The 120,043-nt window shown below is 38.4% G+C and overlaps 9 protein-coding genes and 8 pseudogenes across 16 annotated transcripts; 8 read left to right on the forward strand and 9 right to left on the reverse strand.

Moving 5' to 3' along the window:
• Window positions 1-1,538: 1,538 nt before the first annotated feature.
• On the reverse strand, window positions 1,539-3,376 carry LOC149013491 (uncharacterized). The gene is made up of 4 exons (XM_089160017.1): window positions 2,941-3,376; window positions 2,681-2,858; window positions 2,190-2,251; window positions 1,539-1,864 (listed from the first exon to the last, which is right to left on the reverse strand). Exons 1-4 carry the CDS (start codon window positions 3,052-3,054, stop codon window positions 1,712-1,714), a joined length of 507 nt encoding a protein of 168 aa, XP_089016143.1. The 5' UTR covers window positions 3,055-3,376; the 3' UTR covers window positions 1,539-1,711.
• Window positions 3,377-9,427: 6,051 nt separating this feature from the next.
• Window positions 9,428-12,582, reverse strand: ATG8F (Ubiquitin-like superfamily protein). Of its 3 annotated transcripts, none has more exons than XM_089159641.1 (6): window positions 12,405-12,582; window positions 11,856-11,927; window positions 11,720-11,775; window positions 10,219-10,271; window positions 9,893-10,011; window positions 9,428-9,745 (listed from the first exon to the last, which is right to left on the reverse strand). In XM_089159641.1, the coding sequence occupies exons 2-6, from the start codon at window positions 11,890-11,892 to the stop codon at window positions 9,642-9,644; spliced, it is 369 nt and encodes a 122-aa protein (XP_089015767.1). In that variant the 5' UTR covers window positions 11,893-11,927; window positions 12,405-12,582; the 3' UTR covers window positions 9,428-9,641. The 3 variants fall into 3 exon arrangements, with proteins under 3 accessions (XP_089015767.1, XP_089015765.1, XP_089015766.1); XM_089159639.1 differs by having other exon boundaries at window positions 12,429-12,581; XM_089159640.1 differs by lacking the exon at window positions 12,405-12,582 and adding an exon at window positions 12,298-12,398.
• A 1,739-nt stretch (window positions 12,583-14,321) lies between these two features.
• Window positions 14,322-23,168, reverse strand: LOC149013493 (E3 ubiquitin protein ligase RIN2-like; annotated as a pseudogene). The gene is made up of 9 exons (XR_016173866.1): window positions 23,080-23,168; window positions 18,815-18,909; window positions 18,593-18,698; window positions 18,012-18,172; window positions 17,758-17,895; window positions 17,619-17,677; window positions 17,275-17,514; window positions 16,801-17,182; window positions 14,322-15,068 (listed from the first exon to the last, which is right to left on the reverse strand). The product of XR_016173866.1 is annotated as an E3 ubiquitin protein ligase RIN2-like (transcript).
• Window positions 23,169-27,911: 4,743 nt separating this feature from the next.
• Window positions 27,912-35,943, forward strand: LOC149013494 (spindle/kinetochore-associated-like protein). 3 transcript variants are annotated; one of them, XM_089160087.1, is made up of 10 exons: window positions 27,912-28,062; window positions 28,162-28,286; window positions 28,382-28,494; window positions 28,578-28,656; window positions 30,105-30,181; window positions 31,788-31,893; window positions 32,007-32,036; window positions 32,315-32,428; window positions 33,084-33,181; window positions 35,245-35,943. In XM_089160087.1, the coding sequence occupies exons 1-9, from the start codon at window positions 27,966-27,968 to the stop codon at window positions 33,159-33,161; spliced, it is 819 nt and encodes a 272-aa protein (XP_089016213.1). In that variant the 5' UTR covers window positions 27,912-27,965; the 3' UTR covers window positions 33,162-33,181; window positions 35,245-35,943. The 3 variants fall into 3 exon arrangements, with proteins under 3 accessions (XP_089016213.1, XP_089016214.1, XP_089016215.1); XM_089160088.1 differs by having other exon boundaries at window positions 35,265-35,943; XM_089160089.1 differs by lacking the exon at window positions 35,245-35,943 and adding an exon at window positions 34,876-35,205.
• A 1,266-nt stretch (window positions 35,944-37,209) lies between these two features.
• LOC149013495 (pentatricopeptide repeat-containing protein At1g74900, mitochondrial-like) lies at window positions 37,210-41,719 on the forward strand. Its single transcript, XM_089158920.1, has 2 exons — window positions 37,210-37,373; window positions 39,800-41,719. The coding sequence occupies exon 2, from the start codon at window positions 40,000-40,002 to the stop codon at window positions 41,524-41,526; it is 1,527 nt and encodes a 508-aa protein (XP_089015046.1). The 5' UTR covers window positions 37,210-37,373; window positions 39,800-39,999; the 3' UTR covers window positions 41,527-41,719.
• A 1,909-nt stretch (window positions 41,720-43,628) lies between these two features.
• On the forward strand, window positions 43,629-50,434 carry LOC149013496 (NADH dehydrogenase ubiquinone 1 beta subcomplex subunit). The gene is made up of 4 exons (XM_089157952.1): window positions 43,629-43,825; window positions 43,947-44,033; window positions 44,152-44,247; window positions 50,100-50,434. Exons 1-4 carry the CDS (start codon window positions 43,688-43,690, stop codon window positions 50,154-50,156), a joined length of 378 nt encoding a protein of 125 aa, XP_089014078.1. The 5' UTR covers window positions 43,629-43,687; the 3' UTR covers window positions 50,157-50,434.
• A 1,555-nt stretch (window positions 50,435-51,989) lies between these two features.
• Window positions 51,990-52,873, forward strand: LOC149013497 (putative lipid-binding protein AIR1 pseudogene; annotated as a pseudogene).
• Window positions 52,874-56,216: 3,343 nt separating this feature from the next.
• LOC149013498 (putative lipid-binding protein AIR1 pseudogene) lies at window positions 56,217-57,070 on the forward strand (annotated as a pseudogene).
• Window positions 57,071-57,777: 707 nt separating this feature from the next.
• Window positions 57,778-58,784, reverse strand: LOC149013499 (uncharacterized; annotated as a pseudogene).
• Window positions 58,785-60,758: 1,974 nt separating this feature from the next.
• On the forward strand, window positions 60,759-61,579 carry LOC149013500 (14 kDa proline-rich protein DC2.15 pseudogene; annotated as a pseudogene).
• Window positions 61,580-63,953: 2,374 nt separating this feature from the next.
• Window positions 63,954-66,961, reverse strand: LOC149013501 (uncharacterized; annotated as a pseudogene).
• A 1,013-nt stretch (window positions 66,962-67,974) lies between these two features.
• LOC149013502 (putative lipid-binding protein AIR1 pseudogene) lies at window positions 67,975-68,921 on the forward strand (annotated as a pseudogene).
• Window positions 68,922-74,819: 5,898 nt separating this feature from the next.
• Window positions 74,820-75,583, forward strand: LOC149013503 (14 kDa proline-rich protein DC2.15 pseudogene; annotated as a pseudogene).
• A 2,804-nt stretch (window positions 75,584-78,387) lies between these two features.
• Window positions 78,388-78,753, reverse strand: LOC149013504 (14 kDa proline-rich protein DC2.15-like). The gene has a single exon (XM_089157733.1). It carries the CDS (start codon window positions 78,751-78,753, stop codon window positions 78,388-78,390), a length of 366 nt encoding a protein of 121 aa, XP_089013859.1.
• A 3,731-nt stretch (window positions 78,754-82,484) lies between these two features.
• On the reverse strand, window positions 82,485-83,088 carry LOC149013505 (putative lipid-binding protein AIR1B). Its single transcript, XM_089159903.1, has one exon. The coding sequence runs from the start codon at window positions 82,989-82,991 to the stop codon at window positions 82,623-82,625; it is 369 nt and encodes a 122-aa protein (XP_089016029.1). The 5' UTR covers window positions 82,992-83,088; the 3' UTR covers window positions 82,485-82,622.
• A 3,182-nt stretch (window positions 83,089-86,270) lies between these two features.
• On the reverse strand, window positions 86,271-91,637 carry LOC149013506 (vesicle-associated protein 1-3-like). The gene is made up of 8 exons (XM_089159253.1): window positions 91,229-91,637; window positions 90,984-91,054; window positions 90,798-90,879; window positions 90,537-90,652; window positions 90,300-90,455; window positions 90,124-90,192; window positions 89,195-89,272; window positions 86,271-88,062 (listed from the first exon to the last, which is right to left on the reverse strand). The coding sequence occupies exons 1-8, from the start codon at window positions 91,278-91,280 to the stop codon at window positions 87,949-87,951; spliced, it is 738 nt and encodes a 245-aa protein (XP_089015379.1). The 5' UTR covers window positions 91,281-91,637; the 3' UTR covers window positions 86,271-87,948.
• Window positions 91,638-92,307: 670 nt separating this feature from the next.
• On the reverse strand, window positions 92,308-114,618 carry LOC149013507 (oxysterol-binding protein-related protein 2A-like). 3 transcript variants are annotated; one of them, XM_089157897.1, is made up of 12 exons: window positions 114,471-114,617; window positions 113,924-114,366; window positions 111,348-111,707; window positions 110,657-110,753; window positions 108,737-109,173; window positions 107,622-107,777; window positions 104,408-104,575; window positions 104,171-104,311; window positions 102,605-102,835; window positions 102,379-102,492; window positions 93,253-93,447; window positions 92,308-93,011 (listed from the first exon to the last, which is right to left on the reverse strand). In XM_089157897.1, exons 2-11 carry the CDS (start codon window positions 114,317-114,319, stop codon window positions 93,274-93,276), a joined length of 2,274 nt encoding a protein of 757 aa, XP_089014023.1. In that variant the 5' UTR covers window positions 114,320-114,366; window positions 114,471-114,617; the 3' UTR covers window positions 92,308-93,011; window positions 93,253-93,273. The 3 variants fall into 3 exon arrangements, with proteins under 3 accessions (XP_089014023.1, XP_089014021.1, XP_089014024.1); XM_089157895.1 differs by having other exon boundaries at window positions 113,924-114,617; XM_089157898.1 differs by lacking the exons at window positions 92,308-93,011; window positions 93,253-93,447 and having other exon boundaries at window positions 102,399-102,528; window positions 113,924-114,618.
• Between the last annotated feature and the right edge of the window lie 5,425 nt (window positions 114,619-120,043).

A 120,043-nucleotide genomic window follows, 5' to 3' on the forward strand; every position in this document is an offset into this window, starting at 1 on the left:
GTTAAAAGAGCGTAATTAATCTTCTTGGAGAAATGAAACAATTGTTATTCTTGAGATCTGTAAGGAATGGAAGCAACACTTTTCTGTTCACCTGTGAATGAATTACAGAAAACAAAGTTCAAAACTCCCACTTGCTTCGGGTGAGATATTTCCATGAACCCAACTTGCTTCACAACACTACCAGTCGCCACAGCCTTGGTGCGTACCAGTTTCAGGTTTTCAACGTTTTTCTTGGGAATATATGTTAAGAACATGCTCCCTAAAAAGGCTTAACTGGGAACCCGATTTGCCGGCCAGTAATTCAGAAAGATGTCTTTGTTTATAGGAAATTTCACTTCAAGTGAAGAGGTTGGGAATTTGGATTTTCTTAGGTCCATTTGGTTAAATGTGAAAGGAGGTAAAATAATTTATATCTGAATTCTGAAACCTAAAACGCAACAGGTGAAGAAAACCAAACTTACAGAGAAAATAGTCAACAGCGTAATAAATAAACATCTTTCAGACTGAAAATCAACTTGCTTATATATGTTCGGTCGTAAAGCAAACTTCTACATAAAACTTTGGGGAAGATCACATAGAGATTTATTGCGGTTCACTCATCAATATCACGATAAATAGTAAAAATGGGGATTTCTCAGGTACTCTGCACTTGTATTGCAATTTCTCACCCAGAAAACTTAAACTTAAAAACCCTAGGTCTTATTCTTTCTTACAATGAGTGGTAAGACATACAAACACTCTTCCAACTAATTAAATCCATTGTATCGGATTGTATCGTAGCATGCAGCATGCACCTATTATGCTCTCATAAAAACTCCTATTATCACCAAATCTGTGGTCAGGATAACCCCATCCCCATGTCATTTAGTAAAATAGCTTCAACAGTGTTTAGCTTCAACATTTTTGTTGTATCAGTATCCCTGAGCATGGGTGATGAGGGGTTGTTCTCCCTGATAATTTGAATGTTTCAAGGTTCATTTCTTTGACTTTCATTTAATATAAAAAATCATATCCGGTAGATGCTTCATTTCGTGACTCCAAAATAGGCCAGGTGATGAATTCTGATGTTCTAAAATATCGAGCTGATGACCCATTATTTGTATCTAGATGTTCCTGTATCTAAATCAGCTGGAGGAATAGGTTAGGGGACCCAATATCACTATATATACATATGTATTTACTATTGTCATAGAAACCGTTTTAGCTATCTTAGCTAGGGAAGCTTATGGAGGAAATGAAAATCCAGTTGTTTCCCTGATGATAACCTTTGCTTTTGTCTCATTTTATGGTGAATAGTGTCCAACGAGAAATAGCCTTTGGCCTTTGGGTAAGATTGGTCATCCACAGAACCTAAAGACTTAGACTCTCAGTGGATTGCGAAGATCTGAAAGAATTGTTTGTTAGTGTGGCACGAGATCTGGCCCTTCAATTCTTCAGCTGAGAAGCTAATATATGTCACTGCCATTTCCTTATTTAAGATCAAACCAACCAACAACTACAACTTACAACAATTAACGGTCATTCCCAGGTATTATGTTCCTCATTTATTCACCTTCACTGTATAACAAAAGTCTTGTTGTCAGCAAGGTCGATTACAAGATTGTAGCCTTACTATTCTTAACCGAATTGTGAAACTTAAATGTGTAAAATTAAACAAGGTACAATCATGTCACAGTCCATGTTATTTGAGGAAATACTACAGTATCTACATCTAGGGCGAGATGTTGTGGATGGGTGGCTTTCTGTGAGGTTTCGCGTAGTCCATGAATCCTGCATCTTCCTTGATATCATTTTCTTTGGAATCTACTTGGATAAGATGTAATGCAGACTCTACCAATAACCAACGCACTTGCCTATTGAATCCCTACACAAGTATCAAATGAAATAAAATGTTACAAACCACAAATTTACTAAGTACACATGTCAGGTTTGAAGATCCTGGTCACTTCTCTTCCTTTAAATATTTCCCTTGTAATAGATATAGCATTGATTTCTATGTTCTAGTAACACAATCGCATGCATGCACGCGCAAACCATCTGCCCTTGCCATCCTCGCCAAGGACATGGTGATCAAGGAGATGGGCCATACTGAGTTTTGGTAACTAATAATCCCGGCCTACACTATAACTACCCTAACCACCACCCCCTCCACAATCCATCTGAGACATATCTAAGGATGGTGTATTTACCTCTACCGTAGTAGCCCGTGGCAGACCGACATCAGAAGAATGCATTATAATCTGATCAGTTCCTGCATTTCCCATCATCGTCACAATAACAATATGAAACATGATAAACGGAAGACAAATATGTTGAGGCTATGTAATAAATGGACTCTGAACTGGTGATTAATGACATACATAAGTGTTCTCGATCAAACAGGGGGAAATCATACTAAGATCCTATGTTAATATGACTTCGTTTCATACTATACAAAGGGTGCTTGATCTGGGTATGTTACAGGAGCAGTAACTATGGATATGGAAATTCTAAGGCTCTCTCTCTCTCTCTCTCTCTCTGAGGGTTTGATGTAAGGAGAGACAAGGCTAATTTTAGTTGTGAACCGGTGGGCGTGTTTTGGGTGGAGTATAGTCCATGTTGACTAAAGAGTGGTGTTCCTCATGTTTCTCGTGAGGCAGACTCCATGAAACTGATACAAGAGAGTCAATTTGAAAAACACCTGTTGATATTGCTTCAGTTCTTTCTTCCAATCCCTTCGGAAGAGGACCCCTTGCATCCTTCAGTTTTTGGGTTTTTGCTCCGGAAATCCGTTCTCTATGCTTTTGGACTTCCCCAGACAATGGAAGCTTCTCCTTAGATGGAATTAGGGTTTTATAAACTACAGCCTTCTCTGATTCCTGCACCCAACCAAATGTTTCAATACAGTTCTTTATAAGATAAAGAAGGAAGCCAAAGAAACTACCATGAATTGGCACCAACCTGATCACCAGGAAGGTGGGCTTGTCTACTAGATTCGTTCTCCATGATGCCAAGGTGCCGGGCATTGCATGTATAAACAGTGAGGCACAGAAGGAAGAGGAGAAGAGAAGACATGACTGAGATTTTTGCAGCAGATGGATGACTCTTTGAGGTTTATGTGCTTTGCTGTGACTTGTGGTCTCTTCTTCAAGTGCTATTTATACTCAAACAAGGAAAGAACAGCATTAAATGCACTGGTTTTGTAGGTCATGGAAGAGGTACTCGAAGAGAACATGCAGGTCCGCACTCTGTATGTAATGAGACGTGATGACAAAGGAAAATGCAGATATGGGTGGCCTCCCTTGTCTCCCCTCCTCTCTTTTTCAGTTTTCAGTTTTCAGTGGACTGCGACCTCTCTCTCTCTCTCTCTCTCTCTCTCTCTCTCTCTCTCTCTCTCTCTCTCTCTCTCTCTCTCTCTCTCTCTCTCAGTTTTCAGTGGATTGGGACATACATAGATGATAGACCCCACATTGGGAGCTTGGTAAGTCTTGCATAGTTACTATCCTCCACCAATTCCTTTATACCCATGAGATGGGACTCTCAGCTACCATTTCAAATTTCTGGGATAAAAAAAGTCTTACAAGGTTTTCACTGTATTCAATATACCAGAGTTTGTGCTCTCACCTGCACAGGTGAGTGTTGAAAGCTAAATCCCACATCAACCCATAAACATCTCGAAATCCTTTCACTAGCAGAATAGAAAATGTCCACTTGTCCCTTTTTATTTCTCACTGACATTTCTCTTGTAATGGTGGATTTACCTCTTACATGTACACATACATGCAACAGGAAATGGACTTCCCACCTATCAGTTCTTCTAGCTTCCATGAAAACACTATACGTGGAAATGACACATTCACCATGGAAGTAGCCAAAGAATTCATTGACAATTGTGGCTCATAATTGCATGTGCTGGAATGGAAAGAATTCTTTCGCAATGGGTAGCAATTATCCTCTCATTGGATTTTAGTTTTTTTTTCTTCATGATATCCCTTTTATTGGAGTCCCTGGATTACCGACAGCAGGGTCTCTAGGAAAATTTTGTTCCTTTCAGACTTTCAGTACTGTCTCCAGTGAATACAGGTGCATTTGTACAATACAATGTAAAGTAGTTCAAAGTTACAATTTAACAGAGAAAAACTAGAAACTAGAGTTTTCGTTTGGTCTCCATCAAGGAGCTTTCATTCCTTGTCTTGTGTGAGGACTTTTCATTTAAACCCAATGAGAAACAGAGAAAAGCAGAAAAGTAGATTGGTTCGTGATTCAAGAGCGAGTGAAGAACTATATATTTATTTAGTTATTTTTTGTCGGCTATGAAAATTAACCATGAAGAGCAGTAGAGCACTGTAGATGAGAAGCATATGATCCCATGAAGAGGATTAAAATAAATTGTTAAAAAAATAATCATCGATTGTAACAAAAAGAACACCAAAGAACACAAAGATTTAATGTGGTTCATAGACATTAATGCACTATGATATGTTTATGGGCGAAGAATAAGAACTTTCGACTGTGTAGAAGAAGAAAAAAGATGAATATTTCCAACCAATTACTAGAATAGTGTTATAGAACGCGCACCTAAAACCTTAAGATGAATATCAAAATTTCCCAGTACATGGATTTTAATCTGGTAAATGGGTCGATCCATTGGGTTGAGTCATACCATACTGCGTTGTGACTTGTATGCTACGCATTTAATGCACAACATGTGCAGCGAAATCTCGACCATGGCTTTACCGTGCTGTGCATTAAATGCGCAGCACTGAAAGCACGACCCACCATACTGCAAAGGCTACAAACCCTGCATCCCTACCATAAACCGAGAATCAATGACGGACTCCTCGACCCTCTACTTTCATCATATATCTTTCAAATCAGATCATTTAAATTGTCTATTAAAATATATAAATAGGGGTCTATTTTTCAAATTGGGTATAAAAATTCAGGTTGCAACATAACAATATAACACAAACCTTTTTTTTTATTATTTATCAAAATATAACACAAACCAAGTGAGAATAGCAGATTGGAGTGTAGGGTGGGCCTGGACCTGGGCCTGGGCTTAGGCCTAGGCTTAAGAGGAGAGAAGGAAATTAAAGCGCAGAGAGGCAAGGTTGCATGGCCAACCGCCTTTGGACGTCATGTAAGGGACAAGTAGGCGGGAGCTCTCAACCGTCAATAACGGGCGTAACAGGCACGTGGCAGATAGATGCATGTGCAAAATAAGACAAGACAAGAAGAAGGTATTGCCACGTGATGGTCCCACCATAGGCCGGCCGGCCGCCAAAGGTTCCTTCCCTGCGGGCGGGTCTTTGCTCGTTTACGCGCCTCGAATCTGGTCACGTGTTTTTGTCTTTTCCATGGGCGCGTGTGTGGGTGTTGCCGCCTTGGAGCGGATGGCGCGACAGACAGGGTCGGTCCCGAGGTGACTCGGGATTCGAAACTCTGTATCGAAAACCGGTTTTTGTCTCGGAAAGTCGAGCGATTTCGATCGGTTTTAGGTGCCGTTGTCTCTACGTCGTAGCGCTAATGTCCGTGCATGCTGGAATGGTTTCAGCCTAAACTCACGAGTCAGCTGAGTTGAGATGAACGAGTCGACTCGATTAAGTACGGATGCTTCAGTGATAACATATACACAAACACTTGACTTGCAGGGGACAGGGCCGGTCAAAGGATAGAGAGATATGGCTTCGATTGCTTACTCTGAAAATAACATGTTAAAGGTGTCTCAATTAGGGTCTAGGGATAGAGAGATAAGGTCGGTTCTCTCTCTCTCCCTCTCCCTCTCTCTCTGCTGCACATGATTCACGCAATGTCTCCGGACTTGAACAGTAGCTTTATTCTTCTTCAACACTCTTAACTCTCTCTCTCTCTCTCTCTTGTGTGTGTGTGAATGATGGTTGGAGTAATTTCCATGGCGGTGATAGTGATGGAATTGAGTGAGAGGAAGTGGGGACTGAGTGACAGTGGAAGTGAGAGTTACCCATAACTCACATGCATTTGGATCCACTTGAAGCTCTGCATTATCTGCATTCACACAGCCAGAGAACTATAAGTTTGGTGTCTGAATAGATCAAGAGAAAAAAAAGCTAGGGTAAAGATGTCAATGGGCAAAAGCTATCATAACACCCGAACCAAATTGCATTGGTTTGTTTTCATCTCTGACAAAAATAATGAAATTTTCATGGGATAATTACTAATGCCTTCCCTTATACTTTGGTTTTATTTTGGTTTTATTACTAATCAAACTCCCTTCTTTTGTGAAATTATTATTACCCCCATCACTTCTAAAGGTGTTAAATGGATGCTAACATCAAATATAAAATGTTTATTTTACCATTAAAATTAAGAAGTAAAAAATATAGCATTACCCTCATTTAGAAATTATATTGCATGTCCATTATATCCTTAAAATCTTATATCGAATAATTTAATTGGCCACATAGTTAGAGACTTTCCATTTCACTTAAATTTTTCATAATAACTATGATGGAAGTTTTACAAACAAATTAGTATATAAAATCTAATTGATAGAAAATTTGGTAACATACATAATGGTCAGCATATATTAGGTGATTTTCAATTTTCAGCTTTGAATTAAATTTGATATTTCTTAATATTTTAGTTTCTATTAATTACATCTTTCTTTTATTTTGTGATTTATTTTTAGAGAAAAAAATCGCATCTTTCCTTTATTTGGTGGTTTCTTTTAAAAAAATAAAAGTGAAATTAAAGTTAATTTTTTCCTATTAAGGATAGTATTATAACTTGAAAAAAGAACAAATAAGTAGAAAGATAATTGCAGGGTTATTTTTTGGATTTTGAAAAAATATATAGATGCCACATCATCAATAAACTGATGGAACTTAACGGTAAGGGGCATTAGTAATTGTTGACAAAGTTAAATGTTGGAATAGTAATTTTAAAAAGTATAGGGAATAAAGTAGTAATAAAATCAAAGTACAAGGGACAACAATAATTATTATTTCATTGGTTTGGTTTGGTTTTAGTTTCAGGATTGAAACCACTTCTTGCTCTAAAATCTGTCAGCTCCGGTTCAACCGTGGAGCGTCTTGAAGCTAAGACCTATAGATCAAAAGAAACTCGTGAGAGTAAGCCACCTCTATGGATGGAAAGTTGCCTTTAATGGTAAATCAGATTCTGGATAACACAATTCCTTGTAGAAAAAGTAAATGCCAGAGGAGGGCAAGTACTCTTCAGTAGGTGCCGGAATTAATGCTGGGTTAACTTGGTTTTTTCTTGTCTTAGTATAACTCAATTTTTTTGCTTAGCTTCTCTTACCAGAAAAAAGTATATATGACCATTCTTATACCAAAAAAAGGTTCCATGGAGAAGATGGAAGACAACCGTTGGATGGCTTGATTTGATTTCCAAGGGAAAAACCAAAGCGAATGTTTGGCTTATTTATGTTTGAAACAACTGGATTTAGGCATTCCTAAGGATCTTGAAAATATCTCTGTTAGAGGCTGACTTTAGATGTGATACATTTTGCTATGATCCCTCAAGAAAATGGTTGGAAGTCATTCCTAGAAGAATTTTGGCCTGCTAGCTTATCCTTGGATAAGCATAGATCATTAAATGCATAGATATTGTACATTAAATGTTGAATTTAATGTCTAACATGCGTAAAACCATATAAGGATATATTCTTATTTGGATAGGATCATGTCAAAGAGTTGTGGCCACGAGATGTGTCGAGTGATGTGTACAATGATTCAGTGAATGATGGTTGCCAAGTGACTGGGCCAGAAACCCTTTTCCCGAGGAGTGTCGAGGGATTAGTTCGAGCCAAGAAGGTAGTCCGAAATCTGAATTCCAAGGAAAACTAAGGGGCCAGTCCGAAGATTGATTTCCAAGAGAAGTCAAGTGGCTAGACAGAAAACTAAGCCAAACCCGGTTGACCCTAGTTCACACGGTCTCAACCGGTTCGGAAGTCCAAAAAATGGTTTGATATAATTCCACTAAATCAAATCAAATTATTCATTTTTGAACTGCATACGTAAACAAATAGCCAAACCCCGTTTAATCGAAACAAGGCTTGGTGATGATAATAAAGAAACAAATAAATCATGTTTATTTATAATGTTTTGATACAAAACTGAATTGAAAACCGAATAAGAAAGGGAGCTAAAATGGAACCATGTTGGTCCGGTTCTGCTTTGGAAAGACGTGCTTTTGTTGACCATCTGCCTTCTACCTTTTTATACAAATCTGGATTGAAAACCGAATAAGAAAGGGGGCAAAAATCGAACCATGCTGGTCCGGTTCTGCATTGGAAAGACACGCTTTTTGTTCACCATCTACTTTCTACAATTCTACGTGCTATATCATGAACCGAACCAAGCAAACCAAAGCTTACTAACCCACAATCAGCTAAGGCTCAAGACTCTATAAGAAGCCCAAGAAAATAAGAAAATAAAGCTGAGGCCCGGATTTGGTTCTTTTGAGTGGAATCAGACAGATCTACATTGAGTTTACTGAACAGGGCAGCATTATGTTGTATATATCTTGGGATCCATTTCTGGTGGGGTTGCTGTGGGTGAATTTTGATTCTTCACTTAACCTAAACAAGAGGAAATGATGGGTGGATCTCATTTCTAGAGAACCAGAGTAAAGATGTTACGAGCGGCGTCAATAATTCCAACTTTCTTTGCAAGCCTGATTCAAGGTGAGAGAGGCATTAGCTATACGCTATGCAATCACTCATACACTGCTCAATGGATATAGTTTATGTGTACGACAGATTGGCCTAAATCCATTCCCCAATTCCAGGAACTCTCTGTTGAGGATGTTATGGGCTGTACACATGTTTCTAGCTCCTATTTACTTGCAACAGAAGACTAATCCAATGTTGGCTGGGCCTGTATCCAACAGTGGCGTCTCTTCGCGGTTCACGGCTCAAGGCAAAACTGAAGCATAAAGCAAGCAGCAAAGACTACTTCAACCGTAAGATTATTCCAAGCTTCAAAACCAAAAAATAATCACTCTAAGATGCTTTCTATTCCACTAATGATGCGGTTCACGGTAGCTAGAAGGATTGTGTCACAAGAAAGCACTAGTATATATTGACTTCCAAGAAATCAACAACATCATCATTGACTTTGGATGGCACATTTCCTTCCTAAAAAGTCACCAGATACTTAGAAGAAGGCATTACCATTCATCAATCTGTCTCTGACTTTGGCTCCATAACTGGACCATCAGAAATCACAATTTTCTTCCCTTGTCTCTGTCACACAATAAATTAGTTCTTCCACTTCCTTCTGGAGATCTGAGACACTGTCATTAGGGACTCTGTTTTCTCCTCGTTTTGGTTTTAAAATCAGAGTTGCAACCTTCCTTTTTCTTTACAAATTTTGAATTCACTCCCCTTTACTGGCAATCAAAAGAAGCTCTAAGAATGTCTCAGCAAACACCTATATCACCATGATTTTAAAGCTCTATATTAGAAGCCAGTGAATTATTTCAATTAAAGATCAGAAATTCTACAATTTGACTGTCTCCTGGAGAGATATATACATCATGACTGTACATCTTACAACTGGAGAGGTCTTTACAATTTAGGAATTGATAATCAGAATTATTATCAACAGAAAAGCAAGAAAATAAGAATAATAGAAGAGAAAACCCATCAGCATGATCTAAAGTTGTATCTGGTGCCCAAAAGTGTTCTCGCCACTGTAGGTAACATAGAGGAATCCATCTTCATCCTTCTTCTCGTCATATATGGCAGACATTATCGACCCTGTTCATAAACACAGGCAAATAAAAATTTCCTTATCTCAGGGCATAGCTGCTTCAGAAGATTCTCTTTTCCAGGCAAAAAAAAGGAAAGAGAAAGATAAGAGAGGGGGTGTTGCAAGGAAGCAACACAAAAGTGTAAGACAGTTACCAGTTGGAGGGAGGACATTGTCCACAAAAATGAAGATTGCCTTTTCAGCATTCAATTTGATTCTTTTGCGAATTACGTAGACAAACTGGCCCACAGTCAAGTCAGCTGGGACTAAGTACCTGCAAATTTCTTCCAGGTTATCTCAAAAATATCGTACCAATTGCAATGATATTAAAACCAACAGTGCAATTCAAAATGTCTGGTAATAGTTACATTCTTTTCATTTCAGGTTGTTAAACATCAAAATAAATGCTACCAATTAAACAAATAAAAAATAATAACTTAAGAAGAAGCAAAACCTTGTCAGGCAAGAGGATGAGGCTTACTTTTTCTTATCAATGTTTGGAATATCACTTTTCTCGGCCTTCTCCACGATCACCTTAAATTTATAAAAGACAAGCACAAGCTAGTCAGAACAGTATCCCAGTAAAGAAATTAGGGAGATCTTATGCGATTATTTCAAGAGAGATCTTCAAAGGAGGAACACCAACAAAGACCCTTCTTAAAACCCTCCCCAACACTTACAAGGAATATTTGAAATGATATAGATATCACTTGAGCAGGAAACACTGTTTACTAAAACAACAAACATACAACAGCAATAACCGGACCCAGATTCTGATTAAATGACAACCAGAACATAAGAAGAGCAGGTAAGTAAAAGGTTCTAAACAACAGTTCTAGTAACATGTGTCAACCCCTTGATTGTTATGTGTAACAGGGATCTCAAACCAGCCCACCATAAGCATAAAGAGCATAAACTTGTGAACCCTTCTTCCCCCTGCCTCATCCAATGTTCCAACTCCTCTCTGTGATACATTTTCTTGCCATTCACAGTTGCTACAAAAGTTTGCATAAGCCTTGACCAAAGGTGCTGGAAAGGTGCTGGAAGCTTATTATCCATAATCCACAAATTGTTGGTGACAGAACGTGAAAGTTGAGACTAACTACTCAAAAGACGGCTTAAATATCTAACATTACATCCACTCTACTAGAAAAGACAATACAAGATTAAATAGTTCCCACTCATTATAGAATCAAGTAACTCCAAACAAACCTTTTCTTAACGAGATCAAATGGGAAACACATCAAGCAACAGGATTCATGTTCAATAAGATCCTAAACAGATGTCAAAAGAATTTCTGACTAAAAATTAGGGAAATAATTAGTTGCTGATGTAGCAATCTAAAAACAAACACTAGATGAAAACTGTGTTTCAAGTAAAACGCAATGAAGTACAGGAATTGCCCTTGAAAGCACCCGATGCTCTCACACTTAAGGTTGATATGGTGACAGAAAAGCTTCCTACAAGAGTAAATAATAGAGAAATCCTAACCATATAAGGTATTCAAGACATCATAATGCTAGCAAACATAAAAAACTAATCCAATAAGATCCCAATATAACTTACAAAATCAGTTACATGGTTAGCTCACAAGCTAAGCCAGCTAATAAAAAGTTGAATTCATCAAATTAAGAAAAAATGTTACAATGTTTTCTCCTTCTTTTGGGGGGGATTGGGGTGGAGAAACAAAGGATCATCAACCCCAAAGCTCCAATATGCAGAACAACATATATTTAAAAATTAAAATTAATTCTATCACTATAAGGGCCAATGCACCGAAATTACCGACATGGTGTTGCAATTTTTTTGCTTCCACAATGATAGTCTAAAGAGAATAATACATGGGAGGAAACCAACAAGGTTTGAACAATAGTAGATTATCTACTCTGAAACCTCGCCAAAGATCATCCGAGAAATTTTAAAACTAGAGTAATTAATGCCAAGAATTTCATGTTATTAGAAGTTTAAGGCTAACTTCTCACCGGAATTCTGTCAGGATATTTCTCCCTGATTCTGGAAGCCTCGGCACGTCTCTTCTCTGAGAATAATAAGGGAAGACGTTATCACTCCACCGTATTAAAAACAAACTAGCCAATTAACACAAACACCCATACATACCCAGGTCATGCTCTTGCTTGAAGTAACTCTTTGCCATTCCTTCCTGAAAGTGTTGCTAAAGTAAAATTAAACCTGTAACCAAATTAGCATATTAACACAAAATAATCAAAAGTTCAAATATTTCGGGGAAATAAAATCACAAAATACTTCGCAACTGAACAACAAAATCAAAAAGTTGGAGAAGCCAAAAAAGACTGATCAAACAGCAATAAAGTTGTAAATTATTCAATAACAGATTCCGATCAAAACTCATCAAAAACAGGAAAAGATTACTACTACTATCGACTAACCAAGAACACACCAACTTCAGCAGAGAACCAACAGAAAAACCCAATTAACTCTAAAACCGATCATCGAAGAAATAAAAACAGAAACCTGCAGAAAGTCGGATAGAAATTCAGACACAGGAAAAGACTACTACCACGACTAATCAAGAGCATACCAAGTTCAGCAGAGGACCAAGAGAACAATCCAATTAACTCCAAAACCGATTGTCGAAGAAATAAAAACAGAAATTGAAGCAGATAGAAGGATAGAAAAATCACATACGTAAAGAGAAACCAAAAACCTAACCTTTTGTTTTGAAAAAAAGGAGAGAACACGATTATGATTGAGCAGAAAGGAGACGGAGCCTAAAATATTAATAACAATAAGAGGAAGTGATAAGAGTCCTTCGTGTGACCGTGTCCTCCAAGTTCGCTTCTCGATCTTCGTTTACGTCTTCCCCAATCCATTTTTCATTTGACCATCTTACCCTTTGGCTTATCCAATCCTTTACTTCTTCTCAAGGTATTTGACAAGAATAAATTGGCATCTAGGTCACAATATTCATTTATGAAAATTGAAGGTCAGTCTCCAAAAGAAAAAAAATCCTGGTGTTTTAGAATATTTTTTAGAGCATCCTCGTGAGATCCTCCCACCAAAGTATTTTTATTTCTTTTTTCGCACATTTAGATTACATCTCTGGAGTAGTTTTTGTAATTTAAATATTTCATGAAAAAAAAACCAAACCCTAATCTCTTCGGTGATTGCCATAGGTCAACTCTTTGATTGTATGATAAAATCTTTATACCTTGCATTGATGCACAACCATGATGGTGTATTTTTTAATTGTTACATTGGTATTCTGTTGAAAACATTACTTGCAATGTAAAGGGATTACTAAAAAAAATGATTTATTTAAAGGAAGGTTCCCCACGCTACAGGTGTCGGAGAATCTATGATGTGATAAATAATAATATTAATAAAGAATAGTGGGAAAAAACTTCAATGTTTTTTCCAGATAAACAAAAGATTTAGATTTCGTGGGAGAAAGAATAAGCATTAATTTTATGAAAGTTAAAAAGAAAGGAAAGAAGACTCGGCATGGCAACTAGCCCTTGAGGAGGAGACGGCAGCATGTATTCTTTACTTTTTAATGTGAAATATTAAGCCTTGATCCCACCATATTACCCATCTTGCATTACTTCCTTAAAAATTCTTTTTATTAATTAAAAAATATAAATTTATTGAATAGGATTTTAATCATTTTATTGAGGGAATAGATTCCTTCTGTTTTTAATTTTGGTCTGTATAGAACCTACAATGTCTGCAATAGAAGGAAGAGTGAACGTCATTGTTACTATATAAAAATGATAAAATAACATAGCCTGGCTATCCAGCTTCCATGTATTATATAAGATAATGCAAATTAACACCAAATTCCTTCTATAATCATAAACGCATTCTATATTTCCTTAAATGCGTTACACTAAACTGCCTACGGTCAGGATTTAAAGTGCTATCACTCGTTTTGTTTTGCTTTTTTCTGTTTCAGTTAGTATAGTTCAGAAAATAAAAACCAAAAATCTCGATCTCCAGAATTGATCCTCACCATTGGCAGCTCAGCACTGAAGCCAAATGCGGGTTTCAAATCATTAAAATCAGTTCAAAAGCAACACCTACCCTTCTCTAACTAGAAAAATTCAACGACTCTACTTCAGTTTGTATTGAAACATACATGGAAGGGGCACTAGGTCCAGGTCGGTAAGAATTGGTATCTACAGAGCTACAATCAAAATGCAGTCACGCTGAAAAGGTTCACTCATAATTTTTCTGCTACGTAGATCCACCACCATGGCCAGTTCCAACTTCCAGCCAAAATGCAATGCTAAACAAGGTCGTCTCTCTCTATTCACGCTTCATTTGAAAAAGAATCTGACCATGCTTTCCGTTGAAGAATCTGATCGGAAGTGGATGATTCGCCCAATTCAAAAGAATGGCACCACCTACTCTCAATTCCAAATGATAATTTTTTCTTCCTCTTTATAGAATCAGTGTCAATCATGTTTCATCTTCAGTCTTGCCATGGTCTTCCATACCAACTAATAAAATAGCAGAAAATCAATGAAACTAACCTCTCATAGCAAAATCTTTAAGTCTATTAAATCAAAAGAAGGGGGAAGAAGAAGAAGAAAGAAAAAATATTTGGCAAAACTTTTGCCCTTCTTTCCGCTTCCATTTCTAATAACGTGGAATGTACAACCAAAACTTGCAATACCGACCGTTACTAAGCAAAACAAGTCTCCTGGGTTTTTTTTAATGACATGTACCTACCCAATAAAATGACACATCAAATTGCTATAACGTTATTCCCCTTCCAAGACTCCACATAGGATCACAGCTCCACCTTGAGAAGACAAGATTTGTAAAATCAAGTTTAGATTCACTACTCATATCTGCAACTTAGAATGTCAATAATAATATGATACTTTTGTTAATCTGCAACTTACAAAGCACCAAATATTGTCACAATTTGGTTTAGTCTCCTATATTACTAAACATAATGTATTAAAACCCTGTTACCCCCATCAACGTGAGAACAGCAATTTATTTTCAAAATTACTCTGAATTGCACAATTTTCATGAGCTTTTATCAGAAGCTCCTGATGTAGTATATTGACTCCTTATATACAATACTGAGGCATAAGGATGAATATGGCCCAAGGAAAAGGAAGAAAAAAAATCATACACAAACAGAAAAAGAAAAAGAGGTTTTGGCAGTAAATCCAAGAGCTCTGACCTTCTGGAATTTAGAATATACACTGCTGCTCCTCCTTGAGTTATCTGAGAAAGGAAATTGGTATCCAAGAACCAAAACATACTGGTAATGAAAAATTATATCTGAATAAGATTATTCACAGTAACAGCTACAGAATTTGTTCTCCGGAGGTCCTGCATTATCAAACCACCACCATATAATTTGCAACATACTTTACCTCTCTGGACCTACATCAGTTTGCTTCAATACAATTATATTGTATGTTTCTAATCTTAACCTATGTTAGAAGCCAAAACATCTCTTCAGGATAACCTCTGTCAATCAACACACTGACAGGAATTTAGATGGCAGTTTTATCCCTGGGGGCCCAAAAACCGAACGGTTTCACTTAAATTTTCCAGAGGCAGGGGAATAAAATGAAGCAAAGGTATTAATCAAAACTTGTACGTTTTTGTAAGGAAGGTTTCCCACAAACAAAAGGATTTGCGCAATAACTAGCAACAAAGGGTATACCAGTTGCATCAGGCTCCCACCACTGCAAGGCCTGAGGAGGGTCACAGTGCTGCCTTACCAGCTTTGCGTACAGGCTGTTTCGCATACTGATGGGAGGACCTGGACCACCAGATTTAATGATAATAAAAAGAGCAGCTCTCCAGTTTTAGGACCTGGCACCAAGATTGAACTCAACCAGCTTTGCAGTGAAACCACTATGGTTGTACTGCATCAGCTATCCTATGAATCTTCAAAGATAATCAATTCCAAAGTACTATTTCTGATAAAATCCAGCATAATGCCAACCCCCCCCCCCCCCCCCCCCAAAAAAAAAAAAAAAAAAATGAAACAACCTCTGTAGGATTCACTCCCAGGATAAACAATAGGAACCTTTTAGTACCAACTCTCAAGAATCTTTTTCTAGGCCCACAAAATTTTCTTTTGGTCAGAGGCAAACTGGCCCACAAATTGTTGAGCCTGAAAAACTGGTACTTTGTACCTTGTCTAGATCCCCTATTTTATTCCATAGAATAGAATGGGCTGGACTTTTTGGTCTATTCCCAAATTTCAGACTAGTGATTTAAGTAATTTCAAAAATAGCACTTGATTTGCATTCCTATACCTTTACGGGGATATCAAGGAAAAAAAATTTGAATAATTCTGAGAAAAAATATTATCCAATCTAAATAAATATCCAACAACTAATAAACCAAATTAAATAACTACTGATCTTCAATATTGTTGAAGATTCAACAAGTTCTAAGAAATGAGATTCAACAAGTATTGAGAGAATAATAATTGCCACTGCCCACAAGTCAGGATGTAACAGATAAATTTTTAAAAGAAGGGCAAACCCGGTGCCGGAGGCTTCCACACAAGCAGAGTTCAAGGGGACAATTTCACAGCACAGCCTTACCTCAACAATTTTGCTGAGAGGCTGTTTCAGTACTTTGAACTCAGGCTACAACTGTGACAAAGGAACAGAACCTACATCCGAATTTGAAAAACCAAATTCAGTTCGTATTAGTACTCATTCCCTATTCGACCATGAAATTTACGGATCAGATCACATCTCTATTTCTAAGTGCCAATGCATTGATTAATGAGCACATGCAATATTGGCCAACGAGCTCCTCTCCATGGTCATCGTTCAACTCTTTTCAAAGCATAACGATTCCCAATAAGGATAAGAAAGAGGGGGTTTGGACAATAATTCAATGAGTCTGAAAGACACCACTGAATCCAAGGACATGGCACTGGATGCGAAGTCTTCAAAAATCTCATCTTAGCAATGCCATCGATAAGGTTGTCTGGCTTGACGTACATAACACAAAGCTAGAACAATCAATTCAATAAAAACATTTAGAAACTATCAAGCTAATCGATGAGTTAAAACTTAAAACTAGAGAATACCTGAAAAATTAATTCATCAGGAATATGTGGCAGCACCTCCCGTACTGTGTTAGCCATTGCAAGTATACTTGATATATTGTCATTAGCAGAGGGAGAGACACTTCTAAAAGTTAAACCACCACTATTTCCAGCATATCCTCCAGCAGTTGGAACAGCTGGAACAGAGGAACCGGGAAAAGCCGAAGGGTGGGCCACAGACCAAAGGCTCCAAGGGGAGTCTTCAAGAGCAGTCTGGGCATAATTTTCGCCTACAGATGTGAGGTGTCTCACCATCATCTGAACTCTGCCCAGTCCAGCTGATCTAACTGCAGTAGAAGGGCCAGCACCATCAAGGCCCTGGCTTGGCCAAGGATGAACCCAACTTGAATCAAGCCCCACCCCCCTAAAAAACATGCAAAAGATATCAATGATTATTAAATGAGTAGCCACATACAGTCAATTTGAATAAATAGAACAAAAGCAAAGGAACTGAACCTCCATGGGAAGCTTTCTGAGGGGTTCAGTTGCAGGTTTGACAATGCCCCAACAGGAAGTGCATGTCCAGATGTGTTTTGCCACTCTGATCATGAACCTATTTGATGAGCAAGCTGCTCATTATCTGTTACATCTCCCAAATGGGGACTAGTATTTTCTTCTGGTCTCACCACAAACAGTGGCCTTCGACATGTAGGGCAGGAATGAGTCTCGCTCAGACCCTGATCTAACCAGGAATTGTTAACAAAAAAAAGCAGTCAGCAGAAAATTAAACTTTACCATGATTGCAATTAACCAAAGTAAGGGTTATTTATGATGAACAGTTAAGATCAACAGATCATACAAAGACCGCAAGATGAAAAAGGTGACTGCAAGATAGCCTTTTAGCCTTTGCCATCGGTTCCTGTTGTTCAAACTTTGTCAAGTCCAGAAGTCCCAGCTGTGAAACAGAAATTGAGCACCAATGTGAAAAGTGAATCTTACTTTACAAATGCACATTTCATCATCATATGCTTGTATCTCTTCAGAAGTCGCATCAGGAAGAGCCTCATGAAGGGCACTTAGAGCTAACTTCAGCTTGACAAATCCTCTAATTCGCTTAAATATGGTACTAGCCAAAGCCTGTTCATGGTACTTGGGTCAATAATAAAAAGTAACATGAACTGCACACATCATCAAGATTCAAATCAGAGTGTTGATGCTTGATAGAGAAAAAAGAAGTTAACAACAGTACTCACGCGTATATTTAGGAAGAGAATGCATCCACAATATGGAATGCCATGCCATGAAGCCACCAAATAAATATGCAAGTAATGACCAAGGGACGTTAACAAGATCATCATGTCTAAGGAAAAACAAAAATTCCGAATAAGAATGCCCTTCCATTCCCATAAAGAACCTACAGTCAATACTTCCCAGTCAGAAAACACAACCAAAGCAATTTCAGAAACAACATTTAATAGAACTACAAGATACATTATCTGCCAACACATACTGCACCAGCCCGCCCCAGGGGGGAGGGGTACACAATACCATTGAAACATTGAAAATATTTTCCTTCCTCTTTCTTTTTTTTCTTTTCTCCCAGCACCACCATTTGCTATGTCGACCCAAGAGTTAGAACAATTTGAGACCTTTATGTGTATTATATATTTAAATGAACATATAATAAGTTGCTAGCCTTTTCTGTGTCATGAGTTCTGTACTGCTAGAGTTTTTTATATGCTCTTGTAATAAAGAGCACATTTCTCATTCTCAATTTCTAATAGAGTAACTTCTGAACAAATGCTATTAAGCTGATAAGAAAATTTCTAATTACCTGCTGCTGTTCTATCAAAAAGTTGGGATCCATGACAATCTGTGCTGTTATCCGCTGAATGACGGTGCCATATATCAAGTAACTGAAATCCATGAACCAGAATGGCCTGCAAGTTAATTTGCATTCCAAGGAATCAGTGAGGTTTTGAATTCTTCAGAAGCTTTGAATGACCACTAGAAAGCTTCAAAAAGAGGAGAGAATGAAAAGAGGTCAACCTATTACCTGCAATGTCTCAAGCAATACCCAGTGGTTCAAAGAACAGCAGCAGAAACATTGTTGAACCCAAGGTTTTGTATATTATAAGACACAACTTTATCCTGTGGGCCAACAGTATATAATACATAAGAGACATCAAAGTTGTACCGGGTCCCATAAGACAACATAGCATCATTAAACAACTACGTAAGTGTTTTTGAAAGTAAAAATGAGGCATAAGACTATTATTCATGAGGCTTATAATAATAATGAAAATAAAACTGAAATGACCATTACAAATTTATATTGCTTAAAAGAAGATGACCAAAGAGCATAGCCTAATGAGGCATACTATGAAACTTGGTTTCTTGTTTCATGGACAACCTAACCAACAACATTCAAGATGAGGTCCCATGGTATGCTCTTTGCCGGTGTTTCGCTTTGGAACAGCTTTGGAATCAAGATGACTCAAGATTAGTAGAATAAACTAGGTGTATCGTGTTAACTTCGCCTATGTGGTGATAGTACATATATTGTACTACAGTTTTAAATACCTAGGTTGAATCATAAATAAAAGAGGCACTGAGATGATGTTTCACATAGAATTGAAGTATGACCATCTGATTTCAAAATATAAATATTTGAACTTCCTCAAACCCCTAAACAAGAACCCTCATATCTTCTAATTTAACCATCTAACCCCAGCCAAACTTGGGGGGATCACCCTTGTACCATTACCTACATTCCCTCCAAGTTTTGCCCTATTCCCATACTTTTTCATTCCATTTCTCAAGGAAATGTCCCATGCAACATTCTAAATCTCTCCAATATTAACACCACATCATCCTTGCTACTCTTTCATTCCAATTAATTCAACCAGGGAATTCAAAAGTTACTAACCAAATCTATCCTAACCAGCAAAATCATCCCATCACAACCCATATCATAAAGAACCCCCATATCTCATAACCAAAATTTCAAGAAACCCTTTCTTGGTCCCATATGTGCTAGTTCTCTTAAAAGACCTTGGAAGAAGTAACCCTCATTAAATTGATGCTACACCAAGTCGGTAAGGTGCCACCAAGGCAGATGTCAAGGCAAGTGTGGCCATTTGAGTGTCAGTGCCCCTTCCCCCTTCTTTTCTAAAATAATACACCAAACTTGGGGGTTGACTCTTTATCTTTTGGAATTTTATGTATTCAAGTATTTTTATAGGATTCAAATAGGGGATATTTTCTTTTCTATGAAAAACATCTTTAAGTAAATGAAATACCAAATATAAAAAACAGTTTCTTATGTGATATTTGGCATCAACAAATGCCAAATTTGGGACTGCAGCGATTACACTTGTGTGCAAGGCACACTACAGTAAGGCAACAACTGCCTAGGCTGGACACCTAAACGGTGCCATGGCAATGCCTTGACAACTATGATTGGTTCTCCCGCCTCTCCCTCTTTCAACTTCACATTTCTGTTGAGTTTTTAGTCATTATCAGGTCATTTTTGAAGGGCATTTTAGGTGTTGCTGGTTCCCCGGTGGGTGGAAATAAAAAAAAAAGGTTGGGGCTTTTTTTTTTTCGGGGGGGGGTTTTTGTTCATCTTTTACCATTTCACACCTTTGACTCCATTCTTCAGATTTTCAGTTACAACAACTTTCCTGGCCCTGTATATTCAGGCTTCCACCAAGTAATACACTCTAGAACACAGAAAACGTATTCTCTGAGCAAACTTGTATCGGGACTATCTATGAGAAATTTTTAAAAAGCCGGTCTCCTACCCGAAATCGTAACCAACAAGCCGAACCTTGTCCTGTTCAGGGTGCTTCAACCTTCAGCGGTCTCTACCACTGCTTGGACATCTGTGACGATACGTGTTACAGATAATATAATATACATAGTTTCCTCAGGGACTAGTGTTCATCGCTTCCAACAATTTTATGTCTAATACCTTCAGGAACAAAGAACTTCAGCCATTTAACCACTGCTCTTGAATCTTTGGAGGGTTACATGGAATAAATATCCCTGCAATGCAATGGGTACACATTATCTACCAATGATAACAGTGACAAGCATTGCATTACTTTAAAAATCCCTGTACTTTCGTGCTGTAGTTTTTCAGGTAATTAGCCTTTTTTAGTTGTGAGTGTTATCTTCAACCATTGTCATCAGACCATCCAGCAAGACAGTGATCTCATCGTTCCGCTTGTGAACCAGCTCCCTTCTTTTTTTTTCTTCCCTTTCCCCTCCCCTTCCCTTCCCTTCCCGCCTAGTGATCGAACTAAACACGTCATAACTTAGTGGTCAGAAATGTCTATGCTTGATGCTTGATGATTTACAGTCGAGAATCTCCATATGGTCTTATTGACTAGAAGCTTATCAGGTTCCTGTGTTTATTTGTATGTGTGGGAATGTTTCAGTACTTCTGGGACATTATTAGGATGTATATGTGTTTACTAAGTGAGAACCTTGGGATTAAGCTGTGTTCCCAATAACGTTGAGTTACACCGGATCAGCTTAGTCCTCATCTTTTGTGCTTATCATCGATGGTTACTCTCCAGATGCGTACCTTGGTGTGTTGTCCCGATGACATTACTTTGGTAGTAGACAACCTAGAATCAATGCCAACCGTCATGTCAGCTTGATCAGATAGTAGCACACACACATATTGAACTTTAGCACTTTGGATGGATAATGATCATCTGTCCACATTTTTACATTCAGGTGTTTGGGAAATTGGACACCAAAGGTACAAGACAACATCAGATGCCTAGGTGTCAGTAAAGTGCCAGGACACCTTGGAGACTTCTTGACAACTGTGGATAAAAGGGTGAAACTAGATGAAATGGAGATTCCATAAAGTGACCTTTTAGGTATCTTGGATCAATCATGAATCATCTATGGATGCTAATATATAGAAGATGATCTCTCTCGAGGAATTAACGTGGGTTGGATGAAGTAGAGAGGTACATATGAAGTGTGATACGATTTTCTAAGGAAAATTTTGTAGGACAATCATAGGACCAGCTATAATGTATGAGGCAAAGCATTGAGCACTTAAGAAGATTCATGAAGATAAGCCAAGTATAGCAGAGATGAGGATACTAAGATGGATGAGTAACAAACCAGAAGGATAAAATAGGAACCACCATGTTAGAGCTGGTTTGGGGTTGCCTCAATTGAAGATAGTTCAGAAGTTGTTTGGGTGGTGGCCGAATTTTCCAGAAAAGGCCCCCGCCTCTAATTCAAAGGAATGACTTGAAGCAAGGCACTAAAGAGCTAAGTACGCCTAAATGACCTGGGGGACAGTGAGGAAGGCCTGTCATTTAGGTTCCCACCCCTATAGAGTTGACTGGGTAGGATCCATTCCCCACCATTTAGTTGGGATAAAGCTGGTAGCTAATGTTATAAACGCAAAAACGACACAATACCACAGCTGTGACCTGAGCACCGTTGTTAAAGACAACACAAAACCACATGATACTAACACGTTCTAGATTGGTAGGAGACCAACTAGAAGCTGATCTGCTTGAAATGGTAGTTTGTCCAGGTCAAGATACCTGATTTTGGTCAAATTAGGATTAGGTTAAGTTGATATAGGGGGTCAAATTAAGGATAGATTAAGTTGGTCAAGTTTTGATGCATCGCCCCAATAAGATCAAGGTCTTCCGATAGATCACCCTCAAAACTCCTTGTTAGACTAGGTTGAACTAAAATAACTTGTGACTCAACCACTTAACTCTATCTAGCTCTTACGTAGCCAACCCAAATTAAATAAAAGACTCAATAAATTACCAATTCAGGCTCTAACTTATCTCATTAATAAAGTAAATCATTGGTGCAAACAGCAAACAGGGGCCCTCCAAGAGCCACAAGAGGACCTAGCACTGCAAGGCCCATGCGCAGGCCCCTAAGGGTTGTTTTCCCATGTCTTTTAGTTTTTAGTTGTTTATTTCTTTCATTGGATTGTTAATTAAAGAATCCTAATTGGGCTTTTATTTCAGTTAGTGTTTGTAGAGTCTAACTAGGAGTCCAAGAATATTCTAGTGTTGGGTCTCCTAGATCGAGTCTTATTTGGAGTCTTTATGTAATGGCTATAAATTCAAAGCCCAGTTTTTATGTAATGGCTATAAATTTGGAGGTTAAAGCATTTAAACCCAACTAAAAAATTTGAAACCAGATTAAGTGATTTACTTATTGATCCAGGTTAAGTGATCAATGGCATTCTATAAGAAATTTGTAAAATCAACCTGACTAGAAATTATGAAACTTGACCCCTCTTCTACCATCACAAACTTCACAAATTCCATTTCTGAGTCCCCACCAAAAATGTCAGAGTGGGAAACTTCTAACTGGTACAAGAATTCAGACACACTACGTTTCATTTCATTTCTTGTGATCAGGGGAATCTCAACACAAATTATATTGAGATCTTTTATTCTGTAAGAAGTCCATAAAACTCATGCTGGTTGGAAACCAATTAATCTGCATTTCTCCCTATGAATGGATGCTCAAAACTTTATAGAGGAATTACAAATATTGGAATATGGTTGTATACACTTCAGCTAATCTATACTGCTTTTTTCCTCTCTGTACTATTTCTTGTAATCCAAAACTAACTGGAGTAACGAGCACTTGTAGAATTGAATACACAAGTGAACCAGAAACTTTATTTAGGCTATGTTCTTATAAAAACCAACCAAAACTCTCACACGATCACCATATTGCTGAGCCATTATCCAAATCCTGAGGAGCCAAACCATTGGACGTAGAAGGAGACAGCATGGCTGGAAGATTATACTGACTGTTGTACATCAACATCACCATGAATCCCTGTTTACTGCAGAAAACCAAGAAAACCCAAGAAGTCGAGTAAGGAAATCTTTTTGGAGGGAGCTGATAGAAACTAAACAGGAATAAGAATCACCAATGATTTTCATTTTATCTAAAATTTCTTTCAGAGAGGAGGAAAAAATTAAACTCTTGAGCTTATTGGACTAATTTTTTAACAAACAATCAGAGAGCGACTTACAGAATTGAAACAGAAGATTTGAACTATCATCTCATCCAAAGTAAAAAGATTTGATATCTCCTTACAAAATTGAAACAGAAGATTTGACCATCTTCTCTGTACCTTACATTCTCCAATGGATACACTTGTCTGAAGAAATTCACGATTTCTTCACTAGGATATGGAGTCGCTGTTGAAAATGTTTTTGTTGATCGACGGTCCCGCCGCCTATTTGGGAGTCTTCCTTCTTCTTTTCAAGTCTCTGCTTCTGCTCTGTCTTCTTCTCCCGAACTTTCTCGAACTTTATGTTTTTCGATTCTTCAATCATCTTCAGTTCCTGATGGCTCGTATGACGACGGGTGCTTGGCATCTGATCTCAAGGCAGGATGACTAGGGAATGTCACCAAACTTGGGATCAGTTGCAAGCCCCGGTCGTCATCAGGAACTGAAGATGATTGGAGAATCAAAGCGGAAAGTTCTAGAGACGAAGACCAGAGCAGAAGCGGTTTGGAGAGGAGAGCGGCTGGGAGATGTTCTGTGTGTGCTTCGGCTTTGGAGCGGAAAGATTTGATATCTCAGAGCGCAAGTTGGGTTTGTTAGCGTTATGGTCGTGCTCAGTGAGCACGTTGCGTGCTTACCTGCCCCGTCTCTCACCCTGCTCCCGCCCCCACGCTCGCCGTCTGCGGGCCCCGGGAGCGCCCTCCCATACCGCCTCTTCTCCCCTCTCTGTCTATTTCTCCGTTCCTTTTTCCGGCTCCGCCTCCCTCTCCTGTCTCTCCGCTCCCATCTCTGTCTCCGTCTCGCCTCCCCGCTTCCACCCCGTCTCTGCTCTCCCATCCCCGCCCCCCCTCCCCGCCCTCCCCCCCCCCCCCCCTCCCGCCTCCCCCTCCCGCGCTTCCCCCCCCCTTCCCCCCCCCCTGCGCTTTGTTGTTTCCCCCCTCCCTGTTTTGTTGTGTTTTTTTTTTGGTTTCACATTCTTCTTTGATCCCGTCGCCCTTTTCCCCGTCGTTCCCCTTCGTTCCCCTCCCTTCTCCCCCCCCCCCCCCCCTTTTGTTGGTGTTCTGCCACGCTCTTTTATCTCCCCCCCCCCTCCCCCCCATTGCCCCTCTCTCTCCTTCTTCTTCTCTTCCCCCCTCTGTCCCCGGGCTTTTCTTTTGCTCCCCCTCCTTTTTTTTCCGTGGGGTCCGTTCTCTTCGGCCCTTCACTTCCCGGGCGTGGGCCCGCCCTCCTCCTCTTTGGCCTCCCTCTTCTTCTTCCCTCGGGATGGCCCCCGTCCCCTCTTTTGGGCCTTTCTTGTTCTTGGGGTTGGTCGTCTCTCCCAGCGGCTTGGGTTTCCTCCCTTTCCCCCTCCCCCCCGCTTGTCTTCGTGCCCCGCCCCCTCTCCCGCCGTTCTTGCTCCTCTCGTGGTTCCTCTCCCTCCTTTCCCCCCCGGCCCGCTGGGTTCCCCCTTGCCCCGGGGCCCCCCTCCCCCCTCCCCTTTTTCTTCTTGGGTGTCTCCCCCCCCTGCTTCGCTCTTCCGTTTCCCCCCCTGGTTCCCTTGTCTCTCTGTGTTTTTTTTTTTTTTCTCTTGTTGTTTTCTTTAGCCGTTGCGTTCGCCCCCCCCTCTTTTCCGGGCTTCTTGTTATGGCTCGTCCGTCCCTCCCTGTGTCTTGGTTGTCGCCCCTTTTCCGCCCCGTTTCTTTTTATGCGTCCCTGTTTGTTCTTGGCTGGGTGTGGCTTGGGTTTCTCCGGTTGCTCTCGGCCGTGTCGTCCTTGGTCTCTTCTGTTTCCCCTTATTGCTCCTGGTTGCTTGTGGGGTGCTGTGTGGGGGTTGGTTGCCTATGGACATTAATACTGTATTTTCAACCTCAGAATCATGGTTGCCATGAAGTCAAGTGACTTAATTGAAGGATGGGTCAAGACAGCAGCCCCTATCTCTAAAACAAAGAATGGGGCGAAGGGAGGAGAAAGACAAATAACTGATAAAAGTAACCTCAATAAAAGAGGTTGCTAGCACTGTAACCTAGGTGAAGAATTTGTGTTACAATAGTCGGTTGTAACTGCTGTGGATACAAACAGATTTTCCCATTAATTTTATAGATGCCCGATTTGTCAGGCTGAGTTTGTTTGCAAAGGTGGGGTGAAAAAAAAAAAAAATATGTGGGTCTCATGTGTAGTGGGGGTGAGGGATAAGAAAATGAAATGAAATGATTTTGTGGAAAAGTGATAGTGGTGAGTCTGTGATAGTGGTGGGTCTCACTTTTTACTTTTCTCAACTTTCTCACAAAATCCCAACAAATATGTGGGGTTTTAAAATGGCTTGGTAGGAAAATTAGACTGCCACATCATCAAGCAAGTTTTCTTGATTCAAAGAAACTTGTCTCTCACTTTTCCACCCCAAGCAACCAAACAATCTAGCATTTTGAGATTTAAAGGAAAAGTAAAAGATTTACACATTTTTCAATAAATTTTCCACCCTACTTTTATTCCAGCAAACAAACGCACCCTCAAAGATAATTTATACCAAACTCATAACATTTCTATCCATTTCCTAAAGCTAAATCACTACACACTGCAGTTATATGAGGGGGAGACTCACCCTAGACAAGGTGAATGCGGCTATCAATGACATGGCTTCAATGCCCAACTTATTGCAGCTCCCAAAAGGAAGGTTGGTCTTCTTGCATTTGATCTGACGGTTGACATCTTAGATCTGTTAAATTTCTACTTTCTTAAAGATTGCAGACACTGCTTGGGAAAGGGCTCTTGTAAGTACACTCAATTCATCTTGCATGAGGTAAGGTCATGCATAATTTAGTACACAAAAGAAAACAAAAAATTGTCATGAAAAAAAATCAATACAAAAAATGAAATTTTGAAATGCAAAATATGCTTACACTAATATAAAATTTAGGGGTTTCCCAAAAACAAAAGACATTTAGGGGTCAAAAGTTGTCACTGGTGAATGGTCAACCCTTCTAGGTTAATGTTTGCTCCAAGTAATAACATTTTTATTATTGATCTTATAAGACACAAGATGAAACCCTCCAAATTACCAAATTTATAATATAAAGTTCAATATTGGCCCCAACTCTAAATGTATGGCTCCACCATTCAACATAAGATGCAACCACCCATTTTAACACCAAATTGTTCACCACTGTAGATAATGGATAAAATTGTAATTTTAGTGATCTCGCCTATTCAAACATCATGTATCTAAATATGCTAATTTACTTGTTTGACTGTCAAATGGACCAAGGTATTTTAGGCATGTTATTGATTGTAGTTTAACATGTACAAACAGCATCACCCTTTGCATATAGCTTACGGAACCATAGTCCACTCCAAAATCCATCCTAGACAAGTTACAATGAAATATGTTTGACCAAAAAATAAAAAATAAAGTTACAGTAAAATATGAATTTGAAGGATCGGAGTTGGAGGGCTTTTCCTAATTATCTAGAGCATGCAATAATTGCATAAAAAAGCTACTACATTGAGCTCAACACTAACGGTGAGCATCTACGAGTATACGAGAGTTTGTTGATGTAGAGATGGATGATAAGAATCTAAAAGAAGACAACTTCATGATATATTTGAAATTTGGAAAAAATTAAAAGAGTAATTTTACCCAATCACCCTTTGATTTGGAGCATAACAAATATAAATCAAAGATTTGCATAAGCCTCAACAAATTATTTGTGGTCACAAATCATAACTATATGTTGTAAATTTTTTATATTATTATTATTTTTTTGTATCCGAGGTTCATTTGGGCCAGCTTGCGTGTCCGTCAAGGGTCGAACCCATGACCTTTCCATTGAGAAGTATGGATCTTACCACTCTACCAACCCCGCATTGACCAAATGTTATATTATGTCGAAAATAAAAATAAGCATTATAGTCTATGCTAAACACTTGGAATAATAGAAATTAATCAAACAATTACAAATGCAAATCAAATAAAAAGGACCACTTGCCTGATAATATGTTTCCATGTCCACCGTAGTAAGTTAATTTGTGGGTCCCACTCATTCGCGATCGACTTGAATTATTTGATCATAAAGCCTTTATTCCCGCCGAAACCGAGCGAGTTTTTTTTTTTTGAAACTTTAAAGGTGGGAAGTAACAGAAACGAGGCACATGAGTATCGGAGAGCCTGAAAGTCGAGAAAGAAGAAAACTAAGAAATGGATACGAAGCAAGCTGGTTCTTCGCTTGATTCTTTAATTGATTCGTTCAACACACGCATCTCTGAGTTACGAGAACTTGTGATTGGTCGCAACAGTCAGTAGAACCTAAAATTTGCTCTTGATGTCCTTTTTTCCACCCCCTAATTGAATTTCCCTAGATTGAGAGGCGTTTAATGAATCTTGTTCTTTGCAGTGTACCCAGCAACGTCTGTCTCAGATCTATCGGCATTGGATACGGCAGTGAAGGCGATGGAATTTCAGATCCAGGCCATCAAAGACCGACTACGAGAGGAGACCGAAGCTATCCCCAAAGCCAAAGTACCTATTTTATCATTTACACCTTTCAGTTGCGTTTGTGTGATCATCTGATCGGACCTTAGTAGGGATATTTTCTTAATTGTTTCCGATTGCAGAAACTAGTTGATGCGTCCCTGCGTCAACAAAAGAAGCTCCAACACATGTTTGCTCATATGCCGTCTCGCTTGCCTGAAAGTCTAGCAGTGTCAAGCGGAAACCCTTACAATTGGTAACTTATTTGCAGAAATTTTGTTAATCATTGTTTTGACTCCCGCTTAGGTATTAAGTAGTAGGTTTACCTTTTGGTTTCAGTATGACACAGGAGAACCCCAACCATGCCTTCCATTTTGGGTCCATGAAACTGGAGGAGGAGCCTGTGGCTGCACCCAAGGTAATATAAAATCTTACTTTTGTTTGCCGATACTATGAGGGGTGGAATTATCAAGTCAGGGTGGATGATAGTTAGCATGGTTTCATTGTAAGCCATTAGAACTTTTGTGGAACTTAGAGAGAAATTCCTTGTTGCCCGCAGAATTGGGTTCATAATTTGTTGGGTGTCTTTCTGACATTGTTAATTATGCTCTTTGCTCCTTTGCATTGGACTCTCATTTTAACCAGGTAGTTTAGTCCCTTAAGGTCCCCTATCCTGATCCAAAAGTTTTTCCCTTGATTTAATGCACTAAATTGGACTTTTCTACTTATGTCAGACCAAAGATTGGAATGGCAATTGTATAGATTTCTTAGTTGTTAATTTCCAATACAATTCTCTGGCTTGAATAAGAAATTAACACTTCTGGAAGATAGAGATAATTACCTGGGTCCATTTCATCATTAACTTTAAAGAGCAAACCAACAGAAGCTGAGAGCTACCTTCTCATCTATGGTATTTATAAAAATGATCTCCAATGTTTGGTGAATAGGTTCTGGTTGTACGATCGTCAGTGGTTTAGTTTTTTAAGTAGGGTGTTGCCCCAGAATTTGGTAGAAGAAAGGTTTTCTGTTGGATTGCCTACATATTCCACATTCCTTTTCATATCGTTCTTATATGGTTCGGCGAAGACCTGAAATAAGAACACTGTGTTGTTACATACAGAAAGCTTCATTAGGGTGTATCCATAGACAAATAGTTATTGTCACCTGCTCCTTAAAGATACCTCTCAGTTTTGACTTTTTAAGGCTATTGTTGCACTTCTATTTTGATAGGATTTGCACTTGAAAACTTCAAAGTCAAGCAACGAAGGGCATAATGTTGCTTGTTCCACTTTCCTAAAAATAACAGGCAATTAATGTGTGCTTGAGGCATGATGCTGAAGTTCAGTCTCAAAGTCTAAACTTCCCACACCTTGCGTCATTGGAGAATCTATTTTTCATCGAACCTATGCCATGCAAACTCTGAACACTGCCTAGGGCAATGTCAATTAATATTTTACTTCAAACTTATAGGAGGAAATTTGCAAAAGTTGCACAGTGAAATGGAGTCTTATCAGTGTGGAAGTTGTTTTCTCTGATAAGAAGTCATTGTAAGGTTCTTTTCCAAAAGTAGAAAAAAGAACGTAATTTTACTTTAAAAAAACTAGGGAACCCAATTACTTCTTTTATACTGGTGATGAATAAAAATATGGTTTTCTGGCAAACAGAAGCTGTGCAAAACAAGAATTGATAATTTCATATAAGGTGATAACCAAGCATTACCTGAACTATAACTTCAAGATCACTTTTTCTTGGGAAACATAAAGAGATATTTTCTCCTGCCTCCCTATTTACACGCATAAATACAAGAGCAGGTAGCGAGTCAAGTCATTTAATGTTCGTGCCAGCTTATCTTTATATCATGTGCAGGAGATGCAGGAGAAAAAAGGTCGAGGTTCTGCACCTGTGTGGTACATCACTGGTGAAGAACTTGATTCACTATCATCGTAAGTACATAATACATTGCCATACACTTTTAGAGTATTTTCTGCTGCCTCAATAAATCAAGTTTTCCCGAGCATGTGCTTATTTATCAATAATCACCAAATGATGCTCATTTCTGGTGATGGGAGACATCTTCATGTCTATGTTTATGTTGTTGCCTGTAATAAGATGATGTAACTATTACCTATAGAGGTTAACAATGTGAATTTGCGAATTGCTACCTTATTACCCACAAATTTTGTTTTCTCTACCAAAGTTGTTAATAGGGTTGCTTTTCTTTATTCATAGCAATTCAATCTCCCATCTCTCTCTCTCTCTCTCTCTCTTTTATCCTATGCTTTCCCACTGCCCTTCACATTCTCTTCACTGGTAGACTTGCTCCAGCTTGGGATCTTCCACTGTTCTTAATCCACAAAGCATATCTGCCCATGATAGTTAGGTAGCTGGCGCCACTGATTGCCTCTCCATCTAGAATGCATCACCATTTTGGACTTCTCTTCCAATTTCACACATCACACCTACTGAATCCCTCTCTCCCTAATATTTTACTGAGAGTATCAACTATCAACACGTCAAAAATCACTCTCCAAATCCTCACAGTCCTAAGCCCAATTAAAGAGCTCGCTACTTTGATTCATCATGAAGCCACAGAATCATCTTAGTGTCTGCTGCTGGCAAGCACGAGCTCAGGGAGAAAGCAGAGACTAAGAAGAGATAAAAAGGCAGTGGAGACTGGAGAGATGTTGAAGATGTGCATGTTAGCAAATGCTAACACTGAAAATGGAAATTGCACCTGAGATTTAGCTTAGTGTTGCAGTAGAACACTTACCAAACCACTCAGGGGAAGTTTAATGGCTTTTTCTGGTAGAAACCATGATATCCACTATGACACCCACGCATTAAAGCTTGACATCTTTTAAATCAGGAAAAGCACTACAACACAATTTAGAAGTGGAACCAAGTAAGAGGGCTTTGAACCAACATTGAACCTGTAGATCAAGATTCCAGTTGTATCAGATTTAGAGAAGATGACTTAGTTCTGCTGAGTTCATTCGGTGGTCATTCCTCTTGAGAATGTAACAAAAGCACCAGATAGGGTGTTGCAGACTTCGTTAACCCTGCTGACTTGAATTTCTCGCCAGTTCTGGTTTCTGCGATACTGTGATCAAGGCTTGGCACTGGAACGATTACCTCAAGCCTGCACTGCTCTTCATCTCATGGGCTCCAATGGAATACGAGTCAGCTAACATTTTGCAAGAACTTCTATGGACATTAATACTGTACTTTCAACCTCAGAATCATGGTTGTCATGAAGTCTAAGTGACTTAATTGAAGGATTGGTCAAGACAACAGTCCCTATCTCTAAAACAAAGAATGGGGTGAACGGAGGAGAAAGACAAATAACTGATAAAAGTAACCTCAATAAAAGAGGTTGTTAGCACTATAACCTAGGTGAATAATTTGTGTTACAAGAGTCTATTGTAACTGCTGTGGATACAAACATATTTTCCCATTAATTTTATAGATGCATGATCTGTCAAAGATAATTTATACCAGACTCATAACATTTCTATCCATTTCCTAAATCTGAATCACTGCACACTGCAGTTATATGAGGGGGAGACTCACCCTAGACAAGGTGAATGCGGCTATCAATGACATGGCTTCTTATGCCGAGGCAAATGCCCAACTTATTGCAGCTCCCAAAAGGAAGGTTGGTCTTCTTGCGTTTGATCTGACGGTAGACATCTTAGATCTGTTAAATTTCTGCTTTCTAGTCATACTTGCTATTTGATACGCTGATTAGAGTTTTCTACTTTCTTGAAGATTGCAGACACTGCTTGGGAAAGGGCTCTTGTAAGTACACTCAATTCATCTTGCTCCATGTGATTTTAAATTGTGCAGTATCTTTTTGGAGTAAGAATATGTTGCTCTGAAGACAGTGAGACACAGTATGAGATAGACTTCTGAGTTTCCATACCATCATGCCTACCCTGCACTTCTGCTGGGAAAAATTCATTGTGTTTTCCCTGTGGAATCACTTCAACAAAATGGGTTCTCTTGCCATTGATGCTTTGTGCATTTCGTAGCTAATGATATATTAATTGATTATCAGTGTTCCATTTTACATGCAGGAATTGAGAGATATTGCCAAGGCAGAAGGTGTAAAAGGCAGACATTTTTTCCTGGAAACTGACATAAAAGGACCAGCATTGAAGCTTGATAATACTGGGAAAGCGATTCTGACTGTTAGTTTTTGCTCTTCTTATGAATGATTGATTGACAAGGAGAAGTTGCAGTATCATGTTTTGGTTTGTGATGTACAAAAGCAGAATCTCATAGTATATATACTTAGGTGGAATTTGTTGCACTTTAATTCAATTATCATTCCAGCAGAGAACTTCTCATTTCAACTTTGTTTAGGTAGATATAAAGAATATAGCATAAACAGGATAGAAAATTTTCTAATGACTACTTAGAATAATTTCGCAACTTACTCAAACCATAGTAATCATGGCTCTTTAATTCTACTTCCTTTTTTCAGCCAAATGTTGGTCTTAATTTTTTACCATCTACCTTAAATATTTTAAGTGCCCCTCATGTTTAATGTCACTTGTCACGGATTCTTGTTCTGATTTAGATCCCAAAAAGAAATTTCTTTTCTGATTTCTTTCAATTCATTTATTCCACTTTAGTAATGAATATTTTATTTACTTTACTTCTAACCAAATGGATCCTTCCTTGGGAAAAGAAATTGGATGCCTGGCTGCTAAAAATTAACCAGGACAATTTTTACTGTAGCAGATTTTTATTTGCAGTATGTTGTCCCTATCTTCATTTAGTTATCTGTAAGCATGCCATTATTGTGTAGCGTAATTTCAACTTTTGTAGCTGTGCTGACAGGTACTTCGTCACCTAGGTCGCATAAATGAGACTAGAATTGGGCATCATCGGGTGTTCATCCTTGCAAAGCCACATTGATTGGCTCAGTGGGTTTCTATGTATTTACTCAGAAACTTTGTATCTTTTTTTTGTTGGATCAGTATTATTTACACAGATTTGATGGTTTAGTACACAAGTTTATGGTCATATCTTAGTATATTGGTACAGAATAGGAGAAAAATAGAATAAAGCCTTGTGTTTGACAGACTAAACTAGTGTAAACAAAACAGGAAGTATCAGGAAATTAGTTCATTTTCAGATTCATGAATTTAAATGCTTATTTGATCTTTGCATAGCTCAAGTCAAGTGTTTAGTTTCTTGTATGGCTGTTTCAATTTTTAGAAACTTATTTTGATTAGTTAGAACTCATCAGATAATGGCTTTGAGAAAATATAAAATTAAAGGAAAAACATGATGATGAAATTATTCATTTATGTTTCTATATCTCAAATTCAACTTTTTTGAATCTTTTCTTTTCTTGACCTCCAAAAGCCTTAGGAGCCACAACCGATGGGGTTCAAAACTGATCGAAAGCTAGCCTGAAACAATTGAGGTGGACAGAAAATAGAAAGTGAAAACAGAGGATTCGAAGTTACTCAAACAAGTAGATTTTCAAGGTTTAGACTTGATTAAGTTACATTCTGGACTAACATGGCACTGTTTGGGAGGAAAATCAGACCCAAAATTGGGATTAACTAGACGGTCTAACGGCCTGCAATCTTTAACAGAAGACAGAAACACAACTGGACAGAACTGATATGTAGGAACAGAAACCTTGGAAGAATATTACTAGATCATAGAGAGAACCAAAATTAAAACAAAACCAGGAGAAAGGACACAAGAAACGTGGAATTAAATTCAGAAGGAAATGAATTCAGTTTACCCTGTAAGACATGAAGCCTTTTTTTTGAGAGTATTTGTTAGATATGACCTTATGGCTGGCTGAACTTAGAAAAAAGGGGAGAGAAAGGATGGCAAAAAGGGGATTCAGTTGCTGATTCACCACAGTAACATATGTCTCCATAGAGAACATAAGTTTTTTTTCCGTAGCCAGAATCGTTGGGAGGGTGTCCCTTCTCTTGTGCTTATAAAATCAGAAAGATATGTAATCTAGGAATAAAAACTTTGTAAAATACTAACTGTCTACAAAATGTAGTTACATAACAGAAAAAATAAAGAGATTGTTAACAAAATAAACACAAGGAAGTTTGATGCAATGCATCTATCTGTTTTGTATTAAGCCTCAATGGGCAATACATATAGAAAGAGTTTCCTAATGTGATTATTGCATGGACGGAATACACAACCATGGGGATAGAGTTTCCTAATCCTATTTACATAGAAGGATTATACAGTATCCTATTGATACATTAATAGACAATTAATGAAACGGGTTTACACTCTAAAGGGCAAAATGGACTTTTTGGAAAGCATGAATTTGAAGTGAGGAAATGTGGGGGCAGCTGGTTGGCTGAGTGGGGAAACGGTTGGGCAGGGGAGAGCAATTCTGATTAAGGGGAAGAGGAGAGTAGGTGCGGGGGCTATAGGAGAATTGAGTGAAGAGTTGGGCAGTCAGGTTTCTCTTGGGGGGGGGGGGGGACTCGCCCCTATCATTGTGAGTTCTGTGTCTTTATCTTTCAATTTCCAGCATTGTCCATTAATTTCCAATCAAGTCTTAATCAATTTAATCAAACTTGAAGTTCAGCAGTAGCATTTCCATCCCTTGAATTTTGGGTTCCTAACATACATGAAGGGAATATGGAGCTGGAGATGGGATATACACCATCGCATGAAGTGTCATGACAAGAGAGATTCAAAGTTGGTAATGACTTGGCAACTTTATCTTTTACACTATCCCTAATTTTTGGGCTTATAGAATTGAACCATTACAAAACAAAACTCAACGACTCTTAAGTCCATGGTTCATGCAACCATTGGAATCAAGCTAAACCTAACTTGCTTGAACCATAGGTTCGTATGGGCTAAATAAATTTAACCAAATCCAAAATAACTCATCCTTGTTTTTGGAATTTTGCACCGGTAGCATAAATGGACAAATTCATACCTTGTAGTCAGTATATATCTCATCTTACATATCAATCTGTTGTTAACACCATTTTAGTTTGTGGATATCTGTTGCAGGAGGATTAGAGCTCTTCTTAACTATCAAAGGCCAAGTATTTGTTGCTTTTGATGTCGCATAGGGTTGATTAAGCATGAATCTGTACATTGCTCTTCCTTTAGCTTGGATCTCTATTGCAGTGGAGATGTGTCATTTGTTTTAGTACCTAACTTTTGTTTCCAATGCTACAAGAGTGTATACAATAACATTCAGTTTCATTTGAATTCAATCTGGTGATGTGGGCAGTCTCACAAAGTTTCAGGCTCAGTAAATTGCCGCATAGAAGGAACCTAACCGACGTATCTAATTCTCTAAGCGAAACAACTAGAAAGCTCAATGTGATGATGTTGATGTGTATATACCACATTCACATATGCATGTCAAGTAATAATGATTTCTTATGCAATTATTTTTTCTACGTATTTGTTTTATCTTATCTAGTGGTTTTTTTAACACTACTATTTTTACTGGGGCCTTCTAGATTAGAGCATTGAATCTGATGCATGTCTGTTTATTCCCCAAACGAAATTTGTGTGGCACCCAATCCTCGTTTGTATCATAAGAATGCTCACTTCGTGTGTGATGTGAAGTTCTTGAGCATGACAATCCAATATCAAATAGTGAGAGAATGATGATTTATTCTCCATTTCCTTAGGCACAAAGGTGCCTAATGGCAAATGATCTCATGTAATGTGTTTACATCAGGATGGAAGAGTACTTCATATACTATGAAACCAGCATAGCCTCAGTTCTAATTCTGCTTGTGCCTCACCTATGTAAATTCTGTTGCCCTGGGGATCCAGTTTTCTTTCTTGAGAACATGAAAGCAGAGCAGAGTTATCTCCAAAATCAAAACCAATGGTGTGGCATGTCTTGATGCTCTGAAACCCCCCCCCCCCCCCCCCCACAACCCAGAAAAGGCATACATCTTGATGTCTACTTTACTCAGCAAAATTTTGAGCATCCTTAGTTTGATGTTAAGTTTTATTTTGTTCAACCAAAAAGAGAAGTTCTATTTTCAGAATTAGTATGTGATTCTGGTCCAACACTAAAAATTGGGATAATTTCAGAGACTCCAAACAAATGAAACCTGTTTTCAAGGTGGAAATGTAGAAATGGGAAGTAGCACCACTGAAGAAGGCATAAAACTGGATTCCATTTAAGGCAGTCATTCCTGGATAGATTCCATTTTCATATCTCTAAACATTGACTTTATCCAATCTATCATATTGACCATTGGAGTTCATTGAACAGAAACTTACACCCAAACAAATTATAGATTTTATTTCACTGACTTGCTCTCTTTACCTTTTGTTCATGGCATCGATAGTGTTCTTCACAAGCTGAGGCAAGTGGTATGAGCAGACGTGTTCAAGTTCATAATGGCACCCCCCCCCCCCAAGCCATACATCTCATATTTGCGGAATTGAGACTGAATTAAACATTGTTTGGAACTTTGGATATTTAAAGGTCAGAGCAATCTGTGATTCTGAAGAAGTATACTTTCTCGTCCGAATACAGATCATTCTTTCAAAAGGGTCCTCACGGATTAAACTATCTGATAGAAAAATCAAATATTTTGGAAGATATAAGAGACAAAACCAAACATCTTGTTGAAGCATCGCTTATAAAACCATAATGGAAAGAAAATTATGTTGAAGTCGTATACTTGTTCCCTTGTCAAAATTCCTGGGTTGAATCATTTTCATCATTGCAATGCAGCACACTTTTCTAATGATGGGTAAAAGGGGATATTCTTCAATTAAACAAGAACTGAACTACTGAAGAACTTCATGAGAATTTTGGGGACATTTGTGTGAATACAGAAAAGGTAAATAACAGTTTCCTCCCTATTTAGTTGACCAAATAACAGTTAGACCCCTCGAAGTGACTGGGCGCACGGGAAAAAATCTTGTATTTTACTGACTTGTCGAATTAAATCTGAATTATAGAAAATCCCCGAAATCGAGAGGGAAGAACTTCTTAACCTCTTCTCTTGCTATGCTTTCAGAACAGCAGCTACCTTCCTCTTCCTCTTCTCGATTCCAATTTGAAAACCCAGCGAGTCCTCATTTCCGGATTTTTAGTTGATTGTAGCGGTAGCCAATGAGCTCTGAACTATCTTCTCGGTAAGTCCCTCCTCCTTGCGTTTTCGTCTTTTCTTGTGTACTCATCTTTGAGTTGTACTCATCTTTCTGTTTTGAATAGGCTTTAGGCGTAACGGGAATGTGTTTTCTGCACACATGGGGTTAAAAAAATGGCTTTTGTTCTAGGCCTGGTGGGTATTGGGCGTTGGTGTTAACTTAGTTGTCATTGAGAGTAGAATTAGTTCTCGTTTTTTTTGTTCTTAAAAGGATTTTCAAGGATGTGCAGCATATATTTTCTCTGTTTAGGTTATATTTCGGTGTTGATTGTTCAGAAGACAAAGCATTTCTTTAAATTGAACTTCGTTCTCGATAGTAGAAATGGTTGAGGTTAGGCTTTTCTCCTTACACTTCTCGCTAATGAAAAATGGGTTAAGGAGAGAGTATCACGATAGGTTCTGTTCGACGCTCATCGTTCCCTTTTTTTATGCATGACGAAATATCCTCAATGACGTCCATCCGTTAATACATGTTGTGAAGATTTTGTAAGTGGAGTAGGTTTTTAGACATTAGGGATTATTCGTCAGTACTTGATCCAATTCATTAATAACCCAGAGACTGTGACTGGTTATCAGAAATTGTACTCCAGCTGTTAAAATTTATCTTGTTATACGTTCAATCAAGTGGAAAAGAGATGGATGATGGTCGAGTTAATAGGAGTTTTGCCAGAAAAGCTTTCTGGTTAGTACTTTATTGGTCTTTGGAGTTAATAGTCAGCATTATACTTATACGTTTGTTCCTTAAATAGAAATGATCTAAGCTTCCGTATCCAGAGATTCGAGTTAGCCCTTACTTTGGCAAATATTTATTGGGCATTATTGCATTCCAAGTCTGGTTAATACCCAAAACCATTGGTGTCCTTATATTTATTCATACCCATAAGACATGGTATGAAGCTGAGGCTATTCTGTTGCTACTCATGCAACATAACTTATATCTTACCCATGACAAAATTTCCATTTTCAAGTTGAAACCTTGATGCACATACAACCTTCTTTGAATTTCCAGCAAGAACTGATGTCCATGCTTTCAAAATATTCTCCCTCGGGCTCGTCCTTCCTCACTAAATGCCTTTTTTTATTTTTATTTTTATTTTAAATATACTTTTTTTAAGTTTGGGTTGAAGACAACCTGATGTGAATTCTGGACTAGTTTTTGGTAATTTTTCCAAATTGAGTTGGTTTACTGGGTTGGGATTTTCTATTTGATGATTGGGATGATCTGTATCCAATTTGTGTTCCTGTGTGCTCTGATCTCTCTGTTCCAGATTTCTTGAATCATAGACACATAAAATGTTAAAGTAAATATGTGATTAAGTTTTGTTATGAGATCAGACTGTAATATTCTCCTTAAAAACAAAGGCTTCCATAAATTCCTAGTAAAATTAGTGGCTGCTGTTACTATGAATTTCTGAGTTTATTGGAAAGTTTGTTCAGCTTCAAACTGCTAGATCTGGGATTAGTTTAATATGCTGACCTCTAGAAAATTATATCCTAGTGATTTGGTCCAGAATCGGGCTCTACTTATTGCTACTTCTCAAGGCAGCTGTATTCTTGTGCTTGAGCTGTACTTCAGTTTTTCTCCTTTTTTTAGTAGTCTCGCATGTGATGAATTCATTGTTGATGTAGTTAATGATTAGCTGAAGTTCTTTGGTGATTCTGTATAGGAAATTAGTTAGACGGAGAACCTAAAAATGGAGTATATCTTGGCCTTGCATTGTGTTGCCCGCTCACTAATACTAGCTATTACGGATCCTTTGGAAAGTATATGTAGTGCAATTTCCTCTTATCTGCTAGTATATAAAGGTTAAAGATTCTTGAACTTTGAAATGTTGTCATATGTATCCTGACCATAGAGGTTGTGGTTAACCCCCCCCCCCCCCAATATAGGGATCTTGAATTCACTAGCTTTTAGATGTGTGGATGTGAATGCAAGTTGGATCTTGCTTTCTGGCTATATCCAATTGGGAATTGACATTCTCACTTGGCTCTATTATTGCAATGGTAAATTCCCATGGTCAGATAGATGACTCATTGGGTCCATTCGGCCATACTTCGACCCTTTTAGTGGACTTATTTTAGAACATTTGAGGACTATCACTTCGTATTTATTTATTATCCAACTATGTATAGGCAGTTCCTGGATGTTGTTTAAGTGATTGTTTCCATTCAACTACATATCAATGTGTAACTCAACAGTTGTCATGGCTTTAGGTCTGTGAATCAAGGTACATTGTAGTGAAAGTCTATGCTTTAATAAGGTTGAATTTAATTTTAGTCATTTTTAATCTTATGTCAAGTTAGGCAAGTTCTTTCCTTTCTGAATATTATTATGTTGAGGCCATATTAGGTCACAAAACCATGGTGCCCTCTGCATGCACTTATCTCACCAAAATGTCATTGAACAAACAGGGCAGCATAAAAGTAGTGGAACAAATATGATTGATGATAGAGAATGGATCATTACTGAAGAGCATGGAACTTGGGGACTAGTGTTTTCAAAACACATTTCTTGTAGCAAGTCAAAATGTTTCCCTTGGGGTGCTTATATACTGTCAAGACTTGCAGGTCACACTATTTAAATAGTGATGAGTGAAGCAAAATGTTTTTAAATGTTCCCTCCTTGCAAGCCAACCCTCCCAAACAGAGGCAACTGTATCCTTTTGCTGCAATTGCTATTTTCTCAATCCACTGAATCCATCCAAGCTCCCTTCACTGTTAAACATTCATTTCACCATGAAGCTATCGAAACCCCTTTTTCATCATCACAAGATTCCCTTCTTCGTGTTACCAACCTCATCTTGAAAAGCAAACCAGAAAATCTAACCAAAACCTTAGAAGAATGTGACATACAGTGGTCCCCTGATGTTGTTGATCAAGTCCTGAAACACATATGGAATGATGGCCCCAAGGCTCTTCAGTTCTTTGACTCCCTTGAACACCTTCCAAGATACAGACATTCCACCTCCACTTTTGATCATGCCATCGACATTGCTGGACGATTGCATGACTTCAAAACCCTTTGGACCCTCCTCTCTCGGATGCGCCGGCGCCATCTTGGTCCAACCTCTAAAACCTTTGCTATTATCACTGAGAGATATGTGTCAGCAGGCAAAGCAGAACGGGCAGTTAAGATTTTCCTATCAATGCATGAACATGGCTGTCCTCAGGACCTGTCATCCTTTAACACTTTCCTTGATGTGCTTTGCAAATCCAAGCGTGTTGAGATGGCGTGCTCACTCTTTAAAGTTTTCAAGAGAAGGTTTAGGGTGGACACTATTACTTACAACATAATCGCTAATGGTTGGTGTTTGATAAAGAGAACACCCAAGGCATTGGAGGTTCTGAAGGAGATGGTGGAGAGTGGTTTAAGTCCAACCCTTACAACATACAATATACTGCTGCATGGGTTCTTCAGGGCTGAGCAGATAAAGGAAGCCTGGGAATTTTTCTCTGAGATGAAGAAGAGGGGGTGTAAGCCTGATGTTATTACTTACACTACAGTCATCCATGGATTTGGCATTGCAGGCGAGATTGAGAAGGCCAAAAAGGTTTTTAGGCAAATGGTAGGGGAAGGTTGTCTTCCTTCAGTTGCCACATATAATGCATTGATTCAGGTTTTGTGCAAGAAGGACAGCGTGGAGAATGCCATATTGATTTTTGAGAAGATGTTGAGGAAAGGCTATGTACCCAATGTGACTACTTATAATGTTTTAATCAGAGGACTGTGTCATGCTTCACAGATGGATAGAGCCATGGAATTCATGGAAAGAATGAAGAACGATGAATGCGAGCCAAATGTTCAGACGTACAATATTGTCATACGTTATTTATGTGATGCCGGAGAGATTGACAAGGGTTTGGATGTTTTTGGGAAAATGGATGGTGGGAATTGCTTGCCCAATTTGGATACATACAATATTTTAATTAGTGCAATGTTTGTAAGAAAGAAGTCTGAAGATTTGGTGTTTGGGGGGAAGTTGTTGATGGAGATGGTAGAGAGAGGATTTGTGCCTCGCAAGTTCACTTTCAACCGGGTCTTGAATGGGCTTTTGCTGACTGGTAATCAGGGTTTTGCTCAGGAAATTTTGAGATCTCGGAGCATGCTTGGCCGTCTTGCTTGTAAATTTAAATTGTGAAACGAATTTGTTGATTAGCTTGGAACTGGAACGACAAGGCATTGCCTGTTGCTGCATGTACTTCTATTTAATTGTTACCCTGTGTCCTTCATGTTGAATTCTAACACACTGAAATTGTGTTTGAACTTAGCATGCTGACTTGACAGGCCGTTTAATGTTATTGTTTACTCTGATCGAACACTTTTTTCGTTGAATATTTTGCAGACTTTTGGAACCCTGATATAAAAGGATCATGGGGTACTGTTAAATGTGAAACCGAGGCTGATTGACTGTTAAAGAGCCGGACTAAGCCATCTAGCATGGAATGAGGTCAGAAAAATGGACAAATTCACTCCACATTCTCCTAGACAGAATGAGGACCATAACCCTAGGCAGATTGCTTGAAGTTCTCTCATATTAGCTGATGGAGTTCAAACTTAGCCTTGTGCAGGTCTCCCAAAGATATATTTGTTTGAAGATCGCTATGCAACAGGGAAAAGTGTTGAATCCCATGGGCAAGAAGCTTGTACTTACTCAAGGTTTTGTCCCGATAAATACTGTTCACAAGAATTCTCCAGTATGGTTTCAAAATCAGGGGATTGCAGATTGCTGATTAGAGATTTCAACAAGATCATATTTTGGGGCGATGAACTCATTAGACATGGCTTTCAGACTTATAAAACCCAATAAGATAATTGAAATTGGAGACTGATGATTTGGAGTATAACAAGCTAACAATGTAGTTGACTCCCTGACGTGGAGAGTTTTGTCCGGGATTGATTACGTTTTATGGGGTGATCTAGGGTTTTTAGAACTTTTAACTCTCAAGGTTGCCTCAATGTCTTTGTATGAACAAATGACTGTAAGGACCAGTTGGATTTAACTCACCAAATGTCTCTATTTGGAAAAACACTACAAATAATACTTACTGTTCCTAAAAGCAAAAGCAATTTTTTTAGGCATTTGATAAAACTTGTTTATCCAAATAAAAATATTATTATTGGTGTCTTACCAGAGTTTTTATGTTTAGTATGTCAAATTCAATGAATATTTTTCTCTAAATTTTTATTTTTTATTTTTTTGGATTGGAGACTTTTATATATGGGGATGGGATCAAGGTGCAACGCATCGACTGAAGTCGCCGTGACGGTGGCTGGCGACACCACCGACACGGCGACAATCGCCGAAATGTCGGGCGACTTTTGAAAGACCAAAAGATGCTTTAGCTTTCAGTAGTTCAGTGCCAACAACGTGGGCGGTGGGGGTGAAGCCGTGAATGGTGAGTTCCCGTAGGTAGGACGTAGGATGACTAGATGAGACGGTGTGGTTGTTGGGGGAATGAAGAAAGTTCATTGAAATTGACGTTTATTTGGTCTAGTTCAACCATCGTCACCAACACCAACGCCCGGCTCCGTCAGCAAGCAAATCTAGGCTTATCCAGCACCAACATCGACTGACCTGCCCCACCACTACCACCTGCGCCACCAACTCCACCACCCAATCCACCTCCCCCACCACCACGGCACCACCAAACCCTCCGCCTCCTCTAGCCCTGCTTAGCACCGCCACTGCCGCCCAGACCTCCACTTGTATCTCCACCAGCCCCTCCTCCCAATCCACCGCCACCCCCTCCACTAAAGCAACTTGTCCACACCTCAATCTTTCGCCCCAATTCTTCGAATAAGTCGACCGTCGGTGATACATATCGCTGATAATATGTTAAAGTCGTGTCGCTGGGGGATGTCGTGTTGCCCCCCAGCAACACCTCGAAATTTCACCTCATGTCGCCGACACGAGGTACTATGGATGTGATATACAATAATGCCGCCGGATAGGTGCAAACTCAGGACCTCCCCGTGGGAGGTTGGGCCTTTAACCGCTTTACTAACCCACCGTTAGCTCACATCTAACTCTTGCTTCAAAAACTAGTGACACCAATTTTTTTTTAGTAGAAATTTTCTTAAATTTCAATTTATGTTTGAAAAATCAATTGAAACAAATCAGTTTTATCAAATGGTGGGTTTAAATTTGGGCCCTAGGGTTGGGCTTATAGAGGCTCCGGGCCCATTTGACATCCCGGTTCTCTTTAAACTACCCTTTATTTTGGTTACCCCTTTGACGAGTCTGCCATTACATTTAGATTCAGTGAAGCCTGGAAGGTGAAGCCTGCGGAGTAACAGAAATGGCAGGAAGACTGAGCAACGTTGCATCTAAGATCATGGGCGGCAATGGCGTCGTCGCGAGATCGGTCGGCACTTCTCTTCGTCTGCGCTCTGGCATGGGTCTCCCCGTTGGCAAACATATCGTCCCTGAAAAACCAGTTATCAAAAGAATTTCTCTGATTTAACCCTAAGATTATCTTTTTTCTGTTATGCAGTTGATTGGCAACAGCAAGTCATACATGGCTAATGCTAAATTTTTTTTCCTTTTTACTTTTTCAGCTTCCTGTTAACGACGAACTGGTTTGGGATAACGGGACCCCGTTTCCGGAACCCGCTATAGATCGAATTGCCGATACAGTTGGCAAGGTAATCACGGATCGCAATACTAGGGATTTAATTGTTCTACCCTTTTTAAATTCCACAATTGTGAACAAACCTAGGTCTCTTATGCTGTTGAGGTTGCCGATGGTTGCTAAACTTGCAGTATGAAGCATTGGTTTGGCTTTGTGGAGGCTTGAGTTGCTTCGCATCTCTCGGACTCTTAGCTGTATGGAACGACAAGGCCTCCAAGATACCCTTTGTGAGTCTATCGTCGTCTACTTCTAATTCGTTCTGCTTATATCAAAATCAAAATTTTATTTCAGTGGATAGAGCATTTTCTTGGAGTCAAAGTGTGGGAATATTGTGACAATTGCTTATATTGCTGAATTCTATTTGAATGTATATTCTTGTGTACCCCATTCCACGTGGATATGTACATTGAGGAGATTGTGTTTTGTGTCCTATGGCTATTAGTAATTAATTGGGAGAGGGAGTCTATCTGTGTGACTTAGATTGCTGGGATGAGATATTGGCGTCCGTGATGGTGTGGAGGTGATTTAGCATTTAGATTTTGAAACGTACCATGACAATTTCCAACCACTTTTGAATCGGGATTAACAGGGTTATTTGCTTTCCAAACTCAAGTCTCTGGATATGGTGTGATGGTGTGGATGGTGCGTCTATATGTTGGAGTTGCTACAATCCTGTGAGGTTAAAAAAGGCCAAATTAATATTTTGAGGAAAAGAACCATTCCATTGTTTACAAATGCTCTTGGGGGGGTGGTTAGCAGCCTACTTTCAGTCAATTTCTGGATGATGGAGTTGATGGCGCTGGAATTCTTTTTCTGTGGTAATCTTTCATCAGCCCTCTTCTACGCTATCTACTTTGAGGGGATACAAATGGTTTTAGACAGAGTTTAAAAGGTTTTAAAGGGTTCGGGGCTACTCCTCAAAACCTAGCAGGGGCAGTAATTGAATGATCTTGATGAGGAATTTTGTTGAATAGGAAATAGCTTTAATTCTCTCATAAAGAATCTTTTTGATTTCAGAATATATGATTTCAAGAATATTCAGTTGTGTGATGTAGATTAATCTTCTGCTGCTAACTTAACTGGGTTGAGATTATTCTTTTCTTTGGTAACTTCAGTTGTTGCTGCTGTAAGTAGAGGCTTTCTTACACTGTAACATTGACAATAAGATACCTAGGATTGATCAGTTGATTAGAAGAAGGTATTTAATCGGATGGATGTTATGCTGGATGCAACAAGGAAATGTCCACAGTCTCCTTAAACTGATATAATGCTGATTAAGGTACTACAGAGTTTAAAATTGAAGGGAACTTGAATTTCTAGGGAAGATCATATATATTCTAAAGCTGCACCTGTAGTTGGTTAGTTTATGGAGAGAGATTGAGGCCACAGCTTTAGGGAATTGGAAGTAGTTGAATACATGAGTATCAAGTCCTGATGAAGGTGATGCAGACATGGAGGTAGAAAATTATCCTTTAAAGGATTCGTCTAGGGTAGCTATGAGCTAAAATATTTGGTTTCTTTATGTTTTTGTAGTTTTCTTTCGAATTGGTTGAAGGTTCATGGTGGTTCATGGTGAAAAAGTTAAGGCAAATAAGAAAAGATATTGATTAAAGTAATAAACGCAATAAAGACATAATTGATGGTCATCTCTGGTATCAGATAAAAATGAGTTTTTGGTTTTCTGCTTCAGCAGCCTTAGTATTCAGATTCCAAATTCTGGTGAATCAATTGAGTAAAGAATCCTTTACCAAAGCAATCTTGCTCAAGTTTAGCTTTATAGAATGAAATAACTAGTTAGATTCTTAAATTATTTAGAAAACTAATGAGCACTTTTGGACATAGGAGGTGCATGATTTTTTATTTGTGGAGCATAAAAACAAAATTCTGCTTGTCAATGTCTATTAATGAGCTATTGGCCACATAACACAGCCTGAGGTTTTCTAGAACGGATTTAGGAACTTTTGTTGTTTGCACCTGCAATTTTATGCTCTCCTTCCAACAGTTATTGGGCTTTGCTCGGTGATGACTAAGGCTGTAGGGATGGGATTGGTTTATCGGATTAAGAAGTGATACAAAGGAACTAAACACTAAAAAAATATGTTTTTGAGTTTAAAGTCTTCAAATTATTGGTTACTCTGGTGCAGACTTAGAGGAAACTGAGATAATTGTATGTCTACCTTGGTCATCTGTTAAACATGGAGGTTTAACTGTTTCTTGGGGGTAGCAAGGTACAAGGCTGTATTGTGAAGCACACAAGAAGCTGAGTATATTATTACAGTATGACAGGTAGTTGGGTACTCATATATAATTTCACCTTTTTATTCTATATCCTGTGTATAGTCATACTGAATTTCTCTCTTTTTTCCATCTGAGCTATTTGTACCACTTTGTATCAGGTTTGTCACCACCTGATTACCATGAAATTTTCCACTGAATCATTTGGAAAATCTTTTGTGGAAGGCTTTGGCACTGGGTTCGCCCTTCTTTTAATATATATTTCTACAAGCGATATGGTAACCTGTTCCCTCAAAAAGGATTTGATGCAGAAACACACATTAAACGTGTGAATTTAATGGGATTTTGAGCAACTTCAGTCTGGAATTACAATTAAATATTCAGAATATTTTATGGGACTTAGAGAATTCAAAGTCTGAAATATGAATTTAATATTTTTGGAAGTGGGAACTGATGAAAATTTTATGGCGAATGTTCTTGGAAGGCAAGGATCCATGCAGCCGACTTCATTTAATTGGGTAAAGGCTTGTTATTGTTGTTCTTGAAAGTAAGAATTGAACTATGGACTCTGCCAATATGGACAAGTGGGAAATTCTGGTAATTTAGTTATGCGGCCCATACCTATCCCAGGGAACAAATATAAAAATCCACAATTGAAATGGAGAGTAAATAAAGGGATGGGTAATTCCATGATTGCAGTATGTAGCCATATTTTCTCTGATTTCCCTTTGTGTCTCCTATGGACTTGCAAATCCTGCTGTGTTGTCATCTTCAACCACTCTTCCACAATTTTGAGATTCAAAAATATCCGTTGCTTGCTAGTTCCAAGAGATTCAGAGCTCTTTTGGTTTGATATATTGATGTGAACAGGGTTGACTCCCCCTTATGATTGGGCCCAAAACCCAGACCGTATTTTGGTCATTTTCTGACCCTTTTGGGGCTCAAGAAGGGTCTGGTTAGAGCTCCCTCGATCCAAGGGTCATGTACTATCTTCAATTTTTGGGTCGGAGTCTTCTAGGGTTAGTTATTGAGTTTTTGGGGGTCAAAATACTTAGTCAACACTAGAGAGTCGAGTTGGAATCTATTAAGATTCCTTTTGAACAATTAGCTGTTATTTACCCCTTTTTATTTTTTTTTATTTTTATAATTTGAGTCTTAGGGGGAATCTATTTTCAAGGAGATTCCATTAGATCTTTAAGTATTTATTTGGACGGTTGAGATTATCTGTAAGGGGCTCCTAATCTATAAAGAAACCCACTTAGGTTTAGAGTGTTTTAGTAGGCTATAAATAAGCCCACTCTTTGTTTTGTATTTTGTTAAGTCTGATTATTTGAATTGAGGACTGTGGTTTCTGTTGAGGGGGCCATGATGAATTTAAAGTAAGTATTTTCTTCAAAGTTCAGCAACTACATTTTGTCTACCACTCTTCCTACTCTGTCCTCTTCCAGAAATTCCATCTAGTTTTCAAGTAAGTAAACAAACCCCAGTCCACTTCTCCCCTCTCCCTCACCACCTCACCACCAAAGGCCTTCCCTTCCCCTTCCCCTTCCCCTTCCATCGCAGCATCCCCAGCTCCTTTCCCCACCTCCCCAAACCCCCACGAGGCCCTCCCCCACCCTCCCTTGTTCTGTACAACCCCAAAACCCCTCCCCCTTGCTGCTGCACCTTGGCAGCAGCTTCCCCAGGCCCCCATGACACCCCAACCCCTTCCCTACCCCATACCACTCCATCTAGCCCCTCCCCCACCATTCCCCTACCCTACGGCACCCCCTCCCCTTTCTAACCCTCTCGGTGCCTCCCTCTCTTTCCCCTCTTCCTTGTGGCAAACCAGAAAACAGAAAGAAAAGTAAAGAGAGAGAGAGAGAGAGAGAGAGAGAGAGAGAGGAGAGAGAGAGAGAGAGAAGAAAGCAGAAGAAAGGAAAGAAATAGAAAGAAAAATAAAGAAAAAGAAAGACTAGAAAATAAGAGGAAAAGTCAGGAAGAAATAGAAGAGATCCTTTCCTTTCCAAGATCTAACCCATATTAATCCAAATTGTTTCATCCTTCTTCCTACCAACCTTAGGAACAATTTTGGCCACCCAAGATCATTCCATAAGGTATCGTTTGTTTGCTAGATAAAAAGTGGGTGGGAAAAAGTACAAATTTTCACAAAATTCCAAAATCTGGATTATTTGGTTCAGTGGGGGTGGGAAAGTGAGTGGACAAGCTTCCTTAAATTAAGGAAGACTGTCTGCTGACATGGCATCTCACTTTTTCCACCCCATCCATTTTAAAAGTCTCATATATTTAGTGAGACTTAGTGGGAAGGTGAGGGATATAATAAAAGTGGGACCCACCATTACAACTTTTTCACAAAATGCTTTCCTTTCCTTTCCTATTCCTCCACCCCACTACAAGTGGGTCCCATACGTTTATTTTTCCCACCCCTTTCTATCTAGCAAACAAATGGTGCCTAATGAACCCATATCTTACCTAGAACCTCCACATTTAGATCTCCATCTTTATTTAACCATCCATCTAGATTTGATTATAATTTTTGCTGGTTTAGAGAAGACTATCTTGGGCGAACTCTTAATTTTAGGGAAATTATCAGGAATCCCTAACCCTAAAATTGGGTTTTACATCATATATGCTAAAGCCCTTGGTAGGATGCCAACTTGGATTGGTTAGATGTTTGCCAAGTTGCAATTTTAGTTCTTCTTGGCAAGTAGACTGTTTATGATCAGTACTTCATGCATAAATGAGTTTTTAACTAGGGTACTAATTTTCTCTAGATTCAAACCTGTACGTGTGATACTGTTGTAACCTGACTTCCCTAGTTCTGTATTTAGCACTGTGTTAGAATGGATTGAGGGGGGGCTATGCATGCTTTTTGATTGTTTGTGTTATCTGTGTAATGACATGGTGGACTGATCGTCACAATGTATGGGGTTCTTAGATATGTCTATTATAACCCAACTTTGGGGATTATTGTTCTGGTAATGCATATATAAATGGTTTACATTCTAGGGACACAGTAGAAGAGTCTACATTGCTCCTGCCAAAAATTCCTTCAGTACATTGCCGTCTGCCAAACTTTTCCCTTCACCTTATCACTCTCTGCCCACACAAGCAAACAGGCAAACCCACTCCAAACCCTGGGGGTGGGGTGGAGGAAAAAAAGGGGCAATTTGCTTTCTCCTGTTATTTTCTCATCATTATTGTGTTTTTATTTTTTGTTTGCATTTCCTTTTACATATTTCAGCTATCATCCCTGTTGTCTTTTGAGGCGCCCATAGGAGTTACAGTCTATATTGTCCACTTAAATTGTCCCTGTTTGGTGAGTTTAGCTAGTGCCTAAAGGCACGTCCGAGTTGCAATACGTTTTCCATGAGAAGTTACATGTTGACAGTTCTCACATTGAAGCTGGTAAAAAATAAAAAATAAAAAAAATCGAGACTCGTACTGATTGTTGTACTTTCAATTTTGAAGATGAATGCAGTGATAGGGTAAGGAGTATACATTGTTTTGTATGATTTAGGATAGAAGGTTCAAAGGGATATGATGAGTTATCAAAAGAAGGCAAGGGTGAGGAGTGGTTGTACCCAAAGAAAGAAGCAAGAATAGTTTGAAATTGTAATTCTGCTTTCATTTTTTACTGTCCGCCTGAAACCACTAAGCTTTTCATGCTTGAATGTTTTTCTGACAAATTTCACATCATTATAAATGGACTGCTCGAACTCTCTAACCTCACTTGGTGGATACTATAGGGTTGAAATGTTCTAGTTTTTTTATTTTTATTTTATTTTTTGATTGACTGAATTCTTTTTAAGGTTGCTGATGTTTTTTCTGTTTTCTGAAACAGACACCAAAGGTCTATCCATATGACAACCTGCGGGTGGAACTTGGTGGGGATCCATAAGTAGAATGTTAGGTCTTTTGTTATGTTCCCTCTTGCTTGTGTTTGTTCGTATTCATAAACCTAAATCATGAGTTCATTTTAGTCTCTGTTGTAATTTGTATGGGATGGAGTAGGTCATATTCAACTCCTGATCTGCATTCATGAGAGTATGGTCTGCTTGAGGAAATGTATCCAAATAAAAGAGCAGGGAGCAGAACTTGGTTTTCCTGCAGTGTATCAAAGTAATTGGGATATCATTGATCTGCACTTTGGAATGCTAAGCCTTCAGGTTTTTCTTTTTGATGAGAGTATGGTCTGCTTGATCTTTTGTTTTGGTTTGTTCCAGTATAAGAAAGACGATATTTTTTTAAAAAATTGACATCTACCATCGACAAAGGCGACAAAGGTGCCACGTCATGTTACTAGGTTTCAATGTAACTCTGTCAAATGGATTAAGTTTCAAGATAGCTGCTTCCACAGTTGAGGAACATAGAGCCCAAGTTGAATGATTGGTCTTGAGATACAGTTGCAGATTTCATGCCTTTAAAGGCCCCATCACTTGTGCGTTATGTCTCTACCTTTAAAATAAAACATGATAGTTTTTCTTTTGAAATTTTTTTTTTTGGGAAGTGCATCAAGAAGGAACGGAAATGATGGTAAATACTGAAAAACAAGTTATTTTCTAGTCGACAAAGGAACTACTTCCTTGATACCCGTCTTGTGCATCTCTTACTTAAAAAATTTTGGTTTTTGAAGGTTTGGCCACTACTAGTCACATTCATATATCCTTCCAATATAGACATTTTCTCCATGTATGGTTATATCCTCTGAGTGTTAATGTGTTTTCTTACACATGCATGGTTATTTACGAGTTACGACTGGTGTTTTGAGCAAATTTAATGTTTTTAATGAGTTTCCACTTCTTCACAAAGATTCTAGTGTTGGAACCATTTTTCTTTATAATACTAAACATTAATTAGTTCGTTCTTACCACTTCCATGTCAACTCCAAAGCTGGTCCTATAAAAGAAAGGGGTAGAAAAGGAGGTTAATAGAGATTAAAGATCCATTATTGGGTGGAAGGTGTGAAGGCAGAGAAACTCTTGGCAACACCAAGCTTTGAGAGCTCCCAAAACGAAGGAGCTCCAGCAAAGCCTTTCATGACTTGTCTGGTTAGTGATAGAATTTAAGACTAAATGACAAACAAAAAGTGATAATCAAACATAAAATGGCACTGTGAACTCACGGGTCACTAGTATTCAGCAAACAAACACTTCTTTTTGTCAATTTGACACTAATTTTGCTATAAAAACAAATTAGCATCCTCATATACTTTAATTATGGCTTCTTTCTTGTGAAAAAAGGACATTATATAGCTCATCGAGAGGTGGGGTTAGAAGGAATATTCGAAATGGGTTCACGGGGTTGGAACTTCTAAGTGGAACAAAAATGTACTGTTACTCCGATTGAAAACTAAAAAAGACAGGTCATAGATTTGGCTTTTTCTATCTTCCTCACATGCATCTGATAGATTAAAAGACTAGGGATTCATAATCTACTGGAACTTTGAATTTCGGAGCTTGGGGTTACATTCTTTTTACAGCATAAAAATGCCCTTTGAAGGCATACGATGCAGATGGAGCTTATCCTTTGATGGTCGACCTGATTTACAATATGAAGCTGAAACAAAGGAATCACAAATTTTCATTGGTAGGTTTTACTAGATTTGTTAATGACTTCCAATTCCACTTGCACTGACACTGTCGGGTGATCACAAGTCAATGTTGCCACCATAATTTGCCGTTTTTTATTTCCTTTTTGCATCTATAAAGCCCAAACCATCTCTCAGCATTCTCACAGAAACAAAATCACAAACAGCTAGCATTATATCCCATTTACACTTAGTTGGGGATTTTGGCCTCCCGAGCATTTGAGCATTTGAGGATTGAGATGGCTTCGAAGGCTGCATCAACTGCTCTTTTCCTTATTCTCAATGTCCTCTTCTTTACTTTGGTTTCTTCCTGCGGTACATGCCATAAACCTGGCAGTGGTTCAGGGTCTGGGTCTGGGTCTGGATCTGGTTCAGGATCAGGGTCAGGTTCGGGTTCAGGATCTGGTTCTGGTTCAGGATCAGGGTCAGGTTCTGGTTCTGGGTCTGGGTCTGGTACTGGAAGTTGCCCAAAAGATACCCTAAAATTTGGTGTTTGTGCTAAGGTGCTGCAGACCTTGGTGAATGTGACTTTGGGAACTCCACCCAGGACCCCTTGCTGCAGTCTCCTTCAGGGTTTGGTTGATCTTGAGGCAGCTGTTTGCCTTTGCACAGCCATCAAGGCCAATATATTGGGGCTCAACCTGAACCTCCCTATATACCTAAGCTTGCTGGTCAATTTCTGCGGGAAGAATGTACCTTCTGGCTTCCAGTGCGCTTAGGATTGTGTCACACTATTGCAATTTGCAATGCTATGCTCTCTTCTCCATTTTTTAAGTTCTTTTATAGAACTCTTGCTATGTTTGGGCTTCGAAGCAGTTATATGATAGGTTTCAAGAAATCTCTTGTTTCTTACTTTCCTTCATAGCTTTTTTAGGTGTTTTCCAGGTAATAATGACAAAGACTGACCTGGGTTTGTAACAATCTTTGCCAAAAGAAGTGAATTCATGTATTTTGTGGAAGGCGCTTGATTATCAGTTGGTTCTTCATTAATGCATGCTTTGGTACTTATTGTTTCTTGTTGCATTCCACGATTTCTTGCCTTGGCTTTGTGCTACAACTGCAAGTACTACATTACACCATGTGTGAGTACCTAGTTTTTCTTCCATTGAATCCGTTCAAGGAAGAGCATTGAAATGGTGTATTAAGGGATAATCCATGCAATGACTGGGATAACTTCCCTTGTGTTTCCATCTTAAAAGTTTGTATGTATCATTTTGTTTTCGTGTCCACGCATGCAGGGCTCTCTTCTGTGCAATTGATTTTCACCTGCCACACATATTCATTGAGAGTGATAATCAGGCCATAGTGAGTCTACTTAATCACCCTTCGCAGCCCACACCATAGAAGATATTCTTTCTCCTATATGTGATATTTGGCAATTAGCCTTCTTGACATTTGTAAAAATAATATTTCTCTATACTCACAGAGAAGACAATTTTGCAGCTGCTTTACTCACAAAGATTGCAGCTAAGACTCTGGAGTCTTTTTTGTATTTTCAAACCCCACCCTTTTTTGTATTGGGCTATCCTTCTAGACTCTCTCTCTTGGAACATCCCTCGTAGATTAAATGCTTTGAAATAAATGATAGTATTTTTTTACTCAAAAAACAAAAGAAAAAAGTATAAACTATTCGATGAGAAGACTCCCAATCGCATGAAGGGAAGCGTGTATAAATTTGTTGATAATATATGTCGGCCTAGTGTCTAAACATCTTCTCCATTAAGTCAAGATTTCTCAAATTTCAAATAATTATATTTCTGTATTGCTTTACATAATCGATCATGGCTAATTGAAAACTATATCACCATGTCGAAAATATCAAGGTAAAGGAACTCTCATATTAAACTATGGGAAAAAAGTCTTGTTACGGCATTAGACCTAAATCAACATTCCCATGAATCTGTCATTCTCCTTGCTGAATACAAAGACACAATCAGTTTGGAATAAAAAGATGGATATAAAGGCCATATAGAAAATTACTTACACACAAGTTACCGTTTTCAATACTTTCTCACTTCAAAACAGCCCCAATAATTCAAAAGGATGACTATCTACATATATATAGTTGATGAAATTACACTTAGAGGCAATGACATGTTACCACCAAAAAAAGCATTTTTCACTATGGACAAAATTCAAGTCACATTAATTTTGTCCGTAACCAAAAATAAACCCTGTAGGGAACTTCTCCCTATGGATACGTAATGCTGTAGGTTTAAATATTTTTCCCTACGAAACTATCACCCTCCGTAGGGAGGGCCAAGCATGTATTTCTTTCTACGGGTTAAAGGTGTTGTAAGGTTAAACATTTGTGGCTATGACTTTTATATTCCGTAGGAAAATATGTAAACACAAGTGAATGACTTTGTATGAGCACCTATACATCCATGCAAATCAACCAAACTCCAATGATTCCTATCAGAAGTAAACATTAGACTGGAATGTAGCCTCCTTAACATATGCTACCTGAAACTGAACTTCGCTCTAGTTCTTTCTAGCATTTTACCTGAGCTTCCACAGTAGCAGTTCCCAACCCAAAAAACGTTAATATTGCATTTATATGTTTTTGGCTTGTGGTAATTATGGCCTCTCGAGAGAATTTAATGCATCTCTGATGTAATCTTCCATTGGAGATTCATTGATTGGCTTATAAAAAGGATAAAAGGATAAACTTAATTTGAAGGTATTGACTGTGATTCTAAAATGTTGCAGAACATAATATGATATAACAAGATTTATCACTGTCTATTGTATATGAAACACTAGAATGCAGTAGAACGAAGAAATAAATGGAATGGAAAACCTAAAACCGTCAAAGCAAGCTTGGGATTTATCTCTAGGGAAAAAGAGCTCTAGTACTTTTGACATGCAAAAGCACCGCCCTGCCCTCAATGAAATAAATAGGAAAATTTTTTCCAGGGTCCATTTAGAGGGCCTGAAATCGGATTGGGTCTCCCTAGTTGCTAAAATTACACCTGGGTCTAGTTGAAGCTAATAGGATTACATGGGTGTTAACGATAGACATGAAATGACCACAATACCATAAATGAATAATCTTCTTGGTTCACCTTGCTGGAAATCATTCACCATCTGCCTTACTTTATTCATAATCATCCACTATAGAAAAAAAGAAGAGAAAAGAATGACCACCTCTTAAAGGAATCTAACCTATATTTTAGGCATTAGTAAAGGACCCTACATAAATCTTTCTATAAAAACTTACTAGTACGTTGATAGGGATATTATGGTGACAACAATCGCTTGCCATCTTTCTTTGTAATTCTTCTTCATGAAGATTCTCGTGATGCAATCAAATCTCTTTATAATACTAACATCAATTTTAGTACAAGAAAGAGTTAGAAGGAGACCCTTTAAAAGCTACACTGAGCCAGAGGTGGAACTAACTAGCTGCGAAACATTCTATCACTTGTCTGTTTGGTGATAGACTAATATATGACTTAATGACTAACAAAAACAAATAATCAAACATAAAATGGAACTGTGAACTCACGCGTCAACAGTATTCAGATAGCAAAATTGTGGAAGGTTGTGAGAAGTTGGCAGATCTTCTTTGCTGTAATAACACATTTGCATTTTCCTATGGTACGTTCTATTATAGCTTTAAGTCTTATTACCAAGATTTAATACAGCTCACCAACAGGTGGGTATAGAAATGAGAAGCTCACGGGTTGGAACTTTAAGTGACGGAACTAATGGAAGAGAAGAATAAACGCAGATGGACAGATTTGGCTTTTTTCTACCTTCCTCACATGCCATACAGAGAGATGGACAATTAGTGACTGATAATCTACCGAGACTTTGGGTTCTGGAGATTTCGGTTCACATTCTATTTGGAGCATGAATGCCTTCAGAAGGCATGTGATTTATATGATTAAGCTCTTCTCATGCTTATCTATTTTCATTCAATGTAATCAATTTGGAAGGTTGGATTTATCGTACATGAAACCATGGGCTTGAAGCCGGACCAGCCATTGATCGGGTCAAACCAGGTTGAATCAGCACCTAACTGTAACTCGCCAGCATAAACCTTTCTGGTGTCGACCTTGTCAAAGCTAAACTTACTGAAACTGAAACTGGAGAGATTAAATTAGTGAAAACTGAAGGTGCAGTAATTCTCTCTATACAGATCGAACCAAGACCATAACCCTTTGATCTTCAGCTGCCTGGTCTATCTGGTTCTAGAGTATAAAGTCGAAGAAGAACAATCACAATCTTTCATTCATATGATTTTTAAAATTTTTTTTGCTAATTATCTTCCACTTGCACCGACTGAATAGAGTGTATCAAAAGCCACTTTGCCACCACAAATTCGAATTTTTTATTTCTAATCTCCATCTATAAAGTCCGGACCAATTCTCAGCATTCTCACAGGCTCAAAATCACATAACACTTTGAGTGTTGCATCCCATATACACTTACTTGGGAATTTTGACCTACTGTGCACTTGTGATGGCTGCGAAGGCTGCTTCAACTGCTCTTTTCCTGGTTTTCAATATCCTTTTCTTCACTTTGGTCTCTTCGTGCACAACACCTCACAAGCCATGCTATAATCCTGGTAAGGGTTCGGGTTCTGGCTCTGGGTCCGGCTCAGGATCAGGATCAGGCTCAGGCTCTGGCTCTGGCTCTGGCTCTGGCTCTGGTACCGGAAGTTGCCCTAAGGATGCCCTAAAATTTGGTGTTTGTGCCAAGGTGCTGCAGAACTTGGTGAACGTAACTTTGGGAACCCCACCTAAGACCCCTTGCTGCAGTCTCATTCAGGGTTTAGTTGATCTTGAGGCTGCTGTTTGCCTTTGCACAGCCCTCAAGGCCAATATATTGGGCCTTAACCTGAATCTCCCTGTCTCCTTGAGCTTGCTGGTGAATTACTGCGGCAAGAATGTCCCATCTGGCTTCAAGTGCTCTTAGGCTTGTGCGACTTTATTGCTGTGTTATGCTCTCTTTTCCAATTTTTGTTACTTTTATTCAACGCTTCCTGTGTTTGTACTCCGAAAAGTTGTTGTATGTTTGAGTGAATATTTCTTGGTTCTCTCCTTCCACCGTAGTCTTTCTTGGCGTTTTTCTTCTAATGAAGACAATAAGTATCTGGGTTGTAATAGTCGTTACTGAAGGATGTGAATGTTTGTATTCTATGTAAGGTATTGTACCAATTGGTTCTTTAATAAGAAAGCATTACTTCTTACTGCATTTTGTTGCATTTTCAGGCGTGTTGCTGTATTTTTAGGTTTGTTTCCTCTATATGTTACACATGGAATATTCTTGCCTCATTGTGCATGGTTTGGAAATACATATATATTACAGCATGCATGAATTACTTCATGAAACCAAAAACAATTTGAGAGGGAACTCAGGAAAAGAAACAAAAGCATACTCACGCGCAGGTGATCCGAATTATAGAGGAGCTTGAAGAGTTAGAACCTGAATCTCCTCCATCCCATAAAATCCTTCTCGAGCACAAACTGTATTATCACTGGGCGGTTCTCTAAGGGAGGCTTAAGAGACACAAGGCTTTTCTAGTGATGGTTGTAGCAATCATTGGCAAGCCTACCACACTTATCCACCAATAGAAGATTGATGATTGACCTTGTAGCTTTTAGTCTGCTTCAGTGGAATGGCTTTTGGTGGAGAAGCTGCACCACATACGAAAAAGTAAAAATCGGAGGGGTTGAAGATGAGGATCGAGAATTTTCTCTTACCTTTTTTTAAAATCGGTGACGATCATTTAATTGAGACACAGTGGAAAAAACCTAATACTCTATTAGTGACTCGAATTGTATTTCAAATTCTGAAGCCCTTGCCGCCATACTTAAGTGTCATGTAGACGGGACTCTACAATGCGACGCAAGTTTACCAGGGTTTGAGTTTTTTTTTTGCAACTTACCCTAATAGGGTTTTTCAAGTTATACCACATAACTGAACTTTGAATCCTAGGGTTACATACTACCGTGTTCCCTAATAACTGGAAAGGAACCTCCAGGCTCCAGATAACTTCTTTCGAATCAACTTATTAAATTGAATCCAGAACCTTCGGACGAACCATCTCCTCTTCCGTTTAAAATCTTTTAGGTCCAACTAGATTTGATAAGCTCATAATCCTAATATCCCAGTTCTCGTCAAATTACTAATCAGTGATTCGTAGATTGAAGTATAAGTCTGCTCTTTTCTCAGGTCATCAAAGAGAAGACTATAAATGCCACTTTAACATTCCCGATAGGCCAAAGCTGTCAATTAATGCAGTTTAAGTTCTCAAATCCGGTTCATTTCCTACCAAGCACAAATCCAATCTTCCATCATCCGCAGGCTGTTTATAAAGGTGTCGCAAGAAACAATACTAGGGACCATGCTTGCCTTTCTCATGGAGCATTTCTTCACTGAGGTATATGATCTTGAACCATCTCTGCATTATTGTTTGACAATATGATTAAATATAAGCAAGGCCTTGTAGGCCAGCTTGTGTTAGGAAAGGCAACCAAAATACTATTAATTCTTGTACTTTCTGGAAGTGTCAGCTCTAAAACTTCACTTACAATTTGAGTAGCACAGAAGTGTCTGCTGCCTTAGAAAGGGCATTAGCTAGACATTAATTATAATATCCTAATATAGAAGGGTTTCCTGGAGAGTAATAAACCCTTTAATATCTGAGAACAAGTTCAAAGTCATTCTTTTCACCCTATGTACGTTCTTAATATGAGATCGGCTCAAGAAAACATGTTTATCGCGTAGGTGTTTAAGGAGTTAGCAGCATCTGATAGGCTTCCAACTCTACACAGCTTCTCTAAGTAAATTGTGCAGGTCTTAGTGCTCCTAAGTCCTAAAGGAACTAGTTTTAGGGACACAGAGAACTTGGTTCAAGCCCTAAACTCTCAATCCTTTAATGGGATGCCTGAATTGCCACCAATTGGCAAATGATGGGTGACTCATTAATTTAGAATATTGAACGACTACTAGAGTTGCTCAAGACCCCATTTAATTGAAGATAAACTATTCTGGGGATATAACAACAGTCAGAAAATGCAGGCAGACAAGTGAAAGTTGAATCTAAATTTTACCAAGCAAATAACTGAACAGCGATTCAGGCTGTGCAGAAAAATTCACAGAAGTATATTCTGCAAGACAGGATAATAGGAAAAAGGAACTAGGAAGCATCAAACTGTGTTTCCCAGAACAGTGAAAAAATAATAGACACAGAAGGCCAACCCTCTGAATATGATCAATTCAACTGTTATTCTTCTCTTCTGGTTTCAAGAAGCTATAATTATAAAAGCAAAATGAGAATGAAAACATCGAAGCATATATAACAAATTTATCTGCTTCATGCATAAGCAACATGATCGGGTAAGTACTTATGGTTTTTACATAACTGAGTCAAATGCGATTCAGTTCTAAGATAGCAATGAGGCCAAGTATCAGTGCGATTCATATGTCACGCTATAATTTCTACCCGGAAACAAAACAAGTTACAAGGCTGACAAGAAACACTTCCTTAAAATATAAACGTGAAGGTTGGGGATTTTGCCGGATGCTGTGTAATTAATGTGCATCACCTGCATTGAATATTCGCAGCTGAGTGCAATAATTGCGCAGTATTGAAGTCGAGCTTGGAGGCTTTGGCTTCCAATTCTAAAGATTCCTTTCGTCCATTAGTCCAGTTTTACTTCAGTATTGTGCAGTAAATACATCATTTTATATTCACTTGCAAAACGGATGGTCGAAATTTCAATCTCAACCGTAGCAGCAGGTATTGCACATTTAGTGTGCAACATTCAAGCTCAACACCCATTACTCACGGGCAAGATGTTGGATACTACGTTAACTATTCGCGATATCACAGTCGAGTGTCGATTGGGACAGCCATGATGGTGCTTTATACAATTGCTTTGTGGGTCCTTTATGTTTACTGCTACTAGTTTTGGCTTAGCAAATTTCTGGAGGGTTGTGAGAGGTTTTGACAAGTTGCCACATCTTATTTGTAAAAAATTAGGGTTGTTATCACAAATGATATAAAATATATAGCACAACAGATATGAATTCAGACGGAATATTCAAAATGGGAAGTTCACGGGTTTGGAACTTTAGAAGACAGATCACAGATTTGGCCTTTTCTATCTTTTTTTTTTCACATGCCATATAGAGAGTTGGACAACTAGGGAATGATAATCTACAGGAACTTTAGATCTCGGAGATTGGGTTTACATTCTATTAGAGCATGGATGTCTTCAGAAGGCATTCATTAATGTCTACTGGATCTTATTTTTATCTGGTTGGATTGGTCCTACCTGAAACCATGGGCTTGAAACCAGACCAGCCATAGGTTAGTTTAAGATGGAAATTTATTCAATTCATTTCTTTGTTGGAAATGACATGTGTCCCAATATCACGTCAAATTGTTAAAATTCAAATATAAGTCATATCAAAGGGTTGTTATTCAACACTGTTTGATGTAATGTTAGGACACATGCCCCCACATCTATAAGGAAATGGACTAGATTAGTTCAGCTCAAGACAAGTTGAACCAGCACTTGGCTGTTACTTACCCATCAAAAGCCCCGTCTGATATAAAAACTGCTCATCAAAGCTGAACTTACTAAAACGGGAACTAGATTGGTTGAATCAGTGGAAAACTTTAAGTCTAATCAGCTTATTTATGGGTGTCTTGATTTCATTTTAGGATCCTTGAAGGTGAATCCAGGTCAAACCAAGATCACTTCCAATTGATTTTCAAGTTTCTTGGTCTATCTGGTGTTTAAAAATAAAGTCGACAGAAAAATCACAATCTTTTTTCGTAAATTGCTAATTATCTTCCACTTGCACCGACTAAGCTTGCGTGATCTAGGCCAATTGGTCACCACGAATTCTAATTTTTTTATTTCTAATTTCCATCTATAAAGCCAGACCAAATCTTAGCATTTTCACAGGCACAAAATCACAAGCACCTGAGTATTGTATCTCATACACACTACTTGGGGATTTTGGCCTACTGAGTACTGGAGATGGCATCCAAGGCTGCATCAATTGCTCTTCTCCTTATTCTCAATATCCTTTTCTTCACTTTGGTCTCTTCTTCTTCCCCATGCCCACCACCACCTAAGAAGTCTAACCATAAGCCTGGAACCGGATCTGGGTCTGGGTCTGGGTCTGGATCTGGTTCTGGTTCTGGATCAGGGTCAGGGTCTGGATCTGGCTCTGGTACCGGAAGTTGCCCTAAGGATGCCCTAAAATTCGGTGTTTGTGCCAAGGTGCTGCAGAACTTGGTCAACGTAACTCTAGGAACCCCACCCAAGACCCCTTGCTGCAGTTTGATTCAGGGTTTAGTTGATCTTGAGGCAGCTGTTTGCCTTTGCACAGCCCTGAAGGGCAATATTTTGGGCCTTAACCTGAACCTCCCTATCTCCTTAAGCTTGCTGGTGGGCTACTGCGGAAAGAAGGTCCCTTCTGGCTTCCAGTGTTCTTAGTCTTGTGCCCCTTATTTTTATGCTATGCTCTCTTTTCCATCTTTGTTTGTAACTCTATTCAACTCTTGCTAGCTATGTTTGGGCTTCGGAGTAGTTATGATGTGTTTGGGAGAATTGTTGTTTCTCACTTTCCTCCCATAGCTTTTCTAGGCGTTTTCTTCTAATAAAGACAGCCAGTGAGCTGGGTTGTAACAATATGTGCCGAAGAAAATGAATATATGTACTTTTGTGGAAGTTATTGAGTATGAGTTGATTCTTTGTTAATGAATGTATTCTTTCCTATTGCTTTTTCACTGTTATGTTAGGTTTCTTATGATCTCTTTGTGTTAAAGAGTAGAAATACTCTTTGTTTAATCGTGCATTTGGATACATACTTTCTAGTGTGTAAACTGCACGGAGATACATACTTCAACGTGCATGAGTATATATCAAGGACTAATCTAACTACTGGGATTTCTGGCCCCCCCCCCCCCCCCAAAAAAAAAAAAAAAAAAAGAAAAGAAAAGAAAGAAAATCTAATTACTAAGATAATTTCCTTGAATGAAAATCTAACTACTGAGATAATTTCCTTAATGTTTCCATCTTGAAAGTTCATAGAGATTTTTTTTTTAATTATCATGTACCATTTTCATTTCAATTTTTAAAACCATTTTTATTTCTTAGTCTTGCTTTATGTGGTTATGGTTAACTGAAAATTATCGCGATATCAAATTTGCCATCAAGTCAAGTTAGTTTTCATATCAAAACTTCGGGGAAAGAATTCTTAATTTTCTACAAATGTGAGTCTATTTCTCCTTTTCCTGAAAAAGATAGACAAATGGGCTAGATAGAAAATTAATTCCCTACAATTTCTTATTACAGAAGTAACTTCACCCTACTATAGCCTCCTCACAGATCCTGTAATTCTTTTACATTACTACTCCCCAAATGAGTTGATGATAGCCATCTGCATGTATACGCAAATGAAAATACATCTGAAGGTGATGACATTGTCCCTTTGGTTTCCATAGATACCATCATTACCTTGTAAATGGTAAGAACAGAACAAGTGAACTACCTCCAGAATGTATGTGCACCTACACATCCATGCAGATTAGCCAAAACTCCATTAGAACTTGACATCAGAGTGGGATCTAGATCCTTAACATCTGCTATGCACTTCAACTAAAATTACAAGTACAGTATCTACTCCCATGTTTTAAAACTACTACAGTAGCACAAGGACTGCATATAACTGCATGATACTTCTCCGTTCATCTGTGGAACCTGTAGCGCGTAACAGAAACTGTAATTGTGGAGGTGAATTCTGAGGACATGGATGACTATAATTTCTTAGCAATAACTTCATATATATAATTTCACCCTCAGTAAGATAAGAACAAGAAAAGCAAAATAAAGGCAAAACATAAGAACTATGGAATTCCATGAAACTGAACTTACGCTTGAAACTGAAGGAGCTCATGGATTCAATCAGTTACCGATTGGTCATAAAATTCCGCAATCTGATGCCCCCTGAAAATTTCCAAACTCTTCAATTTTGATTATATTCCTATCAAACAATATTTAAATGGTTCCCATTTCAACGAATCCAAATACTCGAGCTTCTGGAGATATGTATTTTTGACTGCTTGACGCATACCAATGCACCCTGCTCTTCTCACATTTCAGTGGCGGGTAGCTTATCTTCTCTAAATCTTCTAATCTGTTCCAACCCATCGGAGAAGAAAGCAACTGCTGATATTGCATGACTAATAACTAAAGACATCATCAATAAAATGGCAGAGAAAATAAAAAATGAGGAAACAGAATGGAAACCCTTACCAGCTTCCACATTTGAAGATATATGAACAAAAGCAGCTCACCTGAATCAATAACGATATTTAGATTGGTCTTCTAGTCTTTGTTGAACAGCTTCAGATTTCAAGTCCTCGTACCATGTCGCTTTTTTCAAATTTTGACACGACCTTTGCTGCCGAAGAGCCTAAACCATTTTTGACCCTCGAGAGCCGGGGTTTAGAATGTATAGAGAATGGATGAGGCCGAATTTTTTTCCTAGAAGATGATATCACATGAGAACTAATTGGGAGGATGAGATGAGAGGTGAGACAGAAGATCTTACCCTAGAGGATGATATGAGAGCTAATATGTTCGAACAATTTTGTCTTACCCTTTCTCAATGGGTGACAATTTATTAATGGAGATACAGTTATGCTCTGTGTAAGTTCACAAAACCCTAATTAGGGTTTGAGTTTGAGTTTATATTTGCAACTTACCTTAATAGGTTTTACAACTTATACTACACTTCTGAATTCTAGGTTACACTACGGCCGTGTTGCCTAATAAATTGAAAGGAACCTCCAGATTACTTCTGCCAAACCAATTCATTAAGTTAAACACAGAATCTTTAAATGAAGTATCTTCTCTTCCGTTTGAAATCTTCAAGACCAACAGGATTTGCATAACTAGAGTAGATTTACTCTCGATAAGCTCATAGACAACTGACTTCCTAATTCTCCACAAATTATTAATTAGTACTAATCTGTAGATATAGTTAGAAGGGGAAATCTTCATTCTGTCATGTCATCAAAGAGTCTCAAGGACTCTTTAATTCCTCTCTCTCATTTCCCCAAAGGAAATCCTACCGTAGAAAAACACCCTTCTGCAGGTTGTTTATTAAGGTGCATTATGAAACAATACGAGGGAACACGCTTGTCTCTTCAATGGATGCAAACTTATGGAGCATTTTTATCGACCCAAGATCCCTAAAAGCACTGTGTAATATGGGAACAAGCAAGGCTTTGGGGACTAGCTTGTGTTCGGAAAGGCAACAAGAATCCTATCGATGACTGTTGCAGTTCTTGGAAATTAGTATCAGTTCAAAAACTTCACTTAGGGATTTGAGTTTTGCAGAAGTATGTGTTGCCTTAGAAATTAAAATGCATTGGCTAGACGTTATAAGTAACCCACCACATGGGTTTCTGGAGAGTAAAGGCTGAAGGTAAAAGTCATTCTATTCACCTGTTGTCCTCAACAGAAGATCATGTGTGTTAGGGCTCAGGGAAATCTGTTAAGCACGTAGGTGCTGCGGCAGTTCAGCGGCATGCATCTGATAGCTTTCCAGCTCTTCACAGCTTCTTCAAATAGATGGCACAGGTGGAATAAGTTTCTAAGACAGAGAAAGAGAGAGAGAGAGTTTGGTTCAAGCCAGCTTCAACTTTCACTTCTGTTCGGGAGATGCCACATTCGTAAGATGGGTGATTTACTTATAACACTGAACAATGATGGTGCTGGTCTAAGGGAATTATTTCTGGAGTGAAACAAGTCAGAAAACGCCAGGAAGCAAAAGTCGAATCTAAATTTTACCGAGCGGAAAAAACTTTCTAATGGTACAGGAAAGAGGAACTAACAAGCATCTACACAGAAGACCAATTAGCTGAATATAATCAGTTCAACCTTCTTTTCTTTTCCTTCCCCCTCCCCACCTTCAGTCTCAACAAGCTAATTATAGCAAAATGATAGGGTTAAGTACTTTTGGTTTTTGATATAACTGAGTGAAACGCGATGCAGTTTTAAGATGACTACTTTCATACGCGGGGAGCACGGAGCACAAGTATGGAACCATTAGATTTTGGGCCTTCTACTTGGATATCAAGTTAATTGCTAGCCGACCAAGCAATTACTTCCCTGATACCCTAATCTTGTGCTTGTCTCACATAGAAATCTTCACTCTTGGGTCTGATGTTTGCCCACTAGTAGTCAAACTCATCATATGTCCTCCCACTATTAACATTATTTCTTATACGAATTGCATGGAAATTGCTTGGGTCATGCGCATTATCGTCATACTGAGATTTTGCCGTCAGATCCAAAATCTCAGTTTTCAAATGTCTGAAATGTGTGGCTTGATGGTCCAGCAAGACCCGAATTGCATGGTTGTTTTCAACCAAGATTTTGAACGGCATTAACTTCAATTAAAAAAAATAGATTTGTAGCCAATGGAGGGATTGTAGGATGGTTAAGAACCTGACTTCTCAATGGAAAGGTCATGATTTAACCCTTACCGGCGGCATACGTAATATTCCTCTCCCCTATATATAAAAGCGCCTTTGAACAAAAAAAAAAAGAGAGTAGATTTGTACTCAAGTGCAGGTATGCTGTGTACACAAGATGACCTATCTCTCTTCCCCTGCTCCCTCCCTCCTTTCCCCCTTATTCCCCGTTTTCCAGTCAAATGTCACTCAGCCAAGCCAGAACAGAATAATTTACAAGGCTGACAAGAAACTCTTCTTTATTTGAAATAGAAATGTGAAGGTAAATGGCCTGGCTTGGCTGCACTTCGAGTTCCTCTGGCTTCCAATTCTTTTGGCCCGTGAAGGTGTAAGCCAGTAAGTTAATAATGCGATATCAGAGTCAACACTGTCCCATGGTGGTGCTTGATTCATTTACTTTTGTGGGTTCGTTGGCTTTCGCGCAAGTTCTCTCCAACATTTTCCATATGAGCTTCTGCCTAGCAGTTCGGTCCCCCACCCCAAGGGTGTTGGCATCACATTAATATGCGTTTGGCTCGAGGTAATCATGCCTCTCGGGAAAATTGATGAGTGCATCTTTGATGTAATCTTCTGTTGTAGAATTATTATTTGACCTAATTGGGAATCACCCTAGCCATATTTGTCCTGATACCAAATCAATTTGCTAGCTGATATAGGTTTGTTTATTTAGTGATATAATTTTAAAAACATAATGACAAAGAAAAACGAATAATCAAGAAGAAAATAGATCATAGAACTCACGTGTCAACAGTGTTCAGCTGGCAAGCTACTCAACTTTTGGAGGGTTATGAGAGGTTGCAAATTAATTAAATTAGCCTGCGTAGATATATAGTTATCAGAATTCAGAAATGATATAATATGGCACATCACGGGGTTGGAATTTGCATGGAACAGCTTTAGTTTTCTAACTTATATACGTGATGGCACTGTTACTCTAGTTGAAAAATGAAAGAAGAAGAATAATAGACAGATCACGGATTTGGCGTTTTCTTTCTTCCTCCTCACATGCAATATATACGATGGCAGAATGGGGATTGATGGTATACTGAAATTCTGGATTTGGAGATTGGATTTACATTCTATTAAACATGAATGCTGTGAGGTAGATTTTATTTGTCCCATGGGAAATTATACGCTTGAAAACCGGACCAGTCCTCGATCAGCTCAATCAGATTGACCTAGCACCTTCTGCGCGCTGTTATAATCAGAAATCCCGTCCCTTAAAGCTGAGATTTTTATTTGCGGTAGCAACTGAAAAGATCCAACATTGGTAACGACAGACAAGTGTATGAGTACATATGTAATATAATCTTCTTCTTTTTTTTATTTTTTTTATTTTTTTATTACATTCAAAGGTTTATAACTTTTACAAATTACAAAATGAAAGCCTCCACAGATGTTGCCTTAAGCCTCTGTGATGCTTCTTCCCCTTTTTCAACGTTGAATCCTCCGATGCCAAATCAATCACTGGACCACCACTGGTGGTGTTTGTTGATTCTTCTTTGGAGAGTGATGGAATCCATCTGACACAGACAACATTGTAGAGGACAGTGTAGACCACCATATCCTCCAAATAATCGAACTTGTAAGATCCCATCCATTCGAAATTTCATTCAACTTTGGCAAACTAAAAAGTTATACTGCCAATTTGAAACTTGTAATCCACTTTTGAGTTCTAAGCTAAACCTTATGTTTCGATTGTAATCCACTTTTGAGTTCTAAGCTAAAGCTTGTGTTTCGATTTATTGCTTTTTATAAAGAGGAGAATGAAGAACAAGAAACAACAGCTAGGGTTTCGAATCCTGCAGTATTATTTGGCATCTAGCATCATTGATCTCTTACTTTCTCTTATTTTCTTCATCCATGAATTGATTCGATTTGGTCATACCCACAATCGAGCTATAGAAAGGTATTTGCGGAGCTCGTCTTTGTTCCGGATCTCCACATCATTCTCTATCTTTTGTTTCTCTATTTCAATTTCTTCATTTGATTTGAGTCACGAGAAGGTTGTTTGAGGTTTTGCGTTAGATGAGATACTATGAGGTTTTGGGCAATGATGGGGCACCATTGATCCTGGCGATGTCAAGGAAGATGGTTGGGGCACCATGCATTGATCCTAGCGACGTCGAGGAAGACCGTTTAGAGTTTGAAGGAGATTGTTGACTACCTGAATATGAAATCTACGCCATGCTTAATGTTTGTGAAATAAAAATAACCGCAAGCGCACAATATCACATAGCCAACGGGTCGATTTCAAGGAGAATGTAAAGTGGATCCGAACTAAGTTGTTTAGAATAAGGGGTTGAGTCAGGTAAGCCAAGGGTTTCATTTGTAAATTAAAAACATTAAATCTTTGAATGTAAAAAAAATACTCGTATTTACATGGACACCCTTTTGATTTTTGATCGTCAGTTCCTGACTTCCTGTTCGATTTGGTTTTAAATTATAGAGTGGAAAGAGAAGAATCACATACTTTCATTGATAATTAGTTTAAAATTATGAATTGCCATTATCATGCACTAGCAGTCTAGCACCGACAGAATTGCGTGATCACAAGCCAAATTGCCACCTCAAATCCTAGTTATTTATTTCCAACTTCCATCTATAAAACCCATACCAACTCTCAGCAATCTCAGAGGCACAAAATCACAAACACCTGAGTATTGTATCTCATACAAACTCACTTGGGGATTTTGGCCTACTGAGGACTAGAGATGGCATCAAAGGCTGCATCAATTGCTCTTCTCCTTATTCTCAATATCATTTTCTTCACTTTGGTCTCTTCTTCCCCATGCCCACCACCACCTAAGAAGTCAAGCCATAAGCCTGGAACCGGTTCTGGGTCTGGATCTGGTTCCGGTTCTGGTTCTGGGTCAGGGTCAGGGTCTGGATCTGGTTCTGGGTCAGGGTCTGGATCTGGCTCTGGTACCGGAAGTTGCCCTAAGGATGCCCTAAAATTCGGTGTTTGTGCCAAGGTGCTGCAGAACTTGGTCAACGTAACCCTGGGAACCCCACCCAAGACCCCTTGCTGCAGTTTGATTCAGGGTTTAGTTGATCTTGAGGCAGCTGTCTGCCTTTGCACAGCCCTCAAGGGCAGTATTTTGGGCCTTAACCTGAACCTCCCTATCTCCTTAAGCTTGCTGGTGAATTACTGCGGAAAGAAGGTCCCTTCTGGCTTTCAGTGTTCTTAGTCTTGTGCCCCTTATTTCTATGCTGTGCTCTCTTTTCCATCTTTGTTTGTAACTCTATTCAACTCTCGCTAGCTATTTTTGGGAGAATTGTTGTTTCTCACTTTCCTATCATAGCTTTTCTAGGCGTTTTCTTCTAATAAAGACAGCAAGTGAGCTGGGTTGTAACAATCTATGCCGAAGGAATTGAATAATGAGTTGATTCTTTGTTAATGAATGTATTCTTTCCTATTGCTTTTTCACTGTTATGTTAGGTTTCTTATCTCTTTGTGTTACAAGAGTAGAAATACTCTTGTTTCATCGTGCATGTGATGCATACTTTTTTTTTTGGGTAAACTGCACGGATATGCATACACTGCAATGTGCATGAATATATACTAGGCCTATTGTTCAATTAAACAAACAAATGATAGCTGCAGGTTTTGTCGATACTTTGACCAACCTGCTGGATTTTCCTGGCTTCTTTCCTAAAAGAGCAACGTCCATTCTTGCATCAAGGACTAATCTAACTACTGGGATTTCTAAACCCCCACCCCCCCCCCCCCCCCCCTTCCCAAAAAAAAAACACACTACTGAGATAATTTCCTTAATTTTTCCATCTTGAAAGTTTATAGAGACTTTTTCTTTTAATTATCATATACAATTTTCATTTCAAATTTTAAAACCATTTTTATTTATGTAGTTATGGTTAATTGAAAATTATCACTCTATCAAATTTGCCCTCAAGTAAATTTAGTTTTCATATCAAAACTTTGGGGAAAGAATTCTTAATTTTCTACAAATGTGACCTAAATCAGTACTCCCATGAGTCTATTTCTCCTTTTCTTGTATGCAAAAGGGACTTTTTTATCCCCTTGTTTAGGAAGAAAAAGATAGACAAATGGGCTAGCTATATAGAAAATTACTTCCCTACAATTTTTTTATTACAGAAATGACTTCACCTTAGTATGACCTCCTCACTGATCCTGTAATTCTTTTGCATCACTACTCCCCAAATGAGTTGATGATAGTCATCTACATGTATACGCAAATGAAAATACATCTGAAGGTGATGCCATTGTCCCTTTGGTTTCCATAGATACCCATCATTCCCTAGTAAATGGTAAGAATTAAAAAAACAAGGGAATTACCTCTAGAATGTAAGTGCACCTACACTTCCATGCAGATTAACCGCACTCCATTCGAACTTGACATCAGTGTGGGATCTATATCCTTAACATCAGCTATGTACTTCAACTAAAATTACAAAGAGGCATCCACCCGAACAATACATGGATGACCATAGGGTTAAGGAATTTGGTCCAAAAGAGATAATCAGTCCATGACGATTTACATTCCTAGGTGGAGAAGGATATTGGACCAAAATGGCACTAGACATGAGTGAAGGTATCTAGACCACATGTAGTGTGTTACCATATGACTTTGCATTGGGATAGAATCATTGACATGCGTTAGCACTTAGACCAATGGTTGTGGTTAGAGAGCGTGGACATGCATCCCTACCATGATTGATGATGAGGATCGTACCCCTTGCCTGGGATCCCAACAAAGATAGCCAGTCCATGAAATATTAGAGTGACGAGACCTAACCAAAGGAGGGCTGATGTTTATCTTAAAGCATGTTTGCTTAGATAGAGACTTGCATGGTTAGACTCTTAGTTGCATTCATAACCTAGCACTTCCTTAATATTATGTGGTTGTCATTAATGTATGGAATTGTTGTCTTACAGAGTTCATTAGAACTCATCCTTGTGGATTTTATTTTTGGGGGGGGGGGGGGGGGGGGGGGGGGGGGGGGGGGGGGGGGGGGGGGGGGGGGGGGGGGGGGGGGGGGGGGGGGGGGGGGGGGGGGGGGGGGGGGGGGGGGGGGGGGGGGTTGGGGGTGTATCTTCAAATGTCTTTGCAAAAACAAGAGAAATTTCCTATGCATGGGAGAACATCCCTAAAGAGATACTAGAGGTACTAGTGGGACCTAGATATACTGAACATGAAGCTTCCTGCTGGTATATAGAATGCTCTTATGGCACCCATTGACAGGAAAAGAGTTTTGGTTGTTTGGCGCATGGATAAGGGGATGAAGAGGGTTTTATGACTCCTTTCATTGAGAGACTTGAAGAAGAGTACCCAAACTGTTGAAAGATAACAACAAATCATAATGAGACGTATTTTTTATTTTTGCTTTCGTTGAAGCTTTCCTATTTGATTTATTCAATAATCATTCTTGGATTTTGAAACATTTATTTTTTTTAATTAAATATTGAACTGTTCTTTTTTCTCTTGATTATGAGATTCTGTGTCTTGTTTATTATTGATAGTGTAACTTAAATCTTGTGGTTGTGGATCACACTCACGGGTTGTCAAGCGAGTTTGATACCGTTGGGTGGGGTGTAACAATAGATCTAACAAAACTCACTATGTCCAAAAGTTTGAGATCCATTTCCAGTTGAAAAATTTGCATGATGATATCCATTGGAATGAGATTGATGGTAATAGTTTGGTAGGGGGCCATCCTCTATAAGGTCTTCTATGGTCAACTGAGTGGCCTCTATGTGGGGAGAAGGTAGGCCGAATGGGTGTAGGAGCATTGAGGGATGCTCCAACAGCCAGATTGCATAAAGGGGGTAAATCAAGAGAGGATGTCCCATCTTTTAATTGAATTACCTAAGTTAGCAACATTCCATGTAACTAATTATAGGAGATAGGATTCCAACGAGTAGAGATAGAGGTCACAAAGGCAGCATATTAAGGGCCAAGCCCATTCAAAACATATAGGCATAAATCTTCATCTTATAGACTCTTACCAATAGCAGCTAATTTATCCGCAACAGATTTAATTTTAAGAATATAATCATGAATGTTGTTACCTCCCTTTTTAATGTTCTAAAGATGAAGTCGAAGTTGCCCAACTTGAGCTTTTGAGGAGGTCGAGTAAAGCTTTAGTAACTGATCCCCATGCAGTCTTAGCATTAATGGATCCAATGACTTGTGTGTGAACATTCTCAGTTAGGAAAGCAAGGAGCCAACACATTAACAGTTGATCTTGACGAACCCAATGGTCATACTTCCGGCTTGGGAGATGCACAGGAGGAGTTGCAGCGGAGTAAGCATCCACAACAATTGGGGGTGGGCAAGGATCGGTACCATCAATGATTCCATACAAGCCATAGGTTCGTAACAAGGGAACAAGCTGATTCTTCCGCAGCAAGTAATTGCTATCTCATTCTACTTAATAGAGAGGAAGTTGTTGAGGGAGTAAAACAACAGTCAGAAAATGCCAGGAAGCAAAAGTTGACTCTAAATGTAACCGAGCGAAAAAAAAAAACTTTCAGATGGTAGAGGAAATAGGAACCAGGAAGCAGCAAACGATGTGTTCTAGAACTGTCATAAAATAATACACAGAAGGCCAATTAGCTGAATATGATTCAACCTTCTCTCCTCTCCTCTTCAGTCTCAACAAGCTAATTAAAGCAAAATGTTAAGGTTAAGTACTTCTGGTTTTTTATATAACTGAGCGAAATTTTGCGATGCAGTTCTAAGATGACTACTTTCATACGCGGGAAGCACGAGTGTGGAACCATTAGATTTTGGGTCATCCACTTGGATGACAAGTTAGTTTCTAGCCTACCAAGCAACTACTTCCCTGATACCCTAATCTTGTGCTTGTCTCACATAAAAATCTTCACTCTTGGGTCTGGTCTTTGCCCACTTGTAGTCAAAGTCATCATATGTCCTCCCACTATTAGACATTATTCCTTATACAAATTGCATGGTTGTTTTCAACCAGGATTTTGAACGGCTTTGATATTTCTACCATTAACTTCAATTAAAAAGAGTTGATTTGTACTCGAGTGCAGATATGCCGTGTATACAAGATGACTGGAGAATCAGCTTATCTCTCTCTTCCCCTACCCCTTCCATCCTTTCCTCATTCCCCGTTTTCCTGTCAAATGTTACTCAGCCAAGCCAGAACAGAACAATTTACAAGACTGACAAGGTTACTCTGGCTCCAATTCTAAAGATTCTTCTGAACAATTTACTAGGGTTCCTCTGGCTTCCAATTCTAAATATTCTTTTGGCCCATTATTCACGGGCTAGGTGTAAGCTAGTAAGCTAACAATGCGATATAGAGTCAACACTGTCCCTTGTTGCTCGATTCATTTACTTTGTGGGTTTGTTGGCTTTCGCCCAAGTTCTTTCCAACATTTTTCATATGAGCTTCTGCCCAGCAGTTCGGTCCCCCACCCTAAAGGTGTTGGTGTCGCATTAATATGCGTTTGGCTCGCGGTAATCAGGGCCTCTCAGTAAAATTGATGAGTGCACCTTTGATGTAATTTCTGTTGTAGAATTATTGTTTGACCTAATTGTGAATCACCCTAGCTTTATTTGGTCTAATACAGAAATCAATTTGCTGGCTGATATAGGTTTGCTTAGTGTTACACCTAATTCGGGTGAGCCCATGAATCGGAGTGAACCATTTAGTACAATTGATTCTAATATTGGTCTCATCAAGAAGACAAGAATGAACCGCTGGGTTCATTAATCCAAAAAGCCACATTTTGAGGAGACCAACTCTACTCAAAGAGTCACGTAGGCATTGCCACTTTACGGAATAGAAATACACGAGACAACAACTGAGATGTCACTTCTTAGAGAATATTGGATGCATTAGAGCATTAAATGCAAAATTTAATGCTCTAACGCTATTCTCGAGAACTTAATGTCAGCTGCCAAAACATCAATTTGCATTAATTGTATGTCAAATCAAGGGATAAGGTAAACATATATTTCGGATAATATCTAAATCCCACTATATTACCCTCACAACTTCTTGAGGAAGATTCAGGCATTGGCTTCTCTAGCATGCCAAGCGTTACTTTCAATTTAGACTCTTCATTGAGCATATGTTAATCTAAGGGAGCAGGGGATTCTTCTCCACGAGAACATCATGGATTCTCAGTATGAATGTAACAAATGAAAGATAGAATGCAAGCCAGGTGAGAAAAACAACAGCACTTACTCTCCTACAATAACTCTTAGCATTGAATGCTCTTTGAGTTCTAAACCCATCACTACGAGGTTTTGTGTTATTCTGATCGAATCTAACTTAATCATCTGAGGTAGCTTCCCGTCTTCAGAGATGGTCCGCTCTTACAGTTCACTCCTTGTGCAGCCACCAGATTTAAGACCAGTTAAGTCCATCTTTGGGCCAGCTCAGGACTTGTGCAGATTCGGGAGCTAACACTTATTGATATAATTTTAAAGACATACTGACAAACAAAAACGAATAATCAAGAATGAAATGGATCTTAGAAGTCACGTGTCAACAGTATTCAGCTGGCAAGCTACTCAACTTATGGAGGGTTATGAGAGGTTGCAAATTAATTAAATTAGAATTCTCTATATATATAGTTATCAGAAATCAGAAATGATATAATATAGCATATAAAAGCTGGATTTAGCTGGAATATTTGAAGAGAGAAGTTCACGGGGTAGGAATATGCATGGTACAACTTCAGTTTTCCAACTTATATACGTGATGGAACTGCTACTTTGCTTGAAAACTGAAAGAAGAAGAATAAAAGACAGATAACGGATTTGGCGTTTTTTTTCTTTCTCACATGCAATATAGACAGATGGCAAATTGGGCATTGATAGTATACTGGAATTCTGGATTTTAGAGGTTGGATTTACATTCTATTGAACATGAATGCCATCTGAGTTCATGTGAGGTAGATGGATTTGTGTTTATTTATTTTCATGCAGGGTACTCAAATCCGAAGGTTTGATTGGTCCCATGTGAAACTATAGGCTTGAAAACCGGACCAGCCGTCGATCAGGTCAAACTAGATTGAACCAGCACCTTGCTGTTACTTGCCTATCCGAAACCCTATCTGGTAAAAATGGTGAAAGCTAACCTTACTGAAACTGGGGAGATTAAAACAGTGAAAACTGAAGGTGCAGCTAGTTTATATGTGGCTGTCTTGATTTCAAGTTTAGGCTCTTTGGAGGTAAATCCATGATCTAACCAAAACAACATGCCTTTGATCTTCAGTTCCTGGTCGATTTGGCTTTAAATTATAAAGTGTAAACAGAAGAATCATCACAAACTTTCATTGATAATTAGTTTAAAAGTAATAAACTGCTATTATCTTGCACTAGCAGTCTAGCACCGACCAAATTAGTTTAAAATTAATACATTGCTATTAGTTCAAATTCTAATTATTTATTTCCAACTTCCATCTATAAAACCCAGACCAACTCTTAGCATTCTCACAGGCACAAAATCACAAACACCTGAGTATTGTATTTCTTTTACACATACTTGGAGGTTTTGGCCTGCTGAGTACCTGGAGATGGCATCGAAGGCTGCATCAATTGCTCTTCTCCTGATTCTCAATATCCTTTTCTTCACTTTGGTCTCTTCTTCCCAATGCCCACCATCACCTAAGAAGCCACACAAGCCAAGCCATAAGCCTGGAAGCGGTTCTGGGTCTGGATCTGGTTCCGGTTCTGGTTCTGGTTCTGGTTCTGGTTCTGGTTCTGGGTCTGGATCTGGCTCTGGTACCGGAAGTTGCCCTAAGGATGCCCTAAAATTCGGTGTTTGTGCCAAGGTGCTGCAGAACTTGGTCAACGTAACTCTGGGAACCCCACCCAAGACCCCTTGCTGCAGTTTGATTCAGGGTTTAGTCGATCTTGAGGCAGCTGTCTGCCTTTGTACAGCCCTCAAGGGCAATGTTTTGGGCCTTAACCTGAACCTCCCTATCTCCTTAAGCTTGCTGGTGAATTACTGCGGAAAGAAGGTCCCATCTGGCTTCAAGTGCTCTTAAGCTTGTTCCCCTTAATTGTGTCAATGCTATGCTCTCTTTTCCATCTTAATTTGTTTGTAATTCTATTCAACTCTTGTGCTCTATATTTGGGCTTTGGAGTAGTCATGACGTGTTTGAGAGATTTGTTGTTTCTCACTTTCTTCCCATAGCTTTTCTAGGTTGTTTTCTTCTAATATCATAAATAAATGAGCCCGGTGGTAACAATCTTTGTCGAAGGAAGTTAATTTATATACTTTGTGGAAGGTATTAAGTATCAGCTGATTCTTTATTAATGAACCCATTGCTTCTTATCGCTATTTATTGCTTCCCTAGGTTTCTTAATTGTCTCTTTTTCTACAAGTAGAATACTCTTGTTTGATCATGCATGGAGAGATACATTGTAACATGAAATCATGCTGTAAATTCTAAGTAGTCACAACAAGAACAAAAAATATATGAAATCAACCTTGGCAAGAGACAGAACAACACGAAAAACAAGCCAAAGCCAAAGCCAAAGAGTCATCGAAGTCCGTGAAACTGAAGATATGTATGACAGAAGGAGCTCACGGGTACGATCGGTCACGGACTGGTCATAGAAAGCGGCATCGTGATGCCAACCTGAAAAATTCCAGACTCTTCAATTTAGATTATATTCCGATCAAACAGTACCTTGAACACTTCCATTGACAGATAATCCATATGTTTTCGAGCTTCTGGAGATGTGTATGTTTGCCGCTCACCGTTCAACCATCCTTTGCATTCAGTCACGGGTATGCTATCAAGTTCATCTATAAATCTTCTTCTGTTCGAACCCATCAGCGAAGATAGTTTCTAAGGAAGCATCATCATGGCTTTGAGATTTACAGCATGTTTCTTCATTGTCATAATTTTATCCCTAACAGCACTGCGGCCGTTACGTGCTTGCGGTTCATGCAAGAATCCACCTAACCACCACCACCACCACCACCAACCCGTGCCACACCCTCCTGCAACCTGGCATCCTCCACCTTCTACACATCCACCATACCCTAGCAACCCTCCTTCAGGTGGTAGTGGTAGTGGTGGTGGTGGTGGAGGTGGTGGTGGAGGAGGCGGTGGTGGAGGAGGTGGAGGCGGTGGAGGTGGAGGCCCTGGTGGTGGCTTTGGTGGTGGCGGTGGAGGTCAACCAGGTATTGGGTCACCTCCATCTGTTCCCACTACTTGTCCAATCGATGCATTAAAATTGGGGTTATGTGTGGATGTGCTCGGAGGGTTGGTGCATGTTGGATTGGGAAACCCAGTGGAGAACGCATGTTGTCCGGTGATTCAAGGGTTGCTAGAGCTTGAAGCAGCTATATGTCTCTGCACGGTTATCAGGCTTAAGCTTCTCAACCTCAATATCTTCCTTCCAATTGCTCTCCAAGTTATCATAACATGTGGGATGAATCCTCCCCCTGGGTTTATATGTCCTCCATTAACGTAACTAGTTACCCACAACCTGTAGTTCAGTAGTCATGCTTTCAAAAGATGCTTGTTACTAAACTTTGTGTTGTACGGGTTGGTCATTGCTGTGCCTTTGGTATCACTGTAGTAGCTTATTAGGGTTTTCTTTCTTCCATTCCAGTGTTTCGTGTCCTGATATTGCAGGGATATTAGTCATGGTCAACTGTTGATTATCTTTAAATTTATAATCTGTGATTCTCTCCGTTTCCTTGCTTGCATGTTTTAGTTTTAAGGGAAAGTAAGAATGAGCAATCGTTGTGTAACAAAAGAAAGTCTTCTATCATCCATTATCATAACTCGTTATTCATGAATGACCTACAAATATGGATTATGAGATGTCTAATTTTTATTTTGTTTCCCAAGCGGTTTAGGGTTTTGATAGCTGCCCTAAATTAGGCTATCGTTTCACTTAATTTATTCTATTGCTTGCATGTCAAATTTTGAGAAAAATGAAAACAGATCTTGTCAACAAATAACAAAACAAAGCATTGAAAAGAATCTAAGAATGATAACAAGATAAAGTATTGAAAAGAAATAAGAATGTTGAGAAGGAAAACGCATCTGTATAATGGTCTTCTACACCATTATCCTAAAACTTTTTAATAATGTTATTCTAGAATTTGGTGGAGATATTATTTTGCGGAGAAATTTATCGATCATCCATTCACTGAACCAATGATTCACCCATAATTCTCTTTGAACCATTGCTCACATATTGAGTTAATTTCTACTAAAAAAAAGACCTAGTAGTTCGTTTGAGTAAAATAAAATCCAGTATTGGCCAGAAAAAGGAGAAATATATATATATATATATATATATATATATATATATATATATATATATGAATGCAACTGTGAGTAAGGCACTAATCTTCCACACAATAAATCTCCCTTAGTTTGACAAGATGATTAAATATAAAGATGTGAATTAGATCAATTAATTTAAAATGTCGATGAAAAGGAAAAGAAAAAAATTCTATATATATGAGATGTCTATGTAACTTTAAGTTAAATACATATTGTGTTCTTTTTTAGTTAATTGAAATTAAATATAAAGATGATTCTCTTGGTTCACGTCAAGTTTCACAAAGCTGTGAATTAGATCAATTAATTTAAAATGTCTATGAAAAGGAAAAGAAAAAAATTCTATATATATGAGATGTCTATGTAACTTTAAGTTAAATATGAGATGGTCTTTGCAGGGTTGTTAGATTGGTAAAATCAACACCTCTTAGCGAATAAGTTTTGGATCCAACTGATGGCATATGTAATAACCGGATTCCCTATATATATAAAAAGAAAAAACATACATTAATTAAGAACAGCAGCTTTTTATTTATATATAACTATTCTATAGATAAATAACAGTTAAGAGCACGATTTGCTTAGTCTCTGTGTTACAAAGAACTCCCAACTGGCTTCTTTCTGTGTCACACAGGACCCATGCAAGATGCAAAGAGAGGAAAGAGCAGCTCCGCCATAGTGTGAGCCAGAATTTATTCTTAAACCAAATACATAGGATAAAGGACTAGAGTAGGGGAGTTTGCTTAATTGCATTGGAATCCATAGGGGAACTTCTCTGTGCAAATGTTGTAAGGGCCCTGGGGAGCTCTGAGTAATTTAGTCAATTTTCCCAGTTCAACGAATTTATTAAGTTGGATGATACTGCAAAGACAGGTAGTAGCCTCAACGTTACTAAGGCCCTGAATGAGGTAGCAACATGGGGTGTCTGAGACCAATGGGAAAATATGCTTTAAGGATAACGCAAGAGTGCATGTCCCAACTTTCTGAGCATCTTCCAGACAGGTAGCTGGCATAGGAGTTGGAGCTGGGGTTGCAGAGACAAGAGAAAAGAATAGGAGGTTGAGCGAGAGGAAGAGAGCAGCAGAGGCAGAAGCCTTGGAAGAAGCCATCTCCAAAAGTCCAAACCTCAATACAAGGTAGCAAAGAGGTTCTTGAAGGAATGGTGTGTGGGGTGTATTTATAGGGCACCAACATAGATACATCTTTCTTCAAAGGTTCTGTTTGGTTTGGTTCTGATCCTCTTCAATGAGCTGTCCAATCGATATCGCTTTAACCAAACAGATATAGGGATGGAATGACCACCCTTCTGCCTTCCCTCGAAACACCGCACCATAGGTGGAGTGCATTCAACTTCTTCGTTCTCAATCCATAACAAGAAAGTGAAAAACTCGACTGTTACCTCTAGCAATCAATGGAATGGAATGGTTCAATCTCCGTAAGGATTTATAAACATCTTCATCCGCTTTTGTATATTTTTTTTTAAAAGAAAAAAATTGATCCTGTAGATTTCATTTCATTGGCTACTAGCTAGTATAGGTGCAGTAATAAGTAATAACAACCAAGTTAAATTCTAACAAAGCTATCTCCATATGTGACCATCTCCCATACCTAAATGTGCAGTGAACCATTTCCGTGGATTTTCATCTGAATGCTATCATTTTTTTTTGGGTAGAATTTAAATGCTATCATTGGACCATTGCTTTTAGACCAGCAAATTACGTAATTGTAATATATCTTTTGGACTCTAGATCTGCTACCTTGGGGGAGGGTGGAGACAATCCCTCAGTATAGTATATATAAGGTGGGAGACCACCTATGAGGTATGAGGCCCATGAGTTAACAGAGGTGGTGTATCCATTCTATACATAGTGGGGATCTATCCCCTCCCTCACCTTATATATTGTATAACGAAACTAGAGTATGGATCACCTGCCTGTCAAGAGAAAACAATCTGCTCTCTTGACATGTCTCAATTACACAATAGGGGGGGGGGGACTGAGTTTACATCCTCTATAATTCTCCCTTTGCAATTTTCTGTAATTTGTATCAATGATTGTGACACGTAGTAGTTAATTATCCAAGGGTTAGAATTAAATCCCAATTAAGAACTAAATCTAATAGATCCCTAAAATTAAGCCTCAAGAAAATAAGAGAAACAAAATTGAAAGAAATTTTAGAGATTTGTTAGATTCAATTCATAGTAGGGGATTAATTATGACCCTTAGATAATTAATTACCACGTGTCATAATATTATAGGAATTACAGGAAATTGCAGAGGTGGGAATTGTAGAGGATGTGAACCCGAGGAAACCCACCTTTAAATACCAATAAAGTAGATCAAATGGTGGATTCTAATGAGTCCCACCCCTATTGTGTAATTAAGAAGCGTCAGAGATGCAAGTTATTCTTCCATGATGCGGAAATAGGTAGTAGTGATTTAGGCTTTAGAACCAAACCCTAAATTTTAGCCTCCCCACCCGTATATTTTTCTTTTGCTTTTCAAGAAAGATGGTTTCACTTTTTTTTTTTTTTTTGGGTAGAAATAGGTCTATATATAAACGCGCGACCCACACTAGGCATCAAGATTACATAAATCTAAATACCCCGGATTTAAACAAGGCAAAGAGTCCAACACATAACGGACACAGCCTTATCGGTAAGGAAATCAACTACAACATTGCACTCTCTTTTAACATAAACAAAAGAAATACTTTGGAGCCGAGATGCAAGAATCACCACATCCCATACAAAGTTTTGAATATCCACTAGAATCAATTCCAAATTAGTTCCACTTTTCATTGACAAAGGATATTTGGGGATATGTAAATTTTTGGTAGTTCATCATACTAAATTATTAATGCAGCTACCCTACTGACACATTAACTCTGATGTACACAAAAAGGATGATGTTGCTTTGGAAGTCCTTTCTCGTTTTATTGTAATCAGAAGAACACATTGGCTCTTACCATTTATTGCCATAGTAGGGTGTTTGATTAACGACAGAACACATTGACTCTTACCATTTATTGCACGCGCTCTTTTATCATATCAAACTAGCATGGTCTCCATCAGATATGGAGAGGTAGATTTCTCATGGTTGTTGGCACGCATGCATGCAATAATAAAAATTTCTCACTTTCCATTTAAAGTTCTTCCTTGTTTATCTTTAACATCAATTGTACATGATATCATCCACCTTTCTTCTTATTTTATGAATTGTAGTTTTTACTTTGTTCCTAGGGGATGCAACATTGTTGCTCATTTTCTAGCTAAGAAGACAGTTACTTTAACAGGGAGGACTAACTAGCCAAATTCCACTACTTGGTTGTTGGATCTTTGTAACTCTGACACCTTGTCAATTCTCTGTTCTTTGAAATAAATGTTGGTTCACCAAAAAAAAAAAAACATCAAACTATTGTCATGTAAATTAGGGAATTTATCATTTCACGAGAAGAAAAGTGTATTCACATTTTGCTTAATCTTTTAGTTATTTGAGTAAAAGTAAACACAAAATTTCATTTGAGATGGCATTTGCGAGCTTAGGCACTCAATAACAGTTCCATCAACCATGAAATACAGACAACATGGACTTTGAAAGATAAAAATAATAAGCTCTAATTACATTAATCCTCTTTACATGCATTAACTAGGACAGTGAAGCCTATGGGCATAGTATGATTGATGATCCCCTCACATGTTTGTCTTGATGGTTGTGTAGAGGTATACCGTTGCTTTGAAGATTAGCTAGATATCCCTCAAGCAAAGTAAACTTCTCATAAATATATCTTGTTAAAGACTTATGTGTTAAAAAAAAAAAAAAAAAAAAAAAAAAAAAAAAACTATTAATTATATTGTGATATTCTTTGGGGGCGGGGAAAGAAAAAAAAACAGCCCCAAAAGTGATAAAATTATTTTCTAACTTCAAGCATCTCTGAATTGAGGGATTGGACATGTTCTCAATTGAGATTGGTGGAGATGGATCAAACAAAAAGAGATGGATAATTTTTTTCTTTTTCTTTTTCTTTTGTGACAAAAGGTGAGAAGAACAAATGAAGACGGCTAACAGCCGAGAGTCTGGATCAGCTCCCCGTCGGGGTAGCACAAAGTGCTCCCCAACGACTTTACCACCATAAAAACAGGGGGCCCAGGGGTGGGGGTGATGGGAGGGTTTTTTTATTTTTTTATTTTTTACAGGTGGGTCCCACCAAATTTGTGGTGGAAAAGCTCTCGGGGAGCTGTGCTTCCCATCAGGGGTGATGATCCGAATTCAACAGCCGAACACAATACATTCTTAGGACCAGATCTGGGATTCCATTGATTTTGAGATTAAATTCAAGTTTAACCACCTTAATGATTCTTCCTTGAACCTAAATCCCAGTGATACCTACGTAAATCTTCATTTAAGCTCTTTAACCATTGCTGTAGCTCTCCATAATTGTTTACCCCACCCAACCCCGAACCAAAAAAAACAATGTAGCTCACCAAAAGTATTTCAGACTTGCTTATCCATTTTAACTATTACAGTACACAAATTTCGTGCTTCACCCATGCCATTTCACTATGATCGATGGATTCTCATGGTCATTTTTATGCTTGCAATGCGAACTTAGTGCCCCAGGCTTCCTCACAAGCAGGGGGAGTTGGGAAGAGGGAAATTTTCTTATGCATCCTTATCCCCAATAATATTTGCTGTGAGAGGCTGTTTGAAAAATACTGCGCCAACTATTTACGTATTTCTCTTTTGTACAGCGGAGACACTCTGCGCATTTTGCCTAAATGAACTGATTTCTTCATTAAGAGGAAATAAACACAACATTTTATAATTTTTTGAGGTGGACATTCTACGGTAGTAACAAGCTTAGACATTCAATAACAATTCCTTCAAACACAAAATACGAAAAAGAATGAAGAGATCACAAGACAGGGATTTTAAGATTTGAAGAAGAAAAAAAGGGTGCTAAGTAAAAATCGGTAGCTCTAGGGACATTGAAAACCTTCGGGGACCTTCTTTCCACAAACATTAACAAGGAGACTGAGGGCAACGGGCACATTGAGATTGACGATACCCAACACATTTGCCTTGATGGCTGTGCACAGGCATAATGCAACTTCAAGGTCAGCTAGACCATCCAACAATGCACAACATGGCTTGGTAGGTGGGTCACCCAAAGACACGCTAACCAAACCCAGCAGATCAACACATACACCCAACTTAAGGGCGTCAATGGGGCAGGTTCCGGCAGCCGGAGCTGGACTTACCGGGTTACACGTGTTGCAGTGAGCTGAGACACAAGTGAAGAAGATGAGGTTGAGGATGATAAGGAGAGCAGAAACCTTGGAAGCCATGAGAGCCCTTTCTGCACACAATGCATCACCTAAACGAGTTGTGTGGTATTTATGGAGAGAGTGCACATTGAAGTGAGCTAATGGGACATCAATACATACTGTTTGAAAACGGCAGCCATGTGAGGGCTGTGAACGATGAGGGGCCATGGGGCTCTGTGGTTTTAAGGAAAAATGGGTTTTTCTGTGATAGTGGATTGGCTTTGGCCAAGAGAACCTTCGTTCCAACCACGTAAAACTTGTGGTGGTGCTGCTTGAGCGTTGTGAAATATCTCTGCTTGTGTTTAGTACTGTGTTAAGATTCTTTGGCCTGCAAGAAGGCCAAAGTACCAGGGCCAGGGGGACCGTTGCGTGTGTGGTGCTGAAAGTTTGTGGACTGTAGGACTCAATGTTATCTCATCAGACCCGCATATGGTGGCTATTATCCTATGCGATTGCGTTGAGCAGATGGAATAGGAATCGTCCCTCATATCTGGATAGGGCGTTGGGTCCAAAGGGGCTCAGCACTGAATCGTGGTCATTTTATCACCTATGTTCATTGCAAGGTCAGCCTTGGCATGGGAAATCTCAACCTTGGCGATGCCCATTAGGGTCATCTAGCCAGCCCAAGACTGATAGTTGTTCCCAAAGATATTCCAAACCTCACCCACCATACCAACCACTCACCTAGGTTTAAAGTATCGATATCGAATATCGTATCGATCAAATGATTTTAAAAGACGTATCGTCCTGTATCGAGTATTGTATCGCTTTGGCAAATATATTTTAGTGTAATTCAATGGAGAAACATATCGAGATGTATCGTATCGGTTGGGTCAAATATGGATACGTATCGTATGGTATCGTGAGATACTTTAAACTTTGCCACTCACCAAAAACACATTGTAGTTGCAAGTAGAAGGCAAGGTAGACCAAGCTCAATATCCCAACGCAAACCTAACCGGACTTTGAGTTAAGGGTTCTTTTTTATAAACTTTCCATTTGGCTGGTTAGACGTTGATAAGAATTGCAAAAGGGTATATAAACTCTCCATTTGACACTCCCCGCTTGACCACAAATAACCCAGGGACCCACAGATTTAGGGGATGAAATTTATTTTTTTAAATGTTTTATTATTTTTTACTTCTGGCCCTACATAATTTGTAGTTGTAAAGTGGTCAGGAAAGAAGATCTCCTTTTCAAATGATTTTTCCAATGAGTGCCAAATAAAGTACAAGATTCAGTCATAATAATATTTTAATTCAAGGTTGGGATAAATCTAATGAGTGTTCTTGAATTAAAATATTATATATGTTGCAGAAAAAAAAATTAGATTATTATTCGTGGTTGAATTCTATGACTTATTGGACATTCAATGGGAGATTCTACCCAAGGAGAGGAGCCAAATATACATAATTCCATCCTTGATATATTTTATTTGCAGCACTTTATTATTGGAGAATACTTGGAACTGTTTCTTGAGTTTGGATTTTCTATCTATATAAGAAGGAAAATTTTAAACCCTTTGATTCATGATGTTTTCCAATATCAATGTAAAATCTTCATTTTTTTAGTGGATTAGTTAAAATAGAATTTATCCCCATTTATCCTTGTTTGTTAGAAAAAGGAGGATCTTGCTTCCATGTGGGTTGGAATATTTCCTCACCATGTGACTTGAGGATTTGAACTCGTGTTTCTTTTCATTGTACTCCCCAGACACTTTTTTCTAGGGGCGTCAATTTGTAGTACGAACCGTTAAAACCGAACTGCACCGGCCCATTATAGCCCGAACCGAACCTTAATGGGCCGTAATTGGGCTGAGGGTTGTGGAGCCCGCACCAACCCAAAACCGAATCACAACCCGTTATAACCCGTTTTGTAATTTTTCATTAAGTAGTATTTGAATCATTATATTATCATTAGGTAGTTGGTATAGACAATTAAAAAAATTAAGCATGAATTCAAAGATCAAATTGTCATTTTACTACTTAATATCTAGGTTCTTGATTTCTATAGAATGGGTGGATTTTTTTTAATGGAAATTGACCAACAGCAACTTTGTTTTCTATATAATTTTCGCTTTTGTTTTAGGATGCTCAATTGTTTCTTCTTGTTTTTTTTCTTACATACTATAAACCGTTAGTTAGCCCGAAACCGTTATTTTGCTAATGGGCCGTGTTTGGGCTAGGTGTTTTTCAGCCCGAAACCGCCTCAAACCGCACCGTTGATACCCCTACTTTTTTCCCACACATGTTGTGTGGGGTCCACGTTTGAGTATAATAAATAAATAAAAAGTTTAAAGGTGGGACCATCGGTGGGTTTTACATGGGCCCCAACACAAAATGTGTGGTAAGAAAAGAGTGCAGATCACATCCTTGTCGTGGGACGCTTTTTCACCACAAAATCAGGTGGGTCCCATACCTAAATAATAATTTGGGGGGGGGGGGAGTAAAGATGAGATTGTCAGGGCCACATACTGCTCCCCTGACCCGAGGGGTGTGATCCGAACTTGTGAGCACATAGATCTCCCCCAGGTGGTGATATGGACTCTTCCCACGGGACGTTCTTCGATGTTGCACAATTATTACCTAGTACAATGCAACCTACGGCCGAGATTGAAATCTGAGTCTCGACCATTCGTTTCACAAAAGTGGGTTTCAACCATATTGCAAAACGGACGGTCGAGGGTCGAGATTTAGACTCAATTGTAGGTTGTACGTGTTGAATATTAATTATACAGCACCCAAGCTAAACCCCTTTCCAACAAAGTGATAAAACTATTCACCAAGAACAAAAGAACCAAAAACAAAAAAAAAAAAAAAAAGGAAAAAGGGGATAAAACTTTTACTTTTTTAGGTTAAGAAGGCGCTTTGTATTAATATTGATATCACAGATAGGCAAGCAAGGGTATAAGCGAAGAAATCAATCTCTCAATTAATATTCAACTTAGCAAGTAATAAGTATTGTGCATTAAATGTGCAGCATTGAAGTCAAGTTATAAGAAACTAACAAAAAAAATCAGAGTTGCATTCACCTCCGTAAGATGATGCAGGAAAACACAATTTTCAAAATCTCCACGCAAAGACCATTATCTCTTAAGTGATCACTCTCATTCCAGAGTACAACACAGGGATGGTCAATATGAACGATTGCTTGACGCGAGTCACTCCGCAGGCAGCTCTACAAGACGGCACCCACGTCGCCTTGGCTGCCTGGAGTCCGGTCTTAAATGGCTAGTAATTCCATCCGCAAAACGTCCTTTGAAGCACAACCATCCGCAATCGCAAATTAGACGTCTCCACCTGCCGCTGAAGTGTTTCATAACGATTCCGGGTGTCGCAATAGATGAGACGCAGCACAGCACCAGGATGGGGCACTACATATTTGGATGGGTGCGACTCCTGCATTCGAATGGGTACGCCTAGAGTGGATGCTGGTCCACCATCAATCAACCGTTGCGTACTTTCTATTTCAACCGTCGCCTCAAATATTCAATTAGATCGTAAACTACAACTTGGAACCCTCTCCTCTCCTTACGTTTGGATTCTCTGCGTCTGCATTGGTGCCCCAAATGAAGACGTTTTAAGAAAGTTAAAATCACTGTCTATGAAAACGAGCGAGGAAGGAAGAATGGAAGAATGGCTAAAGAAAACGAGAGAGAAAGGAAGAATGGCTAAAGGATACTCACTCTTCGATAAGAAACTCGAAGACTTAAAATCAAAAGTCAACCAAGTGATGACACTCTCGGCAGAGGACCCTCACCATCAAATCCTCGTGGAAGATATTGAAGGAAGGTTTACGTTCTTGAAGCGCCTAATCTCTGCAGAAACTCAATCCCATACCCAGAAACCACACCACTTGCACCATATTGCACAGAGGCTTGAAAACCTAGAGTATGATTTCAAGGACAGGCGGGACAGTTTGGAGATTTCATCTGCTGACCATACCGATACAGATTCTCCGTGCTCATGCACCGAGTCATGCTACAAGGATGACGAAGCCGAAGTTGAAGTTGAAGTTGAAGATACTGGTAGTTTCCTTGACCTTCATCTTCATCATGACCAAGATCCCGGTATTCCTACCGAAGGTGTGATCCAAGAGCAGGAGCAGGAGCCGGTGCCAAATGCTGAAGGGTACGAGAAGAGGGAAGAAACAGAACTTGTATATGGGAAAAGGGCCAACGCAGTAGCAGTCATGTGTGGTGCGGTCATGTTCACCGTGTCCCTCATGGGCGTGATGATGGTAAGCTTTTGTGGTTCTTTCGACTACAGAACTGGGCTAGAAGATTTCTTACCTCCTACTTGAAAGAGACTCCAATTCTAAGACAGGGCAGTGAGTCATACTATATATATTTTCATAATTTGAAGTATAATCACTTTTTTATTGAGATATTATTATATACATTTTTAGGAAGAGAAAACCATAGTAAATTCCTGTATTTTCTATCTGCATATTTTATCACCTGCAAAAGGAAAGACAAAACCTTAAATTTTCTGGGCTCAACCAGTAGCATTTTTTTGCCTTGATTATTAACAGGGGCAGGGGCGATGTTGCATCATAGTAGTCTTGCCCTTCCCCTCTCCATTCTGAATGAACTGGCGCTCCAGTAAGATGCCTATCCCGTGCCCCCATTGCTGCCAATTGGTTTACTGAGCACAAACAGGGTGTCTATCCCTCTCTCCCATATTAGTAGTAAGAGATTGTCTAAAGTAGAACAACTTAATCTAGAAGAGCTGTTGTACTAGAAAGGATTCATCAATTAACCATTAATACAGGTCTGCAAACTTAAATCAACAAAAAGAAACAAAAACTGAAACTCTCCATTCACATAAAGCATCGAAAACCAAGAGACAACAATACATAATGAACAACTACATTTTACACTAATATCATACCAGGAGAGGGCTGCAGTTCTGAAACCATCTGAAACACGCCAAAGATAGATGCAGGCTTCTAAGCAACAGAATACCAACTGTTACAACTATGTTTTCTTGACAAGGTATCCAGCAAGGACTCCCAAGAGACCGATTAACGCCACAAGCAGGAAGGAGAATCCACCAGCACGGCTTTTGCTAGTTTCTTTTCTCATTAACTCCTGTTCAATGTAAAAATAAAAGAACACACTAAGCCTTTTCCCAAAGGGAGAAATTTATGCTTCATTCAAATTGGAAAATATACTAAGTAAATACTAGTAATATGAGATATTTCCAGCTGTGGAACAGTATCCAAGGATATCACTCCATCGGACATGTGGATTGGCCACCTTCAGAATCAATCAAAATCAACCGAACCATTTGAATCGGAGAAGGAAGAAACCGTAAAGATTTCAATATATCTGTCAATTTGCTACAGAGGCCCAACATGCAACGACGAGATAGGGCTGGTGATATGACAAAAAAGCAAAGATTGGTGCCCCTTCATATGATAAACAACTTGATGAGTGCTCACCAAATTGAAATTTTACAGGCAAAAACAAAATGTATTGGACGAGTTTGGAGTGTTGCATTCACAGAATTGAACATAAACCTATAGATTATTAGCTGAGAAGAAAGAGTCAGAACACAATGAAAAAGAATGTATGCATGTTACTGAAGAAGGGACCAATGATGATGATACCAGGAGTTTTTACCCCTATCATTTATCATTCAGGTGTTGACCCAGATCCTCATCTACATCCTTACAAATTTGCATCTGTAGATCAGACTGCAATTCAATTTAATTTACGTTGCTCAGTTCCATTACAATTTGCTGGGTGTATGGACATCATTCCATATGATGTATTTTCACCTATAGATGTGGCACAAATTTTATCAGGGAAGACCTAGGTTGTTTGAGTTTCATATCACACACTTTAGTAGACCATATATGCATGTGTTCGTCTACAAAGAGAAAAAAATCACGTAGAAGACAGGAAATACAACGTGGGAGACAGGTTCATACTGAAAATTCAACTCGAGTGGTTTTAGAAAGGGTACATGGAAGAAGCTACATGTAGGATGTGCTGGTAAACTTACCACCAATGCCTTTTATTTAGAGTTGCCACCAAATATGGTCATTAGCACAATCTTTAAAGCTGAAAACCTTGTGCCTTGCAAAGGATCAGCAGCCACTCCAAACCCTTTTGGGCCTTCAATTACAGCTACCCAGACCACACCCACAACAGCCACACATTTCCACAGAAAAAGTTTAAAACAAATAAATTCCTAGCAGGGAAATTTGGTACATACCAATTCTTGACGCAGTTTCTGATTTTGTTGCATGGCAGAAGCCTTCTCCTCAGTCAACTTGGAAATCATAGGCAATACCTAAGAAAACCATTTTAACAGAAAATGAATGAAGCATTGAAAAGAAAAGATCGAAAATGTTGGAGATTGTGAGTGCCCCAAGTAGGAAGGAATTATGTCCTCTGTGACCATAACAATAATCAATGTAAGTTCAACAAAATCAACACCTTCTCTGGTTTATAAAACTTAAATCCAAGCTTAAAAGGTAATGTAACCTCAAATCATTGCCCTTTTCTGAATATGAAAGCCAAAATCAATATCACATTCACCCTCATTAAATCATACCCATGTTGGACAATTAATCACCACCCTCGGTGCAAAACTGCATTTGCTATCATGTGAATTCACTCCCCATAATGTCAAATAAATTAAAAATAGAACCTATCCAACAGTTTCTTAATCTCATCTAGATATACTTGATTAAAAAATAACTCATTCTAGACTAAACTAACTGCACATGAAACCATACAATGTTATCTACACACTTGTGAGAGAAAGACTCGCTCTGTCACGCGACACATGCAACCTGTTTTAGCAGCAAAGGGTTTACCTCCATATCTTTATAACAGAGAGCTACTAGGAAATAATATTCATAAAGTTTAAGGCCCTGGAACACTAGACTAACTCTTTACTACTCAGGTTTTCAAATCCTATTTAATGAGTAGCAGCATTCATTGACTATTAGAGGGGGTAGGGGTGAATCCCTAAGATGCCAGAGCATACAGTCACCAGACTCATTACAACCATCATTATTAGAGTTTAAAAGAAAGATGATTTTATGTAGTAAACCAAATCCAAGGCGCACTAAACCTACCTTACAAAGACAAACAAGTTTTCTAATAAAAGCCTCAAATGAAAGAGAATTGTATTACCTCTGAAGATTTCTCTGTAGGCTCCTCCATAGATCTAGTGTGATTAGCTTCAAATCCAGATTCCTTGATCTGAATATATTTCAAAGCAACAGCCATATGTTCAAATGGAACTCATACTTTATGAAATTGATCAACTGCTCATGACTGGAAGAACATGAACAGCAAGTTACACTTACAGCATCAAACATGTTTTGATTTCCATCATCCAGCACAGATGCCCTTGGAGAAGATCCTTCTTCAGATCCTTCAGGGACTGGTGACGGGGGATTTGCAGGAATATAAATCACCCTCAACTTGAACTCCCCGACAACTTTACCCGCCTCTTTGTTAAACTACAGAATAAATTGATGCCACAATTGACTACCAAAAAGAAGAAAAAATCAGTATAAGGGGGACCAACAACATTGTTGTACCATATCTGCGGTTATATCCTTGGCGGTCGCACCATGATGTGTGGCCACGCTCTGAAGTAGAAACTTGTCTTTGCACTGCATATCAGCAGGAGCCTCCTTTTGGGCTTGCATTGTAACTAATCAGACACAATACCAAAGCAAATTAAAACATAAACTAACGGCCAATGGCATATATACATAGTCAGAGGAAGTAAATCAATATCAATTAAACGTAAATGGAAGTGGGAACAAATCATGGTTTAAATGCATTGAAATAGTTACCAGTAACGTCACATGTCGACCCAGGTAAAACGATCCCCGTGTTTGGACGAACGCAGTATTTCTTAGGGTTGGTCGTTTTAACCTTTCATTCACATAGTAAATTAACAAAAGAAACAATAACAACCCAGATTATTAAATACCACAATGAAAGCAGGGGGAAAAAAACGCCAGCAAAGAGATAACTACCTTGAAGGCTACATATTGATCCGTCTTGTTAGCCAGTTGCAGAGAACACGAACTCTGCTTATTCAATTCAACTTCAAAAACAGAACACAAAATGAATAGGAAAACACTTAAAGAGCGGATTAGAGCGGCAGAAAATGTCTAGGGCAAACAAGAAGAGACATTGAAAAAACTAAATCGAATAGATGAAAGATGAACAGACAAGTGAAAAATGGAGAAACAGAATTAACTAAAGAGAGACTTCTTACACGGAAATTTGAGCTCGCTAGGTTGAATGCCGAGAAGATCTCCCCCAATCATGCCTAAAATCAGTAGCTTTACCAGAGTAGGTTTACCAAATGGGAATTCGAAATTCTGGTAAGGTTCTCTCTTTAGGACGAAAGAGCAAGGACGAGGACCGATGGCAAATGAGGGTTTATATTGGGAAAAGATCTAAGCACAGAAAATGAAATAACGCACAATTTTCTTTTTCAAATTCTTCTCCGCTTCTGTTCTCCTCTCGTTTTCTTCGCTGTTGTTCAGAGTTTGAACGACCGGTCTTCCAAGGTTCGATCGAAAATCTGCAAATACATGTAGGACGCAAACAAGCAAACAGCTCCAGACAGAACGATCGAGTGTCTGAGAGAGAGTCGCGATAGCGGAAGGTAAGGTACCAAGGTGTAATCACGCGAATGAATTCTTAATGGAACCTGCTTGCGCATTTAATGCAGGACCGTCATTCAGTACATCTTGGTCCGTTGGATCAAGATCTTGGTCAAAATTTTGAATCCGACGACTTAAAATTTCGCTTGACGCATTAAATGGCTGGATTCTTATTGGTTGTTTAGTAGAAGCCTAGAAGGTATCTATAACTTTTCTTTTTTTAAATCTTTAAGCAGAATGACTAAATCAACCCCCAAAGCTTCTACTATTCCTTTTGTCTTGAATGTTAAGTTGTCGATACTCGATAGTCGATATAATGTTCTCGTACATCGCGGTGCATGCCAGCCATATGTGCGAGGACGGTCGGACCACTGCACTCTCTTCAAGTCTGACTCTAAATGTACATGTGCGTTCGATCAGTGGCAAAAGTTTATACACGTGGCCGTCTATTATACTCTACGTGGTGTCACATCATCTGCTATTTGCTTTGATCATAGCAACTACGGAACCACGGGCTCAGGAGAAAAGATAATGTAGATCTCCTTGAATTTTTATTTTTTTTAAGTAATCTATTTTCTTGGACTTGGTGACCCTATACAAGAGGCTTCTGCCAATAGTGCTTATACTACGTAAGGCGTTAATGTTTTCACACATATAAGAAAAGCAAAAACTAAAACGTAAACTACTTAATCGTGAGACACAAGGCTTCATTGACGACAAGGTTCTGAAGCCAAGGAACAGAGAAATGCCGATAAATTCGTGGTTGTCATGGAGGTTAAAGACTGTTTTAAACTCAATCATACAAAATAAGCATAAACACAACCTTTAGGAGAGTGTCTTAAGTAATACATAACAGCTTTCACCAACATACATATTTTGAGAAAACCTTGAGTTCCAACACACTCAAGTTCTATGATAAATTAAATTTTGTTCAGTTTTCTCAAACAAATACATAATGGCTTACATAACAGGTCTTCACCTATACTACCTCTCATTTTCGACATTGAATTTTAAATCCACATTTGTATCTGTTTAGGTACACTATTTATAACACTTATACGCGACCGATTATTGTGTATTATCCAAGTGAACAAGTGAATGTTTCTATCTCCTCTGAATATAAGTTCCTTCTTATTTCTAACAGAAAGAGCATTTCCCGCAGTACACAACTACACATTGAGCCATGCTGATCATACAAGATACACCCCTAAAATTAAATAATAAACAAACAAGAAAACAGATATAGGAGGCGTTGACATAATATTACTTGGCTAAAGCTAAAAAAAATGAAAATACAAATAATACTTATTCCACTAGGAGTACTTTCAATCGCGGTCAGTTGTCTCCAGAACTGTGCACATCATTGTAATCAGCCACCTGCAAAAAGGTCTGTAAAAACTACAACTATTATGGTGGTAAATTCAGAAGTATTTACCAAAAAAAAAAAATTCAGAAGTAAAATATCATCATGCTTTTTTTCAGAAATTTTTTTTATCAACTCGATGTTTATCGGTGCATGCGGTGACAATAGGATTGGATCTCATTGTCTAACAAACACCAAGTTTGTAACCCTCTGTGTTTTATTCTTCACTCAGCTATTTATCAAAAAATGGAAGATTACGAAGCACACCTGTATCACAATCAAGATACTTCACAATGTGTTAGCCGCCACATCTGCAGTAAATTCACCAAATATATAAGGACATCCATCCCATTTCCCTCGCTCCCTTGCCTCCCAGTATCCACCAATGTAGCGGAAAGAGCCGTCCTCACTATCCTTCTGAAACCATTTTGGTTTCCAGCCATTTTCTTGTATCTTTGTTGACTGTAAGAATTATAAACTAGTGAATTAGTTGAGGCACTTCTACCATGAAACTTCATTAAGAAAAACAATATGTGACATTCAAACAGAGAAAAATGAATACCATGATGCAAACCCTTACACTCAGAAAACCAAAAACACAAATCTTTCTAATCAAATTAGTACTCTGGTCAGTTCCTGTTCCTCTGCTTCCAGAAACTGAGGAAGAAGGAAGCCGGATTCAATAGCATTCCAATTTTGGTAAAACATTTTTGAAACTTAAATTACAAAACAGCAAAGTCATAATGATTATGAGGGTGGGAAGAAGAGACCTAGTAGGGCCATTGATAAAAGAGATAAAATCACCACCAAAAGGGACAAGAGAGATGCATCAGCCTTACAAATGAAGTTTAGCATCTTTAGTTTAGGATTTCAATTCGTATCTTAACCTCACAGTATATACAAACACAAATGGTTACAACCAAATAAGGGTAATTTTCATCTGGACCCACTAAGGTTTGGTCCAAGTCACTTTTAGTCCAATTTAAGTTTTCTTTTGCATATGGGACTCCCCTGTGGTTTCAAAAAATATTAAATAAGGACAAGCTTAACAGAATCTGTTATTTTAATAATTTTTGTGACAAAAATACCCTTCTTTTTTTTTCCTTCCTTTTTTAATAAGTTTATTTCTTTTATTCAAAGAATAAATGTAAAAATCTGATTAGAAAATAATCTCTTAGCACCACGAAATGAGACCTCTGGTATTTCCTTGCCGGTGTCTTCGTTTTCACCGTCATCGGCAAAGAACTCGGCAGTTGCTTAGCCGGGAGGAAACTCACCGAGTTGGCGCAGGAGCAGCCACTGCTTCAACAACACAAGGGCAGATTTGTATCTCTTTGATTGCCTGGAGTTGGATTTCAAGGTCAGATTCCGCCTAGCACTCTCAGTCGCCGTACGGCGCTTCAAACCTTAAGCTTCGGATCCAATGCGTTCTCTGGCCCCTTCTCTCCAGATTTCTACAACCTCACAAAGCTATCATTCCTGTATCTTCAATTCAACCACTTCTCGGGTCCTTTGCCCTCAGATTTCTCAGCTTGGAAAAATCTTACCATCCTTAATCTCTCCCACAACGCCTTCAACGACAGTATACCTGATTCTATTTCGAATTTGACTCAGCTCACTACTCTAGATCTCGCAAATAACTCGCTTTATAGTGAAGTCCCTGCTCTAAATCTCCCCAGTCTACAACAATTAAACCTTGCGAACAATAGTCTGACTGGAAATGTCCCAATGTCTCTTCACAAGTTTCCCAATTCAGCTTTCCTGGGTAACAATGTCTCTTTCACTAATAATCCCCTTCTCCCTGTTGGTGCACCTCATTCTCCTTAATCTTCTCCAAGTAGCTCTAAGCTAAGTGAATCCACATTACTTGTTATTATAGTAGGCGGATGCGTTTTGGGTTTCTAATTTTTGCTTTTGTCCTAATTGTTTGCTGTTCACATTCATCATGTAACTACTATCATGCCTAATATTTATGCTGCACAGGTCCTGTAAGTCAAGTCTATGAATCATTTCTGAATCGATGACGACTTGTCGCTCTAATTCATAGAGAGACCTCAAGATTTCTGCCAAATTGCAGAACATAAGAGTTTATGAGGGCTGTCTATTGGCTGTCGTCGTGAGAGGTGTTGATTTTGGAAATTAAATTTTGAATCGACACTGCAAATTCCAAGTGACAGTAAATGTCTTGCATGAATTACAGCTCAACTCAACATGGCAACAGAAGCAAGGGATATAGGGTTTCAAAGAGCATTGAGGCTACAGAGCAACAGATTGCAAGGTAAAAAACATTGCAAACAGTAAAGGAAATAGCCACAGAATCCCACTTCGAGCTCACAGAACAATTCCTGGATGGGTTGTGTCTGTCCTAAGGATTTGATCACATAGAATCTCTGCTTGCTTTCTTCCATAGTTCTGGGCTTGAAAACTTCCAAGGTTGTTTCATTAGATATCGTGACTTCGGAGCTGCATTTTTTAGTTTATTCTTATAAATCTCAATCCTGCTTAGAAATAGAGTGTCATGAAGACTAACACCACCACTGCATTTCAGAGCCCTTGTGCTCGGTGAGTTTTCTCCCGGCTGAGCAGGCCCGACGACGGAGAAGACGGAGAAGACGGAGAGCATGGCGAGGAAATATCAGAGGTTCTCATCTCGTGGTGTTAAGAGATTCTTTTCACCATAAAAGATGAAAATTTTACATTTATTCTTTGAATAAAAGAAATAAATTTATTAAAAAAATTAAAACATATAAATAGAGAAGGGTATTTTCGTCACAAAAATTATTAAACTAACAGATTCTGTTAAGCTTGTCCTTATTTAATCATTTCTTGAAACCACAGGGGAGCCATATGCAAAAGAAAACTTAAATTGGACTAAAAGTGACTTGAACCAAACCTCAGGGGGTCCAGATGAAAATTACCCACCAAATAATAACACTCCTATAACTCCTCTAATACCACACTTCCCACAAAATATACAACTAAAATATATCCACATAATAACTACTGAGAAGATAACTATAGAATTACTACTGAACATCAAGACTCACTAGAATTCTTTACCCACATCACTGCACCCCAACCTATCAGGAGTGATGCAAACTCACATGGTTAATTGAACTTGTAAGATAGCCATGTAGAGAAAAATAGGAAAATAATTTGACAGAACATCTAAAGGAGCAATAATATGAATTGCCACCAAAAAGTATAATCACTTTTCACTCATCTCGTTGAATACCCCATGATTAACTTTGCACCTAGTGGAAAAGGAAATCATATGAGGTAAGGAAAACACACGTCTCTTGAAAGAGGTCTACTTTGGAATTTCACTAGATGAGCTTGATAGGACCATGGGATCTGAGATTATGCAACATGGAGGAGAGAGAGATTTAATGCTAATTGGGAGGAGGGGGGATTATAAATAGAGGGAAAAGTGTATGGAAGGGTTATCGATTATTAGGCGAGGGGGGGATTATAAATAGAGGGGAAAGTGTATGAAAGAGTTATCGACTATTAGGCGAGTGAGTTTGGGGCAGCCTCTGGCAAAGGGCACCGTGAGGTACTAGGGGTGATTGGCACCATTAAAACCAATGAATTCTTGTGTAGTTCTCGAGTTTTTGTATTGAATTTCATAGTGGATTTGAAGGTTCTTATCAATAGGTATCAGAGCGTTGACGGTCCCAGGGAAGCAAACATGGCACTATCTTTGTGATGCCCCGCATCTTTTAATATTATTATTTTATGGGTAAATATCCCTTACCTCCCCTCTTAGCTGGACAAATAGCACTTACACCCCCTCTTACTTGGATAATATCACTTACCTCCCCTCTTACCTAGCAAATATATCAAATACCTCCCCTCTGTTAACTTTTTCCGTTAAATATTTTTCTAAAACCCCAAACTACCCTTAGCTAAAATATTTTTTATTTTAAACCCTAAATTACCGCAATCACCCTAACAGTTAAAATACTAAATTACTCTCAATTAAAATAATTATTAAAAACTAAAACACCATAGTTAAAACCCAAATTATCTTTAATTATTAAAAGCCCAACATACCCTCTCTTTTTAAATTTTATCAAACAATTAAAAAAACACATACTACTATCAAGTAAAATTAAAAATGCAATTAAAAAAAAAGGTATGTTGATAAAATTAAACACGTACTACTATTTTGTGTTTTTTTAATTGTTTGATGGTTTTTTTATTTTAAAAAAAAAAAAAGGTATGTTGGGCTTCTAATAATTAAAGATAATTGAGTTTTAACTATGATGTTTTGGTTTTTAATAATTATTTTAATTGAGGGTAATTTAGTATTTTAACTGTTGGAGTGATTACCGTAATTTAGGGTTTGAAATAAAAAAATATTTTTAGTTAAAGGTAGTTTGGGGTTTTAGATAAATATTTAACGGTAAAAGTTAAATTTAACCGAGAAAGTTAACAGAGGGGAGGTGTTTGATATATTTGCTAGGTAAGAGGGGAGGTAAGTGATATTGATAGAGCCCTTGTATCACAGTATTACACTACATTAAGGAGAGAGAGAGAGAGAGAGAGAGAGAGAGAGAGAGAGAGAGAGAGAGAGAGAGAGAGAATTAGGGTTGATTAGGGGTTATAAATAGGGGTAAGATGTTAGGAGGAAAGGGGGGAATATTTTATGAGAGCTTTCTTAGGCAGCCGTAGGCTGAGGGACACCACTGTGAGGTGTGGGGGGTGACTGGCACCATAGAAACCAGAGTCTATCTTGTTAATTCTTGCAACTTTGTATAAATTTTCCAAGATATTATAAGGATCTTATCAGATATTTACCCTTATTTTATTATTGTGTGAATGTTTCAGTCTTTAAGATTATTAAATGATCATGATGGTTGGTTTGATGGTTTAAACAAATGGTTCGAGTGTAATTAAATAATATCTTAAATGGAACTAGACTCCAATTGATATTTTGGTCAAGATCCGACATCACTTGTGGGTCCCACAATGGTATAATTAGACTGAACTGAAAACAAGGAAATGATCAACATAATTTTCTGAACCTGGAGGTATTAATATTCGCACCTCAATGGGCCCTACGTAAGATAATAAAGCGGGCCCACAAGCCCATAAAAAAGCCCACTAATATATATATTATACGTGTAATAGTAAGAGGAGAAAGAGATGGATGAGGTGATACCTCCCTCTCTATCCCACCTAATGTGGGTGTTAAAAGCCTTAGAGGTGGTATGAGGTGTCATTTAATAAGAGAAGAGAGAAAGAGAAAGAGGAGGAGGTGGCATTTTTAAGTGAAGTAATAACGTGGTAATCCAATTGCATATACATGATATATAATATGGCTAAAGGATAAGAAAGAGAATTAACTTAAGAGAAGAGGTTTTGCGTGCAGAGAGAATACAGAAGCAAGAAAGAAAGAGAAGAGAGAAGAGAGAAAAGAAGTGTAGAGGAGAGAGAGTAAAACAATTAAAGAGGAGAGAGAAGAAGCCATTAAAGAGGAGAAGAGAGAGAAAAAGTGGAGAGGAGAAGAGAAAGAGAAGAGAGGATAGAGAAAGGAGAAGAGACAAAAAATAAAAGGGAAACCCTGTTGGCTCCCACGTACTTGAAAATAGCCGATAATTATTCAAAATACAGGAGAGAGGATAGACTTTTAACTGAGGCAAAATCGAGAGACGAATATGGAACATGAACAGATAAATGATATTGACCAACCTAGGTACGTTATAAGTGGGTGACTCCACTTAGTAGACAGGTAGCATTCACATATTAATATAAAATCTATCTTATTTATTCACTCATACAATTTATGGAAATGCATGATATATTGCTTTGTGAATGGCATAGAAATGCATGGGATCGGATGACAACTTAAGAACTTGATTGAAATGTTTGAATTGAAATGCCGATAGTATTCTTGAGGTGTTGAATTATGAATTTGAAATGATGCTTATGCTTGTTAAATTTAGAATTACCATGTTCTCATATTTAAATGATTGGATTATATGAATTGTGTCTAGTCTTATTCAGATAAGACTAAGTGATGATTGAAATGTAAAAGGTACATTGAAATTGACATAGTAATGCAATACTAAAATTGAATATAAAAAGAGTAAGAGAAAAGGGAAAAAAAAATGTTAATGGCTTTTGTATAGAATACCTAGTCTAGTGCTAAAAAACTGGAAAAAGAATCTCTTAATGAGAACCTCTAAGACTAAAACTGAGATTGATGTCACTTGTGTGGTTTAGACTAATGGTGTCCTCTCTATAGGTAGTGCTTAGATCTAATTTAATAAAGAAAAAAAAAGGAAAATGAAAAGAAAATTAGAATGCATAATGCTATATGATTTTGATGTGATAATGGATGCATGATGAATTGCCTGACTTACTTGCATGGTTGTCTAAATTGTTTACTGGGCCGCGAAGCTCACTATTGTAAATGTTAACAAGTCATCAGATACATGACAAGGGCAAGGGTACTTCTACCTAATAACGCCTTTAAAGTTGACGATAGAAACTATTTTTCTTTTTTGTTGCAACTGATGCTTGTTTAACTGGACTGTGGATGTATATATTCCTTTGAGATTGTATGTACTTAACTAAATACTGTTGAAAGCTCAAATGTAAACATAATAAGACTTTGGACTGTATACATATGTTTATGAGTCAAACTGTCAAACATGTTATCTATCTTAGTCCTTGGAAATGTTTAGTTTAGCATTGTTTTTAGTGTTTATAAATAGGTTGATACAGAAAGGACCTGTCACGTGCCCTGGTTGGGTGTCTGTAAGGTGGGCCCCACCAAGCCTGTGAAAACTAGGGTCATGACAATCTTGATTTTTCGGTGAAGGACAAGTGGAGCTATGGATAGCAGAGATCCTGTTGTTTTGTTTGGAAAACCAAATTGAAGAGCAACAATGATTGAGTGTGACTCTCCAGCATTTGGACGGAGAAGCGTTAGAGTGGGTTTACCGGAGAAATTGGCCTGTGTTGATTGGAAGAGTTTCAAAGAAGCCCTGCAAACTGATTTTGGCCATGGCCAAGCAGCAAACGTGAACTCAATTTTGGACAACAACCAAGAAGAAATTATAGGTGCTAATGGAGTGATGGAAAGGAAGATTAGGCCAAACCGATGGGAAAAGCACAGAGTGGAATAGCCAAAAGAGATCGATGGAATGTTGCAGTGGTCTCATGCCACACTTGCAGTAAAAGGCAAAAGAGAGGTTTGCTTGTTCGAACCAACATCCCAAAGTTTACAAGGCTCAATACACATCTAAAGACCAAAAGCCATGTTATGCGGTTACAACTGGCAATGGGGCAGGGTGCGATTGATAAGCGAGAATTAGTGAAGGAATAGAGGACTCTGTTACTAAACAAAGAAAGGGGCAGCATCGCTTAAGAGGGAGGATCGATTGGGCGATGTGAGCGCCAGAGAAACCCCCGTGGATGAGGGTGAAAGCAAGAGAAAAGGGCCCAAATTCCTAGGCGGCGTCTAGGGTTGCTGCTGGCCAAAGATGGAGAAGACGATGCAAGAGGAAGTTAGGGGGTCGTTTGGTTTACACTAAGCCAATTAATGGGTTTGGTTCATACACTACGGGCCAACGATTTCTTATTTGGCCCAACTTAGGACAGCAATTTCTCAAACTTTGGGGCCAAGCAAACCAAATTCAAAGATTGGGCCATCAAGTTCCCTAAGAAACCTCCTTGGGCCCACCCATTCTATTAACCCTAAGCCTAGCCCATCCTTTTCTACTCATGGGTTTAAGTGTGTGAACCCCACCAATTCAAAAGACACACTATGGGCTTGGCCCATTTCATCACAACAAAACCCAATATCTCTCGTTTATAATTTGGACCCAAATAACTCAGCTGTACCAAGACCCAGTCCCAAGACTAGTATGAACCAAGGACTTACCAAAGAAGCGATCTGATTGAACCAACAAATTTGGACAGAAGGCACAAGAATGGAGCTGCAACGATTGAGCTGGGTGCTGTTTACGTTGCCAACAACAAAAGCTTCAAGACCGAGTGGATCACCCCTAGTTTTGATGCTATTTCCCCAGTTGTCTTGCAGATCTGCTTTGGGGCTCTAGCGCAGAGGATTGATCGCAAGTTTGGGACGGTAGTACCAAGGAGGTTGCTCGTGAGGCGAGCACACAAGGACCCGATGCTTCTCACTAGGTTGATTCCTTCCACAAAGGGACAAGATGCTAGGGCAGCTGTGCTCAACGGAACAGGTACCAACGACACGCGGGCATCTGCTCTAAGGGTCACAGAAGGGGTTTCTGGAACAAGTGGAGTTCCTCTCCCACGTACAGTCTAACCGGGTTGACATTGGAAGTGTTGAGGCTATAGTACTCGGTGCTCCTCTCTCATTGTCACCTTCTGCTTTTGTAATTCACATCCCTGCCGAGAATGGCTTATATCCTAGCGCTGCAAATGTAAAAATACACATTGTTCCAGCAATATCCTTCGATTACTCCCCACTGTAATGCATCAATGCATTTGGGTTGGACAAATTGGATGCTTCACACAGCAAATTGCATAAGTTTCACGGCAGAAGTCCTTGAAAAGAGAACTAATTTTCGGACTATCTACCATTCTATTGCCTCACTACTTTTAGACTCTAGCATTCTAAATCAGAAATGTTTTGATGCTGTTTATGGGGTATATTTTGGTGGTGGTGCTCAAATACAGACTCGCTCATGGTGGCACCAACTCAATCCTTCAGGTGGGTGACATTGCAAGGGTGGTATTGGACATCAATTGTGCCTTGGGCAATGGGTGTGTTATTCAGCCTTGGAGAATGATGCTGAACTAGCAAGGTTACGTGGCAAACATGTGAAGATCAAGTCTCTAATTTTCCTTCACCTTGAGGGCAAGGTGAATTTCGAGGGGATCGGCAGTTGATATGACCCTGGGATTTGAGATTACGCCACACGGAGGGGGGGGGGGGGAGAGTGCTGATTGGGGGGATTATAAATAGAAGGGAAAGTGTGAGGAAGGGTTATCGATTATTAGGTGAGTGAGTTTGGGCAGCCTCTGGCTGAGGGCACCGTGAGGTATTGGGGGTGACTGGGACCATTAAAACCAGTGAATTCCTTGTAATTCTCAAGTTCTTATATTGAATTTCATAGTGGATTTGAAGGTTCTTATCAGAACCCTATAAAACAAGGACAATAACTACATATCCAGTGAACAAACACTAGTCTTTCATTGAAAGGGGAACACCTCAAATGGTGGAACACTAGAATGAACTTTGTTGTCTGGTAAGTGGTAACTATGTTTCAAGACATGAACCATAACTCCACAACAAGCATAAGAAAATGGTTTGGCTATCTATAAAAAATAAAGAAAGCTTTGCACAACTATCAGAAAAGATGAAATAACAGAGGATAGTTCTCCACATACCATTCTTTGTCTCTTTTCTAAGCGCAGCTTCTCTGCATTTGCCTTCTCGTATTCCCCGTTCTCTAGATGCCTCTGGTCTGGTCTAAGCCTTGAATCCGTAGGTGGAAGCTTCTCCTTAATCCGTGATCAAATACTTTGGATCAGACAGAGCTAGAACAGACAATAAAATATGAATAAGAGAAAAAACGAAGCTTGAAAGAAACGCGACTCAATACATCATCTCTACCTTCAGCCCAGGTGTCAGCTCATTTAGTGTAATTGCAAATGATGTTAAGTTGTACCGAGTGAGATCAGGAGGAGGCTTGTTCCTTCTCCATAATAAAGAGGCATCTGGGGGTGGAGTACAACCCTTGGCCTTGGGAAACCAATCTCCATGGACATAATACATGCTCTCATCCCACTTTCCAAATAGTGAGGCAACCTTTCTTCCCATCACATCTTCAACTATTCCTTGCACCTGCTTGACACATTTAGGCTAGTTACTAATTCAACATGATAGTTATTTAAATGAAGAAAATGTAAGACAGCTTGGGCGAAGATCTCAACAATGGTTCATCATGATATTTGATACTTTCATATCACCCCACGTGAAATATGAGAAGCATGGTGTTCTGGACCAATCCATTTTCCAAAAGCAAGGGAAAATGTCAGCAAAGATGACTAGAGTCCACATAGAAGATTACTGTTTCAAGCATGGTGTTCTCCCCTTCCCTTTCTAATTCTGGGCCTGATGACCCATCACTGGATCCCTTGGTTCATTTCTCCCATTCACCCCATTCCCTGCCTAGGGGCCCTGGCCCTCTCAGCCCCATTCCTCCCTCCAGCCATGGTCATTTTCACCCTCCCCCCAGCCATGGCCCATCTCACCCCTCTCTCCACCTCCAGCCATCCTCCTCCTTCGACCCTGTCCAGCCCCTCCTCTCTCCTCTAACCCATTTTCCCCTTGAGCAATGATTCCTACAATTCCGACCTTGTGGGCTCCTCTTCAGAAACCCCCTACCCTCCCCTTCGGAGTTGTAGGCATAGTTCCAGGTCTAACAAAGGTCGTCATCACCTTGACCAAGATTTCATTGTGGAGCTCCATTCTTCCAAGAAGAAGAAGAAAGATAAAAAACACTAGCCTCTCTCTTTGTTTTTGTCCCAGCTTTTGGCTATGGTTTCCTCAAGCTTTGTAATTTCTTGAGATTTCTTTGCTTAGTGCCGTTTGGCTTTGTTGAGCTTAGCCCTTGGTCTTGTATCTCTTCCCCATCACCCCTTTTTCCCCCTTTGGTTAATGATTTTTTTCATTCATCCAACAAAAGATTACTGTTTATGCTTTGTCCAACTCAAGAGTTGGTATGAGAATCAAATAGCTCAAAACACTGGGACGTAGATTAGAGGATAGCAGGTGGGTAAACAATAAAAGGGCATACCTAGTACAAAAGCTCCCACCAGTGAGGGGTTTGGGGAGGGTACATAATGTATACAGCCTTACTTGGCTCCAGTAGAGACTGTTTCCTGACTCAAACCACAACCCCTGGTCAAAATGGAGCAACTTTGTAGTTGAACCAAAGTACAACAACAATAAGCCTTGTCCCAACTAAATGGGGTTGGCTAAATGGATGCTTGCCTTCCAATTAGTTCTGTTTGAGGTCATGCTAGATACAAGGCCAAAGCTATGCATATCTTTTCTCACCACTTCTCTTAAGGTTATCTTAGGTCTATCCCTAGCTCTTCTAGGGGCCAAAGTCTGCCCTCTAATAAGTTACACGCAAAAAAATTGTCAAACATAAACTGATACTAAATTACTTGCCTGGTGAGGGTTGCGGTCAAGTATGGACTGTTCTCTGAACCTGAGTTTACATGAATGTTGACGGTTACCACGTATATGCAGTGTCCCATGGTGATCACAGTATACTTTACCAAGGATAAGATTGTAAATATTTGTGGTAACCTGTCAGGATCAGATGCTTAGAATACCAACCTAATGTGGATATTAAAGAGAGGTCGTCAGACACAAAAACAAGGAGCATGATGCAGCAAGGTGTACCTTGCTCCATTGGAAGATCTCACCATCATCAAACTCAAGCGTCAGAACTCCCACAGGATCAAGCTGAATTGATCGCCCCCAGAACTTAGTCCTTAGATTGCTGTCCCCCCAAAATTTCCACCCTTTACCTTCACAGTGGCAGGCAATGAGTGTCGGGTGGTGGCAAACCTGTCCAGAAATGAAGACAAGCTTAGGAAAACAAACATACGGACAATTAATATGAAACAAATGAACAATGGACGCCAACGAAGTCAGAAGGCAACAAAATTACCAGCAAAAACTGCAAATGCAGTTATATGACATTACCCAAAAAGGTATTTTAAGAGTGAAGCACACAACTTAAGCATCTTTAAATTCAAGTTCAAGACTCCAATATGGCTTTGCATTGCCTTCCAAGAGGCGGAAATACTAAATATACAGAATAATTTAACATTTTAAGCACATGGCTCAGAAACCATTGTGTCGACAAACTAAGCTTCAATTGTCCAAATTTTAAATTCACCAACATATTCATGAAATTATAAGCTGTTAAGATTACAAACTGAACAAAATAACATACAAGCAAAACATCATACCATGAGTTGAAACAAAACCCAACCAAAGTGTTCACTTGGGAGATCAAATCATGCAATCACGGTATACTCATGGTAAAAAAATAAATTAAGCTAGTTAAAGTATTCTATAGTTAGATGATAAGATTTATTCGTATTAATAAATAAAAAAATGCCATGCTACAAACTTTAATTCCAACCCTCCATCCCCTTAAGAAAACAGAGTTAAAGATAATAATAAAAAGCCCAACACCTTAGACTCAATTCTCTATCATAGAACAAAATTCAGTCGAAACTTACGAAATTTTGACCAAAATTCCCATTTTGGGAATCTTGAAATGAAAAACTAGGGGACCAAAAAAAATCCCAAGTTTCGACGAAACCATCAAAACCATCAAAACCTAGTTCAACCCAGCTGGACCAGCTGGTTTATGAGAAAAAAATTCCCAAATTTCATGGGAAACATGGGAAATTTCGTATAAACTTGAGAAATTTCGAGGAAACTTGGACTTTTTCCTTCAAGTTTTGTAGCTTTCCCAAATTTTCAATTTTTTTTTTCTTTCATATTTCCCCAAATACCCCCTCCATCAGGACTTCCCTGTCCAAATTGCATATTCCCTCAGACTGGTTATCTTAGGCATGTAGATGACTAGACTTATAAAATCATAGTTGTCGATTACCTTGACAACTATAGGCATAAAACATCATGGGATGTCTATGTTTGTTGGTTGGAGAAGAGGATGTTAGAGGCATAGTGCTACTCAGCTCAAAAGATAGATCCACCAAGGCAATCCTCTTGGCATTGAGTTGTACTTTCCTTTTATTGTCAGTTACTTTGTATTTAATGTTTTGAAGTAAAAAATTATATATTAAATGTTATGTACTTAAGTAGTTAAGTTTATAGTGTACTTCCTGGACAACTCTACATGGATGTTATATACATTAAATGACATATTTATATTCATGGTAGGAGAGCGAGATCTCGCTACCATGAAAAAACGAGATCTCGGTCGAGATATGCCATTTTTTGGGCGTCATCTCAATAGCCCATCTCGGTGGGTTTTAGGGTCCTAGTTGGGCTAAAACTTGGTATTTAACCTATTTAAGGCTTTTTGAACACACTAGTGGCCTTGGATTTGTGAGAAAACAGCCCTAAGTATGATTTCTAAGTCTACCCATAATGTGAAACCGAAATGCTGTAGGATTAGAGAATGCAAGGTTATATAACATGCAATATAAAACCATTAAGGCATATAAATGAAAATCAAATGTATCAAATACATCAAATAACTTAAATGTCAACAAGATAACATTCATATGAGTATTACAATCTTAACTTTCGAGAATAGAATGATAAAAGTATACAACCGTTAGAAGTTCTATATAAGTCATTAACGCATAAGTTCATAAGACAAGTAGAGGATGATTGAGCTACCTTTGATATTGTAGATGTGCTAAGAGTAGTTGCAAGTGAAACTTTGACTGAAATCCACAAAAAATGGGGCAAAAATTGAGAGTTCCAGCGAGATATGGCAAGATTTGGGGCGAGATATGGCGAGATATGGCGAGATATAGCGAGATATGGCGAGATATGGCGAGATCTCGAGCGAGATATCCCATTTCACAGGTCTCACCCTTGATCTTGTCTTGGTTTATGAAAAAACCGAGATATCTCGCGAGATCTCCCACCATGTTTATATTGACTTTCTTAGTAAAATACAACCAATGTGTTCTTTATACTCTAATTAGGTTATATGCAAAGTCTCACCCTAAAATACTCCCTAAAATTTGTCAAAACTTCATGTCGAAACTTGCACAAAAAAGTCCTAAGTTTCCTCGTAATTTCTCAATTTTCCACCTGGGTTTCCCATTTTCACCTAGTCAAAACTTGAGTTTCCCTCGAATTTTTTTTCTATATTCTCTATGCATCCAACCTTAGACTTATTTATGATCTTACTCCCCTGACATATACTAAGAATACCCAAGATTCAAAAAGTCTTCAGGTCATGTTCAAGGGAACTTGAGAAATTCAAATTTAAACAAGCAACTTGCCAATCTACCACAAGAAACTATGAATGAATGGCGAGTGGACCAATTGAATAACTATCCTTAATAAAGCTGTGAATAACATTTCAATTTTGAAAGTCGACCTTACATGAAACTCAGGGCAGTAATGCATTCCTTGCCCAGTTTTTGTTTCTTTATTTATTTTCTTCTTTCTTTCTTTCTTTTTCCTTTTTCTTTTTTTTGTGGTGGGGGGGGGGGGGGGGCAGAGTGGACCAGTTGAAGGGTGGGGAGGCAAGAAACATTGCTTCTGGAGCATCAGCATCCATCATGATCAAGAAATTGCTCTCTGACACATCAGACCAAGTTTCCAGTTTTCTTTATTAAATAAAAGTCACACTGAAATATTTCACCCTCAAAAACCACACTAGAATATTCACCCAAGAAAAAAAACGAAACTGGAATAATTTGGCTTCCATTAAAACAAAAACAAGATTTTGGACAAACTAGACCATTGACCCATAGACGCCATGCATTCACATGAGAATAATGCTGCAATCAGTAGAAGCAGGTCCATATGTCATTCAACAACTTAGATATATTCCTATGTGGACCTATCTAAGAATTCTGTGCTACTTATAATGTTATTGACTACTGACCTTCTCAGAAATGAAGCGGATTGCTTTATCAGGATACTCAGCTTCATATGTTTCACCCAACAAAGGATTGAAAGGTTTGCAGTGCCGACCTTCAGATGAAGCATATCCAGAGACCGCAAAAGCAGCAACATTCAAAACTCTGAGTAGATTATTCCCCTAGCAACACGTTAAAGCCTAATTTGAGAAAAGTAAATACAGATGGCAAAACATCATAACACAATAGGTGAAATATATTTTGTGGAACCTACAGATGTATAAATCCTAGTTTCCAGCTATGTAAGTTAAAATATTTATTAAAAAGAAAACAGCATTTGTTATAATTAATTTCACTTCTGAGACTCAACAAGACTAATTTAGGTTTCCGATAAAGCCAAGCCCATAAATTGAAACAGAATGGAAGACAACATTATGCATAAAAATAGAAGTTTGACCTATATAAATCCAAGTTAATGAAGTACCATATCAAGAACTATATTGACATTTTAATCTCAACAACTTAAAATTTTCTAAAATAGAAATTAAGTGTAAATTACCCAGCATTGAATTATTACACACGGGAAAGATTTCTTTCCCAGCACAAGAAAGTGTGAATAACTAGATCATTGTGCATTTACTCCAATTTCTACATTTATAAATGAATCAAATTTCTTAAGCAAAATTACAAAATTCAAAAAGACAAAGTCAGAAATTATATTCAATTTGAACGAGAGATTGTAAAAGAAGAATCCAGTGTAGCCAGACAAAGAAAAACCATCACTTAGATCCATTTGGTTTTGGCATACAGGGAGTAACCAATAAGAAATACAAAACAAGTAGGATCCACAAATAAACTTTACCAAATAGACAGGGAGGAAGAGGGTATATTAAGGGAATCTAACTTTCCAGGAAACAATGGATCAGCTGGGGTTTTGGTCTAGCGTTGAGAGTGAGTTGGTAGGGTAAGCTACTATCCTAGTCTAAATTTTGTAATGTATGGAACAAAAGGTCAATGGGGCACATCAGGTTTGGACAGGCAGTAACATTGAATTCTCTTTAGCTGACATATTTAGTACAACTCCAGGGAAAACATAAAAACAAGAACTTCCATACTGCAATCAAGACTGTGCAGTACCTACCTTTTGTCCACAATCATATGCTCGATCTAGAAGATAAGAGTACTCCATATCCTCACAGCACTTCTGTAAGGATGATATTGGTTCATTGAAGTAAACGGGAAGACAAACTCGGGTAAGGTCCTTTCCAACATTGTCTTTTATCATTGACCAAAGGCTGACACCCTTCTCTTGCTCAGCAGGGTCGGGAAGTTTCTTTCGCCTTTCAATGTGGGGATAACTGCAGTTAATGAATTCTGCTTCCGCATGCATCCTATCCACAGGTTCAGAGTAAGTTGAACACTTATCCACAACGTCCTGAACTTCAGTTTTAGATGGATGATTAGATGAAGAATTGCTGAAAGAATCCCTAGTGTCAAAGAAGAGTGTCTCATCTACATCTGACAGTTCCTCAAGTTCTAGCTTTTCAATAACATCCGATGATTCAGTTGTACTCCACTCTGAATGCCCAAAAAGACAGCAGAAAGCAAAAATAAACACAAAATTCAGTTCACACAAAATTTATTCCAGAAATGCCTGCAATGAGCAACAGCTCGAAGTCACCATAGACAACTTTCACTGAAAGAGTTCAAATACTATTGGATAACACAAAAAAATAAATCAATTTGATCATCCTGAGCAGAACCTTCCTTAATGGGAATATAGAACAGACGAGCAAGCCAGAGATAACAATTGTTTATTTCCTTATTTTCAAATAAATCAATTTGATCATCCTGACCAGAACCTTCCTTAATGGGAATATAGAACAGACGAGCTAGCCAAAGATAACATTTGTTTATTTCCTTGTTTTCCTATGCTCATAATACTTCGTTCAATTTCACAGCGACCCAGCAACACATTAGTATATATTTATAACCAGTAATTCAATCATGTGCATTCTTTTCAAAAGGAATGGGGGAAAAAGAACACAAAATGGAATAAAAAGGAGAGGCAGGTAGACAATATTTAGACATGAAGAACGGAGTTGAAGTTTTTGTCTAAACACCATCACCATTATTATCAAATAGATAGCATGGGAACTTCCAACTCTCATAGTGAAGCTAACTAGTGTTAATAATAATCCTCATTAAAACATTTCAACAGGATCACTTACTCAAACCAAGTTCTATTCAATGGGCCCATTGGGTGAGGTGCTTAAGTGTGAAATCTACAACTGACTGAACACTTATCCATTTTTCTTAACATAAAATTTCCCCTTTCAATGAGATTGTAAACAGAAAACCATGCCACTGTAAAATTGTAACAGAAGAACCACCAGAGATTCAGTTCATTAGGAAAAATACACCCCATGCTTCAACAAAATCGGATAAATCAAACAAAAAAAAGGATAAGGGGCAATGTTCTCCCGAATCAGGTAGGACAACTAGCTAATGTCTATGAATTTGTCAACATCACTAAAGAACAGAGCAGAGTTAGGGTAAGCATTTTGTCCATGTCTAAAGCAATAGAACCAGTTAATGGCATAAAAACGAGCTTCTTTTAACTTCAACTAATGCCGTAATGCTATAGTGATTGAACTATTTAATGCTATAAGCAACTTTTTGACATTTTTAATTCCAAACCCATTAGTAGTCATAACTTGCAGCTTGTACCAACTCAGATAATGCTAACTTATTGGCCAAATTGTATTATTTGTAACACCAAAATCTCCCTATTTGGATGAACTCAGTGTGGACCAATGAATTTATGCATATATAACCTAGATCAACCCAGTTTTGATTCAGACATAACTTAATTGTCGCTCAGGGGATTTAAGACAAGATTCTCGTCCAAACCTGATTAAATTTGTATTTTTTATTTAAAAAATGAAATAAAATATCTGGGTTTGGGTAAAAAGTTTCATGCTTAGAGGGTCTTAAAAAATCCAACGAAAAAAAAAAAAAAAACCCCACTAAGAATGAATAGTTTCATCAAATAGCATACCATTGTATTTTCCTTGTTCAGTACTTGGATATTCATCCTTTCCCAGCTGGTACTGGGTTTCAAGTAAACCAGGGGCTTCAACTTCAATATTTGCAGCCTGCGCGTGCAAGAAGACAACTGTCCACCTTAAATGAAGAAATTCTAAAACAAATATAGAGAAACATTCGAAAGATAAAGACAACGGTACAACTGCTAAACAAGAGAGAAGTCCATTAAAAAACTAGTAGACGATAGTGCATCAAAATTAACGTGCAAGACACTTTTTAGGAAACCATAATATATAAGCCAAGCTAACACCATTGTACATATTTTATAAAATTTGAGCTGAAGAAATATTCCACAGCTGGATATTCTTAATTCTAGCATCCAAAATACACCTCCATATACCACAGTAAAGAAATGGTATACCAATATTGCATTTTTAAGCATTGTCATTTGAAAACTGATCTACATTGAATGAGGGACCCAATACTAAAACAATTACACAGACAGAAACATAAAAAGACAAAGACAAATAGCAGACACTCCATTCAAAAGCAAGCTTGTAAATATGATACAAATAATTTTTTACAACATGCCTCTACATAGCATGACATGGTTACCTTTAATCAACCTTAGAGCACAATAAAACAGGAAGTCACAATTTAATTTCCCAAACCAAGCTTCTTTTTTAATTATAAGCATCAAGTACCTCCCACTGCCTTAATGTGTCAAGCAGGCTTGATCGTTCTTCACAAAGAAGTTTGAATTGTCCATGTAACCCTGAAATTTCTGACCGCATTATCTGTTCACATTCCTGGATAAGAATCTCATTGATTCCCCCTTCAAGCAATCGATTCCTAAGCTTTTCAGTGGATACAGATAAATTGGCTGAGATATGGCAAAGCTTATCATCAAATGGCTTCAGCGAAAACAGGTTCCGTGTTGAGGTCAAAGCATTAATCCAAGCCACACGATCTTTTTTTGAGTTAGTTCTCAGATGCAGTGTCTTTGTAGCAGTGAATATGTAGAAACGTTGAACATCAGACCTACTTTCACGAAATGTTGAGATCTGATGATGAAAGGGAAAAATACTTATCACTCCAAGTGTTTAGAATATTATATAAGCAAATTAAAATAATTAATTTCCTATAAAACATCTGTAGAAAGGAATACAAGTTTAAAAGTCCCAAAAATAATTTTAGTACGAGCAGATTAACTAAAAAGAATACATTAGCGGACTTATGGAAAATTCTATCCGAAAGTTGTTCAGGTTGAACTATGTATTAATTTCAATCATTAATACGAAGAATTATTAGGAAAAACTCAAAAGCACATGAATAAACACAACCTACTTAATTTCAACATTTCAGTACCCCAAAAAAACAATTAAAGATTTGGGTGCGGTGGATTGTGATGCATCTTGTCTCCAAGTTTTCAAGAATCAGGATTTGTTCAGTCAATATGAAATTTAACAAGGCTGATCCTGATTCCAACTCGTCCTATTATTGTACGGAAACTGGAGTTAGGTAACTAAAACATTCATTCCAGGGTGAGTCCAAACCAATTCAGGTGTATTTTGAACCAATCCATATTGGAATTCAACGAAACGATCCAGGATCCCAATTCCATGTTCATATACCACTTTTGCATACATATGAAATGATGGTTTAACATTTAATAGGGGTTCCAGATGGAAGGTAGTTGCCTGAATAAACTGTGGGGCTACTGAACTACCTGGCAGAGGTTTTCAGGTGCTCAAACTAAAAATACACGAAGAACAGCAACAGCAACGACCATAATAACACAGATAAATCTAATTCACCTTGATATGCTTTGTCAAAAAGAAAAAGGATTCTAATTTACAACACCAACCATGCTGTACAAAAGCCAGTCAGTCTTGTTATGTAGAACAAAGTTGATGTCAAATAATAGGGCACAATATAATACATCGATTATATAGAAAATAATTTCTTCCATTCCACCACCACCAGAAAGAAACACCCCCCCCCCCCCCCCACCTTTCTCCCAACCAAAAAGAATCGAGAAGGAAAATCGGTAGAGCATACTTCAGGTCAGTCGCAACTGGCAAACAACCACCATTATACCACCCTAAGAAGAGCAAGAGATTACCGTATGCAGAGCTGGACTCGTTTAGCATTCGCTCAGAACAAAGATACAGAAGAAACCCTCAACAACCCTCTAGAGAGAATTATTTAAAAAATAAAAAATAATAAAAATAAAAACTAAAACAGTGAAAACACAATTAAACTGCCTCGCTCTAAGATTTGTTACACTAGCTCCTTGAACTGGACTAAATCGACACCGTTGGTAGATCCCCAGCTGACCTGTTGACGTCAAAGACAAACAATAACAGCGTCTGCTGAAATGAAGCGAATCAACGACCTTCCAACCCACCCACCAAGATCAAGTTAGCCATTCGCTCAAGGCATAATTATATGTTTCGTTTTCCCCACTTTTCCTCAGTTAAAGAAAGAAAAGAACACCGAAAACCCCAGCGTCCCAAATCCTCGACCAACTCCCACGGTATAATCGTATAGACTGAGGTTAAAAGAAAGATCAGAATAAAGACGTAAAGCGGAAGCGATCCCATTGGTTGGATAATGGAGGCGTGAATGTGAGTGTGGTTGGACCTACTGTTTCCAGACCTATCCAGTAGCCCTTCGTGCCTAGAAAACACCTGGTGATGTGACAACTTACAGAAGATTTTTTTTTTCTTTGTTTTTTTGTAGAACTTACAGAAGAATAGCAAGCAGTGAAACTGTAAATGAAGCGCTAGAAATGTAAATCCGGAAGAAGGGGACGGAGTCACGGAAATTCGGAAAAGTGGAAAGCATTGAATTTGTCAAGAAAAATAGAGAATGTAGGACTCAATGACTCGCAGCCTAACAGGGCAGGAAAACATTTTGCTCGGTAGTACACACAAAATACAGGTTTGGACTTCTTCAGTGTTCCATTGGCCGGAGGAATAAGATGAACGATGAAAAAAACCTATGGTTCATACACTTAAAAGTTCAGATATCCATGCTGTTAAAATCCAAATCACAAGATACTGAGACGAGAAAGGACGGAACTGGTAAGGTTCTGGTTCATACAAACTGCTCTCGAATTCAAACAATCTGCGGAATAAGGCAGAGGAGTAGGATGAACGACGAGAAAACCTGCCTTCTTTCCCCTTTTTTTCATTTATGGATGCATAGTAAAGCTATTCTCAATTCGAAAATTTCATGTTGTTAGCACTTGACATGCTCCTTCTCTTTAACGTACCTTAAGATGAACGACTCCAACAGGTTTCTCTGGCTTTCGTCTCCCTTTGTTGTCGATGCCTGAAAGACGGACAGTAGAAGCGTCTCCGATCACTCGAACATCATCGCTCGTCCACATTTGATCTAGATCCTCCGACGGTCGGATCTTCGAATATGAAAGAACACCATTTCTCAACAAGAACCATCGGGATCTCCATCCCTTGCTGTAATTGGTCCATTTGTAAAGAACTCCGGCTACATTGATGCCAGTTCCAGTTTCCCTCCACGCATTGCAGTCAGATCCGACAGAAGCCGAAGAGAGACCTCTTCTAAAGGTTGAAGCCTCCGGCGATCGATCTCCGACCCCGGGGCTCTCCATCGAGACACAACATAAAGGATGCATTTCCTTTACTCGCATTCCGATCACCAACTGAATTCAACGATCATGTCTCCATTAAATCACAGCTGCGATGAAAAAGAAAAGAAAAGAAAACTAAAAAGTTACGGAAGTTTTCATGTGCATTAAAGATGGAGAAGCTCAGAAGAATCCTGAGAGTTCTGAAACTAACAGAATTCGAGGGAACGAGTGTGCGCGCGAGGAAGAGTGAGTGAGAGGGAGATTTGATGATTTAGAAGAATTAATAAATAGAGTTAATTCATAAAAGTAATACAGAATGGAGGATCGTCAATTTTATTGCACCATTCATGGTTCAACTACCTTAGGAACTTGAAAAAAAGACCGAGAAATTAGTGAATCTCGGGAATATCTCGTGCGAGGATTTTAATGTTGAAAAGTGACTCCATGGGCAAGGGAAGCGGAATAGACCTACAGATTTTACAGTCCACTTTTATAAGAAAAAATTGAAAAATTACATCATTAACTATTTTTGGATTTTCTTTTATAACATTAGGCACTCAATATTAACAAAACTAACTAAAATTATTTAGTTAAAAAATATATAAAAATCATTGTTTTGATTATTTTTGTAAATTCAAACTTAGTTTTAACTAATTTTTTTTAATTGAAATATTTAGTAGATAGTTTTGTACAAGAAAACCTATAAAAGAGAGTTACAGTAATTATTTTCTCTTCTTAATCATTTGAAGGGAAATTAAAAACTTTTTTTTTTCAAGTTGTTTAGTTGGTCTTGAAATTAATGTAGCATTAATGCAAAACTTTTCAAAATTTATAATTCAACTTAGTTTTCTGCAACTATCACAATTAAGGTATTCTATGGCACAACTCCTAGTGCAAACTTATTGCATTAAAAACACTAAATTTACGAAAAGTGTGTTTATATGTATATGTCGATGACTACATCGTAAAGATGTATATTCATGTTCATCTGCTCATTTAATATAATTTGAGACTTGTAAGATATGAAGTAGAGGCACAAATAAATTTAATTTTAACTATTAACTTTCAAGAAAACCATTAGTGTACTTGAGAATTTCCTGGTTCTAACATGTTGATGATCCATTTACCTTTGAGAAAGTTGTTCAAATTCTTATTCTTTATTTTTTCCCCTCAACTTTTAAAATTACAAGAATGGCACCAAGTTGGTGATCAATATAATTTATGAATGACTTCGGTTTTTGTCAATTTAATTACTTTAACTACTTATATTAAATTTTTTTTTTGTCCGAAGAGTTTATATATGGGATAATTACTATTGCCCCCTTGTACTTTGGTTTAATACCCTTTCTAATATAAGTGCTAACGGTGTTGAGTGGTTGTTAACATCAAATGTGTAATGTCTATTTTGCCCTTCATTAATTAGAGTTAAAAAATATGACATTACCTCATTTAGACTATATTGATGTCAATTATCCCTTAAAATCTTATATTTTCCAATAATTTTGGCTTTGATGGGATCCACACTTTGTACAATGGTTAGCTTTTGGGTTTCATTTCCACTGTTCTTGTATTTCCTAATATTTTGTTTCTTTGTTTTTTTAATCCTTTTCCTTTTCGGGTTTCTTTTGAGAGATCAAGTCTCTTCTTATTCGGGTTTCTTTAGAAGTTAATTTAAGTTAATTTTTCTTCATGTTTAGGATAGTATAATAACTTGTAAAGAGTAATAAGTAAAGAGTAATTGGAGGTTGTTTTTGAGTTTTGAAAAGTATAGTGCCACATCATCAATAAATTACTTAACGAAGGGGCATTAGAATTCTAGCAAAGTTAAAGGTTGGATTAGAAGAAGGGGGAAAAAAAAGAAAAAAAAAAGAAGAGAAGGGGGGGGGAAGGATTTTTTTTTTTTTTTTGTGGGGGGGGGGGGTGTAAATATATGAGGGGGGGGGGGGGGGCACGCAAACCCCCCCCCAGGGGGGGTGGGGGTTTTACCCCCCACCACCCGAAGCGCGCCCCACGGGGGGGATAAAAACTACGTGTGTGTTGAGGGGGGGGGGGGGGCAAACTTTTTTGGAAATTTAAAAGGCCTATCCCTAGTCGGTGATAAATAAATCTTCACAAGAAGAAACATTGGTTGTTGAGGCTTTGGGTGTTAGGTTGACCTTGTAGAAAATCAAGACCAGGAATTTAACTATATGTTGGTGGATTCAAATAATGCACAGCTTAATCAAATTCTTTCAAACGCACTACATGTCATAAAGATTATATAAGATATCTAAGGCCTTGAAGGATGTTGTTCAAGGTAGACGCTTCACTTGAATTTCTAGAGAGGCGAATAGCTTAGCCGACTCTCTAGCTAGGTTTAAATAGTCTATGATAGATCAGACTCGTATTTATTTCCCACTCTAAGGCTTCTTGAAGCTTGTAATCAAAGTGTCATTTGTTCTTTAAATTTATTTTTCATTTAATGAAAAAAAAACCCCAAAAACTATAATTCAAAGTATGAGAATTAAAATTAGTGCCTAAATTGACCATTGGTCAGAAGTATGGCCGGTTCGCAGATATGGTGCGGTCACCAACTGCATAAGAGGCTTTGAAACCTTTTTCATTCTTATTTTTTTTCTTGTTTTGTAAACTATAATGTTTTTCATTTATTTCAAGGAAATACCACACAATTTGGGTAAGGTTCCAACATCCATCATAAAGGTGTCAAAACTTAATCGAAGCTTAATGGGCTGTGAACTGAACAACCTCAGCCTGCACTGGTTTGGGCTGGATCAAGCCAGCCCGTGTGTGGTCCGCTAGCCAGAACTGTTTGGCCCAACCCGAACCCGAACCAATCGGTTAAACCCGTTATAAATGAATAAAGCAAATTAAATTTAAATGTAAAAAATAGGAAAACCCCCAAGTATTTATTTGTTTTCCTTAATTATTTTGCTTTGGAATATGCAAACAACAAGCCTGTCAAAGCCTTCGTCATTTGGAAGATAGGCTTAGTAAATATTTAGCAAATGTATTATTATTTGAAAAAATTTTAATGTTTTATTTTGATCAATTTTTACAAGTGTTAAGAAGGGGGAGGAGAATAAGCAGAAACAACCCACTAAAATTCATGCTAGTTTCTTTTGTATATTAGTTCCATAATTTTTACTTCTCTGTAGAAAAAAAAGTTTTTGGTTTTGAACACCCAAGACAAAAGACTTGGAAAGAACTTAATGCTTATGTGTTCAAATGTTTTTGATAAATTCCACACATCAACAAAGTATTTAAAACATACTGCTAGTAAACCTGAACCCAAACTGTTAGTAAACCCAATTCTAAACCGTTAGCCCAAACAGTTAGTCAGTTCGAACCTAAACCGCAACGGCCCGAAACCATTATTTTCTTAATGGGTTGGGTTGTGTTTGGGTTGAGTGTTTTTCAGCCCGAAATTGGCCCAACCCGAACCGTTGACACTCCTACGTGATCACATGAGTTACTCCTATAAGGAAGTGGACCCTACACTCAACAAACTTTACTCTTTAAGTTGCTTAAATTTCCTAAAATACCCCTATGGCATTTGTGAATTCCCCTATCTCGAACACCATCATTAAGGGTCTGAAAAACCATACAGAGTCCACTGGTCTATACAAATATTCTTTGTTAATTCGTAATTTCCATTAGAAACTAGAGTGAAAAACAAGGCAATAAGGTAGCTGGTATGCATTGAACTCACATGAATGTGAGTTGGGATTCCCTACCTACGAGGGTAGAAAATGGTGCATTTCATATATTTTTCAACTACATATATATGAAAGGAGAGTTTACCTTTTGATCAATCTTGTCAGTAAAGATGAACCTCCCTTAAATATATGATGCGGAGATGTGAAGAAAGTAAAGTCTGATCCAAATTCTACTGCTGCGTGCATGAATCTCCCACTTACAAAAAGTTAGTATTGAATGAGTATGTTGATGCATTTCTATTAGATACAATCAATTAATTGATGATCACACATAAAAAGGGGGCAAACCTGATGCCAAAGGCTTTCGCACAGGCAAAGTTTGAGTGGGCAAAATTTCTTGCTCAGTCTTGTTTCAATACTTTGAACTCAAAATTACAACTGTAATCCACCAACCCTTATGTTAAGGCTCTCCCCTATTTGACAAGCACACATCTATTCCAAAATATCTTAATACCTTAGGCTTTTGTCACTTCATACTCATTAGAAAGTTTCAACTTTCAACTCTGTATGTCCAATATCGACAGTGCCGGAAAAAAAAAAGAAGAAAACGAATTAAAAGCTGGAAGCTCAACCAAAGGTTGGGCCAACTGCGTAAAGCATGGGCTGCCTTGAAGACAATGGCCAAGCCTGGGGCCACCTTGAAGAATCACTCGGCACACAGGGACCCTCCCCATGCCCAACCAACATATATCATTCGCGAGAGTCTTCAAAACTCTTTAACAGTACTCTTGGCTGAGCACTTGCCACGATATAAGGTTCCACAATCCAAGCTCAACTATAGTAGTTTACTTGATCTTCTTGGACCTAAGCTCTGCCCACCACCAAAAATTCTTTGCTACCCACAAAAGTGAGAGGAAATTAAAGAGAACCCATAATGTAATAATAAAAAGGAAGTCTTTACAGTACATACAAAGTGGTTCAGAAGAGCAGCTACTCTTAGTCCTAGCTAGTTGAGCTTAGAAAAGGTTTTCTACAGAGCAATTAAGGTGCATTTCAACTTGTCCCTTGGCCCACTATCGTTTCATGCCTTTGCTTGCTGCATTAGGTAGAGATGAGTCTACCAACCAAATAAAGAAGGTTTGCTCAAGGCTTTGATTTATGTTTCATTTGTAAGCATTTTCTTTCTTTTCTTCTCATTTAATTATTGAACTACTAAGGTCTTGAACCACTTATATCCCTGCTATACCAGAAACCATAAAACAAATTCCACTAATCTCGATCTCTTTTCAACATGTGCCCGTGCACATATAACCAAAAAACCTCACCATCTATCGACTTATAGTACAAGGTTGGTTACTTGAACTAAACCCATTACAAATCAAAACCAGAACTGTTTATATGATCAGAATCTACAAAGCAATAAAACAATAATTCAACATAGCTGATGTCAGTGGTGGGAAATCGAAAGACACTCACTGAATTTATTCTATCATTTGAATAGAAATATTACATATGATTTAATCCTATAGCTCGTGGAGTACTCATTGGGATAACTCCTCTAAGAATCGAATCCAATCTCTTCTATTCCCCTTCCAAAAGGTTAGGGAATATATTTCCTAATAAATTTACTTCTTAGATATAAAATTTCTTATGTAAGAAAAAAAATCAATATAGTGGGGGTCAATCACACCACCATCACCTCTGAATTCAAAAATGAGAATAATGGTACTGTTCTGTCTTTGTGAGACCAAGCCTATCTGACTTGTATCATAGCCATGTGGGCTACTAAACAAGTTCATATGGGTTCATCAGAGTCTTCTAAGATGGTTTCTTGTCACATGTCACTTCCTTTATTAAGGAGGAAATTACTTGCGTGCTGCAGCAACATTTCAGCGAATGGATCAAGATCTCGAACGTTCATTTCTAAAAAGTATATTTTTCCACTTTTGAGAAACGGACTCGATCTCGACAGTTTGCAAGCACAATACTGCACATTGATTCCGCAACACTAAAGTAGAGCTCTATTACAGATGAGACAATAAGGCAAAAGTGTATTTAAAGTATTTATCATATGAGGAATTGAAGAATACTGCTAAATCTCACTTTGCAATCAAGTAAAACAGTTCAA

Source organism: Hakea prostrata, chromosome 6 (genome assembly GCF_041222555.1).
Source record: "Hakea prostrata isolate BN-2017 chromosome 6, UWA_Hpros_2, whole genome shotgun sequence".
In the NCBI taxonomy this organism is placed as follows: Eukaryota; Viridiplantae; Streptophyta; class Magnoliopsida; order Proteales; family Proteaceae; genus Hakea; species Hakea prostrata.

What these genes read in the sequence shown, in the direction of transcription:
- LOC149013491 (XM_089160017.1), bottom strand. Translation starts at nt 3,054, where the DNA reads ATGTCTTCTCTTCTCCTCTTCCTTCTGTGCCTCACTGTTTATACATGC. An exon ending in AACTGAAGCAATATCAACAG is followed by an intron (nt 2,252 to 2,680) that starts GTGTTTTTCAAA and finishes TGGGAAATGCAG; the next exon opens with GAACTGATCAGATTATAATG. An exon ending in CACGGGCTACTACGGTAGAG is followed by an intron (nt 1,865 to 2,189) that starts GTAAATACACCA and finishes ATACTTGTGTAG; the next exon opens with GGATTCAATAGGCAAGTGCG.
- LOC149013496 (XM_089157952.1), top strand. Translation starts at nt 43,688, where the DNA reads ATGGCAGGAAGACTGAGCAACGTTGCATCTAAGATCATGGGCGGCAAT. An exon ending in TTGCCGATACAGTTGGCAAG is followed by an intron (nt 44,034 to 44,151) that starts GTAATCACGGAT and finishes CTAAACTTGCAG; the next exon opens with TATGAAGCATTGGTTTGGCT. An exon ending in AGGCCTCCAAGATACCCTTT is followed by an intron (nt 44,248 to 50,099) that starts GTGAGTCTATCG and finishes TTTCTGAAACAG; the next exon opens with ACACCAAAGGTCTATCCATA.
- LOC149013505 (XM_089159903.1), bottom strand. Translation starts at nt 82,991, where the DNA reads ATGGCTTCCAAGGTTTCTGCTCTCCTTATCATCCTCAACCTCATCTTC.
- LOC149013507 (XM_089157897.1), bottom strand. Translation starts at nt 114,319, where the DNA reads ATGCGAGTAAAGGAAATGCATCCTTTATGTTGTGTCTCGATGGAGAGC. An exon ending in AGATCTTCCAATGGAGCAAG is followed by an intron (nt 104,312 to 104,407) that starts GTACACCTTGCT and finishes TGATCCTGACAG; the next exon opens with GTTACCACAAATATTTACAA. An exon ending in TAGAAAAGAGACAAAGAATG is followed by an intron (nt 93,448 to 102,378) that starts GTATGTGGAGAA and finishes TAATTCTTACAG; the next exon opens with TCAACAAAGATACAAGAAAA.
- LOC149013504 (XM_089157733.1), bottom strand. Translation starts at nt 78,753, where the DNA reads ATGGCTTCTTCCAAGGCTTCTGCCTCTGCTGCTCTCTTCCTCTCGCTC.
- ATG8F (XM_089159641.1), bottom strand. Translation starts at nt 11,892, where the DNA reads ATGGCAAAGAGTTACTTCAAGCAAGAGCATGACCTGG. An exon ending in AATATCCTGACAGAATTCCG is followed by an intron (nt 10,272 to 11,719) that starts GTGAGAAGTTAG and finishes TATAAATTTAAG; the next exon opens with GTGATCGTGGAGAAGGCCGA. An exon ending in CCAAACATTGATAAGAAAAA is followed by an intron (nt 10,012 to 10,218) that starts GTAAGCCTCATC and finishes AGAAATTTGCAG; the next exon opens with GTACTTAGTCCCAGCTGACT.
- LOC149013494 (XM_089160087.1), top strand. Translation starts at nt 27,966, where the DNA reads ATGGATACGAAGCAAGCTGGTTCTTCGCTTGATTCTTTAATTGATTCG. An exon ending in TTGCAGCTCCCAAAAGGAAG is followed by an intron (nt 31,894 to 32,006) that starts GTTGGTCTTCTT and finishes ACTTTCTTGAAG; the next exon opens with ATTGCAGACACTGCTTGGGA. An exon ending in CTGCTTGGGAAAGGGCTCTT is followed by an intron (nt 32,037 to 32,314) that starts GTAAGTACACTC and finishes TTTTACATGCAG; the next exon opens with GAATTGAGAGATATTGCCAA.
- LOC149013506 (XM_089159253.1), bottom strand. Translation starts at nt 91,280, where the DNA reads ATGATTGGGGGAGATCTTCTCGGCATTCAACCTAGCGAGCTCAAATTT. An exon ending in GTCGACATGTGACGTTACTG is followed by an intron (nt 90,653 to 90,797) that starts GTAACTATTTCA and finishes GTGTCTGATTAG; the next exon opens with TTACAATGCAAGCCCAAAAG. An exon ending in AGGATATAACCGCAGATATG is followed by an intron (nt 90,456 to 90,536) that starts GTACAACAATGT and finishes TTTATTCTGTAG; the next exon opens with TTTAACAAAGAGGCGGGTAA.
- LOC149013495 (XM_089158920.1), top strand. Translation starts at nt 40,000, where the DNA reads ATGTTCCCTCCTTGCAAGCCAACCCTCCCAAACAGAGGCAACTGTATC.